Source organism: Pinus tabuliformis, chromosome 7 (assembly GCF_031772625.1).
Source record: "Pinus tabuliformis cultivar Carrire ecotype Pingquan chromosome 7, CPIR1, whole genome shotgun sequence".
NCBI lineage: Eukaryota > Viridiplantae > Streptophyta > Pinopsida > Pinales > Pinaceae > Pinus > Pinus tabuliformis.
The window spans coordinates 1909261314-1909405492 of record NC_142293.1 but is presented as its reverse complement, the minus strand read 5'-3'; positions in this window follow the sequence as shown (position 1 = coordinate 1909405492).

Here is a 144179-nt window from a genome sequence, read left to right as displayed (position 1 = left end):
ATAGCGGCATAGTACTGGTGTGCCAAGACGATGGACTCGTCTCTTACGCATGATCGCACAGGCTGTGACTTGCTATCATGAGCATCATTAGACTAGGGTGCCCCCTAGCATTTTGAGTTTTTGGGTCATTTGACCGATTTTGTCTTGGTTACAGAACATTATGTATAAACCATAAAAAGTTATATATATTTTTGATTTTCAGAGTTTTACTTTGTTTAAGTTACATGATCCACATGCAAACATTGATGGTGTGTTTCTTTTTATAAATGTTGCAAATGTCTATCTAACACATAATTTTCTAATGAGTCAGTTAATGTGTTTAAGTTTCTGGAAATATGTTGATATTGAATAAAATCAATTTGTCTTTCCAAAATTTTAACCCTTAGGAACATGCGATAAATAGCTGAGTTTCAGACGGAATATATACCATTGAGTTGTAGTATTACGAGCTGTGAGTCTAGCCTGACAATTAGTCAGCGTATACCATGTGTGATGGCATCAGAGAGAAGTTCTATCAACGCGCTATATTCAGCGATGTTATTTGTTGATCGACCAATACATACCCCTCTGAAACTTACTAACTCACCGCTTGGATAAAAAATAGCCCAGGCTGCGGAGGATAGGTTTCGCGAACTACGACTCGCTCCGTCGGCATATCCAACACATGACTCCAATAGGTTTGACATCTGCAATAAATGTAAAAAGTGGATTACTTGACCAAATAAAAACTTTAGCGAAAACAAAAACATAACAACAACATACTAGTTACCATTACGCATAGTAACGCTTGAGGTACAACCCATTACGAGGTTGTGCCGGTGGGATTCCGTCATAATCCATTAACTCGTAGGCTCCTTTTGCTAACACTCGTTTAACAATATAGGGGCCCATCCATAAAGACTTAAATTTACCTGCTCCCAATTTATCAGATTCTTGGTCGTAAAGCAAGACCAAGTCACCTTCTGAGAAGATACGGGGTTTGACATTTTTGTCAAACTGCGCCTTGATTCGTTTCTTATGGGCTTCGTTAGCCAAAGCGGCATCACGATGGGTTTCATCCAATTGGATTAATTCCAAGAAATGAGCTTCTTCTTCTGAAGTTCCAGGGAGGAGATAAATTGCGAGTTTGAGGGACAAGATTTCAAACTGGATTGGTAAGACTGCTTCCAGGCCATATACCAGTTGGAAAGGTGTAAACCCAGTTGCATTCCTTACCGATATTCGGTAAGCCCAAAAAGCTGAGTACATGATTAGGTGCCATTTTCTCTTGTGAACTCCAATCATCCTTTGCAGCATGTGCTTTAGGACCTTGTTGATTGCTTCAACTTGTCCGTTGGCTTGCGGATAATATGGAGTGGAGCTGTCATGAGACAACGCTAGTTTGGCAGCTAATTCGACCAACATGTGGTTGCGAAAATGCGATCCATGATCTATGACTATAGCCTGTGGTACGGCGAATCTGGCGACTACATGACTGAAAAAGAAGAGGGCATCTGTTTCACCAGTATTATCTAATGTAGGCATCGCCTCGGCCCATTAGGTAAAATAGTCAACTGTGACTATGATATACCTATGCCCCCCGGTCGAGGTGGGGTTACATGTCATGAAATCGATGCCCCATTTGGCGAATGGCCCAACAGTAACTATTGGCTGTAGAGGTGTGGGTGGTCTTCTGGTTTTGCTATCAAAAATTTGACAAGCATGGCAACTTCTTATTGCGGTTATGCAATCTTTGAACACTGTTGGCCAGAAGTATTCTACTCGTAGGATTTTTTGCGCTGTAGAATATCCAGACTAATGCCCCCCACACGCACCTAAATGACAATCATTCAGAACTTTTTTGGCCTCGTCATGAGTGAGGCACCTTCTCAGAATTGTATCGATACCACGACGGTAAAGCGTATCACCGACGATCATGTAGTCTTTTGCTTGGTATCGAATACGTTTTTGTTCGGAGTGTGAGGTGTTTGGCCTGTATTTTTGGGTTTGGAGATAAATGATTATATCTCCATACCATTCATTGCTTGCAGATATCAGAAACAAATTTTCGCCCACGATTGTTTCTTCAGATGTTTCATTGTTGGACGACGATGGGAGATCGCATAATAATTCTGCGAATACTAGAGCTTTCTTCGACTTGGATTTTACAAATTCTAGATCAAACTCTTGTAGGATTGCTATCCATTTTGAATACTTTCCCCCCAGCAACTGTCACGACAATATATAAGTCATGGGGTTGCAATCTGACAGAATGGTAGTTTTCCGAAAGAGGACATAGTGTCGGAATCTCTGTATCACTTGAACAGCTGCAAGTGCTAGCTTTTCAACGTAAGAATATTTTCTTTCTGTATCATTTAAGTTTTTACTTAAATAATATATAGGATGCTCAATTCCATCGACTTCTTGAACTAAAACCATTGCGATGGTTGTATCCGCTGCAGCCAGATACAGGTTAAAATCTTTTTGATAATCAAGAGCGTACATTAATGATGCTTTCATTAGGGATTCTTTTAAAGCATCAAAGGAAGCTTGTGCGACCTGATCCCAGACAAAGGGCACTTCTTTTTTCAAAAGACGTGTATAACCTTTAGCAAGTTCGGTGTAATTTGGAATGAACCTCCTCAGAAAGTTTGCTTTCCCTTGGAGTTTCTGAATCTGAAGCAAATTCGAAGGTGGACGCAAATTTATGATTGCCTGAACCTTACAGTGGTTGAGACAAATCCCGTCCTTCGAGACTACAAAGCCAAGTAAACAACCAAAACTGATGCAAAACACACATCTGTGTGGATTAAGTCGTATCTTGTAGTGTCGGCAACGTAGAAATATCGCTCTTAAATGCTGCGGATGATCATTCTGCTTTCGCGAATGAGACAGAAGGTCGTCAAGGTATGGTTGAACGATGTTCTTGATGTCATGGAAGGCATAATTGATTTCCCTCTAAAACGTCGCCCCTGCGTTCTTCAACTCAAAGGGTAATTTTCGATATGCGAATGTGCCCCACGGACAAATAAATGCAGTCTTTGACTGGTCCTATGGGAGGATATTTATTTGATTATACCTGGAGAATCCATCCATGAATGAAAAGATTTTGCATCTGGTGCATTCATCAATTATCTGGTCGATGAAGGGTGTAGGGTAGTTGTCTTTAGGACAAGCTTGATTTACATCCCTATAATCGACGCACACTCTAATTGTTCCTTGTTTTTTCATAACAGGGACAATATTCGATACCCAATCGGTTAGAGGAACCGGGTAGATGAAGCCAGCATGGAGAATTTTTTCAACTTCTACCTTAATCGCAGCGGCTTTCTTGGGGTGCACCTGCCTTAGTCGTTGTCGTACTGGTTTGACATCTAGATACATCTTAATTTCGTGTTCAACGATACTCGAGTCAATGCCTGGCATTTCACTGTATGACCAAGCAAAGACATCTCTGAATTCGCGAAAAAGAGCGTTATATATTTCCAGTTCTAAAGGAGAACAACATTTGCCAACATAAAAATTCTCTACAACATCTATTTTGGTCGAGATATTTATGGCGATTGTCTCTTCAATGTTGGACAAGTTTCGCTCGGAATCCACCGTGTTTACAGTATTTGATAGGAATTCAAAAACTGAAGGATGATAAAGGTCATCTTGATTATCTTCTCCACAATCCGGAAGAAGGGAACGATGGTGGGAATCATTCCATGGTGCCCCTTCAATTACCATTGATTGGACAATTCCTTCGTCGGTGACATGCACTCGCGACCAAGGATCTGAAGGGGTACCATATTCTCTAGACCTATCTATCCAAACATTTGATGAGCGTTGATTTGGGTTTTTCCCCCATGCTAGGAACATTGATTGCTACAATATTTCCGTTGGCTTGGGGGCAAAACCACCGCATGATCCATGTCTATATCATTTTTCTAAGATCTTTTTAGAAGATATCATGTTGCAGGTTCCTATCGACGCTACTTCCGCCAGATTGATTGGAGGTGGAAGGGCGAAAGTTCCCATTAGTATAGGATCTTAGTATGGGGGCTTCCATGGATCATAGGAATGCTTCCTGTAACTTGAGAACCATTGGGGAGGAAGTTCTATTGATCGACGATTTTAATCCCTCCTTGAAAGGGAAATGCAATCTTCCTAAAATAGGTCAACACAACAGCTGCCATGGCATATATCCATGGTCTTCCTAGTAGGATGTTGTAATCAAGATTCCCATTGATGACTTCAACATCTATTTCTATCGTTTTCCCTCCTAGTTTGACTTTCAGGTTACTTAGAATACCATATGGGTTATATGTCCTTCCGTCGAATGATTTTAATGTCGTCGAAGATCACGAAAAGGTTGGAGTTCCTAAAGTTTTCCAGCAACTCATCGACATAATGCATGTAGATGCCCCCTCATCAATAATCGTTCGATGAACAGTTTTATTGAGGGATTTCACTTGGACAAGGAAAGCTAGTTGAGCTGGTAATTGAGGATCGTATCCTTTATGGTCGAAGGATACTAGATTGGAATCCTTTGGGTCTATCCCACAAATGGCTGATAATAAAGCCTGCCTTTGGGATGGGCAATTCTGTAGTACTTCAAGAGTCAACATAGCGGATGGCGATTAGGCCAAATCTTCCACTATATTATAATGTTGTGCTGCTCTAGCGCGGGGATTAAACGTTGACTTGTGTACTACTCCCTTTAGCGGTTTTATCGTCAATTCAGGAATGGTGGGTGGCGCAACTTCTGTCGAAGTTGTTGTCGAACTACTTGGTTTATCTTTATCCTTGTTGTTCGACAGCTGTGGATTCCCATAATCTTTGTTCATTTTCGATATCAAAGCATCATTTTGCTGTTTTGAAACCGATAACATTAGCACTTGAGATGGGGAAGCATTTCCACTTTCAACCATATTTGTTCCTGGATTTGGAAACGGCTCAGTTAACACTACGGAGGTTTTCAAATTCTTGAAGAATTTCTTAAGCTCAGCCTTGTGTGGACAGTTTGCGGTCCAATGATCCTCGTCGCATATAAAGCATGGATGTTTTGGTTTCCTATCTCCAGGAGGGTTTGAAGAAGATTTTTCAGGTGATGATTCCTCCTGTTTCTTCTTCTTCCCTTTGCCTTTCTTCTTGCTCCCTGGTTGTTTGGTTTCTTTGCCTTTATCTGTCGATACGGTATTTACTTCCAAAGCAAGAAGTTCATCTTTTTCATTTTGACTTGAAATATTACGGGCCTTTTTGGATGTAGCCTTTGTCGATTTCGTGTTTGTTGTGCCAATCACGCCATCGCCGGCATGAGAGTCATTGTTTGATTTAGGAGGAGGTGGAATTGAGAATTTCGGTCTAGGGGCGTCAGGTATTTTATCATAGAGCGTGCTGGACTGAGTGTAAATCAAATCCAGATATTGCGCACGAGCGATAACTTGCTCTTCTGTTACGACTCCCCCCTTTGGCACATCTTCCGTGATGGAAGGTAGTAATGACTTGATAAACCATTCAGGTAAGAGCTGATCGAGGGCATACGTTTTTACCATTCTACGATGACGTTGCCATTCATGTATATGATCAGATATGTGAGTGGCTGTCGTCTGTTTGAAATTGGTAAGAAGTTCTGTTCCCATTTCGTACCTTATTGGTAACTGAAAATGGGTTAAAAAGGTTGTGGCTAAGGTACTGAAGTTATTGAACGAAGCTCTAGGCAATTTGATGTACCATTTTGCCGCCGGACCCGTTAACGTCCTCTGAAAGAGGCGAAGTCTTATCGAATCATCATTTAGGGTGTTTGATGAACACCATAGATGAAAGGTCATCACGTGATTCAATGGATCTTCACCCGGATTTCCATTAAATTTAGGAATATCTGATGGAAGTTTATGTGGAATCGCTGGCCACCAAGGAGCGTAAGCAATTGGATCGTTTGTTAATCGGTTTAAATTAGGTAACTCTAAAGTTGCCACAAAGGGTAACTGCTGATTTAGGTTAGGTGAAGCATACCCAGGATAAGATGGGATTGCTTGAGCAGTTGGTCTTTGCATACCGGCATAATGCATTTGATGCTGGTATGTTTGGTAAGGTTGGTGGACTTGACCATTGTCAAATGGTTGATTTTGACCGTTTTGAATGTACGGTTGTCCACTGTTAGCAAAGATTTGTTGCTCAGAACCTTGGTATACTTCCTGGAATTGTGGTTGTTGGTATTGCACCAGCCATGGTTGTGAAGCCATGTGCTGTTGCCCGATACTAACAGTTTGACCAAGATGAGGGGTAATTGTACCCGTCTGAACCTGTGTCGTTCCACTAGTCGGCGATTGTGGTTGAGTCACAGGGTCAAGGGGCTGTTGCATTACAACCTGAGAAACCTAAGGTTGGCATACAACAGGCAGCGCTTGAACTTGTGACATCGTCACAATAGCTGGCGTAGCCGGGATATTCGACATAGGTACGCATTGTTGCATTGAGTATACAACTCTTGGTTGTTGAGGTAGTATAAGTACCCAACCGCTTGAGGTAATTCTAGTATAACCTGAATGTTGTTGTGAACTCCCGTATGGATATCCTCCCGGAGGGGATAATGAAAGGTTATACTACCCCCCATACGGTGGTAATCCAGAACTCAAGGGAATTGTTTGCCCTTGGGGGCCGGACTGCCCAAATTGACCTCCAAATGGATCAATTTGTTGAGACTCAACATAAGAGTTTCCAGATATTATTCCGGATGAACAAACAGGAATAGACCATACTGTCGAAATAGCCCCTGAGTGGGCTCCTTCTAGCGGCTGAGAGCTAGTCGGGACAGATGGTATACCGGTGAACATTGTCGGAGTGATAGCAGGGAGTTTTGCCGTCGTTGTGTCAGACGCCACAGTCCTAGATGTTGACAGTTGTTTAGACATTTGTAGTCTATCCAAAAGATTACCTAGCGATTCTACAGGAGCTTCTGCTGGTGGTAGACTAACTTCTGATGAAGAAGGGTATAGAGTGATCCCGACTCCAAATTGCATTGGAGTACTTGTATGAGGATCTTCTACAATTTCTTCTATGGCAATCAGACCAGGTGGAAGGGGAAGACCGTCAGGTCCGTAAAATATTTCTGGTGCCGAAGAAGGTGTGAAATCGACAGCGACAAATGTTTGAAGAGCAAGACTCTTCGAACCGGTTGTAGATGAAACTGGTTTGGTAACACAAGTGTTTACTCTCAGACTAGGATCAATATCACTGTCCTTCTGTGGCTGCTGAACTTCTTCTGTAGAGGCAGGGATTCCAGAAATGTTTGGAGTAACTGGAGTCTCTGATGTCGTTGGAACACTTGTTCTAACTTTAATAGGAGATTTGGAACCGGTTAAACGAGTTTGCTTTGTCCGTACTGGCTTCGATTCCGGAGACAAAGACGGTTGACTCGTAAGCCTCCATGAATGACGGGGTTTCAATTGAATTTCTTCCACGATTGCAGATTACTCGATCAACTAAAATAAAGGGGAAGTATGTTTCCGAATTAAATGAATTTTAGATGCTTTGACACAACTTGTTTTTTCAGTTTTTAAGAGTCGAGAAAAAACAAAAGATGACTCTAGTCTCCTTCGATTTTTAATGAGCCTGAAGTGAGAAGTGCTCAGATGGACCTTTTCTGTTAAGGAGTCTGAAAAGGAACGAAAGGGACTACTTTGGAAGTCTAGGTAGAGGGAGTACCAAACCAATTGCAAAATTGCAGAATACATTTTACGGTACGGCAGTCAATCTTCCCGAATGTTGTGTTCAGTGCATTGTGATCGATAGGGCGGCAGACACGGCTTCCTATGGATAAAGGATTTAAGCTTATAGGGGTCTCCCAAAATATACTCGACGGTACGTGGGAGCAAAAGTCCATACTAGCACTTATCATCTCAAAGTGGAGGAATCACCCAACCATCAGTGAGAACAACAGTTACCAGGCTTTACGACGCCGGAATACGTCTCTAGCCTAGACCTCTAAATGTTGTGCGTTAAGTTCCAAAGCATTGTTAGATTCATTGAATTTATTTTAAGTTGATCTTGCTTATGAAGTTTTCCTTTCGAGTTCACCACGAGATGTAGATGTAATTCCTGAAATGAAATCTAAAGATGATAAACAAACTTTTTATCTCTTTTGTGCAATGAAAATCCTAGCTACTAGGGAAAAGAAAGACAAAATCTTTTCACAAAGAGCAAAGAGCACACTGTAAATGCACTTTCCTAAATCAAGCCAAACAGACTGTGTATATGCAAATGCACATGCATGTATTTGTTTTTCAACTTTCTTAGTATATAGATGCTAAAAAGAAAGTTGATGTACAAATCTGAATTTCTTTTCAAGCGACAAACATAAACAAGCTTCTTTTCGAAATCAAAAATAGAGATGATTACGACACCTTACGATTTTGAAATGAATACTTGTTTTTGACACTAGAAAAATACAAATTCAGACCAAAAGCAATAGTAACAAGATAATCGACCATCAACAGCAATCAAACTTTCTCCCATGATCGAAATCGACACTTGTGACAAATTCAAATCAAAGGACGACAGTACGACTATGCTACTTTTGCAAAGGAGAACTGTAAATGACTCAAGAAACAGATAAAAACATCTACAGTTCTTTTGTACAAAGGAGGTGGAATAACAGCAAGGAAAAGGAGTTTCAAGCAGACATATACTGATCACAGGCAGCCAAATTCAGGAATAGAACTGGAAAGGGTGATCCATAGAAGACAAAACTGCACAGAGCTAGTCTAATCAGCGCACTTGTAACACAGGGAATCTGAAATGCAGCGCAGGTTGTCCCTTTGGGAAGTGCGCTGAAATTCAAAATATCTGAACAGTACCTGCGCTGGGCCAGGAACAAGACTCTGTTTGGGTTCCGGGTCACAGTTTGCAGTTCAGTTCTTCGTTTTTGGCCGAGTAAAAAGCAATTAGTAATGCAACAATCAGGGGTAGATCTGAAGAGGATCTAAGAGCTATCACAAGGGCAATCAGATAGTTTGTGAATCAGTTGTTTAAATCATAAACAGATCCAGTGGGTGGATTGAAGCAGCAGTTATCTACTTTGCATTTGTTATGGCAAATGCAGTTCGAATGCTACTTGTAAGTTTATGAAACAAACAACAAAGAATGATACATAAACAAACTAATTAGCTCCCCAGTGGAGTCGCCATTTTGTTACAGGGAAAAGTGTCTATTTAGAACTGCTCTATCCCACTAAGGTGTGACAGCTGCCTTAGAAACAAACAGAGAAAAGCTACTTATGTTTTTCCTTTATGAATTATAGATAGAGAGGAATAGAAAGACCAACCTCTGTCTTGCGCTAATCCTTTGATTCGATCCCTCTCTTCTTTGATATTCCCCAGCTACCTACTCCCTTGCACGCCCAACTTCACAAAGTACCTGTAAGATCACAGAAGCATAGCACTATACAAAGACATGGATCTATATTCATAAACAACTTAGAATCAGATTTAAATTGACCATACAAATGTAACAAGCATCAATGATACAAAAGCATGGAGGAAAACTCAAATAGCTTTTATTGATAAACAAGAAAAGATCCAGGAGGAGTTACAACCAGTTGTTCCGACCCAACATCAACCTCCCAGCAAAGAAGCCCCTCTTCACCTCAAATAAAGCTTAGATCACCCAACAATCTGATGTTTGTCTCTAGAAACCAACAACAATTCCTTACAATATGCAAAATTCCAGCCTCTGGATCTCTGGGATGAGGGATCCATATATAGATATCTGTAAGGGGGATGAGTCAGCTTGTGATTTGATTAGTGTCTTCTCTCTGACAGTTCTTGCTTCCACTTGGAGACTGAGGGCCTCTTACTCATCCTTGGTCGAATTCAGTGAGGCAAGTGTCACAGGAGAAGATTCTGGAAGCTTCCATTGCCTCTCCACCTCGCGGAATGACACTGCCATTTGTCATTTTTCGCCCATCGCACCCCACAGAAGGGACTTTTTCAATGCAATGCACCCTCACAATGTACTTGGGTGAGATGAAACGCACCTAGCCAGTGGAGCAACTGCAATGATCCTGTTTTGACCAATTTTGAGTAGTTTTTCATGGAGAACTTCTCGGAGAAGCTGTAATCTGTTGACCTTGTTCCTTTAGGGGTTAGAACAACACTTTTAGGGACTTAGGAGCCCTTTGTTTATGGACATTTCATGCTTGGTGTTGTAGGGCACAAAAATGTCTATAACAAACATGATGAGACCAAACCACTCCTTCTCAAGGTGCATTAAAAATACTCAGAAGTATTCATCCGAAGGATGAGCTTATAGATCAAGCATATGTTATCCTTCTCAAGCTTGTCAAAAATAAAGAGGTATTAACTAGAAATGGTTGGGAAATTAGAAAGGGGCACCTAACCTGTTAGGGTCCTATAAATATAGAGATTAATATATGATTATCTAGCTATTTATCCCAATGGGATATTGTAACTTATTTTTTCATTTTAAGTTGCTTTTAGCTTTTTAAATGAAAAGAAAAGAAAAGAAAAGAGTAAAATAGAAAAGATAAGAAAAATAGAATTAAATAGAAAAAATAAAAGGCAAATAAAATAAAACATATAAAAAATAAATAAAAATAAAAATCCCCAAAGGGGCACTTTAGTTTAAATGTCATCTTAATTTTTTTTTTTATTATGGTTAATATTGACTAATTACTAAAACATTTTGTTTAAAGTTATAAATAAAATAGATGTGATGTTTTTTTGCTTTTGATAAAACATTAACACAATTGAAAAGATGACAACGTCCCCACCCGGATCAATGGCAGAGGATGATGTTCAACCCCCCCAGCTTTTAGGACTTAACGAGGGGGGGGGGGAGATATGGTTTATGAAAAACTATTGAAAGCTATGTGGCAGCTCAACAATGATTTCAGGGGCATCCTCCCCTTTACCACTTATCGCTTGTACCCCTCCCCTTAAGATCATCACCCACTCTTCAGATTAATCCTCAATCTACCTTACATCAATTTTCCACTAATTCACTCATGGAAATATACCAGAAGATTACTTTCTCTCAATGAACCCATATTTTTGAGTCTTTTCTGCCTAAAAATTTAGAATTGCTCAGATACAATCTCCCATATTCTTATTCTATTTTCCCTGAAATGTCAATGCAAGTTATTTCTATGGTCACTTTCCTATTAGGTTGTCACACAAATCAATGGGTAGATTAAGTAGTGTTATGATTTTTGTCAGTGTTTTCAATTGGTCAGAAGCCATCAATCATTTTTTAATACAGGCAATACCTATCAAATGTTATTCATGACCAGTTTCTGAAGTTTATTGCTGAAGGTGCATTCAAACACCAGCCAATCCTTGTATATTTGATGTTGTTCTATCAAACAGATAGGGTTAAATTTCAATTGCACAAGGTGGATGAATAGGGAAGACCACTATCAGTTATTCACTGGACTTCCTTAGTAAAAAGAATACAAAAGAATATTCATTTATTAATTTTGTAGATCAGTTTTTGCATGTATCCTTGTGTCTTCTTAGTGGCAATGTTATACTAAGGATTTCACCAGAAATAAAAAGAGTTTTCCATCATATAGAATAAGCCAAGGTTGGAGACTAACATGTTTACAAGAAGCAAAAAAAAATTATTCAAGGATGTTAAGTCCCTCCCTATAGGTTGTTATTTTTTGTACCAGTCATAATTGTTTCCTTGGAGTATATCATGCAAATGTTAAATATGGATGACCTGCATTTTATTTCAAGAAAGCAAAAAGCATAGTTTAAACTGAAGGCATATATTTGTCCTTACATTGTCAACACCAAAGAAGCAACAAAGGGAGCATATGAATTAATAAAGAAGATGAATTTCAATCTAAGTTTTACATGGTCTTATGCTCCATTAAGCATAATTTCAAAAATGAGAGTTGAGCAGAAGACCACGCCCTATGCACATACACCTAGACCATAAATAAAGAAATATGCCAATCAAGAAGAGTGGAAAGAGAACACACTACAAGAGGCTTAAGAGAAAATTGGCAGTCAAACAACTCTTCAAACTCCTGTTTTAAAGGAAAAAGAGGCCAAGAGGCCAAGGTAAAGTATGTCTCCTACAGATTCAAGGTCTCAAGCTACAAAATTTTGTGTGTTTCAAGAGAAGAAAGAAGATAAATCCTAAGGAAATTGCTAAAACGGATGTTAAAGGTGATACCCAAATAATAAATATCCAAGAGGAATCATAAGAAGAAAAGGGCTCATAGGAGCAAGATATAGTTGTTTTAATAGGCCTTCCCACCACTTCATTCACATATCTTGAGGAGACAACAGAGTCACTGGTGTCTTCTACATCCCAAATTGCAACATAGAATAACATTTTTTTCTAGGTACAGGGATATTAAGAAGAAGAATGTAGCATTTAAGGCTACTACATACACGTAATTTTGGAAGAACACTTCCACTACACAGAACAGGTTGTTGTTTTCACTTGACGCATATAAGGGACAGTTCCACTTAACATTCTTGGAACCTACAGTTCTAGTCCCTAAAGGTGCAGATGATTATAAAGCCTTTGTCTTTTCTTTTGATACCAAGAAGATTCATGCACTCAACTAGATTGATTTTCATAAACAGTTTGGCAAAATGATATACTCAACTTTAACAAGTTCATCTATGGTAGCCTCCAAGTTGCATGCCTATTTAAATAACATGCATTCACAATTGAAGATAAAGCGAATGTCATCCTTAGCCAAAGACCCTAGAACCAAAGCTCTTGAAGATTTTCTAATTAAACTAGGATATGATCCTAGTGACATCAAAGCGGTTGAGGAGATGATAAAAAATAAAAATGTTGATGTTCAAGCTCTACGAAAGTAGCTCAAGCTTCCAACCACAAAGAATCCACTGACAAAAAAAATCACTGAGCTAGAGACAGGGAAGCAAAATATGTTCATGTTGATAGTTGAATAGAACATTCAAGATTAGAAAATGGAGATAGATTTGGAGGAACTTCTGAAAGAAAAGGAAATGTTGGTAGCTATAGGTACATCAGCACATCAAACAATACAGCAAATAGGAGCAACAACTTCAATAGAAAGGGAAGAAACATTCAATGAAAATTCTTCTGAAAATTTAGTAAAAGCTTTGGGAGATTTATCATTAACTAAACAAGAAAATGAAAGATTGATAGTATCATTAAGAAAAATGGAGGAAAATAAAATCAAGTCTGACAATGCATATTTAGCAGAAGTGGAGAAAAATTTCAAGTTGACTGAATAGATTGCAAAGTATGAAAATTAGTCTTTGAAAACCCAAATGATGGTAGAGGCTAGGAGAAGTATGTGGCATAACATTAATGCAAATATTACAGAGTCATGGCTATCATTTCATATTATATTTGAGAGGGAGGAACTAGTACAGAAAGTCAAAGCAGCAATTGAACAAACACAAGTTGAAATTGAACACAGACCAGTAGAAGCATAGATAATTACGAACATGCTGAACTCGAAGACTAAGGACGAGCTCGAAGAAATCGAGATTCAAGACAAGACGGGCACAATCATGGAAGTAAATAGAGAGTTTTGACAAAGAAGAACCTTATGATACAACTAGAAAACAAATGCAAAGTGTTACAACTACATGTGAAAAACTTTAGTAGAAATTTTAATTTATTGCAGGAGAAAGGGCTTTCTGCTTTGAAAGCCTCTAATGGAAAAAATATTCCATTAGAGAACTATCAAGACCAGTTGTGAAACATAGTTGTAGATGCACCAAGTTCATCAAAGTGAGGGGAACAATAAGTGGAGAATCTTTTATGTAAGGCCTACAATATGACCACTACATTCAACATGAAGTCCATCATTTGTTTCTCAATCATCCAACTTTTCAATCATACATAGAAGTAGATGAAATATTTTGAGGTATGGTGAATTTCTCTATTCTTAGTGAAGACCGATACGATAAACTATTGGAGCTTCTTGAGTGAAATCAAACAGAAATCCTACAGATTGGGAGCGATAAAAAAGAAGAAGCAAAAATGTAGCTATAGCCAACGAAAACACTCCTCAAAGTGTGAACAGAACATTTGAATTAGTCCAACATCGCTATTATTTTTTTCTATTTTTGAAATATCTACATCTTCTAATATATATTATTTTGTAAATAAATCTATTTTGAAGTCCAAATTTAGTTCAAGACAGACTCTATAAGTATTTTTCAGAAATATTTAGAAGGGGTTGGATTATGTAAAAGAGAAGATATTTCTTTGATTTTAAGTTGTGAACTTTATTTTGAAGTAATCAATTCATAAATACAGAGGTAGTATTGTTTCAGGATTCTTGTTTCAAGTAAATGGTGATGTTTTCCTCTTTGTTAATTTTTTTTTCTTTCTAAGTTTTCACATGGATGTTCTTTCTTGATTATTATAAGAAGATTATGGGTTGAATTTATTTGCAATACTACACTATAGCTTGTTTTAAACAATCTTAATGTTTTCCTTCTGAGATAAAATATAAAATTCATTTAAGTATGTTCTATATTTAATTGATTCTTACCTTATATTCATCTTATCTGTACCACACATAATTCTCGAGATCGAGGAGTTTTCCTAACTTTCCTTGCTTCAACTACTCTATTTATTTGTGATTAATTATGAAGATTTTATGACTCCATGCCTAATGGACTCTTATTTCATTCTACAACCAAATCTTTGAGAAAACCTATATTGACCTCTCGTATCTACCATAAGATCTAAATAGTAAAATTACAATCATATATAGAGAGCCATCTATGAAGTTGGAAGGGATATATGCCATGTTTAAAAGTTCTTTGTGGTTACCTCTACAGTTTCCTTTTCATCCTAGGAAAACTACAAAATTATAACATAACTTATTAATGGAAGCGAGTCACTCTTGAACATCACACTCTTTCACTTCATCTCTGTGACTATTGGGTTGGGAAATATTCTTTCCTCTTTGGTTAATAATACCATATCAAAATCCTTTGTAATCGATTTTAAGTCAAGGTTTCCAATTCCATAAAGTGTTGCTAATATGTTCAAGATAATTCCTTTAGTTGACATCTACTACAATATCATGAGCCTTCCTTTATGTTTTTCATTTCTAAAACAACTTTGTATTACCATAATTCTATCTAATATCTTGATAGTTGTTTCTTGTCATTCATGAGATACATCAAGGCCCTCTTGCAATGGGTTGTTTCATGTCAACATAATCTCATTATACAAGAAGTTGACTTAGAAACTCCTTTCGGTACCTTCGATCTTGGATACCTTAATGGAAAATTTCCTTGCTCTCAATGGGAGGTCCTCATAATTTCCTTTTGATCGAAATATTTTGTGTGGAGTTCAAATTCAACTCATTCATTCACACTGCATAGATTGTACTATAGTAACTTGAGATCCATTATCATTATCAATGGTTCTCTCACATTTATTAATGACTTACATCATTAGTTGGTAATTAGGTAGTCTCTACCATGTTCAATTTCATCTCATTTATTTGCATGGTTAGACTCGTACTATCAAGTGACAACGTAGACGACCCCAAATCTAGTTCCATCCATCTGGGATGAAATTTCAAGATTCATACAAGATTACAAACTATGATGGATATGATCATTCACACAGTCATCCAAGCATGGGTTCACACTCTATCATGAGTGGACGAGACTTCTTGATCATTGTACATGTACATTGGCTTAGATATTAAGTATGGGTATGTCTCCCTAAAAAATGATATCACGATGATAGTGTGTATTATAAAATATGTTGATATCAACCAATAATTTCTTCATCCAGACATGTAAAGAAATTCAATCCTCACCCACTACTTCTGACTTTGTTATTTAGGGGGGAAATACGTTACAAGCCATTTTGTCATATCCAAAAAGGCCTGAAAAAAATCAACATCCTTGAACACTTTCTCATTATCCCTTTTCAAAACCCTAACAATCACCTCTCCAAAAGGTATTCATTTATGGGTCAATCAACCTAAGAAACATGTTTTTAACCCCAATGCACCTTGATTCCTATCCACCTGAAATGGTTGCAAGTTGCATAACTAAGCACATGCACTGACCAGCGCATGTTTCTCTACTCTACAGGTTTGATGGTTAAATAATTTTGGGAAAATTTAAAAATATTTTCAAATATTCTCCTTCTAAAAGCTTCCAAGGTGGTTTTAAACATTTACCATGGATAGAGATCTGAAATTCCTATTCAAGACATCTTTGTTATATAGAATTATTGTTGAATTTGTATGAAAAGAAACTACTTTAGGCTGTGGATGATAAACAACCCTAACAATGAAAATGGTTATTACACAGTGTAGATTTATAGAAAATGATAGAAGCAAAACCTATCAAAGCCCCAATCTATGCAACAGACATAGTTAAACAACAAAATGGAATAGTAGAACAAGCATAGATAACTAATAATCCAATGGAAACCAGATATATAAAGAATATATTTTATTAAACAACATCTGTGAAGGGAACAAATAATGTTACCTGTCCCCCTCTATGGAATGGGTCGTTGGCTATCCTCAATGTCTCCAGCTTTTGTAGAGTTTCTCTCCTCTCTAATGTGTAAAACCTAAAAAACAAAATGTTTGAGCTCAATGAGAACTCAAATGAAGAAAAAAGATGGTGTGCGACAATGATAACAATCAGAGCTACAACAGTGAGTGTAACAATGAAAATGATCAAAACTAGAGAATGAATGGAAAACCCTTCTATCCAAAACAAAATATTAGGTTATCCTCGAATAATGAGAAATAATAAAATATTATTAACCCCATTCTAATAATAAATATTTGGAATATTTTATTATATTTGGTTTGGACGGAAAAAGTATTTAAACTTTTATTTAGAAATAATAAATAAATAAATGATTTATTTATCATCCCAAGAAATATGGTTAAGGAATAATAAACAAATAATGGTTCATTTAATTATTCCTAAGGGATTTAGTCAAACTTGATAAGGAATAATAACTAATTAGTGATTAATTAATTATTCCTAGAGAAAAATAAGATAATTAATGATTTATCTATTTATTTCTCATAATTGGGTCAAATGTGACAAGGAATATTAATTAAAAATTGGTTTAATTAATTATTCCTAGAAGATATTTAAATAAATAGTGATTTATTTAATTATTCTTCATGGGTTTAATTATAAATGACTTAACAAATGTGGTTTATTAAGTAATTTCTCATAGTGAAAGCAATTTTACTATGGTAAAATTGACGCTACATGGTGTACATCGATCCATCTAGTAAATTATGGCTAGATGATCAATTTTTTGTGATAACCGACTGCCCCCCCAATGTACGAGCATTAGGAGAAAAACATATGAATGAAGTATGTTGTAATTAATATTAACATGTATATGAATGAAGTATGTTGTAAAAAGACTTCTTACCATGTCATTTTTACCATTTTACTACTAAGGTTGAGAAAAGGGCTTTTGACAAGAAAACTTCCCGTGGACTTTGCGGAGAATCCGACGGTCAGAATCGAGTGTCATCTCTTTCAGGTATTTCACAACATCCTCCTCTTCAATTTCATCCGTTTAGAATTTCATTTCAAGTTTTAGTTTGATTTTTTGGAGGGTTTAGGGTTTTAAAATGCGTTTCACGGGGGACGCAGGTGCCCCATGGGCGACCTGCGTACCCCGACTTTTTCGTATATGGGAAAAAGGTCGGGGTACGCAGCCCGCCTTCAGACCAGCTGCGTACCGCCGCTCTGTCTTCTGAACGCGGGGTGCGTACCCCGTGAAACGCGGTTTTTGAAACCCCAAACCCCAATTTTAACCAATCAAAAATTGTTTAATGAATTCTAACTATTGTTTTTTGGTGTGTAGGTCACTCACCATGCTAGATTGGCGTGAAAGAGAACACGAAGATGTTTATTTGGCTGCAATAGGTCATCAACCTTCTATTGATGCGTTAAAGGCATGCGGTCTCTACAAGTACTGGGCTATACCTGGCATGAGGGCCCAGGTGCCATTCTTAGAGTGGCTGGTTGAAAGGTGGAATATTCAGGATCAATGTTTTTACATCGGAGAAAACCAGCTCGAGATAGAGTCCTCCGACATATACTTTCTCACTGGCTTGCCTAACAGGGGTGAGCAACTTTCTCTATTCGGGACTAGGCCGGGTGGCCAATCCCTTGCTAGTCTCCGGCTAGAGTGGTGCAACAATCAAAACCAGGAGAAGGGGATAGAAATCAAATATATATCCTGACCTGAACTCATGGTAATTGCCTTTACAGTTACCAGACTTTGCGGCACTGCCACTTTGCACATAGCCACTGGTTCCCAAATGCGGATGGCTATAGATTGCTTCCAAGGCACCATTTTCAACTGGTGCGATGCTGTGTTGGCCAACATGAAGGGCCAACTAACCAGGGCAAAGAGAGGACAATTGAAGACCTTTGGATACGTGCCTTTAGTTGTGAGCTTTGCCCTAGAGAGAGTTCCAATGCTGATCCCCCAGCATCTTGCAGTTCCAGTTGGGGCTCCTCGGGAGCCTAAGTTGACGAGATGGGTTGCGGTAATGGCCCGGCATCCTGACGAGGGAGCAGTAGTTGTTCGATTTCCTGATGGTTACTTTCACTGGCTGGAGGGCCAGGTCTTTGCGATTCAGGATTTTCCGTATGCCGGAATGGATTTTCGCAATGATCCGGACATGGTTCTTCCACAGGGAGAACAATGGGACGACAGAGGTACTTCATTCTTCACAAGTTTTTAAATTATGTATATTTTTTTTTGGTTTTTATTATATATCATCTCAAAACTGACAGCAAAAATTTTCAAAATGCAGATGTAGGTCCACGGCGTCCAGCCAACCTCCAGGCTTTTGAGAGGAGAGTACCAGCTGTACCAGCACCAGCCCCACAGGATGCGGCCGCAGAGACCTTAGCTGAGCTGGAACAGGATCTAGAGCGTCTGACGGCGGATATACCAGAGACCACTATAGATGACATTCCTATCCGACTTCAGCGCTACGTGGTCGCAGTCCCAGGACCTTTCAGGAGGTTCCTGTGTAGGGTAGTGCGGGCAGTGGTCTCGTATAGAGAGCACCACCAGTGATTGGCTAGTAACTTTTGTAGACACATATGACATTTTTGGTTTTTTGTACTTATCATTTTTGCCGATCATAAGGTGTTTTTCAACCTATGATCGAAGACGATGTATATTTTTGACACACTCCTATCTATATATATCATTATTACCGGCGTATTTTGTTAAACATGTGTGATGAAATGTTTATAAATTTACATTTATGATTGTTACAAATGTCTATTTAACATTCGAGACGCCATTGCATCTGCTAGTGTATTTAAAGATCTTGGAATATGCTGATATTCAATGCAATCAAATTCACGTTCCAAGAGACGCACCCTCAAAAACAATCTTAATAACACTGGATTTCTAAAGGCATAGACTCTATTTAGCTGTAATACAACGAGTTCAGAATCTAACCTCACTATCAAACTCCGAATCCCAAATGAAATAGATTCAGATAATAATTCAATCACTGCACTGTATTCTGCAATTTTGTTTGTTGTTTGACCGAGGCTCACCCCATGCATAGAAACTAACTCGTCAGAGGGCGAATAGATAACCCAAGCTGCGGAAGAGATATTCCGTGTACTACGACAAGCACCATCAGCAAATCCAATGTACGTTTGGAGAGGCGTTGACATCTGCAATATCAAGAGTAAAACCAAGATAAGCCAGAATAACGACAAAAGCACACTCTTTAAACTAAGCACACAGCCTAATTAAGCAAACATACCAGCTAAAAAGAAAATTAACCTAACTAGAACTAACTAAATCTCCATACCCACCATTTAAGCATAATACCTCTTTAGGTAAAGTCCATTTCTGGGCTTACCCAAAGAGTCCCCATTTAAATCTACCAGCTCATAGGCCCCTTTTGCCAGCTTTCGCTTGACAATGTAGGGCCCATGCCACATGGGAACGAATTTTCCAGCACCTAATTTATCGTTAGCTTGATCATATAATAGCACTAGGTCTCCTTCCGAAAAATTACGAGGGGTCACGTTACGATCATACTGAGCTTTCATCCTTTTTGCGTGAGTATCGATTGCCAAAGCAGCATCACGTTGTGACTCATCTAATTTAGCTAAGTATAACAGACGCTTCTCTTCTTCAGAAGTAGCTGGGAGTAACTCGATAGCCATTTGAAGTGATGGGATTTCGCATTCAATGGGAAACACTGCTTCCAAACCATAAACTAGCTGGAAAGGAGTGAAACCTGTTGATGTTTTTACTGAGGTTCGATACGCCCAAAGCGCTGAGAATAACATGTTATGCCAATTTGACCGATGAATGCCAATGATCCGTCAGATCATGATAACTAGAACTTTGTTGATAGATTCAACCAAACCATTTGCTTGAGGATAATAAGGAGTAGAACTATCATGGCGTAAACCAAGCTGGCTTGTAAGTTATGTCATCATAATGTTTCGAAAATGGTGCCCATGGTTAGTGATTATCACTTGTGGGACACCAAACCTAGAAATAATATGATTGAATACGAAAATCGCTGCTGTTTTGCCGCTTGCCTCGAATGTAGGCATCGCCTCGGCCCATTTAGTAAAATAATCAACCGCAAGGATGATATGCGCATGCCCCGCGGCCGAGTGAGGGTTACAAGTAATAAAGTCGATACCCCATTTAGCAAAAGTACCAACGACAATTATAGGGTGGAGAGGAGCAGGTGGTGCGCGCATCTTGCGATCAAATACTTGGCAGATGTGGCATTTTCGGACTGCAATGATACAATCTTTAAACATGGATGGCCAGAAATAGCCAGCACGCAACACCTTCTGAGCTCTGGCATACCCAGACATATGACCGCCACATGCTCCAGAATGACAATCATTCAAAACCCTTTCTGCCTCTTCATGAGTTAAGCAACGACGAAAAACCAAGTCTGCCCCACGACGATAAAGAGTATCTCCAATAATTCTATATTGTTGGGACTGGAATTGAGTTTTCCGGCATTTCGACTTTGAAGCTTCGGGCCGAAAGGATTGGGTTTGGAGATAGAAGATTATATCCCCATACCAAGGATCTAAAGTGCTGATAAGAAACAAAGACTCGTCCGCAATGGGTTCCTCTGCCACAGTTTCCATGTCAGCACACGGGAAGTCACACATCAATTCCGCAAAAACTAAGGATTTCTTAGACTTGGACTTCTCGAACTCCAAATCGAACTCCTGCAGGATAACAATCCATTTGGAGTACTTGCCCCCTAGCAATTGTTTTGTCAAAATGTAGATCATAGGGTTGCAATCCGAAATCACTGTAGTTTTACGGAGAAGAATGTAATGACGAAAACGCTGGACAGCCTGAACAGCTGCCAGGGCCAATTTCTCCACATGCGAATATTTTAGCTCAGTGGGATTTAACGTCCTACTAAGATAATATATCACATGTTCTGTTCCGAATTCGTCTTTCTGAACTAAGACCATTCCAATGGTGGAGTGGGAGGCGGCGAGATACAAAAAGTAGTCCTGGTTGTAGTTGGGAGGATGCAGCAACGGTGCATGGGTCAACGCGTGCTTAAGTGCATCAAAAGATTTCTGAGCTATCTCATCCCAAGAAAAATGAGCGTTTTGTTTCAAAAACCGGATGAAACGCTTTGTAACCTCGGCGTAGTTAGGAATAAATCGACGTAAAAAGTTTGCTTTCCCCTGCAAACTTTGGATTTGGCGCAAACTCGAAGGAGGAGGCAATTTTATGATAGCTTCGACCTTCTAGGGATCGACGCGGATATCGGCTTTTGAAACGACAAATCCTAGCAATCGTCCCACTTCTATGCAGAAGACACATTTGTGTGGGTTCAAACGAATTCGATAATGACGACACCTCATAAAAATAGCGCGTAAGTGGACAAGGTGATCAGCTCGATGTAAAGAATGAGCAGGCAAATCATCGAGATACGGTTGCACAATGTGCTTGATGTCGTGAAACGCGTAAGACATTGCCCGTTGGAAAGTGGCTCCGGCATTCTTAAGTCCGAAAGGTAATTTGCAGTAAGCAAATGTCCCCCAAGGACAAATGAAAGCCGTCTTTGGTTGATCGGTAGGTAGAATATTGATTTGGTTGTAACCGGAAAAACCGTCCATAAAGGAAAATATTTCACTGCCGGCACAATCATCAATTATTTGATCGATATAGGGTGTAGGATAGTTGTATTTTGGACAAGCACAATTTATATCCCTATAGTCGATACATATTCTTATTGTTCCTTGTTTCTTGTTAACCGGAACAATATTCGATACCCAATCCGTTAACGGGATCGGATAAATGAAACCTACTTTCAATAGCTTCTCGAGTTCTACTTTAATCGCAGCCGCTTTCCTAGGGTGTATCTGACGCAGACGTTGCCGAATGGGTTTAGCGTCCGGGTAGGTCTTGATTTCATGAACAACAATGGAGGGATCAATTCCTGGCATTTCCTCATAGGACCAGGCAAACACGTCGCGGAATTCTTGAAATAGGACCTTGTATGTTTGAATTGCGTTATCTGTACACGAGGCACCTATATGAATGTTTTCAATAACTCCTGTTTTGACTGAAATGTCGATGGAAATGGTTTGGGAAATATTTCCCAAATTCAACTCTGAATCAGGATGTTTCATGGGATTCTGAGCGTCCTTGAAATATTCAGCTGTAAAAATTGATGAAAAATCATTTTCAAAGTCATCAGCCTCAGGTAAAAACGAAGATCTATGATGAAGATCTTTCCATGGTAGATCGTCTACACTTAGGATTTCGCGAAGTTGTTCGTCAGATGACACAACTTCGGGAAACGTTATCCATTCTGAGGTTGATGTGAAAAACGATTCCTCACCGACCACATTCATTTTGTCGAAATGGGTTGAACTGGAGTCGGAAAAAGACTGCACGGCCTCATAAGAAATTTCATATGGACTCAAAGGCATTGCATTACCGAAGGAGTCTATTTCAGATTCAAATGGGACAATCCAAGGATCATCGTAAATAATAGTGTCTGAAGTAATCATATGAATGGATGCGAATGAAGGGTCTGCGTTGATCGAAGGAAAGGGAAAAGTTCCCAGTAAACCGGAACCTTTAACCAATCCTACACCAACATCCTTGTAAGGGATAGTCGTTTTACCGACATGCTGGATACTCTCTGAAGAGGCTGGGTCGGATGAAAAGTAAGCCAGCCGGTCTATCGTCACGATCTTACCATTATGTGGAAATTTTATAACTCTGAAGACCAATGACACGACTGCTGTCATAGTGTAAGACCAACTGCGACCCAAAAGAAGGTTGTAGTCTAGAGGGGCATCAACCACCTCCACATCCAGACTAACGGTTTTTCCTTCAACCCCTATAGGAAAATCCTGTAGAATGCCAAACAGATGGAACCCACAGCCATCAAAGGCCTTAAGAATCGTCGGGGATTGGTTGAGTGAAGGAGAACCAAGCGATCTCCAACACTGAATCGACATAATACACGTAGAAGCTCCTTCATCAATTACAGTCCGATGAATAGGCCTGTTTTTTACTATCACTGGAATCTGGAAAGCCATTTGATGAGGGAGATGCGGTGTACTATTTTCTAGATCAAAGATTATCAGGTTCGGGTCCTGAATATCAACAGCTCCTATAGCCGACAAGAGTAATTTTCGTTCTGCTCGGCATGATTGCAGCACTTCCAAAGCCGACATTGCTGAGGGTGAAACAACTAAATCCTCAACAATGTTATAATTCTGAGCTGCTCTCGCATGTGGATTGAAAGCAGACTTTCAAAGTATACCTGTCGTGGCGGAAAAAATCGTTTGTGCGGACACAGCTGACCTCCCTAGGAGTCTAAACTCTCTAGCGACAAACAAGACAAAATGGAGCTATCTTTCTCTAAATACACCTTTTAAAACATGAAAACTACAAGTGTTTAGGCTTACCTTATTCCAAAACGCTGTTGTTGTAGCCCGTCCTTGCCGATCCGGATGAGCTCCTCCTTCACATCAATTCCTGCAACCACAAACAATCAAACAATTACCAAGCACTTGCATCTCATATAATAAAACATATATTCAACATGCAGACCAAGGAACACATGAAATAACTCATTAACACAAGCTATTGAGAAAAATGAACCAGTTTGTATTAATAATGAAACAAAGAAACTCTTACAACCTGGCCTTGGTGTTGTGCAAGTTCCTCCCAGGGTCCATCAAGGGTTTTCCTCTACTTTGACAAAGCTCACCCACTTCCAAGTAGAATCAAGCAAAGACAATCTCTCCTCACAAGGCTCTAAATGGGAGTCCTAATTCCTGCAACATTTACCCAAAGAAAATGTATAGCTTCAACCTCTCCTCCCTCTGGCTCAATGCCTTTATTTATAGTGCTGTAAAGAGGTTATTCAGGTCCACCATCAATGGGATAATCCCCCTCTTTGGGTGGGATAGCTCCCTTATTGATGGGATAAGATCCTCCTTAATAGAGATACATGAACCAACTGGAGGCGCATCCATTTCATCAAACCGACCTCTAGAAAGTTCTAGAAGTAACCACAAGTAACTTTTTTAAGATGAAACTTGCGCATTTTGCCTTTTACAGAAGGACGCACCTGTCCTTTGACATACATAGCGTCCAAAGACGCAGACTTTGTGAACATTGTGAGCGTCCCCGCAGGTAAGGCTTGAGAGAACCTGCGACCCCAGAGATAAACACATTTTTTACAAGACTTTCTCTCTTCTTTGAGTTTGAGATGGATAATAGAGGCATAAGACTTGCCTAAGAGGGTAGCATGACTGTTGATTTGAGCCATACTAACTGTAAGTAGTCATGGTGACATTTTTTAGTGTAACAGATTGCCCCCTAAAGTGCGAAGCCTGGAATAGATTAGGGTTTTGTAATTCTAGGAAGGGTGAAGCGCTTTATCATTTCAAGGATTGTCTTGTGGATGACCTGGTTGGAACCTGCAATTTTCAACACAAAATACATGTATAAGATTATATCATCACTGAGGTAGGCATTCCCATACTCAGATTCAAAACTTTAACTAATGGACTAACTACTCTGATACAGGAATGATCTTGCAGTACATCATTTTTATAGACTTTTGTAGACACAGTATGGACGCAGCCATCTGTTTATGATTAGTCTACATAGATAATGAATACAAAACTCCTCGCAGCCTGGATGGTAGAAACTAGATCCAGGGTCTTCACTTCTACTTCCCGAATTGGTACGATTCTAGCCATGTGATTAAATGATTTGATGTCGAACATGGTAGAAACCACTTGATTACCAGTCAATGATGTAAATTGTTAACAAGCGTGAGAGAGACCACCAGTAATGTCAATGGTTCTCAAAGTACCAAGCACAACCCGTGAAATGTGAATAGATGTTTTGATGTCGAACACTTCACGGAATCCTTTGATCGAAAGTCAATGATGTAAACTGACGTCAAAGGCGAGAAACCTACCATTGATGCATGCAGACTTCAAGGTACTGTCGATTCCTAAGTCATCTTTCTAGATAATGTGTCGATGTCGATAGAAAGCGACCCGTTGCAGGCAAGCCCGCAACACGAAATCATTGTTCAAGTTGAAGAAATGTTGCTGTAAGGACTGACTCAGGGATGGTCAAATGGATGACAAGTATTTTGCAGATGAAAGTTTTGCTTGCAGACCTCTTGAACACATAACGACACGACAGACGGCTTGGTGACGAATAACTCAAAGCTAATCCCCGAAACCCGGTTAAAGACTTTCAAGTGGTTTGATCAACTGTGAGGTAAAAGATTTCCCAACCCAGGTGAATGAGACAGTGTCGTGTTCAAGAGCGGTGGCAAAGTTTCTTTCGAGACAAAAGGTAATAAACAGGTTCATTCTTCTCTCTTTTCCCCCACCATTTCTGGCAAGTACCTCTTTATTTTTAACAAGCTTGAGGAGGATAACATATGCTTGATTATAAGCTCATCCTTCGGACGAGTCCAACCTAGTTTAAATTCGAACCCTAGGAAGGAGTGGTTCGTTCCTGTTTGTAATTGAACAGGTCCTCTACTGTAAAAATTTAACGAGCCCAGTATAGGAGAAACTCGGCATTTTTCAATTTTAGAGAGTCTGAAAAAACTAAAGGAGACTCCACGTTGAACTTTTTCGTACAGTTGTGTCCCTCAAGCCCGAAAAAAGTATAAAATAATACCTGGGGGAACCGCTTGATCTTGCGACCAAGGAGTACTTTCATAATAGTGTCGTTGACCTGAAAAGTAAAAAGCGATCAAGGACACATCGTTTTATTTCCTTATCGAGTTTGAAACGACAAAAACCCGGCAATCTTTTCCTAATTTTGCGGTCAGAAAAGAGCTAAAAGGGGACCGTCTTTTAATTCCGTTTTAACGAGTGTAAAAGAAACGCTCGGCGATCTTTTCATGTTTTAGGAGTCAGAAAAGGGCTTAAAAGATGACTCTGATATTTTTGTTTGTGAAAAATTACAATTTCCCTCGAAATCCCTTTGTCCTGCACAAAAGCAACACATTACTCATACCTGTTTAAAATAGGCAAAAATACATCGAGAAATACCTTTTCATGGAAAAAAATGAACTAATTCATCCAAAAAACCTATAAAAAGACCTTTTACCATGTCATTTTTACCGTTTCACTGTTGAGGTTGAAAAAGGAGCTTTTGACAAGAAAATTTCCCGTGGTCGCTGCGGAAAATCCGACCGTCGGAATCGAACGCCGTCTTATCCAGGTATTTTACACATCCTACTCTGCATTTCTATCCGTTTAGAATTAATTTTTAGGTTTTAGTTTTATTTTTTGGGGGGGTTTTGGTTTTGGAATGTGCCTCTCGGCAGACGCGGGTGCCCTTCGGGTGGCCCGCGTCCCCCGACTTTTTCTCACACGGGAGAATAGTCGGAAGACGCGGCCCGCCTTCAGGCCAGCCGCGTCCGGGCGCCCTGTGCTACAAAGCCGGGGTGCGTCTTCCGAGAAGCGCGCATTTCAAAACCCCAACTCCCTCAAAAAGCTACCAAAAATTCCCAAATCAATTTCTAATTGCTATTTCTGATGTGCAGGGTATTAACCATGTTAGATTGGAGAGAAAGAGAGCATGTAGAGGATGATGAAGTTGCAATAAATCATCAACCTTCTCTGGATGCCCTAAGAGCATGCGGATTATACAAATACTGGACCATACCGGGCATGAGGGGCCAAGTAAGATTCTTGGAGTGGCTGGTTGAGCGATGGAACGTTCAAGAACAATGCTTTTACATAGGAGGGCACCAGCTCGAGATAGAGCCCTTGGATGTATACTTTCTCACTGGCTTGCCGAACAGAGGCGAGCAACTTAGTCTTGCGGGGACTAGGCCGGGTGGCCAATCCCTTGATAGTCTCCGCGACGAGTGGTGCACACCTGGGGCTCACCATGCGAAAGGCATAGAGATAAAACACATTACTCTGTGTGAACTCAAAGTCATAGCGTTCACGGTTACCAGAATTTGCGGCGCGGCCGCTTTACACATTGCTTCCGGATCCCAAATGCGGATGGCAATTGACTGTTACCAAGGCACCATTTTCAACTGGTGTGAAGCTGTGTCGGCTCATATGAAGAGCCAACTGACCAAGGCAAAGAACGGACGACTAAAGACTTTTGGATATGGGCCTCTAGTCGTGAGCTTTGCCTTGGAGAGAGTTCCAATGCTGATCCCTCAGCAACTCACTGTTGATACGTTGGGTCCTCGGGAGCCAAAGCTGATACGATGGGTTGCGGTGATGGCCCGGCATCCTGACGAGGGCGCGGCGGTGGTTCGATTCTCAGATAGTTACTTTCACTGGTTAGAGGACCAGGTTTTTTCGATACAGGACTTTCCGTATGCCGGAATGGATTTTAGAGGTGATCCGGACATGGTTCTTCCACCGGGAGAACAATGGGATGACAGAGGTACTTTATTTCACAAGTTTTCTAGTTATGTATTTTTTTATTTTTCATATATATCGTCTCAAAACTAACAGTAAAATTTTCAAAATGCAGATGTTGGTCCACAGCGTCCAGCCAACCTCCGGCCTTTTGATAGACTACATCCAGCTGCACCGGTACCGGCCCCACAGGACGCGGCTGCAGAAGTACTAGCTGAGTTGGAGCATGATCTAGAGCGTCTCACGGCAGATATACCTGAGACTACTATGGATGACATTCCTACCAGGCTTCAGCGCTTCGTAGTCGCGGTCCCTGGACCGTTTAGGAGATTTTTGCGTAAGGTAGCCCGTGCAGTGGTGTCGTACAGAGAGCACCACCAGTGATTGACTAGTCACTTTTGTAGTCACATGTGACATTTTGACTTTTTGTACTTATCATTTTTGCCGATCATAAGGTGTTTTTCAACCTATGATCGAAGACGATGTATATTTTTTGACACACTCCTATCTATATATATCACTATTACCGGCTTATCTTGTTTAACATATGTGATGAAATGTTTTTAAATTTACTTGCATGATTATCGTAAATGTCTGTCCAACATTCGAGAAGCAATTGCATCTGCTAATGTATTTAAAGACCTTGGAATATGTTGATATTCAATGTAATCAAATTCACGTTCCAAGAGACGCACTCTCAAAAACAACCTTAATAACACAGGATTTCTAATGGCATAAACTCTATTAAGCTGTAATACAACAAGTTCAGAATCTAACCTCACTATCAAACGTCGAATTCCAAATGAAATAGATTCGGATAATAATTCAACCACTGCACTGTATTCTGCAATGTTATTCGTTGTTTGACCGAGGCTTACCCCATGCATAGAAACTAACTCGTCAGAGGGCGAATAGATAACCCAAGCTGCGGAAGAGATATTCCGTGTACTACGACAAGCACCATCAGCAAATCCAATGTATGTTTGGAGAGGCGTCGACATCTGCAATATCAAGAGTAAAACCAAGATAAGCCAGAATAACGACGAAAAAACATACTCTCTAAGCTAAGCACACTGACTAAACTAACAAACACGCTAGCTAGAAAGAAAATCTAACCTATCTAAAAAAAATTCTCCATCCACCATTTAAGCATAATACCTCTTTAGGTAAAGTCCATTTCTGGGTTTACCCAAAGAGTCCCCATCAAAATCAACCAGCTCATAAGCCCCTTTTGCTAGCTTTCGCTTTACAATGTAGGGTCCATGCCACATAGGAACGAATTTTCCAACACCTAGCTTATCGTTAGCTTGATCATATAATAGTACTAGGTCTCCTTCCGAAAAACTTCGAGGGGTTACATTTCTATCGTACTGAGCTTTCATTCGTTTCGCGTGAGTCTCGATTGCCAATGTAGCGTCACGTCGAGTCTCATCTAATTTAGCCAAGTACAATAAACGTTTCTCCTCTTCGGAAGTAGCTGGAAGTAATTCGACAGCCATTTGAAGTGATGGGATTTCGCATTCAATGGGTAACACAGCTTCTAAGCCATAAACTAGCTGGAAAGGAGTGAACCCTGTTGAATTTTTCACTGAGGTTCGGTATGCCCATAGCGCTGAAAATAACATGTTGTGCCAATTCGACCGATGAACACCAATGGTTCGTCGGATCATGATAACTAGAACTTTGTTGATAGACTCAACCAAACCGTTGGCTTGCGGATAATAAGGAGTAGAGCTATCGTGGCGCAAACCAAGCTGGCTTGTAAGCTCAGTCATCATGATGTTTCGAAAATGGCTCCCATGGTCAGTAATGATTGCTTGTGGGACACCAAACCTAGTTATGATATGATTGAATACGAAAACTGCAGCTGTTTTGCCGCTTGCGTCGAATGTAGGCATCGCCTCGGCCCACTTAGTAAAATAATCAACCGCAAGGATGATATACGCATGCCCCCCGGCCGAGTGAGGGTTACAAGTAATAAAGTCGATACCCCATTTGGCGAATGGACCAGCGGCAATTATAGGGTGGAGAGGAGCAGGTGGAGCGCGCATCTTGCGATCAAACACTTGACAGTTGTGGCATTTCCTGACGGCAATGATACAATCTTTAAACATAGACGGCCAGAAATAGCCAGCGCGCAACACCTTCTGAGCTGTGGCATACCCAGACATATGACCGCCACATGCTCCAGAGTGACAATCATTCAAAACTCTCTCAGCCTCTTCGTGAGTTAAACAACGTCGAAAAACTAAGTCTGCCCCCGGCGATAAAGTGTATCTCCAATAATTTTTATGGCTGGGATTGAAACCGAATTTTTCGACGTTCCGCTTTGGAAGCTTCAGGCCGAAAGGTTTGGGTTTGGAGATAGATGATTATATCCCCGTACCACGGATCTACAGTACTGATAAGAAACAAAGATTCGTCCGCAATGGACTCCTCTGCCACAGTCTCTGTGTCAGCACTCGGGAAATCACACATCAATTCCGCAAAAACTAAGGATTTCTTAGACTTGGACTTCTCGAACTCCAAGTCGAACTCTTGCAGGATAACGATCCATTTAGAGTACTTGCCCCCTAGCAGTTGTTTTGTCAAAATATAAATCATAGGGTTGCAATCCGAAATAACTGTAGTTTTGCGGAGAAGAATGTAGTGACGGAAACGCTGGACAGCTTGAACGGCTGCCAGGGCCAATTTCTCCACATGCGAATATTTTAGCTCAGTGGGATTCAAGGTCCTACTAAGATAATATATCACATGCTCCGCTCCGAATTCATCTTCTTGAACTAACACCATTCCAATGGTGGAATGCGAAGCTGCGAGGTATAAGAAGTAGTCCTGGTTGTAGTTGGGAGGATGCAATAACGGTGCATGGGTCAACGCGTGTTTAAGTGCATCAAAAGATTGTTGGGCAATCTCGTCCCAAAAGAATTGTGCGTTCTGTTTCAACAACCGTGTAAAACCTTTAGTGACCTCGGCGTAGTTTGGGATGAATCGGCGTAAAAAGTTCGCTTTCCCTTGCAAACTTTGGAGTTGGCGCAAACTCGAAGGAGGAGGCAATTTGATGATAGCCTCGACTTTCGAGGGATCGACGTGAATGCCGACTTTTGAAACAACAAATCCCAGCAATCGACCTGTTTCTATACAGAAAACACACTTGTGGGGATTCAACCAAATTCGATAATGCCTAGCCGCTTTTCGAGGGTGAATCTGACGCAACCGTTGCCGGATGGGTTTAGCATCCGGGTAGGTCTTTATTTCATGAACAACAATGGCAGGATCGATTCCCGGCATTTCCTCGTAAGACCAGGCAAACACATCGCGGAATTCTTGGAATAGGGCCTTGTAAATTTGGATTTCTTCTTCAGTACATGCGGCACCTATATGAATGTTCTCCTCAATTCCGGGCTTCACTGAAATATCAATGGGAATAGTACGAGAAATATTCCCTAAATTCAGCTCTGAATCAGAATGTTTCGTTGGATCCTGAGCGTCTTTGACATATTCAGCGGTAAAGATAGATGAAAAATCATTTTCAAATGCATCATCCTTAGGTAAAAACGAAGATCTGTGATGGAGATCCTCCCATGGTAGATCATCTACACTTAGGATTTCGCGAAGTTGTTCGTCAGATGACACGACTTCGGGAAACGCTATCCGTTCTAAGGGTGAGGTGAAAAGTGATTCTTCACTGACCACATTCATTTGGTCGATTTCGGTTGAATGAAAGACGGTAAAAGACATGACAGCTTCATAAGCAATTTCATATGGACTCAAAGGCATAGCATCACCGAATGAGTTTATCTCAGAGTCAGATGGGACAATCCAAGGATCGTCATAAATAATGTTTTCTGATGTAATCATATGAATTGACGCAAATGAAGGGTCTACGTTGAGTGGAGGGAGAGGAAAAGTTCCCAGTAAACCGGAATCCTTAACTAAACCTACACCAACGTCCCTATAAGGGATTGTCGTCTTACCGACATGCTGGATACTCTCTGAAGAGGCTGGGTCGGATGAAAAGTATGTCAGCTGATCAATAGTCACGATCTTACCGTTATGTGGAAACTTAATTACTCTGAAGACCGATGAAACGACCGCTGTCATAGCATATGACCAACTTCGACCCAAAAGAAGGTTGTAGTCTAGAGGGGCATCAACCACTTCCACATCCAGACTAACGGTTTTACCTTCTACCCCTATAGGCAATTCTTGTAGAATACCAAACGGACGGAACCCACGGCCATCAAAGGCCTTAAGGATGGTGGGGGATTGGTTCAACGAAGGAGAACCAAGCGATCTCCAACATTGAATCGACATAATACACGTAGAAGCTCCCTCATCAATCACAGTCCGATGAATAGGCCTGTTTTTGACTATCACTGGAATTTGGAAAGCCATTTGATGGGGGAGACGCGGTGTACTATTTTCTAGATCGAAGATCATTAGGTTCGGATCCTGAACATCAACAGCTCCGATAGCCGACAAAAGCAATTTTCGTTGTGCTGGACATGATTGCAGCACTTCGAACGCCGACATTGCTGAGGTGAAACAGCTAAGTCCTCAACAATGTTGTAATTCTGGGCTGCTCTCGCATGTGGATTGAAAGCAGACCTTCGAAGTACACCCTTGGCGGGCGGCTTAATCACTAAGTCTGGGTTAGGTTTTTCGATCTGTAGTGGATCGGAACCAGGAGCTGAGGTTGATGGGTTAGAGTGAGAAGATTCTGCTTCTTTACCATCAACAGGATTCTTACTACCATAATCTTGCGATCGAGTCGCAATCCTCACATGAGACATCATCAAAATGGGTTCTTCACTGGCATTCGAAGAAGAACCTATCATCTTATTCTCCTGCTCCGGAAATGGATTTTTTAACACAGCAGGAGTGGGAGAACCTTTGACTATTTTCACAACCTCGGCCCGATGAGGGCAATCTCTCGTAAAATGATCCTCTTCACAAATAAGACAAGGATATCGAGGTTTGCGCTTTTCGTCATTGGTTTCCGACTTTTCTGTTTTCTCCTTCGGAGCCTTGTCTGCTTTAGCCTTCTTCTTTCCTTTCTTCTTTCCACCGTTTTTTGATTTGGCCGTAGATGACTCTACAGCGTGAATATCGGCGGTAAGTTCAGGAGGAGAAGACTCTCCTGTCGGAGAATCAGGCAAAGTGATAATTGGAGTATTTGAAGCCTTGGAAGACTTCTTCTTACTCTTCGTAGTCACGATACCAATCATACCATCAGCGGCATGAGATCCCGAAGGAGCAGCAGCGATTTGATTCGACTTTGGAAGATCCGGAATCTTCTCGTGTAACGTACCCGACTGAGTGTAAACTAAGTCAAGGTATTGTGCCTGAGCAATGACTTGCTCCTCAGTAACTACTCCGGCCTTAGCTACATCTTCAGTAATTCTTGGTAATAATGATTTGACAAACCATTCAGCTAAGATTTGGTCCGGGATAAAAACTTTCACTAACCTCCTTCGACGTCTCCACTCATGGATGTGATCAGAAATGTACGTGGACGTCGATTGTTTTAGTGAAGTTAATAACTCCGTGCCGTTATCGTATCTGACCGGCAACTGAAAGTGAGTTAAGAACGAGGTAGCTAACTGGCTAAAGTTGTAAAAAGAGGCCCGTGGTAACTCAATGTACCACTTGGCCGCGAGACCAATGAGTGTACGTTGAAAAAGACGTAAGCGGATGGAATCATCTGAGATAGAATTCGAAGCACACCAGAGGTGGTAAGTCATCACGTGATTGGACGGATCCTCTCCAGACTTACCTTCGAACTTGGGTATATCACTGGGCAACTTATTTGGCATTGGCGGCCAGAACTGAAGATATTGAATTGGATCGTTCGTTAGGCGCGTCAAGTCTGGTAAATCCAAAGTTGCGATAAACGGTAACTGCCGGTTAGGATCTCTAAAACTCTGGGTCACAATACCAGCCCCAGGAGGAGGATATCCAGGATAACTAGGAACAGGAGTCGCATTTGGGATATTATATCCTCCTGGAAAACCAGGATTAACCGGACCGTACTGGGGTTGTTGAGGTTGTTGATAAGTGTACCCAGGATACGGTTGATACTGGTAAACCGGTTGTTGGACAGCTTGCCCATGTTGGTACTGTCCCTGGTACGGAGGTTGAACAAATTGAGGTTGAGTAGTAACAACCGTACTTATACCAGGCTGACCTACAGGCATCTGGACCGTGGTTTGAATCGTAGATCCAGACAACGGTAAAGATGTCTGAGGTGTGGTAACAGGGACAGTAGAAACTGGAGCCGTCGATACTCCAGAAGTAAGTATGGTAGATGTAGCGGTAGTTGCAGCAGCCGTTTGAGATGGAGTACTAGGTGCAATTGGCGGCTGAGTAACTACCGAAGTTACAGAAGTTTGAACATTTGGCTGGACAGGTTGCGGTTGCTGGGTTGGACCAGAAACTACGGGTTGTCAGCTTGAGGAACCATCTGTACACTTGGCTGCAACACCTGTTGACCCTGTGATGGATCCCATACTAACATTCCAGGGTATTGACCCGTAACAGGTTGAGGATACTGAGATCCATAACCGGATTGAGGGTAGGATTGATAATTGTAAGGTGCAGTTCCCATACTTGGAACATATGACTGACCTTGAGGCGGTTGATAACCTTGACTCGAGTATTGACCTTGAGGTTGATAACCTTGAGGTAAATACTGATACTGGGGTTGACCTTGACCTTGAGGTTGGTACCCTTGAGGTTGATAACTTTGGGGTTGATACCCTTGAGGTTGCCATCCTTGAGGTTGCCATCCTTGAGGTTGATATTGATACTGAGGTTGACCCTGGGGTACATATTGAGGCTGGGGTTGACCTTGAGGCGCGTATTGCACCATAGGTGCATACTGACTTTGAGGTTGCCCCCCAGACACGATTTGTGTACCTTGAGGTTGCCCCCCAGGCGTTAACTGCGGTTGCCCCCCAGGCGGTAATTGGCCACCTTGAGGTTGAGAAACGGGAACTGAACCTGACATCATGTAAATGTCTCCTACACCCAATGGTACATTACCACTGTTTCCAGTTAATAACCCATGATCAATGGGTTGAGGAGATGCCCCCGCAAAGGTACCAGAAAGAGACTGATACCCAGTGGGAACAGAAGGACCGCCGTGTAAAAAAGATTCAGGACTTTGAGAAAACACGGACGACTGACCAGTCATATTTACAGGAGTATAAATACCTCTAGGTGGAAAAGGAGTACGAGGTGTAGAAAAACCTACTGAGTTGTCTAAATAATGGGTTAACGAAAGGTACCAAGTAGTACTTCTAGGAGGACTGTAAAAGATGGATTCACGCTCCCTTAGATCAATAGTAAGTTGACCTTCAAGGTTAGAGACACCTATATCCTCCTCTGGAGCAAGTTCTTCTATAGCAATCAAACCAGTAGGAAGATTTTCGGTGATAATTCTTTCTATTCTTGGTGAATCTGGAACACTAGAAGTTGGAGTAACAGGTTCAGATATTTCAGGTTCTTCGCCTGTTTCACTGGTAGATGAAAAACTACCAGCAAGCTCAGAAACTGAAACAGCTTCGGGATTATAACCTGTCTCTAAACTTTGGTAATCTGGATGGACTACCAAGGAAGATTCTCCTTCTTCAGGTGAACCTACTCTACTGTCACTAGGAGGAGTTACAAGGACCTTTAAACCTTCTAGATTACCCGGGTCGTCTCGAGGAGGTGATCCCCTAAGTCTACGGGATCTTCTCAACAATTCGGCCACAGAAACAACTTCAGGAGACTGGCCCGAAGTCTACGGGACTGTCTCGGTAATTCCGCCACAATTAAAGATTTTTAACTACAACACACGAAAACAAAGTAAAAAATTTCAAATCAAACCACCTAAAGTCTTCTAAAGAAGCAAACAAATTTGAAGCACACGCCTAAATAATCTAGAGCGTCAAACCAAACACAAACAGTAGTCTTCCGGACCAAAAGCGCTAGTTGGTGATGAAATCCAACCTCGCAGGATTCAGTACAGAAATGGCGGGTGGAACAGTTACCCCGGCAACCTGCTTAATGAATAGACCGGCACAAGTTCCTCCACTTTAACCGTCTCGAAGTGAAGTGAACCCCCCGGAAAATCCAAGTGAGTATAACCGACGTCTGCTCCAGGTACAGTGGGACCTTCCCTCCACCGTCACCTCGGTAGAACCCTAAAGATTATGGTCACTAAAGTTACCAATCACAACAATTACACCTGGGGGAACAGTCTAAACTCCGACAGCACGCAAGGGCAGAGTAACAAGCTCAATCCCCTTACCGGCTCCTTGACATAATCCAAGGTTTACCGATAAGTGACCCCTGGCTCCTCGACAATGGTTAATCCGAGGTTTACCGTTTGTAATACGTACTGTCTGGCGTCGTTCCCAACGAGGGGGGAATGATCCCCTCACTGGTTCGGACACGAGCTCGTGCTTCTCCTTTAAGAGGAGCTTTCCCAGAATGCAATTGAAACAATTGGATTTATCCTACTCAAGATAAACTATCTGTTTGGTTTTGTAGTCTTGGAGAGTTAAGTACTCACCTACTCCAAGACCCTAGCCTAAGCTATGTTGGTGTTTCAGAGCCCTAGAAAAATAAAAATTACTAGGTTGATTTTAATTTAAGCGTTACTTTTAAGGTTGTTTCTTAAGTCAAAAGGTGATGGAAGTGAAACCAGTGGTGTGTTGACTCGACTCGAAACCACTACAAAATGCACCTAGGATGATTTACCCACTACTTTACTTTTTCGATGAATTGCTTAACTAAAAAGTTGAGAGAATGCACTTTTTATAAAAGCAACTTCTTAATTAAAGACAATCAAAGAAACAATTCATTTGTCTTTTCCAAGCATAAAAACATGACCACTCTTTACTTGCACGAAAAAACTCTTTTTCTCTTTCAAAAACAAAAAGCTACTTGAAACAAGACTTTTAAAGAAGATGTTTTTGTATTTTTTCCTTATTTAACAAAAAACATAAATCTATTTTAATAAAAAACAATTGCAAACTATGAAATCTATGAAAATTCACTCAAAAACAAAACAAATCAAAAGGAAATTATCCTAGTTAATCCTAATGAGGCAAAGCCAACAATGATTATTCTAAGGTGTTTTACTTGATCACAATCAAATCAAGGACTAGCTTATTGCAGAACCAAAAACTAGTCAAAACAAAACTCTAATCTTTTTGTTCTTTTGTAAAATGGAAATCAACACTTTATAAACAAGTAATAAGAAATTTGACCCAAAAACAACTTAAATGGCAAGCTGTTCACACAAGGAGACTTTACGACAGGCCCGAATTCCAAGAAGGCTGACAAACCAGAGAGATCTAAGGCTGGACAACTTTCTACCGTCAAAGTCACTACAGGACCTATTCAAAAATCAAACCCTAGGCCTAAACTTCGTTGAAATCCACTAAAACACTCAAAGCTCACAAAACAAGTTCAGGTGAAAATTTTTGACAGAGTACTAAAGGATCTGGGCAGAAAACACTAAGAAAAATCAAAATCTAAAAGCAATTAAAGCAAAAATGGAGTTTTCCTAAATTCTACAGGAAGACGCAGGCAACCCGTTAGAACAGGCGCGGGCCCGCTCTGTGCAGACGGCAACAGCGCGTCCAAAGACGCACTGTGCAGCACTCAGAGGGTGCGTCTCTCTGGAAAAGTTAAGAAAAACCAAATCTAACTAATTCTAAAGCTAAGCCACCCAAATACTAATTCTCACAGTCAAAAACCAGAAAATAAAAATGATTTTCTCAGAGCAAAGTTCACACAAAGGAAAAGACTTTCTCATTAATGGATTCCCCAGTGGAGTCGCCAATTTGTCGTGGCGGAAAAAATCGTTTGTGCGGACACAGCTGACCTCCCTAGGAGTCTAAACTCTCTAGCGACAAACAAGACAAAAGGGAGCTATCTTTCTCTAAATACACCTTTTAAAACATGAAAACTACAAGTGTTTAGGCTTACCTTATTCCAAAACGCTATTGTTGTAGCCCGTCCTTGCCGATCCGGATGAGCTCCTCCTTCACATCAATTCCTGCAACCACAAACAATCAAACAATTACCAAGCACTTGCATCTCATATAATAAAACATATATTCAACATGCAGACCAAGGAACACATGAAATAACTCATTAACACAAGCTATTGAGAAAAATGAACCAGTTTGTATTAATAACGAAACAAAGAAACTCTTACAACCTGGCCTTGGTGTTGTGCAAGTTCCTCCCAGGGTCCATCAAGGGTTTTCCTCTACTTTGACAAAGCTCACCCACTTCCAAGTAGAATCAAGAAAAGACAATCTCTCCTCACAAGGCTCTAAATGGGAGTGCTAATTCCTGCAGCATTTACCCAAAGAAAATGTATAGCTTCAACCTCTCCTCCCTCTGGCTCAATGCCTTTATTTATAGTGCTGTAAAGAGGTTATTCAGGTCCACCATCAATGGGATAATCCCCCTCTTTGGGTGGGATAGCTCCCTTATTGATGGGATAAGATCCTCCTTAATAGAGATACATGAACCAACTGGAGGCGCATCCATTTCATCAAACCGACCTCTAGAAAGTTCTAGAAGTAACCACAAGTAACTTTTTTAAGATGAAACTTGCGCATTTTGCCTTTTACAGAAGGACGCACCTGTCCTTTGACATACAGAGCGTCCAAAGACGCAGACTTTGTGAACATTGTGAGCGTCCCCGCAGGTAAGGCTTGAGAGAACCTGCGACCCTAGAGATAAACACATTTTTTACAAGACTTTCTCTCTTCTTTGAGTTTGAGATGGATAACAGAGGCATAAGACTTGCCTAAGAGGGTAGCATGACTGTTGATTTGAGCCATACTAACTGTAAGTAGTCATGGTGACATTTTTTAGTGTAACAATACCCTTGGCGGGCGGTTTAATTACCAAGCCCGGGTTAGGTTTCTCGATCTATAGTGGATCGGAACTGGGCGCTGAGGTTGATGGATTAGAATGAGAACATTCTGCTTCTTTGCCATCAACAGGATTCTTACTACCATAATCTTGTGATCGAGTCGCAATCCGTATATGAGACATCATCAATATGGGTTCTTCACTAGCACTCGAGGAAGAACCTATCATTTTACTCTCCTACTTCGGAAATGGATCTTTCAAAATAGCAGGAGTTGGGGAACCTTTAACGATTTTCACAAACTCTGCCCGATGAGGGCAATCTCTGGTGAAATGATCTTCTTCACATATTAAACAAGGATAGCGAGGTTTGCGCTTTTCGTCGTTAGATTCCGACTTCTCTTTTTTCTCCTTTGGAGCATTGTCTGCTTTATCCTTCTTCTTGCCTTTCTTCTTATCACCGTTTTTTGATTTAGCCGTAGATGACTCTACAGCATGAATATCGGCAGTAATTTCAGGAGAAGACTCTCCTGTCGGGGAGTCCGGTAAGGTTATTATTGGAGAAGAATTCTTTGAGGATTTCTTCTTATTTTTAGTATTCACTTTACCAATCATGCCATCAGCAGCATGAGACCCCGAAGGAGCAGCAGTGATTTGATTCGACTTAGGAAGATCTGGGATCTTCTCGTGCAACGTACCCGACTGAGTGTAAAGCAAGTCAAGGTACTGGGCTTGAGCAATGACTTGATCCTCAGTAACTACTCCGGCCTTAGCTACATCTTCAGTAATCTTCGGTAATAATGATTTTACAAACCATTCAGCTAATATTTGGTCCGTTATAAAAACTTTCACTAAACTTCTTTGACGTCTCCATTCATGAATATGATCGGAAATATAAGTGGAGGTCGACTGTTTTAATAAAGTTAATAGCTCCGTGCCGTTATCGTATCTGACCGGCAACTGAAAATGAGTTAGGAACGAGGTAGCTAACTGGCTAAAATTGTAAAAAGAGGCCCGTGGTAACTGAAAGTACCACTTGGCAGCGAGACCAATGAGCATGCGCTGGAAAAGACATCAGCAGATCGAATCATCCGAGATAGAATTGGAATCACACCAGAGGTGGTAAGTCATCACGTGATTGGACGGATCCTCTCCAGGCTTACCTTCGAACTTGGGTATATCACTGGGCAACTTATTTGGCATTGGCAGCCAGAACGGAAGATATTGAATTGGATCGTTCGTTAGGCGCATCAAGTCTGGTAAATCCAAAGTTGCGATAAACGGTAACTGCCGGTTAGGATCTCTAAAACTCTGGGTCACAAGACCAGTCCCAGGAGGAGGATATCTAGGATAACTAGGAACAGGAATCGCATTAGGGATATTATATCCTCCTGGAAAACCAGGATTAACCAGACCGTACTGGGTTGCTGAGGTTGTTGATAAGTGTACCCAAGATACGGTTGATACTGGTAAACCGATTGTTGGACAGCAGGACCAAATTGGTACTGTCCCTGGTACTGTTGGTAGGTAAATTGAGGTTGAGTTGTTACAACACTACTTAAACCAGGCTGCCCTACAGGCATCTGGAGAGTAGTTTGAATCGTAGATCCGGACAATGGTAAAGATGTCTGAGGAGTGGTTGGAGAGACAGTAGAAACCGGAGCTATCGATACTCCAGAAGTAAGTGCGGTAGATGTTGCGGTAGTTGCAGCAGCCGTTTGAGATGGAGTACTAGGTGCAATTGGCAGCTGAGTAACTACCGAAGTTACAGAAGTTTGAACGCTTGACTGGATAGGTTGCGGTTGCTGGGGTGAACCAGAAACTACGGGTTGTCCAGTTTGAGGTAACAACTGTATACTTGGCTGCAACACCTGTTGACCCTGTGATGGATCCCACACTATCATTCCGGGGTATTGACCCATAACAGGTTGAGGATACTGAGATCCATAACTGCATTGAGGATAGGATTGATAACTGAAAGGCATAGTTCCCATACCTTGAACATATGACTGACCTTGAGGTGGTTGATAACCATGACTCGAGTATTGACCTTGAGGTTGATAACCTTGGGGTAAATATTGATACTGGGGTTGACCTTGACCTTGAGGTTGATACCCTTGAGGTTGATACCCTTGGGGTTGATACCCTTGAGGTAAATATTGATACTGAGGTTGACCCTGGGGTACATATTGAGGCTAGGGTTGACCTTGAGGCATGTATTGTACCATAGGTACATACTGACCTTGAGGTTTCCCCCCAGACACAATTTGTGTACCTTGAGGGTGCCCACCAGGCGTTAATTGAGGCTGCCCCCCAGGAAGTAATTGACCACCTTGAGGTTGAGAAACGGGAACTGAACCTGACATCATGTAAATGTCTCCTACACCCAACGGTTTATTACCATTGTTTCCAGCTAATAACCCATGATCAATGGGTTGAGGAGATGCCCCCGCAAAGGTACCAGAAAGTGATTGATACCCGGTGGGAACAGAAGCGCCGCCGTGTAAAAAAGATTCAGGAGATTGAGTAAACACAGACGACTGACCAGACATATTTACAGGAGTATAGATACCTCCAGGTGGAAAAGGAGTACGAGGTGGAGAAAAACCTACCCCTGAGTTGTCTAAATAATTGGTTAACAAAAGGTACCAAGTAGTACTTCTAGGAGGGCTGTAAAAGATAGATTCACGCTCCCTTAGATCAATAGTAGGTTGATCTTCAAGGGTAGATATGCCTAATTATTCCTCTGGAGCAAGTTCTTCAATAGCTATCGAACCAGTAGGAAGATTTTCGGTGATGACTCTTTCTACCCTAGGTGAATCTGGTACACTAGAAGTTGGAGTAACAGGTTCAGATATTTCAGGTTCTTTGCCTATATCACTAGTAGATGAAAAACTACCAGCAAGCTCAGAAACTTCAACTGCTTCAGGATTATAACCTGTTTCTAGACTTTGGTAATCTTGATGGACTACCAATGAAGACTCTCCTTCCTCTGGTGAACCTACTCTACTGCCACTAGGAGGAATTACAAGGACATTTAAACCTTCGTAATGACTTGGGACCTCTTGAGGAGATTCACCCCGAAGTCTACAGGATTTTCTCAACAATTCGGCCACAGAAACAACCTCAGGAGACTTGCCCTGAAGTCTACGGGACTGTCTCGGTAATTCGGCCACAGTTAAAAACTTTTAACTACTGCACACGCAAACAAAGTAAAATCTCAAAGAAAACCACCTAAAGTCTCTAAAGAACCAAACAAATTTGAAACATACGCCTAAAGAATCTAGGGCGTCAAACCAAGCACAAACAGTAGCCTTCCAGACCGAAAACGCTAGTTGGAGATGAAACCCAACATCGCTGGATTCAGTACAGAAGTGGCGGGTGGAACAGTTACCCCGGCAACCTGCTTAATGAATAGACCGGCATAAGTTCCTCCACTTTAACCGTCTCAAGAGAAGTGAACCCCCCAGAAAATCCAAGTGAGTCTAGCCGACGTCTGCTCCAGGTACAGTGGGATCTTCCCTCCACCATCACCTCGGTAGAATCCTAAAAATAATGGTCACTAAGGTTACCAACCGCAACAAATGCACTTGGGGGAACAGTCTACACTCCGACAGCACGCAAGGGCAAAGTATCAAGCTCAATCCCCTTGCCGGTTCCTTGACAATAATCCAAGGTTTACCGACAAGTGACCCCTCGCTCCTCGACAATGGTTAATCCGAGGTTTACCATTTGTAATACGTGCGTGTCGGGCGTCGTTCCCAACGAGGGAGGATTGATCCCCTCATTGGTTCGGACACGATCTCGTGCTTCTCCTTTAAGAGGAGCTTTCCCAGAGTACAAATGAGACAATTGGATTTATTCTAACACAAGATAAGCTACTTGTTTGGTTTTTTTGTCTTGGAGATTTAATTACTCTCCTACTCCAAGACACTAGCCTGATCTAAATTGGTGTTTCAGAGCCCTAGTAAATAAAAGTTACTAAGTTGATTTTACTTTAAGCGTTAATTTTATGGTTTTTCTTAAAGACAAAAGGTAGTGGAGATGAAACTGGTGGTTTGTAGACTCGACTCGCAACCACTACAAAGATGCACCTAAGATGATTTACACTACTTTTCCTTTTCAATGAAGCTCCTAACTAAGAGAGTTGGGAAATGCAAATTTTATAGAAAGCAACTTTCTTAGTAAAGACAATCAAAGAAACAATTCTCTTTATCTTTTCAAAACACACAACTCATGACCACTAATTACTCTACGAAATTTCCTTTTTCTCCCAAAAGTGTACAAATTCTACCAGAGCAGACTTTTTCCAAAATAATTTTTGTGTTTTTTCTATGTTAATAAAGCATATAAAACTATTTTATCAAATCGAATTTAACAAATCTAAGACAATCAAATCAAATTCACTCAAAAGAAAATTAAAAGGAATTTTACCTAAAAGCAAAAAACAATGAGGACAAAAGCCTACAAGGATGATTCCCAGATGTTTTACTTAGTCAAAATGCAACTAAGGATCAGTTCATGTAGAATCATAAACTAACCAAAAAACAAAATCGAAATCTTTTTGTTCTTTTTTCTCAAGAATGGAATTCAAGGCTTTAACAAACAAACTTTTCGAGATTCGCAAAGAGAAGACACAAAGGTAGGTCTCTCACTAGGGTGACTTCTATGACAGGCCTGACTCCTAAGAGGACTGATCAAAACCAGGGAGATCCAAAGTTTGACAACCCCTAATGCCAAAGTCACTACAGGACCAGTTAAAAATCAAACCCTAAGGCAAAATCCCTATGAATTCCACCAAAACCCTCGACACTAACGGGACAAGTTCAGGTGAAGATCTTTGACAGTAAACTGATGGATCTGGGCAGTAAAAACAAATTGAAAACAAAATCTAAAGAGTAAAAAAGCAAAAATTGAAATTTTCTCAAAATTGACAGGGGTACGCAGGTCATCTGTTCACACAGGCGCGGGTACGCACTGTGCACAAAGACGCAGTGCGTACAAGTACGCATTGTGTCAAACCCAAAGACTGCGTACTGCTGGCAAGGCTAAGAAAAATAAAAAAACTAAATTGACTCTAAGCTAACCCACCCAAATACACAGCTAGACAACCAAAAATCATAAAACAAGCAATTTTTCTCAGACCAAAATATCAAATCAAAAGGAACTCAAACACATTCATGGAGTCCCCAGTATGGTCGCCATTTTGTCACGCGGAAAGAGTCGTTAGTTCGGACACAACCGACCTTCCTAGAAAGCCTAAGACTTTCTAATGACAAACAAGACAAATAAGAGCAATCCTTCCCTAAATATGCTTTTACAATATGAGAAATCAAGTGTTTAGATCCTACCTGTAATCCAACGTTGTTGTAGTAGTCCAGCTTCGTTGATCCGGATGAGCTCCTCCTTCCCTTCGAAACCTGCATTCACCAACAATCAAACGATTAAATAACACCTGAATATCACATAAAATAAAACATATTTAACATATAGACCAAGGAGTATATGAAACAACTCATTAATAACAAATTGTTGAGAAGAATGGACTAATTTGTATTAAAAAGTAACAAAAGGAACCATTACAACCTGAGCCTTGGTGTTGTGCAAGCTTCTCCCAGGGTCCACAAGAGTTCTCCCTTACTCTGATCAGCTCATCCACCTCCCAATGGAAACAAGTAAAGATGGCAATCTCTCCTCACAAGATTCTACAAGGAAGTCCTAATTCCAGCAGCATCTACCCTTAGGAATGTTCAGCTTTCAACCTCTCCTCCCTTTGGCCCAATGCATGTATTTATAGTGCTCTAGAGGAAGTTATTCAGGTCCACCATCAATGGGGTAAGCCCCTCTTTGGATGGGATAGCTCCCCTATTGATGGGATAAGTTCCTCTTTGGTAGGGGTACATGAACCATCTGGAGGCGCTTCATACACGTCAAACATGCTTCTAGAAGACTCTAGAAATGACTACAAGTAACTTTTTTGGAGTGAAACTTGCGCCTTTTGACCTTTACAGGAGTACGCACCCACCCCTTTACATACAGAGCGTACAAGTACGCAGGTATTGTGAACTTGGGTTGCGTACCCGCAGGTAAGGCCAAGAGAAACTGCGTACCAGAGATAATTGACTTTAAATGACTTTTCTCTCTTTTTTGAAGTTTGACATGAAGAGCAGAGGCATGAGACTTTCCAAGGAGGATAGTATGACAGTGGATGGAGCCATACTAACTGCAAATAGCCATGGTGACATTTTTTAGTGTAGCACTCTGAACAAGGGCAACTCAATTATGCTACCACACAGAATAGGCTCGGTGGGGACCATAAAAGCATGAGACAATGATGGTTTCTCATGATGAAAATCAACACGTGAAACAAGAAGTGCCAAGGGAAGGTGGCCCCCAAAGTACAAGTGTCGCCTATGAAGAAATTGTATTTTAAGAGGCGACAAAGTGACCCTTCTTGGAAAAATGGCTTCCTGGTGAAGTGTCAAATGATTTTACCAAAGTGAACCTGTGTACAGATATGCAAATACTAACTTAAAAACTTCACAGCTATTTGAGAATTTATCCATACCCAGATCATAACATTTGCATAATAAAACATGCATCAGTATTCAGATCTAGACTATCCATGATCAAACCACATAATGATAATACATTCCAAGCCTTAAGATCCCGATCCATCATCCATCATCATCCACATAGGTGCATCCTTAGTTCAGATCAAACAAAGCATCATAAACCCATAACCTGCATACTCGATCTCACACTTCATCAGATATTCAATACTTGCACCCCTTGGCATAATGATCTCCTCCTCCTTATATAGTTTTAGGCCTTTCTCAATGCCATGGACCAAAACCACTTAGAACCAATAGCTTGGACCAAATACCTAGGGTCAATACCTCAGACCAAATACCTTGGACCAATACCATGGATCAAAATACCATGGACCAAATACCTCGGGCCAAATAATAAGTTTTCCAAGATATACGTGCTTTTCCTTTTGTGAAAGTGCGTGTGTACATATACACTAGTTGTGTTCCATGAACCTACGTGTATACGTAGCTCGGTCAAGGTGAACCTGCGTATACTTCTCTTTCTTCATTCTTTGTAGTCTAATCTGTAATTCTTTTCTAGTTAATCTATTGCACTATGAACTGTCATCTGAGTGAGTTGCCATGAAGGAAAACACTTGTATCATAATGCCAAAAATCTCCCCCTTTGGACTTGATGGCAACAACAACACCAAGACACTCTCCCCCTTTGACATCAAGGGAAGTGGGTGGACCAAGATATTCTCCCTTGTTGATATACATTATGTTGTCTATCCTCCCCCTGAGTACATGGTAAATTCTATGATTGAGCTCCCGCTTTGTACATGCTGAGATGAACTAAACCATCCATTCTCCCCCTGAGCACATGCAAAGTTGATGAGCCCCAATTTTTGGTACAATTTGGGCTCATTTGGCCTACTTGCTTTGCTCAAACCATTCATCTTTTATTGCTTACGCATTCATTTCTTCGTTTATTCATGTTGTTTGTAGGAAGAAGGGTAGGCATTCTATCTACGTGACTAATACATGATGATTTCAGGTTTTTGGCATTAAAAGGGAGCAAAGACCACGAAAAAGGAGACAAGGAGACAGTAAGGTGGCACTGCTGGTTTTTAGGAGAGGATGTCCACAGTCTTGGGGGACCTTCGTCGTGATTCCCACCATAGCTCCGAGCTCCAACCAATCTCCCCACCGAGCTTAGAGGCAGCCAACCGTTCTACAGGAACAGCAGTAACAACTGTTCTACAGGATCAGTAGTTTAACCTTCAGTTGGACAGCCGAGCTCCACAAATCAAGGAAACCTGTTGGATTATCATTTTGCATAAATACTGAGGCCGTAGCCTCTGATGGGAGATTTTTGACTTTTAGAATTACTATTGTAATCTCTGAGCACGAGTTACAACTCGGTTTTTGTTGTTTTGTAAGCCAGTTTTGGCATGACATCAGATTTTTGGTTATGAATAAAGGCAGGCAGATTTTGATCTCATTCTGAGTTTCTAAGGGAGCTATAGCTCTCAGGTTAGGGCCCAACCTGAGAGAAATAGACCTCCTCTGTGTTGTAATGTTATTTTCCTTTCGTTCCAACACTTTGTTTCTTTACTTTGACATGCAATTCGAATTTACAGTCTGCTGATTTAGTTTTTATGAGATCGAATAGGATTAGTTTATGGTGAATTTTCTTCCAGTTGCTTAGGTTAGAATAGGATAGTTATAATTCATTGGAGCTCCAGAAAAAGGTTGAAAGGACCTCACTGCCATATCTGTTAGGGATTGGGGTGTAGTCTGAACCAACCACCAAAACCAAACGCAGTTCTTTTCGCGTCCATGCAAGCTGCAACAGTTACTTTAGTCGTAGATCCATCCATGCACTTTGGTCTTGATCATTACTTCTTCATTCCACTTCCATGCACGAGTTTCTTTCACAAATTGCACTGCTGTTCATTGGTTCAAAATAGCATAGTTAACGTAGGTTAAAGAGTTCTCGTTTTTGGTGACATTCAAAGACCATTTGTTTCATATACACTGCTCCACACCATTCCATTACCTTCCTCTTCTTGCCAACCACACCTAAAGCCACTCAACCGACTTCTGTTCAGCTCGTTTACCTTCCAGCTCTTCCATTACTCACGTAGCTCCATTTACTCAACCTTTCGTTGATCCCATCCTTCCAGCCATCAACCCACTGCATGCACTCTTTCTCCATCTGACTTCTCTTCTCTTGAGCCATCACCAGTTCCATCTCCATCTCACCTATCCTCCCATACCACTCCATCACTTCACCATCTCCCAAAACTCCCACGGTCGAACATCCTGTAGAATTTCACAGACTTCCTGTAGAACCCCTGAGTTTCTTGTAGGATCCCCTGCAGACTTCCTGTAGAAGCTTGAAAACTCGGTTGCTGAGCATCCGAATGTGGTAGACTTCTGTGGACTGATGCTAGAGATCCTCTAGGGCCTCACCTAGCCCCTCGACCTTGCCCATGCTTTCCTTCCATTCGAATCGCTCCTGCACAGTCAAACCCTAATCAAAAGCATCATCACAATAAATCCAACCACTTAATGAAAAAATACAAAAACATGTCTTTTAAGATGCAAGTAGCTTAGATGCATGTATTTCAGCTCACTACAAGTAATGGCATCATTGGTAGAAGTTTCATTCACAGTTTTGCATTGTAAGGGCCTAGCTAGTCAAATTAGGGTTTACTAGGGATTTTCATGCTTTGTTGGCTTTCAGTTTCTTTCTGCAAATAGATTAGCCTCCTTTGAGTTAGCTTTCGTCCATCACTCATAAAGCTTCTTCTGAGAACATATAGAAGTTGGCTTGAGCCCTAGCGGACTTGTGCCAGCTGACCAAGTGACAGCTGCGACAAGAGCTAGTACTTGTGCATACAGCACCGTCGCTTCCAAGTTTGTACGAACTACCGGGTTGATAAAATTAGAGATAGGAAGCTCCAGGAGTTGTAGCATTATTGCTACAATACTGGAGCCCACCATCTTTTTGGCGCCGTTTCCGGGGAAGCGTCAGAGTATTAGTAATTGTTGCTTTTCTTCTATTTTCTTACTCTTGCCTTCTGCTAAGTAGTTTATTTCATTTCCATTCTGCAAAAGTAGCATAGACATTTCCTGCTTTCATAGATTAGCATTTCCTGCTTTCATAGATTAGCTTTTCCTGCTTTCATAGATTAGCATTTCCTTTCTGCAAGCGTAGACTAGCATTTCCATTCTTGCAATTTCATTTGAGCAAAGTAGATTAGTTCTTTCCTGCTTTCAGTTTAATTCTGCATCTTTCATAGTTAGTTGTAGGTCAATATGTTTCAGTTTTGCAGGTACCAAAGGAAAAAAAGCAAAAACAATCAAAAGAAAAAGAAAGTCTTTTCCATTTCATGCCTCGTAGGAACCGAGATAGATCAGGCAAATTCCTACCAAACACCCCCACCACATCACTGAGTCACCCTTCTCTCTTCTTTGGTGACAGTGACCCAGAAGAACCTATAGGTGAACATCCAGAGATATACAAAGATCCTATAGTAGAAGAAGAGTTAGAGACCACTCCATCTGAAGCTATGGCTGACAATAGAAGAGAAGATGAAAGAATAGAAGGTGCCTTCCCCATCCGAGAGACCAATGGAGAGATGAAAATGAAGAACATTAGCCCCTCTACTTTACCTCACTTCCATGGGCTGACTACTGAAGATCCTGATACCTTCCTGTTTGAGTTTGTTGTCCTTTGTAGAACCTATGACTATACTGAAGATGAGCAAAAGCTGAAACTCTTCCCTTCAACTCTTAAAGATGCAGCATTGCGCTGGTTCATGGCATTACCTGGGAATAGTATCACCACTTGGGCTCAGATGCAGCAAGCTTTCAATACCAAGTACAGGGATTATTGTAGGTCTAAGGAAACCAAGGGAGAAATCTTTCGGATGACCATGGGAAATGATGAGTCCTTAGAGGATTATGAGGAGAGGTTCCAACTAAGCTATAAGCGGGCCAGGTGCACACTTGACCCTGAATCCCTCAAGTTGGTCCTGCTCCGAGGAGTCCCTGAAGACCTCTTAGATACCCTTCACATGTTACCTGGGGGGGACATTTACCAACTGCCTTATGAGGACATCAAGACGGTGTTTAGAAACCACTCCAGGGCAGCTAGGAAACGAGGTAGGGGAAACCTCCTCTCAACTAGTGTTCCTTTCTCCAAACATGAGCTTGCAAATCAATTAGAAGATCTCAAGAGTGAGGTGAGACAGACCATTGCCATGCAGCTGGACACATTCAGAATTCAGCAGAAGAAAGAAGAAGCTGAGAGAGCCTTGGCTGTCTTCTGCCCTAGGTGCACAAGGAGACACCCTAAGAACGAATGCCCATTGCATTCGGTTGAAGTATGTTTCGTTTGTGAGGAGGACCATCCCACAAATCAGTGTCCAACCTTACCTGGGTTTAAAGCCATGTACCAAGGGACAAAAGCTCCCACTGAACCTCTCTATTACCTCAACCAAAGGAGGCCACAAGGATCTAGACCTTATCAGCAGGGGATGCAAGGGGCATTTCAAGCTTATTACAGCCCCAATCAATCGACTCCTATGCCTTCCTGGGGTCCCCCTGCTCATCCTTCATGGTCCATGCCTCCTCCATGGTCTTATCCACCTCAGTACCCCGCTCAACCTACTTCTCATTCATATCATTCACATGCCCAGCCACAGCCTCAATGGAATGCACCTCAGTCGAGGTGGAGGCCCCAATACAACACTCCTCCTGCCATCTTGCCTCCACCACCAGTTCAACCTCAGCCATTACCTCCTACTCCTCCAAGGCAACCTCAAATGCCTGCTCAACCGAACCCAAACCCCAACAATAGACAGTCCCAACAGGTATACACTGGGGAAACCTCATGCCCTACCTATGATGTGGAGATCCAGGAGATCAATCTTCGATCTGGAAAGACTCTACCAGATCGCCAACCTCCTCCCCCAGAGGATGAGGAAGATAAACAGGAAAGTGAACCAAAGGCTATTCCACCCTTTCCTGAGAGACTAATAGCCACCACACAACCTAACCCAGAGGAGGATGAGCTTCTGGGTGAGCTCAAGCAGTTGTGTGTAAAAATACCACTTCTCCAAGCCATCAAGGATGTGCCAATATACAACAAATTGGTTAAGGAGAAGTGTTTCAAACACCCAAGCAGACGGAAGAAAGATGCTTCAACTATCAATGTCATAGGACAACTGTCTGACCTTATGTTAGGAAAAGTCATCTGCCCAAAGTACCTAGATCCTGGAAGTCCTGTAGTAGATGTCCACATCAATGGCACCATTATACCTCACACCTTGATTGATCTGGGGGCTACCATTAATGTGATGACCAGGGATACCATGCTTAAACTCAATCTTCAGGGTTCCTTGAGGAAGACCTCGACAATACTGCAACTGGCAGATCGCTCCACCGTGACTCCCGAAGGGATTTTTGGAGGATGTCTTGGTCTCTATTGACTCTTGGGAATACCCTGCAGACTTCCTGGTTCTGCAACCAAAGGCAAAGCTTACTGGATATCCCCTCATTTTGGGAAGGCCTTGGTTAGCCACTGCAGATGCCTACATTAGTTGCCGTGCAGGAAATATGACCATCAAAAATGGTCCTATGTCCAAGCAGCTAGTCCTATACCCTCCTGCCCAACCCTCCTTAGAGCATGACTTACCTCTCTGGTTGGAAGAAGGAGAGGAAGACGAGGTGTACTCCGCACCTCTGTGCACCTTAGATACCACTAGAAGAGACCCCCCAACCGAGGATGACTTGATCGAGACTTGATCCAGAATCCACCTTCCAGTGCACTGCCCTTAGAGAAATTGGTGGAGGATGCCCAAGCTAGCACCTTAGTGGATCTTTTTACAACCAACCCTGTCACTCCCAGAGTTAAGAATGTGGAGTTTGGCCCTGAGAGAGCATTAAAGATCAGCTCCTCCCTATCTCCTTCCCAGGAAAAGGAGCTGTGTAGCCTGTTGGCCAGCCACTTAGATGCTTTTGCTTGGAGCTATAAGGAGATGAAAGGAGTTCATCCTTCGGTTTGTACTCATCACATATACATCAAAGAGGATTGTAAACCGGTTAGGCAACCTCAGAGGAGAATGAATCCAGCCCTTAAGGACATTGTCAAGGAAGAATTGCAAAAACTGTTGGATGCAGGATTCATCTACCCCATCTCAGATAGTGAATGGGTGTCCCCTCTGGTGATGGTTCCCAAGAAAAATGGGAAATGGAGAATCTGTGTGGACTACCGAGAACTGAACAAAGCTACCAAGAAAGACCATTTCCCTCTACCTTTCATAGATCAAGTGTTGGATGGACTGGCAGGAAAGAAGTTCTTCTCTTTCCTGGATGGGTTTAGCGGGTACAACCAAATCCAAATCAGCCCGGAAGACCAAGATAAGACCACCTTCACTTGTCCTTGGTGTACCTTTGCCTACCGAGTCCTTCCCTTTGGGCTATGCAATGCTCCTGCTACCTTCCAGAGAGCTGTCTTGAGCATCTTCTCGGAGCTGGTCCATGATGCAGTAGAAATCTATATGGATGACTTTACTCCTTATGGGGCCAACTTCCAGGAAGCATTGTCCAACCTGGGAAATGTCCTAACCAAATGCATTGAGATGAACTTGTCCCTTAGTCCTGAAAAATGTGAATTCCTAATGACTGAAGGGACCGTGCTAGGCCATACCATTTCTTGCCAGGGGTTGCAGGTGGATCCTAACAAAATTGCTCTCATCAAGAAGGTTCCACCTCCTCAAAAGGTAAGGGATGTTCGGAGTTTCTTAGGATTAGCAGGGTATTACCGGAGATTCATTAAAGACTTCAGCAAGCTAGCCTCGCCATTGTTTGGCCTGTTGGCAAAAGATGTGGAGTTTAAATTAACTGACGATTGTCAGAAGAGTTTGAATGAATTAAAGGACAAGTTGGTGTCAGCACCAATCTTGAGAGGTCCAAACTGGGCCCTACCTTTCCACATCCACACTGATGCCTCGGAAAAAGCCATAGGTGCAGCTTTAGGACAAGTTGAGCAAAAACTTCCATATGCCATTTACTTTGTTAGCAAAAACTTGACCAAAGCTGAGCTGAATTACACTGTAACCGAGAAAGAATTCTTGGCTGTGGTCCATGCACTGAACAAGTTCCGACATTATATTACTGGCTATCAAACATTTGTACATAATGACCATGCTGCAATCAGATATTTAATGAATAAACCAGATGTGAATGCTCGTATTATTAGATGGTTACTTCTATTGCAGCAGTTTGATTTGACCATTGTTGACAAACCAGGTAGAGAAAATGTTGTTGCTGACTTTTTATCTAGATTGGATTTGTCTGCAGATGAGGATGGAACGGTGGATGACAAGATGCCCGATGAACATCTGTTTGCTATTTCAGTACTCTCTCCATGGTTTGCTGATATAGCAAACTACCTTGTTTCAGCACAGTTTCCTCCGCACCTATCTTCCAGAGAGAAGAGCAGAATCATCAGAAAAAGTGCCTCATTTACTTGGATCGGGGGCAATCTGTTCAAGCTTGGCCCCGATCAGATCTTAAGGCATTGTGTAAGGGAGGAGGAAGTCTTTGATATCCTCCTCACTTGTCATGATGGGCCTTGTGGAGGTCATTTTGCAGCAAAGAGAACTACCTTCAAAATCCTGCAGGCAGGCTACTATTGGCCCACACTTCATCAAGATGTCAGAAGATATGTTAGCCAGTGTGACCAATGCCAAAGAATGGGGAAACCGACTCAAAGGGATGAGATGCCTCTCCAACCTCAAGTGACTCTTGAGCCATTTGAGAAGTGGGGCATGGACTTTGTGGGTCCAATCAACCATCCTTCGAGGCAAAGGTCTTACATCATTGTGTGTACTGACTACTTGACAAAGTGGGCAGAAACTAAAGCAATCAAAGCAGCAATAGAAGAAAAGGTGGTCGAGTTCTTAAGAGAGAACATCTTCTACAAGTTTGGTTACCGAAGAGAGCTGGTCACCGATCAAGGGAGCCAGTTCACCTCCAACCTGGTTGAAGATCTACTAGCTCATCACAAGATCAAGCATAGGACTTCCACCCCTTATCACCCTCAAGCAAATGTGCAGGTGGAAGTCACCAATAGAGCATTAGAAGGGATCTTGACTAAGGTGGTGAGCAGTAGCAGAAAGGACTGGGCAGATCTCCTAGTTGAAGCCACATGGGCTTACAACACCACTTGGAAGACCACCACCGGCTTCACACCTTATGAGTTGGTCTATGGGAAGAAAGCTTTGCTGTCCATTGAGTTTGAATACAACACTTTGAGGATGGCAGCTCAGCTGGACCTAGATCTCAGCCATGCACAACAAGAAAGGCTATTGCAGCTGAATGGCCTGGATGAGCACCGAATGCAGGCCCTCCTTCACTCAGAAGTGGTTCAACTTCAGAGAAAGGTGTGCATGACCAACATCTCCATGACAAGCAATTTCAGCTGGGAGATTGGGCTTTGTTGTATGACTCCAGATACAAAGATTTCAAGGGGAAGCTGAGAACCAGATGGCTAGGACCATATGCAGTGGAAAAATGCCATGACAATGGATCTACCCTTATTCGAACCATTGATGAGGAAGCCATTCCCATGCTTGTCAATGGGCATCGATTGAAGATCTACAGGAGACCTCTCTCAAGACAAGAGTTCATCAAAACTATGGAGAAATCTGTATTGGTCATAGAGAAGGGTTCTGCCTCTACTTTTGGCATACCTTGAAGGATTTAAAAAAAAAGAAAAAAAATAAAAAAAATAAAGATCCTTGGGTGAAAACCTCTCTGAGGCGCCCAAGGCAGGTGGTAGGGGTGAAAACCACATTGAGGCGCCCCTATTGTCTTTCAAAAAAAAAGGAAAAGGTTTGAAAAAGATCCTTGAGTGAAAACCTCTCTGAGGCGCTTAGGGCAGATGGCACAGGTGAAAACCTCTTTGAGGCGCCCCTGTTATCTTTCAAAAAAAAAGAGAAAAAAGAGGAAAAAGAAAAAAACAATAAGCAAAATATGGTAAAATTGCATGCAGGTTGCAGATGTTCTATGGAGGAGAGGAAGCCTCTCAACTCAAAGCCAAGGGTCCTTATCATGCTGTCAAGGGACCTCACCAGCACCTCCTCCAAGGATACCCATGTTTTTTCAAGGTATGTGCAATTTTATCATGGTTTGAATCTTCTACAAGAAGATGCAGTCTTTCTACAGGAAGATGCGGATTTTCTACAGGAAAGTGCAGACTTTCTACAGGAAGCCCGAACTTTTTACAGGAAGCTCTGTCTTCTACAGGAAACTTCCTGTAGAAGTTTGGGACGTCCCAGAATTCATTTTAAAAGGAGATCTAGCGACTAAGGATCGGTTTGGACGCATGCAAGCCTCTGTTGGCACCCTTGCACATTGCTGTTACCTTGCTCCACCATCCTTGTCGACATGCAACCAAGTTCCCTGCACCAGCAAAGCAGATCGATGAGTTCTCGTGGCAAAAGCCATTTTCAAAGCTAAACAAGTGTTGAGATCTCATACCATAGGCATCAGAAGCTCCGGGAGCGTGATCGAAAGGCCAGATCCTCCGTCGTGCAGCATGCACCCAAGGAGGAAGAATTGTTACGAGACACCCCGCGGGAATCCTGTAACAGTTGAACCTGCTAGAGTGGATACCATTCACAGCACCGCCATCTGCAATGAAACGCAGGTGCATGCAACCAAAGCATCCACTCCATCATCGGCAGCCTGTAACCACGAGCCTCTGGGTCTGTGTAAGTTCGCATGCAGCAGGTAGATCCACTCACCATCGTCCAAAAACTGGAAAAAATCGTGTGCAACCACGCAGGTAAGTGTCTCGACCCTTCCTTCCATCAAATCGCATGAATTTTACTTTGAATTGTTTGCATAGCGTAAAAGTGAATGGTTGAGCGGCCGTATGGCTAGTCGACTGGCCACGTCGGCTAGTTATGGTATAGTTGGATGTTTGGGTGGCGGCCACGACAAAGAGAATGAGCAGCACGCACGTGAGAACAATCCCATCGGAAGAAATGAGTTTAACAGAAAGAGGCGGCGACAGATCTGTGGGAATGGATGCGGCAGCAAGTGAATATGCAGATGAATGATGGATGATGTTGCCCAACGGTCCGGCGTGGACAGCTCACCCCCCGCGCCACGGGTTGCGCCGATTCAAAATCTAATCGGCTAGATTGTGCGCATGCATTTATCAACCACCACTTCAAACTCAAGTGGCTATTCTGATCTCTTCTGCACTTTGATACGTCGAGCTTTTGGCTACCAGAACGCCGATGAAGCACAGCTCGAGCGCAGGCCAACTACAGTCCTCCCCGAAATTTTGCGCACTGCTCCTACAGGAACACAGTTTCTACAGGAACGCAGTCTCTACAGGGACGCAGTTCTACAGGAAAGCGAGTTCCCCACGTAAAAAAGGGTGGCAGAAAAAGGTAACCCTGAAACTCTTCATGAAATTGGTTTTCAAAGGTGGCAGGATCATCATCCACAGTCTGGTCATAAAGATATCGGTGAAATTGTTGTTTGCTGTGCCTATACTGTCGTTCTACAGGATGTCAGTGTAATTAGACTGTGTTGAATTTTGTGGATTATGTGCATGCTCTCTCTCAATAGACCAAATCTCTTTCACATTTGCCACCTTTAGTTAAAACAACCATGTTCATCATGCCGGGTGGATTTATTAGACGGGAACCCACTGATTCAACAAAGTTAAGGGAAAACCAGGAGGTGGTAGAACTCTTCACACGGGTTCAATGGATATCTTTTTGTGATAAATTGCAGGGTTACGATGATGAAGTGGCCGAAGAATTTCTGCAAGCTTTAAGGCCGAAATCCAAAACACTGGCTACAGTAACCTTCAGGGGCCTAAGCCTCAAGCTCACCCCACAATATATCAGTCGAATTACAGAACTTCCTATGGGTCTGCCGTGGGATAAGGAAGAACGGAAGTTGAGCCAGCAGGCCAAGAAAGAATTCTTTCCACCTGAGAGGAATTCTCGGAGGACAAAAATGGGGTGCGAAGAACGAGTCTGTTGCCACCATGGAATGAAGTCAGTTTGAAAATCATGAAATATATAACTTATGAAGCCCGTTTTAGCATCGTGTATGCATATCACTTTCGGTTTCTCACTGAATTAAGGCACCGGATTGATCTTCCTGTAGAACAAAAACTGAGCATCCCTTATTTCCTATTGCAGTCTCTAATGGAGTGTGCTACCAAGCTAAAAGAGGGCATACCAGATCAGATAGCCCACCATGGGCTGATAAAGCTTCTTGTGGAGGATGCGCTGCATTCATATAAGGTTCCCCTCTCATGGGAATCCTTCTGGAATTTGACAAGAGATGGAGACATTAAAATGTTGATCGAAGAAACGGGGTCCTCCAGCAGTGAGGAACAAGAAGCGGTGGTCGAGGAAAAGAGAGGAAAAGGCCAGGAGACCCCGACCATAGTGCAGAAGAAAGAACAAAAGAAGAAGCATGAGGAAAAGGATGACAAAGAAAAAGGCGGCACACCTATCTTGTCAGCAAGAGAAAAGAGGCTGAAGAGCAGAATGGATAAAGCTAAGGTGGTCCACGTCAGCCCAAGTACCTCATCAGCACCTGCAACCAAAGCAAAAAGCAAAACTCAGGCAGCTAAGCAAGCAAAGGTGGAGACACCTGTGTCTACAGGAAAGCAGAAGCAGGCTTCTACAGGAAGCCCGAAAACAGAGACAAAGGCTTCTACAGGAAGCCCGAAATTGGAAAAAGGGGCTTCTACGGGAAGCCCAAAAATCATTGAGAAACAAGCTTCTACAGGAAGCCTGAAGACAGAGAAAGGGTCTTCTACAGGAAGCCCGAAAATTACCAAAGCAGGGGCTTCTACAGGAAGCCCGAGAGTGGCTAAAACCGGGTCTTCTACAGGAAGCCCAAAATTGGTAAAGAAAGGATCTTCTACAGAAGGCCCGGAAGTGGGCAAAGCAGGGTCTTCTACAGGAAGCCCGAAATCTGAAAAGAAGGGGCCCTCTACAAGGAGCTCTGAGAAAGCAAAACGCAAGGAAGAGAAGGCTGGTATTCTCGAAAAGGAGGCAACAGCTACGCTGGCCGCCCTCAGTACACCTCCAAAGCCGAAGGAGAAAAGAGAGAAGGAGACCCCTCTACCATCTGAAGCCAGGAGAAGTAAGAGGATAAACACGGGCAAGCTGCAGCCTCCACCCAGCAGCCAAACCATTTTAGGGGATGTCCCTACTACACCCAGTTCAAGAACCCCCTCTAAAACATCAGCCACCCCCGAGAAGGGAAGCCCAAAAATAACTTCCTGGACACGAAAAATAGGCCAATCGCCTTCCGAAGCCCGGCTCAAGGAAATGGAAAAGGGGGAAGAAGCGCCACCCTCATCACCACCAGGGGCAGAAAAGGCAGGGCCACCAAAAACAGGAAAGGAAGAGCATGCTCGGGGCTCTAGTTCTCGGCCAAAGATGAGGAGCCAGAGCAAAGTTGCTCAAGGAAGAGCAAATAGTTTAGCTGGGGGGTGATGATGAGCCCCAATTTTTGGTACAATTTGGGCTCATTTGACCTACTTTCTTTGCTCAAACCATTCATCTTTTATTGCTTATGCATTCATTTCTTGGTTTATTCGTGTTGTTTGTAGGAAGAAGGGTAGGCATTCTATCTACGTGACTAATACATGATGATTTCAGGTTTTTGGCATTAAAAGGGAGCAAAGACCACGAAAAAGGAGACAAGGAGACAGTAAGGTGGCACTGCTGGTTTTTAGGAGAGGATGTCCACAGTATTGGGGACCTTCCTCGTGATTCCCACCATAGCTCCGAGCTCCAACCAATCTCCCCACCGAGCTTAGAGGCAGCCAACCGTTCTACAGGAACAACAGTTACAACTGTTCTACAAGATCAGTAGTTTAACCTTCAGTTGGACAGCCGAGCTCCACAAATCAAGGAAACCTGTTGGATTATCATTTTTCATAAATACTGAGGCCGTAGCCTCTGATGGGAGCTTTTTGACTTTTGGAATTACTATTGTAATCTCTGAGCACGAGTTACAGCTCGGTTTTTGTTGTTTTGTAAGCCAGTTTTGGCATGACATCAGATTTTTGGTTATGAATAAAGGCAGGCAGATTTTGATCTCATTCTGAGTTTCTAAGGGAGCTATAGCTCTCAGGTTAGGGCCCAACCTGAGAGAAATAGACCTCCTCTGTGTTGTAATGTTATTTTCCTTTCGTTCCAGCACTTTGTTTCTTTACTTTGACATGCAATTCGAATTTACAGTCTGCTGATTTAGTTTTTATGAGATCGAATAGGATTAGTTTATGGTGAATTTGCTTCCAGTTGCTTAGGTTAGAATAGGATAGTTATAATTCATTGGAGCTCCAGAAAAAGGTTGAAAGGACATCACTGCCATCTCTGTTAGGGATTGGGGTGTAGTCTGAACCAACCACCAAAACCAAACGCAGTTCTTTTCACGTCCATGCAAGCTGCAACAGTTACTTTAGTCGTAGATCCATCCATGCACTTTGGTCTTGATCATTACTTCTTCATTCCACTTCCATGCACGAGTTTCTTTCACAAATTTCACTGCTGTTCATTGGTTCAAAATAGCATAGTTAACGTAGGTTAAAGAGTTCTCGTTTTTGGTGACATTCAAAGACAATTTGTTTCATCTACACTGCTCCAGACCATTCCATTACCTTCCTCTTCTTTCCAACCACACCTAAAGCCACTCAACCGACCTCTGTTCAGCTCGTTTACCTTCCAGCTATTCCATTACTCACGTAGCTCCATTTACTCAACCTTTCGTTGATCCCATCCTTCCAGCCATCAACCCACTGCATGCACTCTTTCCCCATCTGACTTCTCTGCTCCTAAGCCATCACCAGTTCCATCTCCATCTCACCTATCCTCCCATACCACTCCATCACTTCACCATCTCCCAAAACTCCCACGGTCGAACATCCTGTAGAATTTCACAGACTTCCTGTAGAACCGCTAAGTTTCTTGTAGGATCCCCTGCAGACTTCCTGTAGAAGCCTGCAAACTCGGTTGCTGAGCATCCGAACGTGGTAGACTTCTGTGGACTGATGCTAGAGATCCTCTAGGGCCTCTCCTAGCCCCCCGACCTTGCCCATGCTTTCCTTCCATTCGAACCGCTCCTGCACAGTCAAACCCTAATCAAAAGCATCATCACAATAAATCCAACCACTTAATGAAAAAATACAAAAACATGTCTTTTCAGATGCAAGTAGCTTAGATGCATGTATTTCAACTCACTACAAGTAATGGCATCATTGGCAGAAGTTTCTTTCACAGTTTTGCATTGTAAGGGCCTAGCTAGTCAAATTAGGGTTTACTAGGGATTTTCATGCTTTGTTGCCTTTCAGTTTCTTTCTGCAAATAGATTAGCCTCCTTTGAGTTAGCTTTCGTCCATCACTCATAAAGCTTCTTCTGAGAACATATAGAAGTTGGGTTGAGCCCTAGTGGACTTGTGCCAACTGACCAAGTGACAGCTGCGACAAGAGCTAGTACTTGTGCATACAACACCGTCACTTCCAAGTTTGTACGAACTACCGGGTTGATAAAATTAGATATAGGAAGCTCCAGGAGTTGTAGCATTATTGCTACAATACTGGAGCCCACCAAAAGTCTACACAAATATTTTTCAAATGAATAACATGACTCTATAGCTCAACTAAGTGAGTATGACCTTCCTATCACCAATGACTCATACATACATCAATCTCCCAACCAAGTAGGAATATACAAATTTTTTATACATGACCGAGATATAGCAATTATTACATCATCCTTCCCATGCATAGCAGGGGTACAAATTACATCATATGACCAGTAGGACTCATTAAAATAATATGTCAGATAGAGACATATCATGGGTCTTTAAATGATATACATGACATTTTTAACAAAGACTAAAGACCTAAACAAGACCATGATAGTCATCAACACCTATCATACACCATATGTGATCTACACCATAAGCACTTATCAGAAATATCAAGACCAACAACCTGTATATGTCCATCATTAGTTCAATGTAACAATAATCAACCTATGACAAAGCATGCCGCATATATATATATCAATTCATCCTCTTGATCTGATCAAAATCAACTTGCTTCGTTTCCTTATTAGAAACAACCTTATCATAACCTTCCATGAATCAACTAAGCATATGTCATATCTCCAATTAGTAACACAAAATCATTCACATCATATCATATGCATGTGAAAACACCATAGTCATCATCTATGACCATAACATCATCATCAAGAACTGAATGATATTTCCACAAGATCCCTCAATATATCAACCATGTATCATCAATGATCATCCACAATTGCCCATAAATCTGATATGAATAACAACTATGTAACCCCAAGTAATACAAATATCATCATCATAGGCAACTTATAACCGCAACATTACTTGATGTGTCATTTAAACACTTTAGTTGCATAAGTATCATCACTATTGAGAAGAATCATTAGGTATCAAAGACTTCTAAACATAATGCCAACAATGAGTTATTAGAAGCATAATATGCTCTCCCCCTGAACTGGTTCCACCTGTTCACTGTCAAATCTGATCATGCATATATCAGTAAGAAGTATCAAGGAATCATCATCAATTAGATATATGTCAAGTTATCAACAACTTGTGAGGATCAAATGCTCTTTTAAATAACATCCACATACTGTAGTCATCTATCATTACGTCAGAAAAGATAATTGTTAATTGTTTGAATCATATCAAATCAGTGTTTGTAAGTCTATCCCACTGCATTTTTCCTCAAACCACATATACGCGAATGTGCAGCTTCTAACTCACGTATATACATGACTTGTCTTAAAGAAACTTGCGTATGAGATTTAGAACATTGAAGTTTCATACTTTCAGCTTCCTCTGAGTTTGTTATGTTTGTATACTCTAATATACAACATCTTTCTGACTGCACCTCATTTTTCTTCCATATCTTCGAGTGTGATGATGATTTATCCATTTGGTATGGTGACCAAAATTTTCTTCTTCATTCCTTTGCCTTATGTCCAAACTTGTTACACGCATAGCATCTTACATGTTTCATATTCCTTGTTTGGCAGTCCATGGATTTGTGACCAAACATCTTGCAAGAAAAACAATATCCCTTAAAGTACCTAGAAGCTTATGATATTTCTGTGTGATGGACTTGAACCATTCTACTTCTGCATCTCATTGCAACATGTCCCAACTTATGACATATAAAACATTCAACATTATTCATTTGAGGAAATAAATGACTATCACTTCCACAGTTAGGAGTAAAAGATTTTATTTGAAGAATTTCTTTCCGTGGTTGTTGATGGGGTTGTCCTCTCATCTCCTTGTTGACCATTTAAGATTTTTCATTAGAGTTCATTGCCTCACCTTGTGAGCTAGATTCACCTTCAATAGATTCATGAAAACCAAGACCTGTTTTTATGGTAGTAGACCTTTGACTACTAAGAATATTATCCAAAATCTTAGTAATATTTTGAAATCGTAACAATTTATCCTTTTCTTCTAATTTACCTTTTAAGATATTTACCTCAACCTGATATTCCTCTTCCTTTTCCAGATATTGCATCTTCAACATTTCTTCAGAATTTCTTACTTCTTCCACTTGTTGCCTTAATTTGATAATCTAATTTTTTTGTTCTCCATCTGCTTGAGGTAGTTCTTCATTCTGCTTATTTTCAAGATATTCTTTTAGAGACAAGATCTTAGCTTCAAGACATACATAGTAACTGGATCTATCATTAAGTCTCTGGATTGTTATACTTTGATCATTTATTTCATTTCTTAATGATATCACTTCATCCTATAGCTTCTTCCTTACTTTGTTTCCTTCCTCCACCCGAGCTTTTAATCTGGTAACTTATTCTTTGAAGGCACACTCCCTTTTGTTAAATAGATCTTGTTGATCTATGATTTTATCTGATGCTTTTTTTTCTTGTTCATCTTCAATCTAAGGCGATTCAAAATCTGAATCCTTGCTTCCACCTAACGGCCAATTGTATCTCCTGCTGTCACTGTTCCTTTGATCTATGTTCTTATTCTGAGGCGTTTTCTTCTTTAGCTTCTTTCCCATTGTTTCTATAGGTCTCCTTCAAGCGATCAAGCTTCTGCCAAAGGACCTCCTCTGATACCAATTGTTGGAAATGATACTAAGAGGGGGGGTGAATCAGTATTAGTCAAATCAATAATCTTTTTCTTTTCATACTCAAATTCATATGCTCTACTTTAGTGAAGGTAACTCGCGTGTATACGCAGCTGTGTTTAAGGCAATCAATGTATATCAAGCAAACTTATGATTCAGTTAATTCATCATATGTTGATCTTTAATCAATGCATCAGTACTTCATAAACCATATAGAAAGTAACCATGTGCAGTAATATCAGAACAAACCATCACACATAAGAAACACTCATGAACACCAAGATATAAGGTGGAAACCCAATGTGGGACAAAAACCACCTACTGCTGTCTTCTTTTCAATATAAGAAAAAAATGTTTACAATATTGCACTGGTGCATACTCATACTAGTACACAGGAACCCACCTGCAGAAGGCTACAACATTCTCTCTTTCTCTAACTACTACTAGAAGGGAGCTACAACCCCCTAGCTCTTGTACTAGCCGATTTGTTTACTAGTACGCAGGTGCCGGTCTACTGAAGGTTTCAACCTTCACTCATTTTATAGCTACTACTGGAAGGGAGTTCCAACCCCTTGGCTCTTGTATTGGCCAATATGTTTACCAGTATGTAGGCGCCAGCCTACAGAAGGCTATGAACTTCTCTCTCTTCCTCCAGGGACCATGTTCCATAAATTTTCAGACTGGATACTTCTGGAAGTCAACACCATAATCTGAAGGCCATGCTTCATCCAATTTTCATATTGGACCCATTAACAACATTGAAGCTCAAATTCAATCACCACTACAATACAAACATTGTATTAACCAATCATTGAAACTCAATCATCAATATCTGAATCGCCCACAACTGATTCACTGAAGGCTTGTCATCAAAACACAGTCACCAGAACACAAAGCAGAACCCAGAACTCTGCAACAACCACTAGAACCAACTGCAAATTCAGATATCATATTTCATAATGTATACACTACTATGATGAGCTGAACCAGTGTGTATACGCGCCTTCACCAAAGCGAACCCACGTACAGATCTGCAAATACTAACTTAAAAACTTCACAGCTATTTCAGAATTCAGTCATATCTAGATCATAACATTTGTAGAATAAAACATGCATTAGTATTCAGATCTAGACTATCCATGATCAAACCACATAATGATAATACATTCCAATCCTTAAGATCTTGATCCATCATCCATCATCATCCACATAGTTGCATCCTTAGTTCAAATCAAACAAAGCATCACAAACCCATAACTTGCATACTGGATCTCAAACTTCATCAGATATTCAGTACTTGCACCCCTTGGCCTAATGATCTTCTCCTCCTTATATAGTTTTAGGCCTTTCTCAATACCATGGACCAAAACCACTTAGAACCAATACCTTGGACCAAATACCTAGGGTCAATACCTTAGACCAAATACCCTGGACTAGTACCATGGACCAAATACCTCGGACCAAAAACTTAGTTTTCCAAGATATGCGTGCTTTTCTTTCTGTGAAAGTGCATTTGTATGTATATGCTACTTGTGTTCTGTGAACCTGCGTGTATACACAACTTGGTCAAGGTGAACTTGCATATACCTCTCTTTCTTCATTCTCTGTAGTATGATCTGTATTTCTTTGCTTGTTAATCTACTGCACTATGAACTATCATTTGAGTGAGTTTCCATCAAGGACAATACTTGTATCATAATTCCAACAAAATCATTAAAAAATAAGAGAGTCCCATTATTGTACCAGATGAGAGCTTTCCAACGGTGCTGACAGTTCGTCAAACTGAGCTACGGTTTGGTTGAAATGTGCGACAAAATAACTATGGGTTTTCCTCTAAAAGGGCATTTTCCCTCCTATTTGAGAGGAGGAGAAGGCCATAAATATTCTAGAGATCATAGCAAACAAAGTGGCCATCAAAATTAGGATCTGTGAAATTTAGAAAAGTTGCCTTACTTGTCTAAAGATGGCCTTAATGCTTCCTGGAATGATGGTTCCTGGTGAAGAATTAAGGGAAGAGGAAAATGAGAATGAACTACTAGAGCAGGTCCAGAATCATCGTCACCCACTAAGTCAAATATGGTGACTATGTGGCAAAGGTGGTATTACATAGAGTAGAATATTTTAAGGTGTGGTATCAAATGTCTATGATATGTGATGTGAATATGGCTCACCGAAGAGGTCGGTAGGTCAAACTATCCAAGGAATGGGAAGATAATCAACCATACCTAGATCCACTGGGGTCTAGGCCAAAACTTATGTTAATCAATTGAGAAAATGGTGAGGGGAAAACCATCATACCCCCAAGCATGGGATACTTCCCTCAAGCATATGTGATGGAGGGGACTGATCTAGTATACAAAGGTGCGAATGATGCCCCCTAGTAGCAGGAGTTTGTGGAGTGACATTGTGTTTTGAGTGCTTGAAAAATGGATTCAAGCATGTCGACCCAACGTGGCACGAGATCCTCCAAAGGATGATAAGAAAATGTAGGGGAATATGTTCCATCCAGTATGTTATGGGCATATCCGATGTATTTAGAGTGGTGGACTCCAAACACATATATGTTTTATGTGATACATAATGTGATTATGCATCTTTTATATGACGATGATGGTTCACCATGTGTTGCGTTTATGGTTACCTTTTGTGGTATACATGTGATAAATGCCAATCTACAATGTTATTTGCAACAATATCTACATAGTTATTTTGGGCTCTAGGAACATGACTGAAGGTGATGGTTTCAAATTCACGTACTAACAGATTAACTTGTAGATATTTTCCAAATAGGACTTGGTTATGTACATGATACATAACATTCAAATGCATGACAAGAAGAAAGGAATCTAAACGAACATGAAGATGAATGATTCGATGAGCAGGGGAATCGACTAACAAACCTATCACTGCATCATATTCGACTTGGTTATCGGTGGTAGACCCAATGCACAGATCGTTAGAATGGACTAACATATGCAAGAGGGTGAAAATGTCCCATGCTATTGAGGCTAGATTCCTGGAGAAGCGACTCACACCATCGGCATAACCGATATACGGTGTGGATGATGGATCCATTTGAAAGGTGAAAAAGATAGTGGGTGAGATGATGCAACCTACCTAACTGCATTAGAGAAATAAAGACATACAAATCCATGGCATATGCTATGAGTGAAATTCTTGAGGTAGAGTGCATTGGGAGGATTAGGAAGGAGGTGCACTTCCAAATATTCTAGAAGAGATGCTCCCTTGCCTAAGTGCAAAGGTAATCAGGGGTAGACTTAGCTTCCAAGATGTCCTTATTAGAATGGAAGATGGGCTGATGGACGGAATACTGAATACATGATGTGGTGATGGTACCTGGTGCATCATCATGAGAAAGAAGGTTCACATATGCATCATCTGAAATGGTAGATTATGAGCTAGTACATGGAGAATCTACTGATGTTGAGACCGGGGTTTCCGATGAAGGAGGTTCGATAGAAGCGCACACAAAAACCTCAGAGAGGTTTTCATGTGAGGAACTGAAGGATGATGATAGGTAAAGGATATGGACCATGGAGTCTATCATATTAACATCGGGTGGAGGGATCACGATGGTGGGACCAAAGTCCCCCTGTTCTGGTGCACTAGTGGTACCAGAATGCATAGGTAGAGGAGCATGTGATCCACTATGAGTGGCCTCGTACTCGCAAAGCGCTTGATCACCTGTCCCGAATTGAGAATGGTGAAGAGCCCACAAACTCAGAGGAGGGACTACCTGACACAAAACTCTATGCAGTGCGCATTGCAGATGGCCACTTTGAGGATATAATCCACTTCTCAACCACAAGAACCATGTTGTTGGGGTATTCTGTGCAGCAGAAGAAAGAATTGGTAATACGCATAGCAGACTTTACTGTTATTGCAGGGCACCTCTACAAAATGGGCAATGATGAAATATTACGTAGATATGTACCTGAATTCAAGCGAGAATAGATCCTTGCTGAAGCACATGGGGGGGTTGCAGGAGGACATTATGCAGCACACGCCACAGCATAGAAGATTCTCCACACCAGTCTGTGGTGGTCAACTCTACATCAAGACTCAAAAGCATATTGCCGGGCTTGCAAGGAATGTCAATGGACTGGGAAACCATCATGGAGGGATGAAATGCCACTCAAGCCACAGATGATGCTGCAACTGTTCGAAAAAAGGGAAATCAATTTTGTGGGGCCTATGACACCTCAGGGGAAGATGGGAATGGGCTATATCATCACCGCGACAAAATAGTTGACCCGATGGGCCGAAGCACAACCAGTTAAGGACTGCACAGCTGCGAAATTTTTGTTCAAGAATGTGTTGACACGGTTTGGATTTCCTAAAATTCTAATGAGCGACCGTGGAATGCACTTCCTAAATGAGACTATCAGCGCGCTCACTGAGGAATTCCCGATCTATCATCAACAAAGTATGCCATACCATCCACAAGCGAATGGGACCATCAAAACATTCAACAAGATTTTGGAGACTGTGTTGACCAAGGTAAGTAATGTGCAGCAAAACGATTGGGACTTGCACATCCCTACTATGTTATGAGCATATCGAACCACATGCAAGAAGTTAACGGGTCAGACACCTTTCTGGTTAGTCTACAGTAGGGAAGTCGTAATGCCAATGGAATACATTGTACCTAGTTTGCGAATCACAGTAATAATAGGCATGGCAGACTGCAGGGATTTGGAAGAACAGCTCGCGCAATTGGAGGAACTTGAGGAGGAATGTTTTTTGGCTAGATTCCATCAGCAGGTACAGAATCAGCAAGAAAAATCTTGGCATGATCGCCACATCAAGGTGCACAATTTCAAAGAGAATGATATAGTATTACTATATGACAAAAAGTTCGAGAAATTCCCTGGCAAGCTCTGAATGCATTGGTTGAGACCCTATGTAGTCAAAGAAGTTACAGATGGAGGCGCGGTCTAGCTTGCCAAGTTCAATGGAGACCCTTTCCTAGGAAGAGTAAATGGTAGTGGCCTGAAGCTCTACATGGTTGGGTCGACCGCCTGAATAACCGGCCGAAGGACAATCTCACTGCTGTAGCTAGTTGAAAGAGAGCGTGGGATGATAAAGAAGTCTGGGGGGAAAATGCGCGACAATTAGGGTCTGCGTAGATTTGGTCTGTCACAAGGGTCGTAGTTGCACAGAAGGGGCTGTGCTGATACATTGACAAGCAGAGAGGTGACCGTTGTTGTCACTATTCATGATAATATGTCTGACTCATGGCGAAAAGGAGCGGGCAATGGGAAATTAAGAGACGAGGTACAAACCAGATCTAGACCGATCTGCCACAAGCTTAATGTTACGGCACCAGAACTTGAGGGAACAACTGAATTTTAATTTCAAAATGCTTATAAATGACAGGGGAGCATCTGCCAAATGAGTTGCGCTTTTTAGAAAAGTAAGCTATTGTGCCTTCCAGCCGATATGGAATTGTTCATTATTTACTCTCAAGGAGTAAGCCCGAGGGTTGTGATATGGCCAATGGAGCTGCAAAGTTTAGCACTAACGGTAGGGAACGTGCCATAAATTCTTAGACATGAAGCAGAACTAGTCCGGATGACACTACCTAACCCATGGGTTGTCCGATGAACCATCAACGATAAGGGAAACACTGTACATACGGAGACAAATGGTGAAATTGCCGGTAATAGTTCGTCTCTGGTGCACCTTGAAGATTGGGATCCCGTGGACATAAGAAATGGTATTGCACAATTGCAACACATGCTACAACAGATAGTGCGTATAGTAGACCAAATGTTGGAAATTTCCTGCTATGGCATGAAGAGTTCCCATATGTGGCACCCCAGCTAGAGCTAAAATCCTATGAGGGGGTGCTTTGTGTTAAGCGAGTAGAGCACAATGAGCATCATGAGCTGCGTGAATTGGTAGAGGCAATGGAGCAGGAGCTGGAAGAAGCATTGTAGAAGACAAAGAGGGAGTAGTAGAATGAAGTGCATCACTCACAAGGAGGTGAACCGCGGAGCTTGCGCAATGTGTATCACCGCACCGACGAGTGACTCAGGATGAGTCACGATGATTGTGTTGGGGGCTGTTAGGTAGTGGAGGCCCCGCGTAATGGTTTTGGGGCTTAAATCCTATAAGTTAGGGTAATAATATTGTAAATCTCTAAAATGCGTGGAGTGCGAAATGTAATATGTCGAGTCAAAGGGTTGTCTGCCTAGAAATAATATAGAATAATAGGAAGTAAGTCGGCATGGAATGTATAAATAGCGCGATGCTCTAAGGGTAGAAGGTAGTACTTTTTTTTGGTTGATTTTGGTGTTATGGGTTTGTGAAGACAGTATTATCTGTGTCTGTAAGTCCAAGTCAAGGGTGTTGGTAGATAGATAGAGGCTCTGCAGTTGTGTGCACGGACCCCTGCAGCTAAGTGCGCAGGGTATATCTGGTTGTATTGACAAAAGATTTTAATAAAGATAAGTGGTTTCTGAAGTATCGTGGATGTATTGTGTTTTGGTTTATGCATCTGTTATATGAGTTTATATCTTTCTATAATCGAGTGCACTAGGTTTTATTGTTAAATGTTGTCTTAAGGACGGTAACAAGAAGATCAGATCTATAATAATTTCATTAATAAGAAAGTACACCCACGCAGATCTTTGCAATAATAGTCCAGATTGGCATGAGGCCACAGAACAGTTCGCGACCCCTCCAGACCACATCAAGACATCCCAAGGGTGTGGAGACTTGGTTCTAGCACCCTCCCTTGCTACCTCGGGTGAGACCTTAGTCCGCGCTCTACGGGTTGTTGCCGAAAGAGCCAGTAGTTGTGGGATTTGTTTGGCTAAATACTCTTTTGAACCTAGGTCAGGGCCCAATAAGCAAACAAATGGTTCCATTGCAGGGACCAGGATCCGTCTAAGGGATCTCTAATGTTGGAATTTTGAAGCCTTAAGAAGAAAGAGATTGAAGATTGTTTAGATCAGAAATGGTACGAGGTCGTAGTAGGCCCTAGCGTACCCGCACACAGACCAAGAGTTAAAAATGATGAGCGTGATCAAGCTGTTGGTATTCAAAGGAGTAGGAAGTGAAGATCCAGAACAATTTTAGTTCGTAGTAAGGGTAGTGTGGGAAGCGTATGAAGTTACGGATGATAACATCAAAAAGGCTACTTTGGTTAGCGCGTTGCAGGACCACATGTTGACGTGGTATATAAAGCACTTGAGCCATCACCCGAATGTGGGAATAGCGGAGATTCGGGGGGCATTGAAAAAAGAGTTTAGCCGGCTGAGATCAGAGACGCAGTTGATCATCGGGTTTAAGGAGATCGTAATGTTTCCAAGGGAAACCCCTTGGGACCTGGATCAAAGGCTAAAAAGTATGATCCGAGAGGCTAACATGACATTGACAAATGTGCAGCACTACGCGTGGTTTGTGGCATCTTTAATGTGACATCTGAGGACAACGCTGTCACAATAAAAGATATCAACCCAAGCTAAAGCATTAGAGACAGTGATGAGGTTGCATGAAACTCCAATATAGGATTCGAGGTTGGAAGTTCAACAAATCTATGCGTAAATACAAAACCTGTGTTTAGAAATGCAAAATTTAAAACAAGAAAGGGCACCCCGCCCAAAAGCGTGGGAATAAGTGTGGTGTGTGAAATGCAAAGACCAGGGTCACGATAAGGATCATTGTCTGATATTTGTGAATTATTTTGCAGGGGGGACCAATGCAATTGCGACAAGTGGCCACAAAGGGCCAAGCGTGGCACCCTCACTCTAGTGCGCAATCTATCAGGTGGGAGGAAAGCACACCATAGACAACTGTCACCTACTCCAAAAGTTTACCCAGACCCCCCATCAGCTATTTTGAAATTTTTGCAGATCGCTGGGCCACGATGAACAGGACTCACAGAGTTATGAATTCTGGATTTAATACCTCTGTGGTTTATTGTTTTCGACTTAGTTACTGGAGAATCCACAGTAAGAACCATTTTCTGCCAACGTTTCAAATCCCAACATGAGGACAACTTGAATGCTTGATAGAAGAAGAGCTTAGCTAAGCGATTAAATAGTAATGAAGAGAGTAAAATGAGATGAAAGTCGGCTCTCAATATCTGACTGATGAGAGTCGGCTGTTACAGATTATTTTAATTAATTAATTCATTAATTTTTTTATTTTTTATTTTAAATTAATTCATAATAATCTTTTAATAATTAGTTACTTTTAATATAATATGATAGTTATTGTTAGTATTACTTATATTATTAATTATTATTATTAATATAATAAATAATAAAAATTATAATTATAATTTAATAATAATTAGTATTAATGATATTATAATAATCATAGTCAGTGTTAAAAATATTAATCTTTAGGATATTGTATTAATATTTAATTTTTATAATAAATGTTTGATCATTAATATTTATTATTATTTATTACTAAAATTAATTGTACTTATTAATATTATTATTATTAATGATAATTAGAATTAATATTAATAATTATTATCATTATATTATTATTATTATTATAATATTATTATTATAATTATTATAATTATTATTATTATATTTTTGATTAATGATATTATTATTATTAATAATAATAATAAATAATAATAATAATAATGTAGTTATTAATAATATTACTTATATTATAAATATTACTCATAATACGATAGTTATTACTAATATCATATCATTATTAATATTATAGTATTATCATTATTAATATTAATTATAATCTCATAATTATTAATAATATTACTTATATTATTAATGTAATAAATAATAATAATAATTAGAATTATAATTTAATAATAATTAGTATTAATGATATTAATGTTAAAAATATTAATCTTAGAATATTGTATTAATATTTAATTTTTATAATAAATGTTTGATCATTAATATTTATTATTATTATTAATAATCTTATTAGTAATAATATTATTAATATTATTAATATTATTATTATTATTATTATTATTATTATTATATTTAAAATTAATAAAACGAGTTAGATTTTTCTAATTAGGGGAAGCCAGCTTCCACTAATCTCCATACCATTGTCTCTGTTGAGATTATGTGGGTGCTTGATAATTTCAAGGGCTTCTCTCATCTTTCGTCTATGGTGTTGCTCTTCCCTAGCGATAATCGAGGCGCTATCCAAGTAGACATGGTGCTTAGTCTTTGAGGAGTGCTCTGCAAGGGTGGAGGTATGAGACCTTTCATTCTTAATATCAGCTCCATGTTCTTTGAGTCTGGTCTGCAGGGAGCGACCTGTTTCACCAATGTAGCTTTTTCCACATGAGCAATCAATTTTATAGACCCCTTTAAGTTGATGTCTATCAATGTTATCCTTGACAGATCTCATACCTTGCCTAATAGTTCCAGGAGCTGAGAATTGCGTGCTTATGTTTTTCCTTCTTAGGATTTTCACAATCTTATCTGTAACCCCATGAATGTAAGGTAGAAAAACCCTACCACCCTCACGTTGATCTTGGGCCTTAGGTTCATGAGATAACATCCTTTTCTCTGCTTTCTGAATTGCTCTTTTAATCTCATTTTCTTTGTAACCTATACCCTTGAAGGTTGAGACTAAATGCTTCTTTTCTTCATTCAGATGATCAGCATCAAAAATTCGAAGGGCCCTGATAGCAAGAGTATTTAGAACACAAAATTTTTGTGCTGGATGATGGTGGGAATCAACATGGAGGTAGTTTTCTGTATGGGTTGATTTCCTGAAAACTTTATGCCCTATGGAGCCATCCTCTTTTCTCATGATGAGAATTTCTAAAAAAGGAATGCTCATGTTTTCTTCAAGCTCCATAGTGAATTTTATTTTTGAAGAGATGGAATTTAAGTGAATAAAAAACTTGTCAAGCTCTGACTTACCATGGGTCCATTTTATATTGGTATCATCGACAAATCGCTTCCACCATGCTGGCTTCAAAGGGTAAGAATCCAGGGCTTTCTTTTCAAAATATTCCATGTATAAGTTGGCCACGATTGGCGAAAGGGGGGATCCCATTGCTACTCCAGATGTCTGCTCATAATATGTTCCTTGGAAGGTGAAAACTGTTTATCGCAAGCAGATTTCGGCCAATCTTGCAGTCCCAGGATCAGTAACATATTTTATAACCTGAATGGCTTCTCCAAGAGGAATCTTGGTGAATAAGGACACTACGTCAAAGCTAACAAGGATGTCATCATGCTCTATCTTCTCATTCTTAATAAGATTCACAAAGTCAAGGGAGTCTTTGATGTAAGAATCAGTGTTTCCGACAAGGGGCTTGAGGATTTTAGCAACATACTTAGCGAGCTCATAGGTAGGGGATCCAATTGTATTGACAATTGGTCTAAGAGGGACTCCTTCTTTATGGATCTTGGGTAACCCATAAATCCTTGGGATGCATTCACAAGAGGGAATTAATTTCTTTTTTAATTTATCATCAAGGCTGGATTCCAAAATTGCCTTTTTCACCTCTTTCATAATCTTGGGGATGGGGTTGCTACTGAGTTTCTTATAACTACCACATTTTAGGTGTTCATTCATTTTGTGAATATAATCTTCTTTATCCAAGATCACGGCTGCTCCTCCCTTATCTGCCTTGAGAACCACAACTTTATCATTGTTACGCAGGGATTTGAAGGCTCTTTGTTCTGCTTTACTCAAATTGCTTTTGGAAGCTTTGGCCTTTCTCATAATAAGGGAGCACTCTTGTCTTAATGCTTCCCTATCTTCCAAAGGAAGATTGTTAATCCCATCCTCTATGCTACATATCATTTTCTCAATAGGAAGGTTTTTCGGAGCAACTGCGAATCCCAGACCTTTTTTGAGAACATTAATGACCTCGGGCTCTACTTCTTGGGAAGATGGATTTATAACTTTTCTTTTTAATTTTGATTCGGAAGTGTTGACTCCATCATTCTTTAGATCCTGCCTGTTGTTAATTATGGTTAAATCAGGGTTCTTTAATCCTTGATTTTTGATTTCAACTGAGTTGTGCGAATTACTGTGCGTACTATATTCGCCTAAACCTTGATTCTGGGTCACCGCATACCTATCATTGCTGCTCATGGAGTTACAGTCGATTGAATTTTGATTCTGCGCAAGTTCCTTGATGTGATTCATGTTCACAATAGCTCCCTGAGTATTCATGTTGCCCATCGAGTGTTTCTACGCAGGTTCCTCCACAGTATCTGCGTTCTAAGGACTGCACAACAGATGCATCTGCGTAGGAGGATTATTAAGCTGAGTTTGAAACATCGACTTACTTCTACCCCAATCATTTGTATATGCGTTCTGAGAACTGCTCATCAGATTCTGCGTAGGAGGATCATTGATATGTGTTTGAAACATGCCCTCATTTGGTGCGTTCTACGTATTACTGCTGCCAGTGTCATCATTATTCGAATTGATATTATAATTACTGCTGCCCATTGAGTGTTTCTACGCAGGTTCCTCCACAGTATCTGCGTTCTGAGGACTGCACAACAGATGCATCTGCGCAGGAGGATTATTGAGCTGAGTTTGAAACATCAACGTACTTCTGCCCCAATCATTTGTATATGCGTTCTGAGAACTGCTCATCAGATTCTGCGCAGGAGGATCATTGATATGCGTTTGAAACATGCCCTTATTTGGTGCATGTTCTGAGAACTGCTCATCAGATTCTGCGCAGGAGGATCATTTATATGCGTTTGAAACATGCCCTCATTTGGTGCGTATTCTGAGAACTGCTCATCAGATTCTGCGCAAGAGGATCATTGATATGCATTTGAAACATGCCCTCATTTGGTGCGTGTTCTGAGAACTACTCATCAGATTCTGCGTAGGAGGATCATTGATATATGCGTTTGAAACATGCCATCATTTGGTGCGTGTTCTGAGAACTGCTCATCAAATTCTGCGCAGGAGGATCATTGATATGTGTTTGAAACATGCCCTCATTTGGTGCATGTTCTGTGAACTGCTCATCAGATTCTGCGTAGGAGGATCATTGATAAGCGTTTGAAACATGGCCTCATTTGGTGCGTGTTTTGAGAGCTGCTCATCAGATTCTGTGCAGGAGGATCATTGATATGCGTTTGAAACATGCTCTCATTTGGTGCATGTTCTGAGAACTGCTCATCAGCTTCTGCGTAGGAGGATCATTGATATGCGTTTGAAACATGCCCTCATTTGGTGCGTGTTCTGAGAACTGCTCATCAGATTTTGCGCAGGAGGATCATTGATATGCATTTGAAACATGCCCTCATTTGGTGCGTGTTCTGAGAACTGCTCATCAAATTCTGCGCAGGAGGATCATTGATATGCGTTTGAAACATGCCCTCATTTGGTGCGTGTTCTGAGAACTGCTCATCATATTCTGTGCAGGAGGATCATTGATATGCGTTTGAAACATGCCCTCATTTGGTGCATGTTCTGAGAACTGCTCATAAAATTTTGCGCAGGAGGATCATTGATATGCGTTTGAAACATGCCCTCATTTGGTGCGTGTTCTAAGAACTTCTCATCAGATTCTACGCAGGAGGATCATTGATGGATCGAACACCTACCTACAGGATGCATAGTGAGGTGCGAGGTCAGGAGCTAGCCACAGCGATGGCGCGCGGTGGGTTCCAGGGTCAAGGATGAGGACGAGGAATGGGGCCAAGAACAGGTCGTAGGCAGCTAATATGCTATAACTGTGGTGGACTAGGGCACTACGTGTGTGATTGTACCAACCTGATGAGAATATCATGCCCTTACTGTGAGCAGTTTGATCATGAAATGATAGATTTCCCACCATTGATAGCACAGATATGTGATAAGAGGGCAGCGCAACCTACGGCGATGCAGAACGTCTAAATGATGAAGGCCGAACTGTGCTAAAAAGACCCCAACGTGAACATGATGCTTTGAAGTGGCATAGCCACAGGGGAGGATAAGAGGAACTTAACCAAGGATGATGTTGGGGTTCACAAGGGGATAGATCTCGAAGCTAGGAAGAGCTTCGCGAAGGTATCTACCCCAGGTAGTAAGGGTGAAATTGAGTCGGAAAGGGATCCCTCGATGCTAAATACTTAGAGACATGCATGAAATTTATTCATGATAGTAGGGCGGTTAAAGGATTACAAGAGCTGATAACTAGATGTGCAGGGTCAGGTGAACCCCGTGTGGTCCAAAAATTAGGGAAACATGCTTTGTGTACTGGACGGGAGATGTGGCTGATGGTGCAAATCGGCAACTATGAGATGGATCAAGTTATCCTGGACTTAGGCTCGGATGCAAACGTGCTACCTAAACAAACTTCAGAGCGCATGGCAAGCCTAGAATACAATGGTCTCCTAATCAATTGCGGATGGAAAACACATAGAAGATCTTGCCCATGGGGAGACTGCAAGGAATCATAGTAGATATAGAAGGCACGAGCACACAAACGGACTTTGAGATAACAGAAATCGTGGATGACAATAGTCCTTACCCTACATTGTTAGGGATAGACTGGGCCACAGATATGAATGGGGTCATTAATTTAAAGAAGCAAAAAGATGATATTTGAGAAGAAGTCACTCCACGTAGTTAGACCCGGCTGAAGGAGCGTGCTACACGAAACCCGTCCGCGATGAAGGAAGTGATGATGAACTGGATTGCATCTATAAGATCACTGCATGAAATCAAGATTGGGTCAATCTGACTGCAGAAGGAAGAATATCGTGGGAGCGTGCAGAGTCCTGCACTACAGATTCAGATGAGGAAGACGAGCGGTGGCATAATCGGTTAAATAGAGTAACAATGTTAAACTACAACATGATGACTAGGTCATTGTATTGTGTAAAAGCGCAGGATCGGGAACTGCCAATGTATGATGGGCTGACAATGGTAGATGAATTCCTTACCAAGTTTGAATGTGCGGTACGAGAGCACCATCAATTCAATGTGTTAAAATAGGTGTTGTGCGCAATGCCAGCATGTTGGTGGGGGATACATGAAGGAACCTTTGAACACTAGTGCAGCTGCAGGCGGATGATGCAGATAAGGTTTGGGAAGCCAGAACTATGCATAACTGAGAAATACGATGGACATGATGACCCATGCATGCACCTCACCAGATGGACCCAGGCCTATGGATAAGAGCCCCAGCCGGAGTGGGTACACTTATCTTATCATACCTTGGATGTCATCCCACGGAACTGGTATACCGAAACAAAACTTTGACATGGTATGGGCGAATGGGATATCTTGCACGAAGGATTCTTATTGACATTATTATTTGAGGACCGATGGATGGATACTGTTGATGATGCACTACAAGTTGTGGAGGCCGCCATTTTTAAAGTACCACTAGAACCAGAAGAAATAGTGCAGCCAGATTGGTCGCATCAGTTGAGTCAAGCCCTAGAATGTTAAAATGTGCAGATAGAGGATGATGAGGACGACCCCAGAAACATCAATATTCCAGAAACAGAAGGGAGTCACAAGGTTCGAGGACCTGTGATCGAGGACCCCGACATCACCGTGTTGCTGAAAACAAAACAAGTGAACATTCGTACGGAGGAGGATCCGAAGTATGCAATGCTTGGGGACTATTGGGATGATGCCATGGTAGAAAAGGTCGTTGAGTTACTACAAGAATATCAAGACTTATTCTCGACTAAAATCACCGAGTTAAAAGGAATCCTCAATGACCTAGGGATGATGAAGATAACTTTGAAGCCAGACGCAAAGCCAGTCAAGCAGTGGCCTTATCGGTTGAATCCAAAATATAAAGCAGAGGTCTGCAAAGAGTTGGAAAAAATGATTGTAGTAGGAATAATTGAACCAATGAAGGAATCTGACTGGGTAAGTCCTATGGTTCTACAGGAGAAAAAAAAGAAAGGTGAAATTCACATCTACGTGTATCTCGGGAAGCTCAATGATGCATGTGTTAATGATCCCTTTCTGATGCCATTTACAGACAAGTTATAAGAAAATGTGGATGGACAAGAACCCTACTCCTTCACGGACGGTTTCTCGGGGGATCACCAGATCAAGATCATGCCAAAGGACAGGAGTAAAACAACTTTCACCACCGAATGGGGTTTTTTTTAGTACATTGTGATGCCCTTTGGAATGAATAATGCGTCGGTTATATTCTCACGCATTGTGGTAGCTGCGTTCAAGGAATTTATACATAAGTTCTTGGAAGTATATCTTGATTATTGGACCATATTTTGGTTAGTCAAGAAACATGTCGCAAGCTTACGGTTAATGTTGGATACTTTCCAACGGCACCAGATTGCACTAAATATAAAGAAGTGTACTTTCCTCATCCCCTTCGGGAATTTGCTGGCCATGTGGTCTGCAGGCAAGGCCTGATGGCAGACCCGACAAATATTGCTATCATACTCAATTTCCAAGCATCACGAAGTGTCAAACAATTGTGCGCCACGCTCGGACACACTAGGTACTATCGAAAGTTCATCAAGAGCTATGCACAGATCACTGCACCGATGGAACAGTTGTTGAAAAGGGACACCACTTATTTTTGGAATGAGGAATGTAACGAAAGTTTGGAAACTCTCAAGGAAAAGATGGCATCAGTTCCCATTTTGGTCTTTCCAAAATGGGACATTGAATTTCACATACATGTTGATGTGTCGTGTATCACGCTGGGTGTGGTACTCACACAGGAAGGAGCGGAAGGAATTGATCACCCGATCGCGTTCGCAAGCTGATGGTTGTCCAAAGCTGAAAATAACTACTCCACCACTAAACATGAGGGGTTGGCAATAGTGTACGTGCTCCAGAAATACCGACACTATTTGCTCGGGGGATGTATACTAATCATTCAATGTTAAAATACTTAGTCAATAAGCCTCTGTTGAGGGGGCACATTTATCAATGGTTGTTATTGTTTCAAGAATATGATTTTGAAATCATCGTAAAGCTGGGATGTCGAAATGCAGGCTTGGATCACCTATCCCGAATTGAGAATGGTGAAGAGCCCACAAACTTAGAGGGACTACCTAACGCACACCTCTATGCAGTGCGCATCGCGGATTGCCACTTTGGGGATATAATCCATTTATCAACCACAAGAACCACGCCACCAGGGTATTCTATGCAGTAGAAGAAAGAACTGGTAATACGCGGAACAAAATTTACTCTTATTGCAGGGCACCTCTACAAAATGGGAAACGATGAAATATTACGCAGATATGTACTTGAATTCAAGCGAGGACAGATCCTTGCCAAAGCACATGGGGGGGTTGCAGGAGGACATTATGCGGGACGTGCCATAGCACAAAAAATTCTCCATGCCAGTCTATGGTGGCCAACTCTACATCAAGACTCAAAAGCATACTGTCAGGCTTGCGACGTATGTCAATAGACTGGGAAACCATTACAGAGGGTTGAAATGCCACTCAAGCCACTAATGACACTGCAACCATTCGAAAAATGCGCAATCGACTTTATGGGGCCTATCACACCTTAGGGGAAGACAAGCACGCGCTATATCATCACCGCGATAGAATACTTGACCCGGTGGGCCGAAGCACAGCCGATTAAGGACTACACAACTACTACACCAATGTTTGTATGTCCCAAAATTCTAATGAGAAACCATAGAATGCACTTCTTGAATGAGACTATCAGTGCACTCAATGAGGAATTCCATATCTATCATCAGCAGAGTACGCCATACCATCCATAAGAGAATGGGACCATCAAAGTGTTCGACAAGATTTTGGAGACTGTGTTGACCAAGGTATGTAATGCACAGCGAAACGATTGGGACTTGCGCATCCCTGCTGTGATATGGGCATATCGAACCACGTGTAAGAATTTAATGGGCCAGACACCTTTCTAGTTAGTCTATGATAGGGAAGCCGTAATGCCAATGGAATACATTGTACCTAGTTTGTGAATCACAACAATAACAGGCATGATAGACCGCAGGGCTTTGGAAGAATAGATCACACAACTGGAGGAACTTGAGGAGGAATGGTTTTTGGCTCGATTCCATTAGCAGGTACAGAGGCATCGAGAGAAATATTGGCATGATCACCACATCAAGGTGCGCACTTTCAAATAGAGTGATATAGTATTACTATATGATAGCAAGTTCAATAAATTCTCCAGCAAGCTCCGAATGCATTGGTTGGGACCCTATGCAATCAACGAAGTTATAGATGGAGGCATGGTCTAGCTTGCCAAGCTTAATGGAGACCCCTTCCCGAAAGAGTAAATGGCAGTCGACTGAAGCTCTACATGGGTGGGCCGACCTCCTGAATAACCGAACAAAGGACAGTCTCACCACTCCAGCCAGTTGAAAGAGAGTGCGGGATGATAAAGTAGTCTGGGGGGAAGATGTGCGACAACCAGGGTGCACATAGATTTGGTCTATCACAAGGGTCGCAGTAGCATGGAAGGGGCTGCATTGACAAGCAGAGAGGTGACCGTTGCTGTCACTATTCATGATAAGATGTTTGACTCATCGTGAAAAGGAGCGGGCGGTGGGTAATTAAGAGATGAGGTACAAATCAGATCCAGACCGATCTGCCGCATGTTTAACGTTACAGCACCAGAACTAGAGGGAACAACTGAAATTTAATTTCAAAACAATTATAAATTACAGGGGGGCATCCGTCGAACGAGCTACGCTTTTAAGAAAAGTAAGCTATTGTGCCTTCTAGCCAATATGGAACTATTCATTATGTACGCTCAAGGAGTAAGCTTGAGGGTTGTGATATGGCCAATGGAGCTGTAGAGTTTAGCACCAACGGTAGTAGACATGCCAAAAATTCTTAGACACGAAGCATAACTGGTCTGGATGATGCTACCTAACCCATGGGTTGGCCGGTGAACCATAAATGATAAGGGAAAGACTATACATATAGAGACAAATGGTGAGATTATCGGTAACAGTTCGCCTCTGGTGCACCTTGAAGATTGGGATCTCGTGGACAGAAGAAATGGTCTTGCAAAATTGCAACACAAGCTACAACAGATAGTGTGTATAATAGACCAGATGTTGGAAATTTGTTCCTGTATGCTGCACCCTAGCTAGAGCTAAAATCCTATGAGGGGGTGTTCTATGTTAACCGAGTAGAGCAGAATGAGCATCATTGGTTGCGTGAATTGGTAAAGGCAATGGGGCAGGAGCTGGAAGAAGTGTTGCAGAAGAAAAAGAGGGAGTAGCAGAACGAAGTGCGTCACTCACAGGGAGGTGAACCATGGAGCCTAGATAACATGTATCGCCGCACCGATGAGTCACTCAGGACGAGTCACGATGATTGTGTTGGGGGCCTGTTGGGTAGCAGAGCCCCCGTATAACAGTTTTGGGGCTTAAAGCCTATAAGTTAGGGTAATAATATTGTAAATCTCCGAAATGCATGAAGTTTGAAATATAATAGGTCGAGTCAAAAGGTTGTCCACCCAGAAATAATATAGAATAATAAGAAGTAAGTCGGCCTGCTCATGGTCCGCGAACCATGGGAATGTATAAATAGAGTGAGGCTATAAGGTTAGAAGGCAGTTCTTCTTTTTGGTTGATCTTGGTGTTATGGGTTTGTGAGGACAGTATAATCTGTGTCTGTAAGTTCGAGTCAAGGGTGTTGGTAGATAGATAGAGGCTCTATAGTTGTGTGTGTAGAGGCCTGGTAGAGTCTGCAACTGTGTGCATGGACCCCTGCAGCTGAGTGCGCAGGGAAGATCTGGTTGTATTGACAGAAGATTTTAATAAAGTTAAGTGATTTCTGAAGTATCATAGATCTATTGTGTTCTAGTTTATGAATCTATTATATGAGTTTATATCTTTATATAATCATGCACACTGGGTTTTATTGTTAAATTTTTGCCTAAAGATGGTAACAATAAGATCATATCTATAATAATTTCATTAATAAGAAAGTACAGCCGCGCAGATCTTCACGATAATAATCTAGAGTGGTGTGAGGCCATAGAATGGTTCATGACCCCTCCAGACCATATCAAGACATCCCAAGGGTGCGGAAACCTAGTTCTAGAAGCCTCCCTTGCTACCTCAGGTGAGACCTTAGTCCAGACTCTACGGGCTATTACTGAAAGAGCCGATAGCTGCGGGATTTGTTTGGCTAAATACTCTTCCGAACCTGGGTGAGGGCCCAATAAGCCAACAAATACCCTCATGACACTTCACCTACTCTATGACTATTACATACAGCTATTGACACTTGATGTACACTTGACATGAATCAACATTACAATGCACATGTACTCATGTGAGACAACATGGCTTAAGCAAGCCTTGTAAGACATCACTGACACTCGGTCTGCTATGATGAGACCAACTCTTTGACATTCTTGTGATGGTGAAGTGTTATAGACATTTTTGTGCCTTACAGCATAAAGCATGAAATGTCAATAATCTAAGGGATCCAAAGTCCCTAAACATGTTGTTCCTACCCCTAGAGGAACAAGGTCAGCAAACCACAGCACTAAATATCAGTTCTCCACCTGAAAGCACTCAAAAACATGCTAATTCTGGATCATGTCAACTGCTCCACTCAGCATCTGCGCTGAATGTCAACTGCTCCACTGTGTACCTACGCTGAATTTCAACTTCAAAGAAGGCTACCTGCGCTGGGTGAGTTTGGCCAAGTGGCACAGTCATTCCTCAAGGTGTCAATGCCCAGGAAGCTTCCAAAATGACACTTGGATCAGGGAATTCGACTTGTGATGAGTAAGAGGGTCTAGATCTCCAAGTGGAAGCAAGAACCTCCAAGTGGACTCAAGAACTGAAGAATAACTGAAGTGGGAGAGGACACTAGTCAGCTTCATGCCAGCTACAAGCTGACTCATCCTTTCTCCAAAACTCCTATATATAGAGCTCTCTCATGAGGTCTATGGAGGCTGGAATCTTGTGAAATGTAAGGAAGTGCTGTTGGTTTGAGTATAGAACTATTGGGTGATTTGCTTGAAGGAGGTGAAGAGGAGATTTCTTTCTGCTGAGAGGTGATGCTGGATTGGGCCTTTTATGGTTGTATTACTTCCTGAACTTTACTTCTTCCATTAATAAAGAATTTGAGGTTCTTCTATATGCATGTATCTCAACAGTGTATTGTTATGCTTGTGTATTTGATTTATTCTAATCCTTGAATCAGTTATGAATGTATGCTTCTTGTAGTTTCCCTCTCTTGCCATTTTGCAGGATCTTGGTGTAGCTGGGCCAGTGAAAGAGCAAGGAGCTGGGAGCAAGCAGCAAAGAGAGAAGATTGGATCAATCATTAGTGGAAGACATCGGTTAGTGGATCTCTTCCTCCTCTCTCTTACATCTCATAAAGAAGTAATCTCGAATAGCTTTGCTTTGATTGTTGCTGAGGTACTATCACCCTTAGAGTGGGATAGGGTCATTCCGTATTGGATACTTTTCCCAACAACAAATTGGCGACTCCACTGGGGATCATATCTTGTTGGTTGTTTGTGTTTTTGCTATTCATTTCATAAACACAGGGAGTACCGAATCGAACTGCATTTGGATCTTTCAAATGCAAAGTAGAGGGCAACTACTCTAGCTCAGTTGCTAGGCATGTTTATGATTTGAAGAGCTGATCCAAAAGGACTCTAAATAGCTCTTAGTGATAGCTTTTCATCCTCCTTTTCATCCCTTAGTGTGTACTTGATTGATAGCTTCTGATTTGGCCAAAAACTGTGAATTTTTGAGCAATCTGTGACCCGGAAACTCAGAAAAATGAAAGTTTGTCTCTTCAGTGCAGGCACTGTGAAGGCAGTCTGCATTTTAGTGCAGTTCCCGAAGGGGCTACCTACGCTGAATGTCAAACTGACAGTGTACCACCTGCGCTGAACCAGTTTTTCCTAGTGCTACTGGGGTTCCCTGCTATTTATTGCCCTGTTTTCATCCTTGTTTTTGCAGCCTGTTATTAGTCAATGTACCTATCTGAAACCAACTTTCCTTGCCACTATTCCGCCTCGGTTGTATAAAGAAACTGTGTTTTTTCTTTGTGTATTTCTTATATCAATTACAATTTCCCGTAACGAAAGTGAACTAGTCTTGCTGTGGCCTCTTAGATCTAGACCTGTGATAAGTGTCGTTTTGATCTTAAGAGTTAGTTTGTTTGCTGTTCATAGCTGATTGAGCTTTTGCTTTCATCATATGGTTTGAATTTATATATTTCTAGTGTCGAAACAAGTAAATATTAAGGTGTCTTTTGATTTTGGACAAGCTTGTTTGATTTCACTTGAAATTGAATTCAAAATTATACAACAGCTTTCTTTTTGTATTACACTAACATTAAGAAAGAGGAAAGAAATACCTGCATTGTGCATGTGCATTTTGACAGCTTGCATGTTGATTTAGGGAAAAGTGAATTAGTGTGTGCTCTATGATCTGTGTGAAAAGATGATGTCTTTCTTTTCCCTCAGTAGTTAAGATTTTCATAAGTCGAAAATATTGGAAAAGCTTGCTTCTCATCTTAGACTGCATTTAGGAATTTGTATCAATACATCTCGTGGTGAACCCTGAAAGGAAAACTTTAAAAAGATCAACTTAAAATATATTGAATGAACCTAACAACGCTTTGAAACATAACACAAACACATAGAGGTCTAAGCTAGAGACGTGTTCCGGCGTCGTTAAACGTAGTGACTGTCGATCTCGAAGAAGGTGGGTGATTCCTCCTGAGAGTCGGTGGCACTAATACGGACTTGTACTCCCACGTACCGTCGCGTATATATTGGGAGACCCCTATAGGCATATATCTTTTATCCATAGGAAGCCGTGTCAGCCGCCCTAATGATCGCAATGCAGTGAACACAGCATTCACGAAGATTGACCACCCGTACCGTAAAACGTATTCTGTGGTTTTGCGAAAGGTTTGGCACACCCTCTGCCTAGATCTCCAGAGTAGTTTCTTTTGGCCTTTTTCAAACTCTATAACTGAAAAATTCCATCCGAGCATTTGTCACTTCGGGCTCGTTAAAACATCGAAGGAGACTAGAGTCATCTTTAGCTTTTTCTCGACTCTTAAAAAGTGAAAAAGCAAGTTATGTCTAAAAGCGTCTAATAAAATTCATTCAATTCGGAAACACAAATTTCCCCTTTTAATATTTTGGTTGATCGAGTAATCCGCAATCGTGGAAGAAAGTCAATTGAAACCCCGTCGTTCGCGGAGGCTTACGAGTCAACCGTCTTTGTCTCCAGAATCGAAAACAGTACGGACAAAGTGAACTCGTTTAACCGGTTCAAAATCTCCTATAAAAGTTAGAACAAGTGTTCCAACTGCATCTGAGGTTCCGGTTACTCCTAACATTTATGGAAACCCTGCCTCTATAGAAGAAGTTCAACAGCCACAGAAGGACAGTAATATTGATCCTAGTCTGGGGGCAAATACTTGCATAACTGAACCAGTTCCATCTGTAACCGGTCCAGAGAGTTTTGTTCCTCAAACAACTGTCGCTGTCGAAACAACCACTTCTTCGGCACCAGGAATATTTTACGGACCTGATGGTCTTCCTCTTCCACCAGGTTTGATTGCGATAGAGGAAATTGCAGAGGATCCGCAAGCAAGTACTCCAACCCATTTTGGAGTCGGGGTCACTCTATTTCCTTCATCAGAAATTAATCCACCACAAGTGGAAGTTCCTGTAGAATCGCTAGGCAATCTATTGGATAGACTTAAGATGTCTGAACAACCGTCATCATCTAGGACTGTGTCAAATGACACAGCGACAGCAGAAGCCCCTACCGTCACTCCGACAATGTTTGCCGGCATACCAGCTATCCCAACTAGCTCACAACAGCTAGAAGGAGTCCACCAAGGGACTATTTCGACAGTATGGTCTGTTCCAGTTTGTTCATCCGGAGTAATACCCGGCAACTCTTATGTTGAAACTCGCCAAATTGATCCATTTGGAGGTCAATCTGGGCAATCAATCCCCTTGAGTTCTGGATTGATACCGTATGGGGGGCAGTATGCCCTTTCATTACCCCCTCCGGGAGGGTACCCATACGTGAGTTCACAACAATGTTTAGGTTATACTAGAATTGCATCAAGTAGTTGGGTACCTATGCTACCTCAACAACCAAGGGTTGTATATTCTATGCAACAATGTGTACCTATGACGAACATCCCAACCACACCGGCTATTGTAACTGTGTCACAAGTTCAAGCGATACCTGTTACATGTCAACCTCAGATTCCTCAGGTTGTAATGCAATAGCCTCTTGAACATAGGTCACAACCACAATTTCCAACTGGTGGGGCGACACAGGTCCAAACGGGTACAATTACCCCACACCTCGGTCCAACGGTTAGCATAGCACAACAGAACGTGGCGTCACAACTGTGGCTTGTGCAATACCAACAACCGCAATTCCAGCAAGTGTACCAAGGTTCTGAGCAGCAGATCTTTGCGAACAGTGGACAACCGTATATCCAAAACGGTCAAAACCAACCACTTTACAGTGGTCAAGTCCACCAACCGTATCAGTCATACCAACATCAATTACATTATGCGGGTATGCAAAGGCCAACTTCTCAAGCGATTCCATCGTACCCTGGTTATGCTTTGCCTAACCTGAATCAACAGTTACCATTCGTGGCGACTTTAGAGTTACCCGATTTACACCGGTTAACCAACGATCCGATTGCTTATGCCCCTTGGTGGCCAGCGATTCCTCATAAACTTCCATCTGACATTCCTAAATTCAATGGAAATCCAGGTGAAGACCCATCGAATCACGTGATGACTTTTCATCTGTGGTGTTCGTCGAACACCCTAAATGACGATTCGATAAGACTTCGCCTTTTTCAGAGGACATTGACAGGTCCAGCGGCTAAATGGTATATTGAATTGCCAAGAGCCTCTTTCGACAATTTTAGTTCCCTAGCCACGACTTTCTTAACCCATTTTCAATTACCAATAAGGTATGAAACGGGAACAGAAATATTAGCCAACTTCAAGCAGACAACTGCCACCCATATATCTGATCATATACATGAGTGGCGTCGTCATTGTAGGATGGTGAAAACATACGTTCCTGATCAGCTATTAGCTGAATGGTTTATAAAGTCGTTACTTCCTGCTATTACGGAAGATGTGGCCAAGGGGGGAGTCGTAACAGAGGAGAAATTTATCGCTCGTGCACAGTATTTGGACTTAGTTTATACTCAGTCCGGCACGCTCTATGACAAAATACCTGACACCCCTAGACCAGAATTTTCAATTCCTCCTCCTCCTAAATCGAATAGTGACTCTCATGCTGGTGATGGTGTGATTGGAACGGCAAACACGAAATCGATAAAGGCTTCGTCAAAGAAAGCCCGTAAGAATTCGGATCAAAATGCAAAAGAAGAAATTCTTGCTTCGGAAGTAAATGCCGTATCAGCAGATAAGGGCAAAGAAACCAATCAACCAGGAAGCAAGAAGAAGCAAAACAAAGGGAAGAAGAAGAAACAAGGTGAATCATCTCTTAGTAAAAATTCTTCAAACCCTCCTGGGCAAGGGAAATAAATTTATCCATGTCAAATATGTGATGAAGAGGATCATTACACAAAGAATTGGCCATTCAAAGCTGAGTTAAAGAGGTTCTTTAAAAGTTCCCAAACCTCAGCTGTGTTAACTGATCCATTTCCCAACCCAGGTCAAAATCTGGTTGATATTGGAAATGCTTCCCCGTCGCAAGTATTTATGTTGTCGGTTTCAAAACAACAGAATGATGCTTTGATTTCGACAAGGAACAAAGATTATGGGAATCCTCAGCTGTCGAACGAAAAAGGTAAAGATCAACCAAGTAGTTCGACAACAACTTCGATAGAAGTTGTACCACCCATCATTCCTGAATTAACCATAAAACCGCCAAAGGGTGTAGTACACAAGTCGACATTTAATCCTCGCGCCAGAGCGGCGCAGCATTATAACAGAGTGGAAGATTTGGCACAATCGCCATCCGCTATGTCGACTCTTGAAGTATTACAAAATTGTCCATCCCAAAGGCAGGCGTTGTTATCAGCAATTGGTGGGGTTGATCCTAAGGATTCCAATCTTGTATCCTTTGATCACAAAGGATACGATCCTCAGTTACCAGCTCAATTAGCTTTCCTTATTCAAGTGAAAGCCCTCAACAAAACTATTCACAGAACAATTATTGATGAGGGAGCATCAACATGTATTATGTCAATGAGTTGCTGGAAAACTTTAGGATCTCCAACCTTGTCGCGATCTTCGACGACATTAAAATATTTCGATGGAAGGACTTATACACCATACAGTATCCTTAATAACTTGAAAGTTGAACTAGGAGGAAAAACAGTAGAAATTGATGTTGAAGTCATTGATGGAAATCTTGACTATAACATCCTACTAGGTAGACCATGGATTTATGCCATGGCAGCTGTTGTGTCGACTTATTTTAGGAAGATCGCATTCCCGTTTGAAGGAGGGATTACGGTCGTCGACCAACAGAACTTCCTCCCTAATGGTTCACAAGTTACAGGAAGCATTCCCATGATCCATGAGAGCAACCATTCAATTCAAGATATCGGAGTAGGATTATTGAAACACCCCACATTGATGGGAACTTTCGCGCTACCACCTCCTATTTATATGGGAAATATACCGTTTGTAGCGACCTGCAACATGATATCCTCCACGAAGGTCGACATGGATCGTTCAATGGTTTTGCCCCCAAGCCCTTTAGAAATATTGTAGCAATCAATGTTTCAAGCATGGGAGGCGAACCCAAATCAACGCTCGTCAAGCGTTTGGGTAGATAGGTCTAGAGAATATGGAACCCCATTAGATCCTTGGTCAAAAGTACATGGGACTGATGAAGGAATCTTACAATCAATGATGATTGATGGGACATCATGGAATGATCACCACCAACGTTCCCTTCTTCCGGAATATGAAGAAGATACTCAAAGTGACCTTTATCACGCTTCAGTTTTTGAATTCCTAACAAATACTGTAAACACGGTGGATTCCGAGCGAAATCTATCCAATATTGAAGAGACTATAGCCATAAATATCTCGACTAAAACAGATGTTGTAGAGAATATTTATGTCGGCAAAGGTTGTTCCCCTTCAGAACTGGAAATATATAACGCTCTTTTTCGCGAATTTAGAGATGTCTTTGCTTGGTCATATGATGAAATGCCAGGCATTGACTCGAGTATCGTTGAACATGAAATTAAAATGTATCCTGATGTCAAACCAGTAAGACAACGGCTTCGACAGGTGCACCCCAAGAAAGCCGCAGCCATTAAGGCGGAAGTTGAAAAACTCCTCCATGTTGGATTCATCTACCCGGTTCCTCTAACCGATTGGGTATCGAATATTGTCCCTGTTATGAAGAAACAAGGGACGATTAGAGTGTGTGTCGATTATAGGTATGTAAACCAAGCTTGTCCGAAGGACAACTACCCTACACCCTTCATCGACCAGATAATTGATGAATGCGCCGGATGTGAAATCTTTTCATTTATGGATGGATTTTCCGGGTATAATCAAATAAATATCCGCCCACAGGACCAGTCAAAGACTGCATTTATTTGTCCGTGGGGCACATTCGCTTATCGAAAATTACCCTTTGGTTTAAAGAACGCAGGGGCGACATTTCATAGGGCAATGAATTATGCCTTCCATGACATCAAGAACATTGTTCAACCTTATCTCGACGATCTTCCGGCTCATTCGTGAAAGCGGACTAATCATCCGCAGCATTTAAGAGCGATATTTCTACGTTGCCGACACTACAAAATAAGACTCAATCCACACAAATGTGTGTTTTGCATCGGTTCTGGTCGTTTACTTGGCTTTGTAGTCTCTAAGGACGGGATTCGTCTCGACCCCTGCAAGGTTCAGGAAATCATTAATTTGCCTCCACCTTCAAATTTGCTTCAGATTCAGAAACTCCAAGGGAAAGCAAACTTTCTGAGGAGGTTCATTCCAAATTACGCAGAACTTGCTAAGGGTTATACTCATCTTTTGAAAAAGGATGTACCTTTTGTCTGGGACCAGGTGGCGCAAGCTTCATTTGATGCTCTGAAAGATTGTCTAGTAAAAGCATCATTAATGTACGCCCCGGACTATCAAAGAGATTTTAACCTGTATCTGGCTACAGCGGATATGACCATTGCGATGGTTTTAGTTCAAGAGGTCGATGGAATAGAACATCCTATTTATTATTTAAGTAAAAACTTAAATGATACAGAAAGTAAATATTCTTATGTTGAAAAACTAGCGCTTGCAGCTGTTCAAGCGATTCAAAGGTTTCGACATTATGTCCTCTTTCGGAAAACTACCATCTTGTTAGATTGCAACCCCATGACTTATATACTGTCGCGACAGTTGCTAGGGGGCAAATATTCAAAATGGATAGCGATCCTTCAAGAGTTTGATCTGGAATTTGTGAAATCCAAATCAAAGAAAGCTCTAGTTTTCGCAGAATTATTATGTGATCTCCCATCGTCGTCCAACGATGAAACATCGGAAGAGTCAATCGTGGACGAAAGTTTGTTTCTGATATCTGCAAGCGATGAGTGGTATGGAGATATCATAGTTTATCTCCAAACCCAAAAGTTCAGGCCTAACACCTCTCGCTCCGAACAAAAACGTACACGATACCAAGCAAAAGACTACATGATCGTCGGTAATACACTTTACCGTCGTGGTATCGATACAATTCTGAGGAGGTGCCTTACCCATGAAGAGGCCGAAAAAGCCCTGAATGAGTGTCATTCAGGAGCGTATGGGGGGCATCAATATGGATATGCAACAGCACAAAGAATCTTACGAGCAGGATACTTCTGGCCAACCATGTTCAAAGATTGCATAACCGCAGTCAGAAGTTGCCATGCTTGTCAAATTTTTGATAGCAAAACCAGACAACCACCCGCACCTTTACAGCCGATAGTTGCTGTTGGGCCCTTCGCCAAGTGGGGCATCGATTTCATGCAATGTAACCCCACCTTGACCGGGGGGCATGGGTATATTATAGTCGCTGTCGACTATTTTACCAAATGGGCCGAGGTGATGCCTACATTGGATAACACTGGTGAAACAGCTGCCCTTTTCTTTTTCAATCATGTATGTTGTAGGGAAAAGTATCTGATTCGGATGACCCTATCCCACTCTAAGGGTGATAGTACCTCAACAACAACTGGAAAACAAACTACTTAAGGTTTACTTCTTTATGAAAGCAAAAGAGAATGGAGAAATGCACTAACCGTTGCCTTGCGCTTAATGTCGAATCCAAAATCTTCTCTTTGGCTGCTTGCTCCCAGCTCCTTGCTCTTTTGCTGGCCCAGCTACAATGAGATCCTGCAAAATAACAAAGAAGGAAACTACAAGAAGCATGCAATCATAACTGGTTCAAGGATTAGTGTAAACCAAATATACAATTATCACAATATATCATTGAAACAAGAGCATATAGAAGAACCTCAATAGCTTTTATTAATGAAGAAGTAAAGGTTCTGAGAGTGTTACAACCATTGAAGGCCCCAATCCAGCAACACCTCCCAGCAGAAAGAATTTCTCCTCTTCACCTCCCTCAAGCAATCACCCAATAGCTCTATAGTGAAACCAACAGCATATCATTACTTTGCACAAAATTCCAGCCTCCTGAGCTCATAGGAGAGAGCTCAATATATAGATGAATTGAGAAAGGATGAGTCAGCTTGCAACTGATGTGTAGCTGCCTTGTGTCCTCTCTCTCTTCAGTTGATCTTCAGTTCTTGAGTCCACTTGGAGAAGCTTGCTTCCACTTGGAGAAACAGAGCCTCTGACTCATCACAAGGCGAAATCCCTGATCCAAGTGTCATTTTGGAGCAATGACTCAGTGTGCCACTTGTCCAAACTCGCTCAACGTAGGTGGCCTTTGTCCTACCTGCTTTGCAACGCAGGTACACCATGGAGGAGTTGTGTTTCAGCGCAGAAGCCTAGTGGAGCACCTGCTTTGATTTCAGGATTGCTTGTTTTTGAGTGTTTTCAGGTGGAGAACTGATCTGAGAGCTGTTGGTTTGCTGACCTTGTTCCTCTAGGGGTAGGAACATCATGTTTAGGGAACTTTGGATCCCTTGGATTATTGACAATTCATGTCTGTTACTGTAAGGCACAAAATTGTCTATAACAGATGCCCCCTAAAGTATGAGGTCGTTTATCGGGTGAAATGCTTTATTGAGAGGATCCGAAGTTTATTCAATCTGCTGAGAAGTGTCCTGTAATAAGATACAATACAATACATTATTTTTCATACATTTTCATGATCTAGCTGAGGCGGGAATTCCCATGCTCAGCTTTATAAATACATTTTGGTACATAGAACAGACGATCGTCTGATGGTAGACTGATAATTCTCTGCTGAAATTATCATCCTTTGAGAAGGATGATCATCTGCTGTAATGATGTACATATCAAATGTCTTTATATCCTGAATATATATCGCAGCCCGGATGGATGAAACTAGATCCGGGGTCTTCAATCTCTTCCGATCTTCACTCGATGTACAAGTCGATCCATGTGAGAATTTCCTGAAGTTGAACATGGAAAGACATCGCTTGATTACCGGTCAATGATGTAAACCGTTAACAAGTGCGAGAGGAATCACCGATAAGGATGATGACCCTCAAGGTACGACGGTACATTTCACATGGTGGGAATAAAGGACTTGGCATCGAGCACCATGCAAAATCTTCTGGTCGAAGGTCATTGATGTATTGCCATTGAGGCATGCAAGCTTCAAAGTACTGAAGGGTGTGTTCCTAGATCAACTCCTTGGATAATGAGCTGATGTCGACAAGGAGCGATCCGTCAAAGGAGGGCCTTAATGAATCCCACATCAGTGACACGGAACGGAGCTAGTGATTGTGATGAGGTGAAAACAAACTGTGATGTATGATTCAGGGTGGCAGTCATGAAATGGATGAAGGACAATGTATGGCAGTGGATGGGACATGGTTGACTCTTTGCAGAACGACATCTCTTGAACATATAACGACACTGATGTGATGGATTGGTAGCATTACCCCAAATGTGGATGGTGTGGCGAGGACCATGGTTATGAGACCGGTGAATGAAACAACCCAACCCGATGTGATACGGAGGACAAAGTGTCATGTTCAAGAGCGACTTGCTACAATTAAAGCTGTGAGGTTCTCCCAATTTTTCCCCAGTCACTGCTGACCAGTACCTCTTTATTTTTGTCAAGCTTGAGGAGGATAACATATGCTTGTTCTATAACCTGCCCTTCGGGCAAGCCCATCGCTATGTTTTAACGAGCCTAGCGATAGGGAAACTCGTTCTCGTCTAAAGACAAGTTTGTCGCTATTTAATCATTTTAACGTGTCTAACGACAAGGAAAACTCGGTCCTTTTCATTTTTAGAGAGTCTGAAAAGGTACGGAAAGTTAACTCCAAAATTCCTTTTTCGTCATCTAATCCCTTAAGTCCGAAAAAGTATAAAACAATACAGAAGGGATGAATTTTCGATTTCTTTAACGAGCCGAACAAAACAAGCGCTCGATCTTTTTGTGCAATAATCCCTCAGGTCCAAAAAGATTAAAATCTAGAGGAGGGATAGCTCTTCCGGTCCTTTTAACGAGCTGGAAGGCCAAAACTCGGCAAACTTTTCATATTTTACGAGTCAGTGAAAAGAGCTCAAAGAAGACTCGTCTTTTGAGGAACGAGTGATGAACAGGGATAGCAGCAGATTCCAGGTACAGGTTGGAATTTTCCAATCACGGCAGTGTCACAAGGATGGCTAAGTGAAATCACTCTTCGCAGCTGTTCCTCAAAATGGGTAAACACACATATGGAGATGAACGATTGGCCAAATGAACGGATGGAGGTGAGACTGCAAGAACACGACCAAAGGTTTTTAAAACGGCTTTCAAAGGTTACATTTCTCCAGGTTATTTACCGGTTCATTTTTTCTGGATGAGCTTGAACTGTAGGGAAAGATTGCTCACAATTTATGTTTATTTTTTAACGAGCATGAACTCTATATAAAAACTGCTCGATTCTTGCGTTTATTTTTTAATGAGCATGAACATTGCTAAAACTGCTCGAACATACCAGTCTTAATACAAGGAATGCCTTAGGTGAGGTAATCTTATTTAAGGAGCGATACCTCACTAATTACTCCAATTTGGCAGGTTTTAACTTTTGCCTCACATCCTTTCTTTATGCAAGCTGGAAACGGCTAATCCTACGAGTTTAACGGGTTAGACCTACAGGTTTAAAGGGAGGACCTAAAAATTTAAAAAATAAATAGTCGTCCCGTGCTTGCACTCCAAAAGGTTCGCATGCCCCCAGGTATAAAGTATAATTTCGAGATTCTGTCCTCTTACTTATTATCCGAAAAATGGTTTTGTTTGCTGCCGCAAACTAAACTTCTCTTTTCGGCGATGTCTATCATTAGGTTGCTAAGGATGGTGACTACTTGTGGCAGCAATTTCATCTCTTTCTTTGAAGACTGCCCCTACTTATCCTTCAAAACATATGTTTTAATGGGTGAGGCTTGACATTCAAAGATGGTGGCTATTTGCCGCCACAAATAGATCTCCTCCTTAGGAGAGCCCACTTTTTTAGACAAAGGGAGTCGATCTTTTCGCTCACATAACTTTGACAAAAGAATTTTATCCTAGAACAACCCTCTCTTCCTTTTTCAGACGGGGTACGGACTAGTCCATTCTTCTGCGGAAATTAACTTTATACCCAAGGTTTCCTCTGCCCACGGCAGGCCAGGGTGCATGCCCCCTGGGTCCCAGTTCTTTCTTTCCGAATTACTCGCATTCATCGGGAAGTAGAACCGGGGGTGGTGGCATTCCTTGAGTGAATAGACCGTTAAGGGATGGTATTTGACTATTTGCGATGCGTGATCCTGGAAATGAAAGTTGGTCTACGAGCTTGACCATTCTTCCTTCGTGCGGAAAACACATTACTCTAAAGAGCGAGGACACTATTGCCTCCATGCAATATATATAGTCTCGTCCAAGGAGTAAGTTATAAACCAAGGGTCCCTAGACGACCATGATGTTCATATGAACTGTCTTCCCTTTCAATGTAACTGGAACATTGGGGAGAATCCCTAACGGGTGACTGGTTCCTTTATCAAAACCTGATAGATTTCTCATCTCAGGTAAAAGCGCCGGGCAACCCAGTGCTTTCCAAGCAATAGAGGAAAGGATACTCACAGATGCCCCTTCATCAATGATAGTTCCAGCCATCACCATTCTGTAGATTTGGACTATGATTCTGAATGGGATACTGGCTGGTAACCGGGGTCTGCCTAGTTGATTCCAATCAAAAGATACAACCAGGTTGCTTGGTGGTGGGACCGAATACACGGCCGGATACGACCCTGACGATGTTCCTTCCTGCGATAAAGGAATGGGCGCATTGCCCTGATGCTCGTCCGAGTCTGTGTTGATGAAAAGAATATGGACGGTGTCATCCTTATCCTCTTCAGTGAGGGTGTCATTTGAAGATGGGTCTTCAATGATTGAGTCATTGGAGGATGAAACCTCTGAAGGAAGAACCGGGTCAACTGCCGTTTCGACCTTTAGACTTTCGTCTGGTCTAGATTCAGCAGGTTCATTCTCAATGACCGACACTTCAGCTGACCACTTGAGCGGGTCAGCTGGATTTTCAACTATCGAGGGATTAGGCGCGAGTTTTTGGTATCCAGGAGGAAGTCGTAACGGTGAAACCGGACGATCTTCCAAAACTCTCTTTGCCTCATCTAAGAATGGACATCGGTGGATGGCGTGATCGCCTTCACACAACATACAGGGTGATCTTGGTCTCCCTTTTCGTCCTTCACTCTCGCTAGTTGACGGAATGCAATCAACATGACTACCAGAGGTTGATGCTACCGGATTGTGCAACCTTGGGGACCAGTCCCTTAGTATCCGGGGAATACAAGGACAATCACGATGGAAGTGGGTCCCTTTGCAAATGACACATGGCGATTTAGGCCCGGTCGGTGCAGTGTGTGGATTTTTGTCAGATGTCTTTTGCTTGCCCCCAGTCGCCTTCGCCATAGGCCCCTTCTGCTTCTTTTCTCTCTTCTTCTTTTCCTTCTTCTCCATGGGAGGCTGACTTTTGCCGGCTCTACCTTGTGAAGATGAAGGATCAGAGGAAGAATTATAAGAAGTGGAAGGCTGGTGGGTGGCTCTAGACTGTTCTGACTGTTGATTCGACTGCTCAGGATTAGTGGCGATCTGAACTACATTAGTTGAAAAGAGCCATACAGGTAGGCCAATTGTCAATCCTGGAAGTGACAATGTGGCCATATGAGGTGCACCAACATCTCCCCAAGAGGAGAAGGGATTTGGACTTCCACCAAGGTTACTTCCTTGGTTGGTGGGCTCCATACTTTTCAACTGAAAGATCAACGTGGGAATAACAGGTGATTATGTTCCGATTAAAATAAATTTTATTAACGACGCTTTAGACACAAACTTGCTTTTTCATGTTTTAAGAGTCGAGAAAAAGCTAAAGATGACTCTAGTCTCCTTCGATGTATTAATGAGCCCGAAGTGACAAATGCTCGGTTGGACTTTTTCAGTTATAGAGTTTGAAAAAGGCCAAAAGAAACTTCTCTGGAGTTCTAGGCAGAGGGTGTGCCAAACCTTTCGCAAAACCACGGAATACGTTTTACGGTACGTGTGGTCAATCTTCGTGAATGCTGTGTTCACTGCATTGCGATCAGTAGGGCGGCCGACACGGCTTCCTAAGGATAAAGGATAATTTCCTATAGGGGTCTCCCAATATATACACGACGGTACGTGGGAGCACAAGTCCGTATTAGTGCCACCGACTCTCAGGAGGAATCACCCACCTTCGTAGAGATCGACAGTCACTATGTTTAATGACGCCGGAACACGTCTCTACCTAGACCTCTATGTGTTTGCGTTATGTTACAAAGCGTTGTTATGTAAATTGGATTTATTTTAATGTTGATCTTGCTTAGCAGTTTGCCTTTAAGGATCACCACGAGATGTATATAACAAATTCCTGAATGCAGTCTAAGATGAGAAGCAAACTTTTCAATCTTTCAACTTTGAAAACCTTAACTACTGAGGGAAAAGAAAGGCAAATCTTTTCACACAGATCATAGAGCACACACTAAATGCAAATTTTTCCTAAATCATCAAGCACACGGTCAAATGCAAAATGCACAATGCATGTATTTTCTTTTCCCTTTCTTAATGTTGATGGGTTACAAAAAGAAAGTTGTTATATAACTTTGATTTCGATTTAAAGCGAAAATAAACAAGCTTGTCCGAAATCAAAAGACACCTTAAGATTCACTTGTTTAATCACTGGAAATACATGAAATCAAACCATAATGACGAAAGTAAAATGACTAATCAGCTATGGACAACAAACAAGCTAACTCTTTAGACCAGCAAAATGCCTAACACAGGTTCAGATCTAAGAGGCCAAAGCAAGACTAGTTTACTCTTCGTTATGGGAAATTGTAAATGAAATAAGAAATACAAAAGAACAAGTACAATTTCGTTATATAACAGAGGCGGAATGATGGCAAGTAATGTTGGTTTCAGAACAGGTGCAAGACTGGTAACTGGCAGCCAAATCTATAGTGAAAACAGGCAAGAGAAAGGGAGGAAACCCCAAATGCACTAGGAAAATTTGGGCCAATGCAGGTGCTGCACAGCCAGTCTAGCTCTCAGCGTAGGTAGCCCCTTCGAGACCTGCGTTGTAAAGCAGGTAGCCTGTGTACTACCTGCTTTGGAAAACGAAAGTTGCGTTTTCACATTTTCCGGGTCATAATTTTCTCAAAAATGCACAGTTTTTGCTCAAATCAGAAGCATTCAGTCAAGCACACTCAAAGGGATGATAAGGAAAGTGAAAAGCTATCACTAAGAGCTTAAAAGGATCCTTGTAGATCAGCTCTTCAAATCATGAACATGCTCAGAAATGAGCTAGAGTAGCTGCCCTCTACTTCGCTTTTGATATAGTCAAAAGCTTTTCGATTTGGTACTCTTTTGTTCAGGAAATGAATAGCAAAATACTACAAACACAATCAAACGGATACAATCCCCAGTGGAGTCGCCAGTTTGTTGTAGGGAAAAGTATCCGATTCGGATGACCCTATCCCACTCTAAGGGTGATAGTACCTCAGCAACAACTGTAAAACAAACTACTTAAGGTTTACTTCTTTATGAAAGCAAAAGAAAATGGAGAAATGCACTAACCGTTGCCTTGCGCTTAATGTCGAATCCAAACTCTTCTCTTTGGCTGCTTGCTCCCAGCTCCTTGCTCTTTTGCTGGCCCAGCTACAATGAGATCCTGCAAAATAACAAAGAAGGAAACTACAAGAAGCATGCAATCATAACTGGTTCAAGGATTAGTGTAAACCAAATATACAATTATCACAATATATCATTGAAACAAGAGCATATAGAAGAACCTCAATAGCTTTTATTAATGAAGAAGTAAAGGTTCTGAGAGTGTTACAACCATTGAAGGCCCCAATCCAGCAACACCTCCCAGCAGAAAGAATTTCTCCTCTTCACCTCCCTCAAGCAATCACCCAATAGCTCTATAGTGAAACCAACAGCATATCATTACTTTTGCACAAAATTCCAGCCTCCTGAGCTCATAGGAGAGAGCTCAATATATAGATGAATTGAGAAAGGATGAGTCAGCTTGCAACTGATGTGTAGCTGCCTTGTGTCCTCTCTCTCTTCAGTTGATCTTCAGTTCTTGAGTCCACTTGGAGAAGCTTGCTTCCACTTGGAGAAACAGAGCCTCTGACTCATCACAAGGCGAAATCCCTGATCCAAGTGTCATTTTTGGAGCAATGACTCAGTGTGCCACTTGTCCAAACTCGCTCAACGCAGGTGGCCTTTGTCCTACCTGCTTTGCAACGCAGGTACACCATGGAGGAGTTGTGTTTCAGCGCAGAAGCCTAGTGGAGCACCTGCTTTGATTTCATGATTGCTTGTTTTTGAGTGTTTTCAGGTGGAGAACTGATCTGAGAGCTGTTGGTTTGCTGACCTTGTTCCTCTAGGGGTAGGAACATCATGTTTAGGGAACTTTGGATCCCTTGGATTATTGACAATTCATGTCTGTTGCTGTAAGGCACAAAATTGTCTATAACAATGTAGTCGCCAGGTTCGGCGTACCACAGGCTATAGTTACAGATCATGGGTCGCATTTTTGCAATCACATGATGGTCGAATTAGCTGCCAAGCTAGGGCTATCTCACGACAGCTCTACCCCATATTATCTGCAAGCCAACGGGCAAGTTGAAGCAATCAACAAGGTCCTGAAGCGTATGTTGCAAAGGATGATTGGGGTTCATAAAAGAAGATGGCACCTAATCCTATACTCAGCCTTGTGGGCTTACCGAACGTCGGTAAAGAACGCAACCGGGTTCACACCTTTTCAACTGGTGTATGGCCTGGAAGCAGTCTTGCCAATCCAGTGCGAAATTTCGTCGCTTAAACTCGCAATCGATCTTATCCCCGGAACTTCAGAGGAAGAGGCTTGTTTCTTGGAATTAATCCAATTGGATGAAACCCGTCATGATGTCGCTTTGGCTAACGAAGCCCATAAGAAACGAGTCAAGGCTCAGTTTGACAAAAGTGTCAAACCCCGTGTCTTCTCAGAAGGTGATTTGGTCTTGCTTTATGACCAAGAATCCGATAAATTGGGAGCAGGTAAATTCAAGTCCTTATGGATGGGCCCCTATATTGTTAAAAGGGTATTAGCAAAAGGAGCCTACGAGTTAATGGATTACGATGGAATTCCACTGGCGCAGCCCCGGAACGGGCCGTACCTCAAGCGTTACTATGCTTAAATAGTAACCTGCATGCTTTTGTTGTATTTTGTTTTCGCTAAAGTATTTGTTCTGGTCGAGTGATCCACCTTTTACATTTGTTGCAGATGTCGAACCTTCTGGAGACATGTGTTGGATATGCCGACGGAGCGAGTCGTAGTTCGCGGAACCTATCCTCCGCAGCCTGGGCCATTTTTGATCCAAGCGGCGAGTTAGTAAGTTTCAGAGGTGTGTGTATTGGGAAATCAACGAATAACATCGCTGAGTATAGCGCGTTGATAGAACTACTCTCTGATGCCATCACACATGGCATATGCCGACTAATTGTCAGGCTAGACTCACAGCTCGTAATACTACAACTCAATGGTATATATTCTGTTCGCAATCCAACTATTTATCACATGTTCCTAAGGGTTAAGGTCTTGGAAAGACGATTTGATTCAATTCAATATCAACATATTTCAAGAAACTTAAACACATTAACTGACTCATTAGCAAACTATGTGTTAGATAGACATTTGCAACATTTATAAAAAGGACACATCATCAAAGATTGTACATATGGATCATATAACTCAATCAGAATAAAACTCAAAAATCAAAATATATATAAGTTGTTTATATAGTTCATACATAATGTTCTGTAACCAAGACAAAATTGGTCATATGACCTAAAAACTCAAAATGCTAGGGGGCACCCTAGCCTAGTGGTGCTCATGATAGCACGTCACAGCCTGTGCAATCATGCGCAAGAGACGAGTCCATCGTCTGGGCACACCGGTAGTGTGTCGCTGCAGCTGTAAAGGTAACTCATCAATCCTCACATCGGGAATGCCGAGAGTAAGGCTCTCAACCTGCTCTTGCACAGCTATAAGGGTCTCAGTATCGTCAAGGTCGCGAATAATAGCTCTCTTAGTAGGCTCCACTGCCGGGGCAGCAACGGGCGGTCTCGGACGAACTGCTGGACGAACAGGACCAACATCTGCATGCACCCAAGAGTGTGATTAAAAGTCTTGATAGAATAAAGCACAACAACATTATAAATAAGAACAGTAAACAGTAATATGGTCAAAGAGTTTACCAATAGCGCCCCACTGTTCGCCATCCGATAGCAACAAATCCGGATCACCTAGGAAATCCATACCCACATATGGATACTCGGAAAAGGCCATCTCCTAGCGCTCGAACCACCTGAAGAAGGCCTCAGTAAAGGTAATCTGAGGTTGACCAGCATGCCTGGACATGTGGTCAACCCACCTCTGCATGCGTGGCTCGGTCGGAGAAGGCAAGTCGAGTATAATATACTGAGGCTGCATCAGTGGGATTTTCTCCAAGGCGAAGGCAGTCAGAATAGAACCAAATCCAAAGTTCTTCAGCTTCCCGTCCTTTACCTTGGTCAATTGACTTTTCATCTGAACAAGTACTGCATCACACCAGTTGAATACTTTCGGTTGGAGACATTCGAAGGCGTGCTGCATATAAGATCTGTTGGCAACATGTAGAGTTGCGCTACCGGCCATCCTACCAATGGTATACAGAATGGACCTGAGAGACCTGTCAGTAATCTCACGGATAACAATCTTGCCATCTCTGCTCGGCTGAGAACCTTCCCTGCAATACTGGCGGACATAATCTCTGGTGGAATCGGTCCCCCGAGCCGTACCTGACAAGGAAATGGGGGCACCTCGTCTTGACAACCCAGTCAAGAAGTACATGTCCTCTATGGTCAAAGGGATGGACTTTCCCCTAATCTGGAATACTTGGTTAACAGGATCCCAAGCATCAAGCATATACTGCAGCAAAGTAATCTGTGCTCTCATGCTAGAGATACGGAAAAACTTCAGGAGGCCACAGTTCCGCAGCGCGTTCACCGTGACCGGGTCATGGAGGGCAATCATGTCCTCCTCTTCATGTTCTCATTCTCACCATGTAAGGGACATTTTGTTCAAAGTTCCCTGCAAAGAAAACAAAGAGAAGGAGTAAGTTCCTGATTTTGATGAAAAACTGGCGAAAATTCATCAAAAAATGAGCTGGAAACTCAGTTTTCTTAGCCCAGCGCAGGCAGAGAGTGTCCCTCCTGCGCTGAAGTTAGGGCGCTCTGGAAAAACCCCTGAGGCCCAGAAAGACTGAAAAACAGGCATGAAACTGGAAAATGAAACCATGAAAAGAAAGAGCTAGGGTTTAGCTCCTACCCGGTCCAGACGGCGCCGAAAATCGTCCGCAGAATCCCTCAGAATCAGCTGGTGAAAATCAAGGGGGAAGAGGCACCTCCAGAGCTCCAACAAACCAAATGTAAATGAAATGGTAAATGAGAGGTAAAAACACCTTTTAATAGCTTTTTACGTAGTTGAAAGTGAAATATTAGGGTTATAATCTCATTTTCATGCAAATATTATTCATTTCTAACAAAGTTTGTTGCAGCAATTGAGAATGCAGTACTATCCTTGAAAAGAGAAAAGCTAGTAATGGTAAAAAATCAAAATTTGACCATATATTCGAGTAGTTTTACCGCAGAATTTATGCTCGTTAAAAAATAGAAAATCGAGATCCGAGCAGTTTTAGTACATAGTTCATGCTCATTAAAAAATAAACATAAGATTGAGCATTCAAGCTCATTAAAAAATGAACATATTCCGGTAAATAACCGCTGTGATCGTAAATTTATTAGCCATAAAAGCCTTGGTCGTGTTTGCACCTGCCACCTCCATTCCGTTTGGCCGATCGTTCACCTCCATATGATTGTTTACCTATTTTGAGGAACAGCTGCGAAGAGTGATTTCACCTAGCCATCCTTGTGACACTGCCGTGATTGGAAAATTCCAACCTATACCTGGAATCTGCTGCTATCCCTGTTTATCACTCGTTCCTCAAAAGACGAGTCTTCTTTGAGCTCTTTTCATCTGACTCGTAAAATATGAAAATTTTGCTGAGTTTTGGCCTTCCAGCTCGTTAAAGTGACCGGAAGAGCTATCCCTCCTCTAGATTTTAATCTTTTTGGACCGGAGGGATTATTACACAAAAAGGTCGAGCGCTTGTTTTATTCGGCTCGTTAAAGTTATCGAAAACTCATCCCTTCTGTATTGTTTTATACTTTTTCAGACTTAAGGGATTAGATGACGAAAAAGGAATTTTGGAGTTAACTTTCTGTACCTTTTCAGACTCTCTAAAAATGAAAAGGACCGAGTTTTCCTTGTCGTTAGACTCGTTAAAATGATTAAATAGCGACAAACTTGTCTTTAGACGAGAACGAGTTTCCCTGTCGCTAGGCTCGTTAAAACATAGCGATGGGCTTGCCCGAAGGGCAGGTTATAGAACAAGCATATGTTATCCTCCTCAAGCTTGACAAAAATAAAGAGGTACTGGTCAGCAATGACTGGGGAAAAATTGGGAGAACCTCAAAGCTTTAATGGTAGCAAGTCGCTCTTGAACATGACACTTTTCTTCCGTATCACATCGGGTTGGGTTGTTCCATTCACCGGTCTCATCACCATGGTCTTCGCCAAACCATCCACATTTGGGGTAATGCTACCGATCCATCGCATCAGTGTCGTTATATGTTCAGGAGATGTTGTTCAGAAAGAGTCAACCGTGTCCCATCCACTGCCATACATTATCCTTCATCCACCCATGATCGCCACCCTGAATCATATTTCACAGATTGTTTTCATCTCCACTAAAATCATTAGCTCCATTCTGTGTCACTGATGTGGGATTCATTAAGGCCATCCTTTGACGGATCGCTTCTTGTCGACTTCAGCTCAGTATCCAAGAAGTTGATCTAGGAACACCCCCCTCAGTACTTTGAAGCTTGCATGCCTCAATGGCAAGTTTCTCACTTTCGGCGACAGGTATACATCAATGACCTTCGACCAGAAGATTTTGCGTGGTGTTCGACGCCAAGTCCTTTATTCACACCACGTGAATTGTACTGCAGTACCTTGAGGGTCATTATCATTATCGGTGATTCCTCTCGCGCTTGTTAACGGTTTACATCATTGACCGGTAATCAAGCGATGTCTTTCCATGTTCGACTTCAGCGCAATTCTCACATGGATCGACTTGTACTTAGAGTGAAGATCGAACGAGTTTGAAGACCCCGGATCTAGTTTCATCCATCCGGGCTGCGATATATATTCAGGAAATATAAAGACATTTGATATGTACATCATTGCAGCAGATGATCATCCTACTCAAAGGATGATAATTTCAGCAGAGAATTATCAGTCTACCATCAGACGATCGTCTGTTATATGTACCAAAATGAATTTATAAAGCTGAGCATGGGAATGCCCGCCTCAGCTAGATCATGAAAGCAGAATGAAAAATAATGTATTGTATTGTATTTTATTACAGGTCACCTCTCAACGATTGAATGAACTTCGGATCCTCCTGATAAAGCATTTCACCCGATAAACGACCTCATACTTTAGGGGGCAACTGTTATAGACATTTTTGTGCCTTACAGCATAAAGCATGAAATGTCAATAATCTAAGGGATCCAAAGTCCCTAAACATGTTGTTCCTACCCCTAGAGGAACAAGGTCAGCAAACCACAGCACTAAATATCAGTTCTCCACCTGAAAACACTCAAAAACAAGCTAATTCTGGATCATGTCAACTGCTCCACTGAGCATCTGCGCTGAATGTCAACTGCTCCACTATGTACCTGCGCTGAATGTCAACTGCAAAGAAGGCTACCTGCGCTGGGCGAGTTTGGCCAAGTGGCACAGTCATTCCTCAAGGTGTCAATGCCCAGGAAGCTTCCAAAATGACACTTGGATCAGGGAATTCGACTTGTGATGAGTAAGAGGGTCTAGATCTCCAAGTGGAAGCAAGAACCTCCAAGTGGACTCAAGAACTGAAGAATAATTGAAGTGGGAGAGGACACTAGTCAGCTTCATGCCAGCTATAAGCTGACTCATCCTTTCTCCAAAAATCCTATATATAGAGCTCTCTCATGAGGTCTATGGAGGCTGGAATCTTGTGAAATGTAAGGAAGTGCTGTTGGTTTGAGTATAGAACTATTGGGTGATTTGCTTGAAGGAGGTGAAGAGGAGATCTCTTTTTGCTGGGAGGTGATGCTGGAATGGGCCTTTTATGGTTGTATTACTTCCTGAACTTTACTTCTTCCATTAATAAAGCATTTGAGGTTCTTCTATATGCATATATCTCAATAGTGTATTGTTATGCTTGTGTATTTGATTTATTCTAATCCTTGAATCAGTTATGAATGTATGCTTCTTGTAGTTTCCCTCTCTTGCCATTTTGGAGGATCTTGGTGTAGCTGGGCCAGTGAAAGAGCAAGGAGCTGGGAGCAAGCAGCAAAGAGAGAAGATTGGATCAATCATTAGTGGAAGACATCGGTTAGTGGATCTCTTCCTCCTCTCTCTTACATCTCATAAAGAAGTAATCTCGAATAGCTTTGCTTTGATTGTTGCTGAGGTACTATCACCCTTAGAGTGGGATAGGGTCATTCCGTATTGGATACTTTTCCCAACAACATGAAGGTGGTGAGTTGATGTGAAGCTCGGTCTTCCATGATGGTGTGCATTCACCTCATGGTGACATCTTGCTGAAGCAAACTCTTGTCTTTGCAACCGGTGCATTAGTTCGGCTCCTTCATCCAACTCATCTGCTAGCATGCGCATAATATTCTTAGGTGAAACTGAAAAGGAAACTGATGCATAGTGTTCGTGCTGATCTTCAAGTGTGTGTTGGTGGTCATGCACATCAACTTGCCGAAGTACATGTTCAGCCCTAACTGGACTTGCTTCTTGTCTTCACCTTGGTGAATGTGTTGAATGGGTTGGATTGCATGCGTGCACTCGATGACATGCATGTTGCTGAATCCCTTGCGTGTGATCAACAACACTGCTAACCATGTCTACTCCATGTCACCTGTTGGGACGGATCATTAACTTGTATGGGTGTAGTTTCATTTGTGATTTCATGTTGCACCCACTGTTGTTCCTGATCCTACTGCAACTCATTCATCTGTCTATGTAGCTTCATGTTTTTCCTTGAGTTGCTTCTTCGACACATGAAACTCCTCCTTTGTTCCATTCTTTATATTCGCGTGATCTTCATGTTGCACTGTCACCTCATAGCCTGAGTCTCGAAAGTTTCTTTCATTATCAGTGGATCTCCTTGATCTTGCAACTTTGTTCCCCCTCTATGTTGTTAACAACCTTCCTCTTGCATTCGTTGCATTCAGTATGCTGGCTTCAGCTGTTGTTCATGATGTTGCTGCTTGATGTCCTTGTCTACAAACAAGTTGATGTCTTGATGAGTAGGCAATCTCATAGAAAGTTGATCGACTACATCCCAAAGCATTCTCTGAACGGTGTCTTTGTCTCCACTCTCTTGGAAACCATTGTACATATACTCTTGAGAGGAAGATGAACACATGTGATACATGAAGACATGGAAACACTCATATCAAGAAATTTGTCAGTCAAAAACCAAAATGAACATGAGAACTGACTTGCAACATACCTCGGTAAATGATCATGAAGGTTGTGCAATTTCAGTCACGAGGTCAGAAGACTGACTACCAAGACTACTCAAGGCACAGTGTGGGCTGTTGGGAGACTGGCTGACTGTTGGAACTACACAATTCATAGTCAAGTTTGGCTGTTGACTTCTACGATTGCATAATGCGTAATTCTAGCTAGGAAGGATTGTTGGTGCCTGGGGAAAAATTTGTGCAATTTCTTGGGCCAAGCCACAACTTTCCTCTAGAAATTCACAAAAAGTCCTTGAGGCTAGTGTTTGGTAGGAATGCACAAATCTGGAGAGGAAAGTTAGACTTCCATCACTAGATTACACAATGCAGCCTTGGTGAAGGAAGAGCCTATGCCAAGGTTGGCCCAACTCCCCGATGGACAACTGAAAGCAACTAAGTTAGTAAATCCATGGTGAAACTAAGTGATAGAAGAAGTGATTAATAATTCATGCAAAACATGAATGAAAGATTTAGCAAACAGGTCAACATGCACGAGGGTGAGGTAGTTCGTTAGTAGGGCAAACGTTCGTGCGAAACAATTTCATGCATGCGACAACACTGAGATAGCAATGAAAACTGAAACAAAGATAGCATAAGATATAATGCATGTAAATGATAGCAGGTGTTCAAAGAAAACAAGCAAACAATACTCCCACAATAAAAAACACAAAAAGCGACAAAAATGCATCACAAGGCATGGGAATCAGGCTTACCACAAAAAAACTGAGATGAATGTGCTAAATACTCCTAGATGTGATGTGGGATGTTAGAGATGCAATATTGATGTGAGGAATGAGCTTTGCAGTGTCTGGTTGATGAGTTTTGATAACATTGAGGTTGTGACATGCATGCCACGAATCTAGGGGAAGCGACACTTGGTGGGAGGTTTAGGAATTCCTCCTTGCATGTAACTCCAACTGCTAAACATAGATCCATAAAACAAGGGATGCCTTTGCATGTTTCCTTGGGAGAAGTAGCCCATGAATGTAAGTCTATATTTCTTAGTCCTGGAGGGAACCAGTCAACTCAGATGCACATGTAAGAGAATTCCCGTCTGTTCGAGAAAAATGTACATTTGTGGCTGGTAGCTGGGCTCGCTGCCTAAGAGATTTGTGCAATTTCTAGGTAGATTAGATGACTGTTGCCCATATTTATGAAAATTTTTCACTAAGCAGCCTTGATAGGGAAATTTTTGCAAATCTTGCTGGGAGTGTTGACAGGTAGGATTGCATAATCCTGGAGCCCAGTAGGCTGCCAGAGAGGATTGTGAAATTTCTAGATGGAAGGCTGGTTTCCATCAAGAAATCCACAATTTTCTAGGAGACATTACTCAGCTTGTGGTTGGACCAAGCCGGGGTGAACAACCTGTAAGGGGAATGGATCAAGCTATGACCAACAGGCTACCTTTGTGAAAGAAATATATTGAAGTTTGTGACCTTGACAAAGCAAGGAAGTTGTTGTGAAGGTTGGAAGGGAGGCTCCAAAATGAGGCTAAGGAAAAATTTTGTAGGGTGTTTGTAGCCTCTACAATACCTGGTGATAAACTGGTAGAACTCCCATTCTCTGAATGGACCTTGTTTGTGAAAAGAAAGTCTAACACATGTGGAAGTATTGTTCAGTTTTCAGCTCATCTTGGTTTCACACTAACTTGATTGTAAGATGTAGCATCTACCAAACCCTTGGTTGATTGACAAACATTCCAAGACAAGGCAACATAGTTGTTTTGATTGGGGTCGAGGGGTATATTGATGTAGAGGTAGTATAGTTGTTATATTCTTAGTTTCATCTCTAGTGTTGCTCCACTGCCAGCACACCTAGACAGTACACGGGTGGAGTCACATAGGAACACAAGCATGGGTTCGCTGCCATTGATCCTGGTCAGTACCCTCGTGGAGTTACTTGCATCACCTCCTTGTGCAAGAAGCTTTTCTCTCCTTTCACCTTATTCATTTTCATTTTTTCAAACTTTTTTCACTTTTTGATTTTTTTTTTCATTGTCGTAACTGTGCATAGAACTTATTCATTTCAGAGGGGGAAGATGGATCCTGACTTATTGAGAGTAGAAGAGGTTGTTCAAGTAGAGAAGTAGTTTATTTTATCTCTGATGTGCCAGTTAAGGTTTTCCTCCTCACCTTACTCTACTTGACTGAGCTGACAAAGGTTAACCCAAAAACAATTGACTAGAGAAGGTGACACTAGTTAGCACGCGAGCATTGTGTTTTAAACAAGGTTCACTTCGAAACATTAAGTATTTTCCATTGATGTATCATGTACTGAAAGTAAAAATTTCTTCATACAGAGGCATGATGACAGATAACCAAGTAGTGATAGGAACACAAGGCCTCTTTTACTTTACCCATATTTCTTCAAGAGTGACACATGGTTTCGTGTGAAACTATCGTATCAAACGAAACAAGAAAACTAACAAACAACATGTCAAAGCAAGAGCAGAAGAAAATGTGAAAGCAAAACAAGTAAGAAAACAAGCAAGTAGGCAAAGAAAGAAAACTAAGCAAGTAAGAAAACAAGCATGAAAGCAAATTGACTAGAAGCAAACACTACTCCTACTCCTAAGCTAACAGTGCATGGGTCATCTCACGTGAAGTGATACTAACAATGTATCCATTGGCACATTGGTTGACCCATGTGGATGAAGGCATGGTTCATGAACAAGATAGTCGTGTGAACCAGAAAACAAGAAAGATGTAAGAGTGAAGACAAACGCACTATAAGGTTTCAAGTTACCATAGAACACAGATGAGTGAAAGTGCATGGCATGCATTCTGTGGTGCTTCCATGATGTTGTGGTACACCGCGTGCAGATGTTGAATGTATGCATTCTCTTGACTGTGACATGCAAGCAAACGTGAGAAAGGTAGACTGCTTGTGATGTGCATGCGTGCTTGCTCTGTAATATTCCTCCAATGCATGAGCGATGGGATCATGTAGTTTGGGTGGAGGAAGTGAAATTTGGGTGTTTGGTTGATCTTCAATGCAAAGAAGAGAGTGATGAGGAGCCTTGATTGTTTCAACAATATCTTGATCGAAAGTGAAACCAAAATCAGGACAACAAGGGCTTGACATAACCATCAGCTTGGGTTGAAGTGCCATGACAGTCTGGGGAGTTTCAACCTCATGGACAGATAGATCATCGTAGACCAGTGTCTTAGATAGATTAACAATGGTTGAATCAACATCGTGATTAGATGAGGAAGTGAATAGATCATGACAACCAAGATTAGAAAATTTGAGATGTTCATTAACATCCTCATGATTTGATGAATCAGGCAGAGGGATAGATGAGAAGGAAAGATGTTCACCTTCTATGTTTTCAAGAAAGGCATATGACAAATTGGATGGATGTTCCGAGGAAGATGTGGCCTCTATGCAATGTAATGGTAGACTGACATCGAACGCGTCCTGTGAATGATCGGAAGTAGAAGCATTCAGAAATGAGTTTTCACAAGGGAAATCAATAGTGGCAAATTCACAAGGGATGTCATGATGAAGTAGATGAGGCACAACTGGAAGGGACTTGTTATCACAAAATATAACCTTGATAGGCTGTTGATCAAGTAGACTCTAAGTAACTCTTTCAAACCAATCTTTTGGTTGAGGCTTAGCCTCCTCAACCTGATGTTGGAAATAATAATGACGGGGGCGGTGAATCAGTATTATCAAATCAATAAAACTTTTTCATTTCCATACTTAGATACATATACGCTACTTCAATTAATGGAACCCGCGAGTATACGCAACTGTGTCTAATGAAACTAGCGTATATCCAGAATACTTATAATTGAGTTAATCCATTAAATGTTGATCTTTAGTTAGTGCATCTGAACTTCATTAACCATATGAACAGTAAGCAGGTTAAATAAAACAGAACAGATCATTACACAAGAAGCACACATGAACACCATGATATAAGGTGGAAACCCAATGTGGGTGAAAACCACCTGCTGCAAGTCATCTCTATCTTCTTTTAATAAGAAACTTCATTTTACAATACTTCTGTACTGGTGCAGTCTTGTACCAGTACACAGGCTTCTACCTACAGAGGGCTACAACCCTCTCTCATTTTCAAATTCTCCTGGATGGGAGCTACAACCCCCTTAGCTCTTGTACTAGCTGATCCATTTACTAGTACGTAGGTGCCTACCTATTGAATGCTCCAATATTCACTCGTTCTCTAGCTGCTACGGGAAGGGAGCTACCACCCCCGTTGCTCTTGTACTAGTTGATGTACTAGTACGTAGGCGTCGGCCTACAATCTCCTTTCATCCTCCAATGACCACATTTCATACATTTTCAGACTAGATACTCCTGAAGCACAACACTATAATCTAAAGGCCACTTTTCATCTAATTTTCATACTGGACCTATCATTGAAGCAAAAAACAATCAATACTAGCATCATCGATTTCTGAATCACTGAAACTCTGTCAACAAGACAGTCACCAAAACACAGAGTAGACAAAAAAACTCTGCAATAACAATCAGACCCAATGCAACTTCAAACATCATACTTCATAATGTATACGCTACTACAATGAATCAAACCCATGTACATACGCGCTTTCACCAAAGCCAACCCCTGTACAGATCTATAAATATTCAATCATGACTTGAAGTTATTTCAAACTTAAATTATACCCAGTTCAGAATATTACATGCGTCAATATGCGGATCTAGAATAACATAATCAACCATATAGAGATAGTTCATTTCAAACCATTTGATCCCGATCTATCCTTAGATCTTGTTCTCCATCAACCGATAAGATCCTTCCTTAGCTCAGATCAAGCAATGCGTCATCAACCCATAACCTGCATATTGGATCTCATGCTTCATCAGATATTCAATACTTTCTGAATGCCTTTGCCTAATGATCTTCCTCTCCTTTTATAGTCTTAGGCCTTACTCAATACCATGGTCCAAAACCATTGAGAACCAATACTAGGGACCCCATACCTGGGTTCAACACTTCGGACGCAATACCAAGGACCAAAACCATAGGTCTAAATACCACGGACCCAAAAATAAGCTTTCCCACATGTACGAGCTTTTCCATGCATGAAAGTGCGTGCATACGCGACTTTTGATCAAAAATCCCACGTGTGTACGTGCCTTTATGTTAGTGAAGCTGCGTGTATACCCTACTTGGTATATAGTGAACCTGCGCATATACGTGACTTGGTACATAGGGAACCTGCGTATAACCTATGTGTATACCCCACTTGGTATATAGTGAACCCGCATATATACTCTAAGCCTGCATATATACTCTTCTTCTTCATTCTTTGTAGTCTGATCATCAATTCTTTGCTACTGACCTGCTGCACTATGATCTGTCACCTGTGTGATTTTCCATCAAGGACAACACTTGTCTCATAATTCCAACAATCTCCCCCTTTGGACTTGATGGCAAAGCTAACTTGTCATACTGAGAACTGTCATTTGATTCCTTTGAGTTGTCCTGCATCCCATGCATTCAGTCACATCTGATATCTCTTCTGTAGATTCATCTATTTATATATAAGTGAGTTGTTCTTCTACGAGTGGGTTGCCATCAAGTACAACACATCCATCATAATACCAACAATCTCCCCCTTTGGACTTGATGGCAACAACACCAAATCACTCTCCCCCTTTGACATCAAGGGAAAAGGGCGGACCAAGATATTCTCTTTCCTTGATAAACACTCTGTTGTCCATACTTTCCTTGAGTACCTGCTGAAATCTCTGAATGTGCTCCCCCTTTGTATATGCCAAGGTGTACCAATCTGTCGATGCTCCCTCTGAGTAGATGTTGAAAGCTCTGCTCTTGCTGAAGTGTGTTGTTCATGCCCCCCCTAACTGTAAGCAAGGTCTGCAAAAAGATATTCTACAAGAAAGAACATGACACTATACCAAAGACTCATACATACATCCATCTCCCATCCTAGTGGGGATATACCAATATTGATTCATCCACCCAACCAAGTGGGGATAGATAAAAAATTTACACATGATAAAACAAGAACATCACATCATCCATCCCAGGCATAGTGGAGAAACCAACATAGGCCGTTACATGACCTTGATAATACATGACTGAAATATTTCAACATCCTTCCTTATGCATAGAGGGGGTACAAATTTCATTACATGACCAGAAGATATTTCATCAAATGACTACAATAGATAGAGACACACTATTACATCATGAGTCTTAATATGACCTTTACATGAGACCAAACATCTAAATAAGACCATGATAGTCATTAGCAACTATCATACATAACGTATGATTTGCTCCATAAGCATCTTTCAACAACATCTAGACCAGCAATAATGTTCTCCCTCTGTACCTATTCCATCTGTGCCAGATGGTTTCTGTCAGGCCCATATCAGACTCTTCTCATTCTGAGTTTGGCCCACTGATTTCCTTCAAATTAACATATACGCGACTGTATCCACAGAAACAAGCATATATACACGGATACTCCTTATGAAACTCATGTACAACCATTTCCAGATCAGCAATCTGTAAATGTCCTATGACAGGGTATGTCTGCATATAGATATCAACTCATCACCATAGCCATCTTATCAACAAGATCATCCATGTATCATCACTTGGGAATATCTCCATCAATCAACATATGTAAGTATCAACCTATCAACATATAGGTAAGAACTCATCATCATCATGTCTCCAACAATGCAACTTTGAGTAATCATTCATGTATCCAGCGCTATGTATCTTGAGATCAAGATCTTTTGTCAAGGCTTCTTTATATCATCAACTTCAACAATCCTCATCCACATGAGCACCAAGAACTATAGGAATCCTGCATCACAACTGTATTATATGATCTTTATGCATATGATGACAGTAGCATATAAGTGACTCATCATCAAGTAATGAAGTTGTGTATTCAAGCTTTGTACTTCTCCTTATCCTTATGAATATCACCATGTAAGCATCATATATGCACCATCTAAGAATCAATCCACAAATATGATCTGAACATCAACTATGTAACCCCAAGAATCATATGAGATTTTATCATGGACAACTCATAACCACATCATAGCAAGATATATCATTTAGCCATATAAGTATCATCACCAAGGACTATTAACCATAATGCCACCAATGCATTATTAAAGGCATATGCTCCCCCTCAACCTATGCCATTTGTTTACTGTTAGACCTGATCATGCATATATCGGCAATAAGCATCAAGTTAGGATCAAAACACTTCTAAACGTATTACAAGTATCAAGACATTTCCACACATCCTCAGTAGACTGTAACCAATAGATGAAATAATGGACTGAATCATATCAGACCCTTTTTTTGAGCCTGTCCCCACTTCCTTTCCTCAGACTGACATAAACATGACTTTGAAGTGTCTAACTCGCGTATATACATGACTTCCCCTTATGAAACTTGCATACGAGATTCAGGACACTGAAGTTTTACACTTTCAGCTCCCCCTGAGTCTGTGATATGTGTGTTGTGCTGTGTCTGTGCGGTGCCACATCTTTCTGATGGAACTTCCTTCTTTTTCCATATCTTCAAGTGTGATGATGTTTTCTCCTTTTGGTATGGTGCCGGTACTTTTTTCCTGCATTCCTTTGCTATATGTCCAAGCTTGTTACAGGCATAACATCTTACCTGTTTCATATTCCTTCTGTAGAAATCAACAACTTTGTGACCAAACATATTGCAAGAGAAACAATATCCCTTAAAGTACCTGGACCGTGATGATCTTTCTGTGTGATGGTCTTGAACCCTTCTACTTCTGCATCTGGCTGCAACATGTCCAAGATTATGACATACATAAAATTCAACATTATTCATTGGAGGAGTAAAAGGTTTTCTTTGAAGAATTTCCTTCCTTGGCTGTTGATGGGGTTGACCTCTCATCTCCTTGTTAAGCATTTCAGATTTATCATTAGATTCGCTTGTCTTACTTTGTGAACTAGATTCAACCTTAACAGATTCATTAAAACCAAGACCTGTTTTGATAGCAGGAGACCTTTGACTACTAAGAATATCATCCAAGATCTTAGTACTATCTTGAAATCGTAAGAGCTTATCCTTTTCTTCTAATTTTTCTTTTAGAATATTTACCTCAACCTGGAGATGCTATTCCTTTTCACGATATTGCTTCTTCATGTTTTCGTTAGCTTTTCTTCCTTCTTCTAACCGACGCCTTAGTTCAAGAACTTCATTTTCAAGAGCTTGGAGTAGAACCTTATTCTGCTTCTTTGATTCTTCAAGATCTTCCTTTAGTAAGAGGATCGTAGCTTCAAACCTTTCATAATAACTGGATCTATCTCTGAGTTTCTTGATTGTTGTTCTCCTTCCATTGACTTCATTTCTTAATGATGTCACTTCATCCTAAAACTTTTGACATTGAACTACATTGTCTTTGAATACCTTCCTTACCTTGTTTTCTTCCTCTAGTTGAGCCTTTTAGTTTGGTAGTCTCTTCTTTGAAGGCACATTCCCTTTTGTTCAATAGATCTTGTTGATCTCTGATTTTGTCTGTAAGCCTTTTAAATTCTACCTCTATTTGATATCTTTCTTGCTCACCCATAAGAGAAAATTCAGTTGTTTCACTATCACTTTCATCATCTTCACATGGATGGATACCAGAGGATAACAAATTCATACCTGATAGATCATGTTCATCTTCATTATGAAGTGATTCTGAATCTGAAGTGCTTCTTCCACATATTCCCCAATCGATGCTCCCACTGTCATAGTTCTTCAGAGATCTCTTCTTCTTCTTAGGGGCTTTCTTCTTGAGCTTCTTTCCCATTGTTCTACGGATCTCCTTTGAGCGATCAAGCTTCTACCAAAGGACCTGCTCTGATACCAATTGTTGGAAATAATACTGGAGGGGGGGGGGTGAATCAGTATTATCAAATCAATAAAACTTTTTCATTTCCATACTTAGATACATATATGCTACTTCAATTAATGGAACCCGCGGGTATATGCAACTATGTCTAATGCAACTAGCGTATATCCAAAATTCTTATGATTTAGTTAATCCATTAAATGTTGATATTTAGTTAGTGCATCAGAACTTCATTAACCATATGAACAGTAAGCAGGTGCAATAAAACAGAACAGATCTTCACACAAGAATCACACATGAACAACATGATATAACATGGAAACCCAATGTGGGTGAAAACCACCTGCTGCAAGTTGTCTCTATCTTCTTTTAATAAGAAACTTCATTTTACAATAGTTCTGTACTTGTGCAGTCTTATACCAGTACACAGGCTTCTACCTGCAGAGGGCTACAACCCTCTCTCGCTTTCAGACTCTCCTAGATGGGAGCTACAACCCCCTTAGCTCTTTTACTAGCTGATCCATTTACTAGTACGTAGGTGCCTACCTACTGAATGCTCCAATATTCACTCGTTCTCTAGCTGCTATGGGAAGGGAGCTACCACCCCCTTTGCTCTTGCACTAGATGATGTACTAGTACATAGGAACCGGCCTACAATCTCCTTTCATCCTCCAAGGACCACATTTCATACATTTTTAGACTGGATACTCCTGAAGCACAACACTATAATCTAAAGGCCACAATTCATCCAATTTTCATACTGGACCCATCAATATCATTGAAGCACAAAACAATCAATACTAGCATCATCAATTTGTGAATCACTGAAACACTAAAACTCTGTCAACAAGACAGTCACTAGAACACAGAGTAGACAACAAAACTCTGCAATAAAAATCAGATCCAACTACAACTTCAAACATCATACTTCATAATGTATACGCTACTACAATGAATCAAACCCATGTACATATGTGCTTTCACCAAAGCCAACCCGCGTACAGATCTATAAATATTCAATCCGGACTTGTAGCTATTTCAAAATTAAATTATACTCAGTTCAAAACATTACATGCATCAGTATGCAGATCTAGAATAACATAATAAACCTTATAGAGATAGTTCATTTCAAACCATTGGATCCCGATCTATCCTTAGAACTTGTTCTCCATCAACCGGCAAGATTCCTCCTTAGCTCAGATCAATCAATGCATCATCAACCCATAACCTGCATATTGAATCTCATGCTTCATCAGATATTCAAGACTTTCTGAATTCCTTTGCCTAATGATCTTCCTCTCCTTTTATAGTCTTAGGCCTTACTCAATACCATGGTCCAAAACCATTGAGAACCAATACTAGGGACCCAATACCTGGGTTCAACACTTCGGACGCAATACCAAGGACGAAAACCATAGGTCTAAATACCATGGACCCAAAAATAAGCTTTCCCACATGTACACGCTTTTCCATGCATGAAAGTGCGTGCATACACGACTTTTGATCAGAAATCCCGCGTGTATACACACCTTCGTATTAGTGAAGCTGCGTGTATACCCTACTTGGTATATAGCGAACCTGCGTATATATGCGACTTGGTACATAGTGAACCTACATATAACCTGTGTGTATACCCTACTTGGTATATAGTGAACCTGCGTATATACTATGAGCCTGCATATATACTCTTCTTCTTCACTCTTTGTAGTCTGATCATCAATTCTTGGCTACTGACCTGCTGCACTATGATCTGTCACCTGTGTGATTTGCCATCAAGGACAACACTTGTCTCATAATGCCAACAATCTCCCACTTTGGACTTGATGGCAAAGCCAACTTGTCATACTGAGAACTATCATCTGATTCCTTTGAGCTGTCCTGCATCCCATGCATTCAGTCACATCTGATATCTCTTTTATAGATTCATCTATTTATATATAAGTGAGTTGTTCTTCTACGAGTGGGTTGCCATCAAGTATAGCACATGCATCATAATGCCAACACCTCAGAGGGCTCTCTCACTAGGTTTAGGTATTTTGATTAATGATTAGATGGCTAAGTCTAAGAACAAAATGAACAAAATTATAACTGGTTGACTGGTTGAAACTATGATTAGAAAATATCTATTGGACTATGGAGTCAAAATAGTCTTCAACGAAATAACATGATCAGCAAAACATGGAAGTCAAGGCACTTAGAGTTTAGGTTTATGAATAAAACAGTAACAGAATGAAAAAACAAAGTTTACAAGCATGTGAAGGAAGTTAGAGCATTTTCCAATGAATTCTAAGTATCAAAATCTCATACCACTGCAAATAAGTAATTGAACAAATCCATAAGAACAACAAACACATAAACTCTTTGTGAAGATTCAATAGTTAAATTGATCTCTGTATTAAGTATGAAAGCCACAGTTTCTTACAGTAACACAATCTTTCCTTTACTAATGAAATTTCCAACCCTTGAACTAATCAATTCTCAAGCTTTATATATAGTCTTACAACTTTGGATACTATGATCCATCTTTGGAGGAATTCCAATTCCTAACTTTGACACCTATCTATTCATCAAACAAACTACTTAATTACAACTTGATAGCTAATTGTCTTTAAGAGTCCTAATACAAATAGGAGTGAAACTCATAAATAATCCTTTTAAAAACCTTATCTATGACTTAAATACATTCTTTAATCAGTTGCCAACCCATGTCTTCGAGCTTGATGATGTCCATAGTGTTGTTGCAAAACCTGTTGAGTCATGACCTAACTGTCCTGAAAACTAGGAGACAGAGTTCCTCCTTTTAAGGCCCTTAATCCTAAGTGCCTATATTCAAATAGTTTTACTGGTGTACATGTGGCATGGATTAATAATCCATAGAAACTTCATTTGTCCACCTATGCAAGAAAGGGAATCTCGAATAGATGAATAAGAGTAAATCACGACTGTGATACGTAAATAGCTTGTTTTTGCAGCACAACTTTTATATTACTTATGGAATACTTCTATGAACCATTATGCATCACTGCCATATGAAACTTCATCAATGATCCTCATATGTCTACCATCAATCATCAAACTTGGAATTTATCAGACCTTACCTTCGAAATACATCCATAAGGTGCTAAATGGTCACCTTCAGTAGTTTCGTAATGCACTACGAAACTGTTGTGTAAGCTCATTTTCAACACGGCCTTCAAAAATCTGTAGTTTGGGATTTTTTTTGAAATTTCATAAAGACTGATATGATCACCAAGAATCAAAAAAACTTACCCTTATGAGATGTTCTTCTTCACAGATGTTCTTCTCTTTTATGCCAAAACTGTCCTATAAATTTATCATGTCTGCGTTGCTTTTATCTGAAAAATAGCTGTTGAGACACAACCTATATCTTTTGATCCCTGATATCTTTTACAAAAATGGAGGAAAATTTTGTAGATAAGAATGTTTATAAGGAAAACCTCTCTCAGTTTTTTGAAAACCAGCTTCAGTTGTCCCGAATCTGCATTACAAAATCATGTATAAAACAAGAAGATTCAGAATTTTACAAATAGGTCTCAAAGGGAACTTTGAATCTCCAAATTGGTAGCACCTGGAAGAAATTTAAAAGAGGTTTTTGTTCACTATTATGTTCTTAGAAAAAACTCCTTCATATTTTTGAAAATCATCTTCATTTACCTGAAAATTCCTTTTGAAACCAACAGCTCAAAATAGTCCAAGGAACACACAAATCCCCTTGCAGCTCCTGGTAGAAATACATGTAACCTGTTTGGATGAAATCTTGTGTGAAGCTGAAGTCATCCATGATAGCCTTCTTTTCATCCTTTCATATTCATGTCAATTTCCCTTTATAATCCAAAATTCCCTCTTAAAAATATGACAGCTGTAAAGAACTTTTTGGACAACAAGTTGTTTGTCAAAAAGTTAACTTTTCAAAGCTGACAGCTGACTGATACATGCAAAGGTTGGAAAGTAAATGCCAAATAGGAGCTTGGGTAAATTTTTGAAGGAATGATATTCGAATGTGGAGCGAAATGTGACAAAATGAGGGAGTGGAAAGCAACAACCACTTCATCAACCAATAAAAATAACTCTGTTTTTCCTAAAAAATAAGGTTGCACTCTTGAGCTCCTATATCTTGATTCTTGATAGCTGTTACAAAAATGGATGAGGTTTTCGTAGATAATAAAGTTTGTAAGAAAAACCTCTCTCAAGTTTCAAAAACGAGTTTGCAATTGCTCAGGAACCCCCTTTGAATTTAACTACTAAAAACAGAAAAACAAGGTTTTTTCCTCATAGTGCGCTACGGAATTAGCTGTTTTCGTAGTGCAAATCACCTTTTTTGAACTAGCTGCGCTACGAAATTGTGGATTCCTATGTATGCTCTTTTTTCAACATAGTTTTCAAAATGGTTAAAAATATGAGTTCTAAACAGCATGTGAGACTTCTAGGACATGGAACAAGGCTGATTTAACTTTATTTGGATATGAAAATGAGACTCTTAACCTATCACCTACCCATTATCAAGACTAAAATGACCTTTAGACCTCCTTGAAATCATGACCAAAAGCAGAGTTGAGACAATGATGTTTTGAGAATTTTTGGGTGATAACAGTGGCTCCACTAGGGATAGTGTGCCCCAGTGGTACACTAAGAACTGGTAGCTCCAGTGCTACTATCCATCCTTTAGAATAAAAATCTAAAATTCTTCCCAATATTCTCCTCAAGCTTTAATTATTTCTCCAAGAAGAACTCAAATTGAACCTACTAAAAAATGTTCAGTCAACTTACCCTGAGCTTATTTGCACATTCCTACCTACCCTATCAGCTGCAACCTCCATTTGTAGCTCAAGGAACATGAAACTTCCAATGAAGCCAGTCATTGATTTGATCTTAAACTTGAATCTCTTGACTGTGCTTGAAGCAAAAATAAACATGATATTGAAATAACCGAGGCATCATGAGATGTAACTGATCTTCAAGATGAAAATATAACTGGAAATCTGAACAATAACTCTTTTCCATTTAATCAGCTATAGGGTCAAAAAAGACATGATTAGTTTGATGATCATCATAACATTCTATATCTTCAGAAAATTGATTCTTAGCCACACAAGATTCCTTTGATATGCTATCCAACTACTTTTCTGAATGATTCCCACAAACAATGTAATTTTCCTCATTATTATGATCATTCATTGATGTAATATGCTGCGAAGTATGACATAAAAATCCCCCCTGTTCCTCTGTTTAAGGGTTATAAAAGCTATCTTCCAGTATTTCTTCTTGGTGTTTGCAATGATTTTCATACTCTTTATGATCAAAAGAATAGAAAGTTTGCTACATCTTTACATTTATCTTAGAGGATGTAACATGGTTTTCATAAGTAAACCCCTGCCGATTTTCATGTTGCATTTCGTGGGATGTTATCCTTTCTTCTTGGTGTTGAAATGTATTGTTATGAAGAGCCTATAAAATTTCTTCATCCATGAATTCATCATCATCATAAAAATCCTACAAATATTGAATAAAACTCACAAAATGTTTACAGCAATCTTTGACCAGAAATAAGGAGGGATGACACTCTTTATACATCAAATAGAATACATCATGGAAATTAACAAGCGAATATATTGAACCGTTTTCCAAACCTTTATATCAAGTGTTATAGACATTTTTGGGCCCTACAACCCCAAGCATGAAATGTCCATAAACCAAAGGCTCCTAAGTCCCTAAAAGTGTTGTTCTAACCCCTAAAAGAACAAGTTCAACAGATTACAACTTCTCCCAGAAGTTCTCCATGAAAAACTGCTCAGAATTGGTCAAAACAAGATCATTTTAGCTGCTCCACTGGCTAGGTGTGTTGCATCTCACCTAAATACACTATGTGGGTGCATACAATTTCAAAAATCCCTTCTGTGGGGTGCGATGGGCGAGAAATGACAAATGGCAGTGTCATTCCACGAGGTGGAGAGGCAATGGAAGCTTCTAGAAACTTCTCTTGTGACACTCGCCTCACTAAATTCGACCAAGGATGAGTAAGAGACCATCAGTCTCCAAGTGGAAGCAAGAAATATCAGAGGGAAGAAACTAATCAAATCACAAGCTGACTCATCCCCCTTACAGATATCTATATATGGATCCCTCATCCCAGAGATCCAGAGGCTGGAATTTTGCATATTGTAAGGAATTGCTGTTGGTTTCTTGAGACAAACATCATACTGTTGGGTGATCTAAGCTTTGTTTGAGGTGAAGAGGGGCTTCTTTGCTGGGAGGTTGATGCTGGGTCAGAACAACTGGTTGTAACTCCTCTTGGCTCTTTTCTTGTTTATCAATAAAATCTATTCAAGTTTTCCTCCATGCTTTTGTGTCAATTGATGCTTGCTACATTCGTATGGTCAATTTACATCTGATCCTATATTATTTATGATTATAGATCCATGTCTTTGTATAGTGCTATGCTTATGTGACCTTACAGGTACTTTGTGAAGCCGGGCGTGCAAGGGAGCAGGTAGCTGAAGACTATCAAAGGAGAGAGGAATCAAATCAGGAGATTAGCGCAAGACAGAGGTTGGTCTTTCTGTTCCTCTCTATCTGGAGGTCAATTTAGGCAGTCTGGCCCTCAAGGGAAAACCATTCCCTTGAGTTCTGGATTACCACCGTATGGGGGGTAGTATACCCTTTCATTATCCCCTCTGGGAGGATATCCATACAGGAGTTCACAACAACATTTGGGTTATACTAGAATTACCTCAAGCGGTTGGGTACCGATACTACCTCAACAACCAAGAGTTGTATATTCTATGCAACAATGCTTACCTATGTCAAATATACCAACTACGCCTGCTATTGTGACAGTCTCGCAAGTTCAAGCGCTGCCCGTTGTATGCCAACCTCAAGTCTCTCAGGTTGTAATGCAACAACCCCTTGACCCTGCGACTTAACCACAATCGCCGACTAGTGGAATGACACAGGTTCAAAACAGGATCATTTCAGTTGCTCCACTGGCTAAGTGCGTTGCATCTCACCTAAATACACTGTGTGGGTGCGTTGCATTTCAAAAATCCCTTCTGTGGGGTGTGAGAGTTACAACCAGTTGTTCTGACCCAGCATCAACCTCCCAGCTGTGGAGCTGTAACAAGGGTCTTTTTCACCTCTAGTTATCTCACATTACAAGTCAATCCGGGAGCGTTTTGTTATTGTAAGGGACATCTTAATTTGAGGCTATTTGTCAGGATAATGCTTCGTAGTATAGATCTAAAGAATACAAGAGTAAACGGATGCTAATGCTAAATTACTTTTGCATAAAGAAATCACACACGCAGCAACTTCGTCGGTCGAGGGTATGGAATTAATAACCTATCCCCCTAGAAACTGATGAAGGAGTATGGATCATGATCTGGGAGCATTATAGCGTCTGCTGTATCTCACAACAGTCTTGAACCTCCTCTCATGCCACTTCAATAAACGCAAGCGAAAGGAACAACAATAAAACAGAATGAAACAACAACTTCAGGAATGGAACAGCAATAAAAGGAACAACAGTAAATGGAACGGCAGTAAATGGAACAGCAGTAAAGAAACTAAGTCTCGTGAGGTCAACACTTCCAATCCTTGGCACACACTTACATACAAAAGGAAAGCAATCATTTATACAGGTTTGCAGCTTAATCAAATGGAACAGCAAATTATTAAAGACAGGAAACGTCAATCATATATATATCAAATGGAATAACAAATCATTAAAGACAGGAAACGTCAATCATATATATACGATCTGCAATAGTCACCAACAATCCATTAACCCCAATCACCTGTAGCTGAAATATTCTACTTATGAATTCTGTAATTGATGCAAACAATTCGGATCAACAGTATGCGAAGAATCCTGAAAGTATGATATGAACTTGTTACAGAGATTTATAACAGGAAAGCTACAGATGAATAAATATGAAACGACATGGAACCATAACAGATTAGGAGAAACAAACCACACAAAGCAGAATTGTAATGGTACAATCAGCCAGTGTCCGTTGGAGCTGGGCCCAAAGCTTCCAATGGCGCACTGCCGTAAACTACTTCAGACGCACGGAGAAATTAACACCAAGATATTATATTAACGCATCAATGAGATTACAAAACTAAGTCTCAGAGAGACTCAATAGTCTGAGTTCAACTGACAATAAAATTCATGACAGAAAGTTAAGGATACCCAAAAGTCATCCCCTAGTTTTCAATGCTACCCTCCTTTTATACAATTAACGGCGGAGTTCACCGGTCGACAAAACGATTGATCGTAGCGATCCCTCAGGATCGAAGATCCTGAGGGATCCGCTAAACTGTTAACGCTTTCTTTTACTCGGCCTACATTTCCGAACTGGCAGTCCTTCATCTCGTTCCGGACTGATCTTCCTTGATTTACTCGACCTGGTCTGAACCTTATTTAGAGTTGGAGGGACAGCCGTTATCTTCTCATCAAATCCTCGTTTTGCATTGCGCCTTTCTGCTTTTACCTTTTCCTACGTAGGGAAGACAATTGTTAGTGATTGGATCATTTTAGATTCATTCTCGTTGCATTTTCCCTACTTTATAATAAAGAAAAGATTACAACTATTGCTTAAAACATCACTAAATCATTTATTAAAACATACCTTCCCAATGCTCTACACACCCCCCGACTTACTCTGTTTCATGGCCTCATGAAACCGTTATAATTAACATGGAGAGCAGTAAGAGAATAGGCTGGAGAGGGTACTTCATGAGGGGGTCTGCAACCATGATAGGCAACCAGATTATCAAAGAAATAATGCAACTGATCTGCAGGCATATCATACAAGGCCTGGTACCCCGGTGCAGGGTGCCAGATAATTGGGCTACGGAACCGATATCCTAACCATGATGGTTCGGCTTGCAGAATGCACTGGCCATAAAAAGGCAGTCGTTCAGCAGCCAGCTCAAAGTTCTCATATCTGAAGGGCTCCCTGAGCTGGATGCTTGGGGTGGAAATCCGATAACGGAATTTGGCAGCCTCCAAGGCGGAATCTTTAATAACCAGGAAGTATTCTAAGCTATTTCGGATCAACTCCTCATGCATGGGTCCTAGTAGTTTTATAACGCCAGGGTTTCTCATAAGGCTTTTGTGTGATTGCCATAGGCGAACTGGATCTTGAGGCTCAGCCCTGACCCATAGATCTAGGCTGTGCTCCTGCCTCTGAAAGGCATTGTAAGCCCTGAGCCATTTTAACTGGTTGACCCCGAATGAAACAAAGGCTTGCAGCTGTATATCCCCCACAAAGGGGCCAGGGTTTAGATCAGTTTCCTGCTCAAGCACCATATTGTGCAAATAAAATTCGCATAATAATCGTTGGACCTTAACCCCATAATGTTTGCAACAATCAATAAAATCATTAACAGTGTTAATCTGAATGGGGGCACCTGCCCTGACAGCTTTTATTTTCAATCTTAAGTATCTTTCAAGGAGGAATAAAGCATAATTCTTCGCGGGGGCCCTGCAAGTCAAAACATCATCATACAATGAACATACAGTGTCCAATTGTTTAATAACAGCATCTAGTCGATGTGTTACCTTAGCAACCTTTTCTTGTTCCTTCTGCCATCCTTCAAAAGCCTGACTCTCCGATTCACTCATGTTTCGCAGCTGCTGTTGCAGTTCTTCATGTTTTTCCAGAGGGATCCTTTGTTCCTCTAACTGCTCAGCCCTCTGCTGCAATTCTTCGTATTTTTCTCGAGGAATCCTCTGCTCAACCTCCTGTTGCAGCTCCTCATATTTCTCTTGAGGGATCATTTGTTCCTGTAGTTGTTCAGCCTCTTGTTGGGCCTGTCTTATCTCGCGGCGCAAGGCCTTGGTTTTTGGATCCCTTTCCCATAATTCCCTGGAGGCAGGAAGATTCGCCTGGACCTTTACATTTCGTCGCTTAATTTTCCCTGAAGGTGGTGTCTCAGTGTGAACTGCTCTATTTTCTCCTTCCTTCTTGACATGTATAAAGGGGTACGGTGGTCCCTCTGTAACTGGGATGTCGGCTTTAATTGGAACGGCAGTCAGTTCTAATGGGCCGTTTGGAATATCAGCCTGCTCCTTTATGTCAATAGGAACGGCATTCTGGTGCCCTGCTCCAGATGGAACAGCATTTTGTTCCTCAGTATTAATTGGAACAGCTGCAGGTTTGCTAGCAGAGTATCGACCTACTAGATGTCTATAGGTGCTCTGTCTTCCTCTCTGAGATGTCCCAGCTGTATTTGTCCTTCTTTTTCTTCTCACAGTCCTCTTTATTCTCAAACTGGCTTTCAGACTCCGAATTTTCTGCCGAAGCTGGGCTATAATATTCAGCAATTTCTGCTGTTTTCTTCTCAACTTCTTAATTTATTTTGCCTCGGCTGTGGGCACATGGGCAGCCCTCAGTTCTGCTCCTCTTTCATCAAGGGTTTCTTCTATCATTCGGGGAACGTCCTGTTCCCGACAGTCATTTTCATCCCCCCCGCCATCAGCGGGTGGATTTCCTTCTGGTGTTTTGGGAACGGCTTGTTCCTGATTGGTATTCAGATTTTCTTTGTCAATGACAGGGGGGTTTTCTTCCCCTGCCATCCCATCATGCAATTCGTCACGCGCCTCTTCCTCAGAAGGTCCTTCGGGAGGCTCTGCCGGACTAGAGGGTGAAGGATAACCTCTAAGGCTGGCCAAGATGGTGGCCAGCTCTTCTTCCTCCACAAGGTTTTGTGGATGGCTACCCCCCAATTGTTCCATCTCCTTCTCCCGAATTGGCTGCTCAGTAGCTGCCTCTGGATAGCTGGTCTCGGCCACAGAGTCATCATCCCTATCTCCTTCTTCAGCTCCTACTTCATTCTCTGTTTGTTCCAGGTTTTCCCCAGGTATTTGTTCTGGCGCTGGAGGGTCTTCTATTATTTCAATCGGCTGGCCTATGTTTGGCTGGATTTTTTCCAGCCTACCTCTTATCTTTGCCAACCGAACTGACTTTCTAGGCCTCCTGGGCTATTCGGGTGTGCTGACCACCTGTTCTTCCGCCTCCACCTTTCTGCGTTTTTCAACCTGTTCTTCTGTGCCAGAGGAATGCCTTCGCTTTAAGGTAGCAGGTCTTTCTGCGGCCAATTCCTTACGTTTTTCTGCATGTCTAGTTGCTTCAGGGGTGCATTTTTGTTTCCCTAGCTTTATGCGTTTCTTTGCTTGCTCGGTTGTGCCCGAGGGTTGCTTCGGTTTTGGCGATTCTCTAGGTTTTTTAGGTGTTTCGGCGGTGCTAGCGGGGTGCTTCGTCTTTGGGGATGGTGATTCTACTCCCCCTTCAATTGCTGTAAGAAGTTCCCGCCAGCTGGTCTGCTGCCGAGCGAGACTGTATGTCACTATCAGGCGGATCAGTCCGTGGTGGCTAACCACTACGTCTTCATGGTGTGCCTTTTTCAGGCTCCGAGAGGTATCATGCAACAATGAATTTAACAATGCAGGGAGATTCACAGCACATTTTCCTTTTAACACAGCTAAGAGCTTAAGGTGACGCGGCCTTACCACATCTTTTCGTCCTTCGCAGGTGATGTAGCTCTGTACTACCTTTGCCAGTTCGCTCCAAGGTTCTCCCAGTGTTGCCAGCAGCACTCCTTTTCCCTTCACTGTCAGCTCCTGCCCTTCATCTTGGAAGAGTTCTACGATCTTTTGCAGTCTTTCTTTCTTTGTCGTCCATATTGGACCTAAGTCTGGTAATCCGGTTACTTCCGCGATTATTTCCTTCGTGACTGCTATCTGCTTCCCACCTACCACTGAGTGTTCTTCCTGCAAATTCTGCAGGAATTCCATGGCCACTATTTCGTTTGATTTGCGTAGGCGGCCAAAATACGTTAACCACCCTGCTTTTTCTAAGATCTTCCGAGCGGCTTCGGAGATTATGAGCTCGCTCGGCTCGCTTCTGATAGATTTTCCCCCCATGGTTCTGTTTCAGGGTCTAGATGGAACAGCAATGCAAAGAATGTAATTGCGGCAAAAAGAAAAGACACAGAGCATGCATGAATAATTGATCATAAATAACAACTTTTTCGAAAAATAGCATTGTCATGCCGTTAACGCATATCGTACCTCTGTATCATATCATTTCCGAATGATGTGTTAACACGTGGCCGGCGGAGTAATGAAGTCACCTCCCCCCCGCGCGAAATGATAGGCTGCCTCAGCCGTCAAATAGAAGAAGGCGGTCATCCCATCACCGAGTCATAATGGAGCAGCTTATAAAGTTTTGCCATGTTGCAGATTAGACAGAGAAATACCGAGATCGATGCGACGGATAGATCGCGTTTAACATAAGCCTTCGTGATGTGATGCAGAACATAAGGATAGGACGTCTAGCACTCATGGAAAGTCTGAGATAGTCATAGTCAATGCCTTTGCCATAATTGGTAATGATAAATATTCATGTGACGTATCCATTAAGGTGTAAGATATAATTATTACGAGGATAGAAAGAAATATTTAATAAGATCCAAATTGGTGTATATGTTTTGACTCCGATACCATTAACAGAGCTCTGCTGCCGACCAGTGTTTATAACCGTGGCAGAGTTGTTTATTTCACCCTGGAACCATAGTCCTTTGTGTAGTTTTGAAGAGCAATTCTTGTCAACATGCAGGCCATCATGCTGGCTTGGTAACCAGATAACCATGACGCCATTCACCAGAGAGGCGCGAAACGTGGGCAGGCTGGCTCGTGATGAGACCCCCTGTTCGAAGGTTTGTTTATATAATGAACCTGTTGGACCATATCCCTGGTGTGGTGGCCATAATGGGAATGCCACTTCGCTTCCAATCTTATGATCATAGTAGGCTGGTTCTTAATGAAACCCCCTATCCTGCATTTGACAAATAATTTCTTTTGGTTCTGCTGCTTTTTCTTTTGAGATAGACTTTTGCTCTTGTATAGTTACACATAAGGGTGGTTCAGCCCTCCTTAAGAGTGGGAATGGCGGAAGAAGTCTTGTTATCCCAATAGGAAAATATAAATTTTCTATTCTTATTTCCAAGTAATAATAAAGAAAATTGTAGGAACGTAACATGATGAAATTTTCCAACAGGGCAGAGGAGGTGAGACTTATGGCTGAAAGAATGATGAGTGTATGGTTCCCTCCTTTGTTGTATCAATACTAGGGCTGTTATAGATAGCGATCTATGATGTGCTGATCTTGATATATCATGCCTTTTATATTTGTTGCATAAATGTATAGCTGCTACTTATGGCCTCGGGACAATGTTTTCTTCTTATAGAAAGGACGAGGGCAGACTATTTCTTTCTTGCAAGGGAGGGTGGGAGGGTTCTTTTGATGTAATGTCCTAAGATAACAAAAACACTTAAATGTTGCTTGCTAAAAAAAAGAATTGAAAAAAACACACAAATGTTGCTCCTTCTAAAAAGGGATAAAAAAAATTCAAAAGTGCTGTTCCTTTTGAAAAGGAACAGCAAAAATTCAAAAGTGCTGTTCCTTTTGGAAAGGAACAGCAAAAATTCAAAAAGTGTTGTTCCTTTTGGAAAGGAACAGCAAAACTCAAGGGTGCCGTTCCTTTTTGAAAAGGAACAGCAAAACACACAAGTGCTGTTCCTTTTGAAAAGGAACAGCAAAACACGCAAGTGCTGTTCCTTTTGAAAAGGAACAGCAAAACACGCAAGTGCTGTTCCTTTTGAAAAGGAACAGCAAAACACACAAGTGTTGTTCCTTTTTGAAAAGGAACAGCAAAACTCACAAGTGCTGTTCCTTTTGAAAAGGAACAGCAAAACTCACAAGTGCTGTTCCTTTTGAAAAGGAACAGCAAAACACACAAGTGCTGTTCCTTTTGAAAAGGAACAGCAAAACACACAAGTGCTGTTCCTTTTGAAAAGGAACAGCAAAACACACACTTCAAACAAAATTTACAATTTTATATACAAAATGTGGTAATAAAGAATGAACTTCTTACCAATCTATAGGGGAGGAAGTTTTTGCTTCCTCTCCCATAATCTTGATGTTAGTATCTTGGCGTAACTGCTGGCAAAATGATTCCCGAGTGAGCGGTTTGCGATACAGACGAACTCGGTGGCCGTTTACCTTAAATGTATATCCAGATCCATCAATTGTAATCAAAGTAAGGGTCCCATTGTCATGGACTTTTTGAATCTCGTATGGTCCCAACCATCGAGTCTGAAGCTTCCCCGGGAAATCCTGAAATCTAGAATCGTATAAGAGAGCCCAGTCTCCTTCGTGAAATATCTTGTTTTTGATGAGCGCATCATGCCATTTGGCTCACTGCTGCTGGATGAGTGCTGTATTCTGTAATGCAGCGAGCCTTGTTTCGTCCAACTCATTAATTTGCTGTAATCGATTTTTCTGTGCTTCACTTAAATCTAATCCGACTTCCTGGGCAGTTCGCAGGGTTTGGATCTCAAATTCGATAGGAAAAATGGGTTGCTTTCCAAACACTAAGTGATATGGTGAATAGCCAGTGGTACTTCTCCATGTGGTTCGATAAGCCCACAGTGCCTCCGGTAGTCGGGCGGCCCAATCGCGGCGGTGTGAGGCAACAGTTTTTGTCAAAATTGACTCTATTATCTTATTACTGTTTTCAACTTGCCCATTTGCCTGCGGATGGTATGGGGTAGTAATTTTGTGATGGATGTGATGGTTACTGAGTGTTGCAGCTAATTTATGTCCCACAAATTGTGGTCCTCCATCTGTAACCACTTCCCTTGGAAGACCATAACGTACAAACAAATGGAACAAGAACTGAATTACCGACTCCTCTGTAGCTCTGGGTAATGCCTCCGCCTCAACCCATTTGGTAACATATTCAGTTGCCACCAAAATGTAGGTTTTTTGGTTTGATGGGGGGTTGATGGGTCCGACAAAGTCCAGAGCCCAGCGTTCGAAAGGTTCGATCACCAATTGAGGCCGCAAAGGCATTTCGTCTGCTGGGCCACGTCGTCCTACACGCTGACAACTATCATAGGCCTGGACAAATTTTTTGGCATCTTTGAAGATTGTAGGCCAATAATATCCCGTTTGTAATACTTTGTGTGCTGTCCTTCGTTCAGCGAAATGTCCTCCACATGGCCCGTCATGGCAGGCTTTCAAGATATCAAAGATTTCGTCTTCTCGAATACATCTTCTGATTTCCATATCTGCGCCTGTGTGAAACAGATAGCCCCCAACCCACGAAAATCGATTGCTTTTCGCTACGATTTGTTTCCGTTCATTGGGAGTTAAATGTTTTGGAAGCTTACCTATTGCAAGATAATTAGCCACATCAGCGTACCAGGGAGTCTGAACAGCGACTGCAAATAAGTGTTCATCTGGGAATTGGTCCTCAACTGCTGCTGTTTCAACTGATTTTGGTATTCGTGAAAGAAAATCAGCTACAGGGTTCTCCTTCCCTGGTCGATCTCTGATTTTAATGTCGAATTCCTGCAACAAGATCAACCACCTGGTTATTCTTCCATTTGTAACAGGCTTATTTGCTAAATACCTAATAGCAGAATGGTCTGTATACAAAATAACGGGATAGCCTGTAATATAGTGTCTAAATTTATTAATAGCATGTATCACAGCTAAAAATTCTTTTTCGGTGACAGTGTAATTTAATTCAGCCGGAGCCAAATTTTTGCTGATGTAATAGATAGCGTATGGTCTTTTCTCTTCTTCTTGGCCCAACACTGCACTGATTGCTGTGTCTGAGGCGTCGGTTGAAATTTGGAATGGTAAGTTCCAATTAGGTCCTCTGAGAACTGGAGCTGTAGATAGCAACTTTTTTAATTCTGTGAAGGCTCGATCACATTTTTCTGTCCACAAAAAATCAACATTTCCAGTTAATGCATGTAGAGGTGCGGCAATATGTGAGTAATGTTGTATAAATCGTCTATAATACCCAGAAAAACCAAGAAAATTGCGTACCTCTGTTTGATTAGTGGGGGTTGGGATAAGCATGAGTATTTGAATTTTAGCCGGGTCTACCTGAATGCCAGCTGCTGAGATGTAATGTCCCAGAATGAGTCCTTCTGTCATCATCATGTAACATTTTTCGTGACTCAAGCAAAGCCTGGTAGCGATGCAACGCTCTAGGACTTTTTCGAGAGTGTCCAGGGCTGGATCAAAGTCATCTCCATATGGTGTGAAATCATCCATATAGACTTCCAATCCATCATTAATTAAATCTGCGAAGATGCTAAGAACAGCCCGTTGGAATGTGGCCGGAGCATTACATAATCCAAAGGGTAAGACTCGGTAGGCGAACGTTCCCCAGGGGCAAGTAAAGGTAGTCTTGTCCTGGTCTTCAGGGGCAATCTGAATCTGGTTATATCCGCTGAAGCCATCCAAAAAAGAAAAAAATTTCTTGCCTGCTAAGGTGTCCAATACCTGATCTATGAAAGGGAGAGGGAAGTGATCTTTTTGTGTAGCTTTGTTTAATTCTCTGTAATCAACACAGATCCTCCATTTCCCATTCTTTTTAGGTACGACCACAAGTGGGGAGACCCATTTGCTGTCAGAAATAGGATAAATAAAATTAACGTCTAATAATTTCTGCAGCTCATCTTTTACAACATCTTTTAAATGGGGATTGAGTCTTCTCTGTGGTTGGCGAGCCGGTCTTGCATCTTTCTCGATATAGATACGATGTGTACATAGCTGGGGATCAATCCCCTTCATATCGGGATAGTCCCAAGCAAATGCCTCTTGATACTTTCGTAGGAGCTGGATGAGTTTGGTCTCTTGCTCAGGTGTCAGATTAGTGTTAATGTTTAAAGTTTTGCCCGGTTCAATTTGTATTACTTTGCTGTTAGCAACAGAGGTTACAGGTATATTTGGGTCATTGTCATCTTTTAGAGGATCTTCCTCTAATTCGTTATCAAATGCCGCTTTTATCATAAAGCATTGTGTATACGATGTGGATTCTGTTTGATTAATGAATTTATTGATGGCATCATCTTCCGTTTGATCTTTAAAATCTAGCGCTTCCTGAACTGTTAATGGTGGTCTAATATTATCAGTAATATATGAGGTAGGGCGCAGATTGGTCAGCGATGTATGAGGTGTGATGCTTGGCTGGGCTGGCGGGTACAAGATTAAATTTTTGATATCCGGTCCTCTGGTTATGGTCATGTTTCCCTGCCGGCATCCAATGTAGGCGTCAGCAGTAGCGAGCCATGGTCTACCTAGAATTAGCGGATGTCCATCTAGTCGGGTTTTTGGATTAATCACCAGAAAATCGGTCGGGTATTCCCAAGAGTCCACTGAAACCATGACATCATACAAGGTGCCTTCTGGTCTTATTACTGATCAGTCAGCTAGCTCTAGTAAAGTGGAAGTAGGCTCTACCGATGTGATTCCAAGCTTCCGACAGGTTGATGTTGTCAGGATGTTAATCGCAGCCCCTAGATCTACTAAAACGTTGGTCAGGGTCTACCCACAGACTTGAACAGTGACAATTGGGTTTCCAGGATCCTCATATTTAATTGGTGTTTCTTTCCCTGATAAGAGGTCGGATAAGGTGCCGACTACCTGGACTCTAGGGTTAGGGGTTATATTTCTTTTTGTTTTTCTGCTACACAGGTCTTTTATGGTTTTTGCATATATGGGGATATCCTGTATAGCCTGAAGGAATGGAATTCTTATATACAAGTTTTGAAGTTCTCCCAGAATATCAAAATCCGGATATTGCATTTGTCTTGGAATGGCCAGTCGTTCTGGGAACGGTGGAGAAGATGTAATTACTTGCTGATGAACCTGATCTTTACTTACTTCTTCTTGTTGTGACGGCTGTTCTATCGGTAACTGGTTTTCAATATGAGCGGTTCTATGTCCCTCAGTTTCTATTATTCGCCCAGATCTCAACTGAAGATCATTGCACTCCTGCAGAGCAGATTCAATCTCGGAAGATTCTATAATTTGAAGAGATTGAACTGGTCGATTATTTGGGTTCGGGTTGGGTTGGGCTGGGAGCTGCGGTCTTAGGTTGGGCTGGGGATTTTGTTGCAAGGCTGGCAGAGTTGGTTGAGGGAGCGGAATTGATCCTGGTGTTTGATATGTCGATCTTGGCCAGTTGCTCTGCCAGGGTGAACTTTGCGAAGTGGAAGGGGTCCACTGCGGAGGATATGAATTATTTGGCCAATATGGCGGAGGATAAGGACAGTTTGGCCAACCAGCTTGGTTCATCCAAGGGTTCGGAGTAGGAAACATTTGAGGCGGCCAATTTGAAAACGGTTGCTGAGACTGATTTTGCCACATATTCTGTTGCTGAGCATTAAATTGCGGAGATTGAAAAGAAGAGGAGGGATCTTGAAACATACCAGGTTGCCTAGGTTGCCATTGACGACGCTGGTTGATAAAGTATGCTGATTTTGGTTCCTCTTCTACTTCTTTGTACACAGCCTTTAAACCAGGGAGCGAGGGACAGCTTTCAGTCGGATGGTCCTTGGTACAAATAGCACATATTTGAACTGTATCGAGTGGGCATTCTTTCTGGCTATGTTTCTTCCTGCATCGTGGGCAGAAAATTGCCAGATTCTGTTCTGCTTCTGCTTGCTTCTGTTTAGCCTGCACAATATTAAGCTGTGTTGTTAATGTCCCCATGATATCAGTTTTAAAATTCTCTAACAGATTTCCAAGTTCCACTCGTGATACTCCTTCTGTTGATGTTCGATTGTCTCTAATGAAGCGATCATATTCTTCTGGTTTTATCCGTGTGCTGCCTCTTGAGCTCCTGATACACAGATCAATGATGTCAGCAAAATTTTCCTGATAAATGTCCCCTTTTCCCATAATATTCAACGTTTCAATCCATTTCTCCTTCATACCTCTAATCAATGCAGTTTTCAACACGTTATCGGGCAGAGGTAACGATGCATATGGAGATCTCTGCAAGTTATATTAGAAACGTTCTACATATTCTTCTAAAGTTTCATTTGGTCTGGCTGACATTTGAAAGATTTCATCCTTTAGTTCTCTTGATCTACAATAATCCTGATATTTTTTTAAGAAGGCCGCTTTCATTTCTTCCCAATTGTTTATGACTCCACCACCTAAACCCATGAACCATCTCAGAGCTGCTCCCTTCAAAGTAGAGGGAAACAGTTTTAGCTTCTGGGGATCAGTGGTGTAATCGTATCCCCTGCATAACACATCAAATTCGAATAGAAACGCATGAGGGTCTTCTGATGTGAGTCCATGAAATGTCGAGATATGTTGAAGCGGAATTGCCTTCATTGGTGCATTCGCAGCGGAATCTACTATGGGATATTGCAAAGTAGAGGTTTGGGTATTTGGCTGATTCTGCGCCATGGAATCAAATATATGCCAGTAATCTTCAGGAATTTCCAATAGAGTATTCCTTGGTTGCGGAGGGGTAATCTTAGCAGGAACTGTTTTTACAGCACTCCCTTTATTAGGGATAATGATGGCCCCTACTGTCTGAGGTGAATGGATTCCCTCAACGAGGATTTTTGCAGCGCTTCCTTTATCTGGACTATTTAAAGGCTGGTTTGGTTCAATAGGAGATCTAGGTTCCTCGATTTCCCCTGTTTCTCCTTCTCCTTTGCAAAGGTTGCTAAAATTTCCTTCGTGCACTGGTCCAGGAGTCGAATTGTCAAATTCTTGAAAGTCCTGCTCCTCTGTCTGACTGTGCACCTCCGCAAAGGCTTCAGATGGTGATTCTGAGGCCTGAAGGGAATTAGCAGGTTGTTTAAAGTTTACTTTCCTATAACCTACTGATGGCGGAGATCTGGCTTTCTTGAAAATTTCGTCTATAAAGGTTTTTCGTCCAAGGGTCGCCGACCCCTTGGCTTTTTCGGTTTTGGATGGAGGCTTTTGATTCTTTTCTGGCTTTTTCTGCTTAGTCATGCACTCCAATTAAATTACTAAATCAATTCTGCTAGGAAAGCGGACGGTGAAGCAGGGCTTTTACATGCTCCGCACGCAGGTTCTTCCCTTCCATTTTTAAAATCCAGTTCTCCCCTAACAGATTCACACACTACCCTGTTAAAAAAACAAATGGCTATGCCCCTTCCCCGGCAACGGCGCCAAAATGTGGAGCTGTAACAAGGGTCTTTTTCACCTCTAGTTATCTCACATTACAAGTCAATCCGGGAGCGTTTTGTTATTGTAAGGGACATCTTAATTTGAGGCTATTTGTCAGGATAATGCTTCGTAGTATAGATCTAAAGAATACAAGAGCAAACGGATGCTAATGCTAAATTACTTTTGCATAAAGAAATCACACACGCAGCAACTTCGTCGGTCGAGGGTATGGAATTAATAACCTATCCCCCTAGAAACTGATGAAGGAGTATGGATCATGATCTGGGAGCATTATAGCGTCTGCTGTATCTCACAACAGTCTTGAACCTCCTCTCATGCCACTTCAATAAACGCAAGCGAAAGGAACAGCAATAAAACAGAATGAAACAGCAACTTCAGAAATGGAACAGCAATAAAAGGAACAACAGTAAATGGAACGACAGTAAATGGAACAGCAGTAAAGAAACTAAGTCTCGCGAGGTCAACACTTCCAATCCTTGGCACACACTTACATACAAAAGGAAAGCAATCATTTATACAGGTTTGCAGCTTAATCAAATGGAACAGCAAATTATTAAAGACAGGAAACGTCAATCATATATATATCAAATGGAATAACAAATCATTAAAGACAGGAAACGTCAATCATATATATACGATCTGCAATAGTCACCAACAATCCATTAACCCCAATCACCTGTAGCTGAAATATTCTACTTATGAATTCTGTAATTGATGCAAACAATTCGGATCAACAGTATGCGAAGAATCCTGAAAGTATGATATGAACTTGTTACAGAGATTTATAACAGGAAAGCTACAGATGAATAAATATGAAACGACATGGAACCATAACAGATTAGGAGAAACAAACCACACAAAGCAGAATTGTAATGGTACAATCAGCCAGTGTCCGTTGGAGCCGGGCCCAAAGCTTCCAATGGCGCACTGCCGTAAACTACTTCAGACGCACGGAGAAATTAACACCAAGATATTATATTAACGCATCAATGAGATTACAAAACTAAGTCTCAGAGAGACTCAATAGTCTGAGTTCAACTGACAATAAAATTCATGACAGAAAGTTAAGGATACCCAAAAGTCATCCCCTAGTTTTCAATGCTACCCTCCTTTTATACAATTAACGGCGGAGTTCACCGGTCGACAAAACGATTGATCGTAGCGATCCCTCAGGATCGAAGATCCTGAGGGATCTGCTAAACTGTTAACGCTTTCTTTTACTCGGCCTGCATTTCCGAACTGGCAGTCCTTCATCTCGTTCCGGACTGATCTTCCTTGATTTACTCGACCTGGTCTGAACCTTATTTAGAGTTGGAGGGACAGCCGTTATCTTCTCATCAAATCCTCGTTTTGCATTGCGCCTTTCTGCTTTTACCTTTTCCTGCGTAGGGAAGACAACTGTTAGTGATTGGATCATTTTAGATTCATTCTCGTTGCATTTTCCCTACTTTATAATAAAGAAAAGATTACAACTATTGCTTAAAACATCACTAAATCATTTATTAAAACATACCTTCCCAATGCTCTACACCAGCAAAGAAGCCCCTCTTCACCTCAAACAAAGCTTAGATCACCCAACAATCTGATGTTTGTCTCAAGAAACCAACAACAATTCCTTACAATATGCAAAATTCCAGCCTCTAGATCTCTCGGATGAGGGATCGATATATAGATATCTGTAAGGGGGATGAGTCAGCTTGTGATTTGATTAGTGTCTTCCCTCTGATAGTTCTTACTTCCACTTGGAGACTGATGGTCTCTTACTCATCCTTGGTCAAATTTAGTGAGGCACGTGTCAATTGATGATTGCTACATTTGTATGGTCAATTTACATCTGATCCTAGATTGTCTATGATTATAGATTCGTGTCTTTGTATAGTGCTATGCTTCTGTGATCTTACAGGTACTTTGTGAAGCTGGGCGTGCAAGGGAGCAGGTAGCTGAAGACTATAAAAGAAGAGGGGAATCAAATCAGGAGATTAGCGCAAGACAGAGGTTGTTATTTCTGTTCCTCTCTATCTATAATTCATAAAGGAAAAACGAAAGTAGCTTTTCTCTGTTTGTTTCCAAGGAAACTGTCACACCTTAGCGGAGTCCCCATTTTTTTACAGGGAAAAGTGTCTATATAGAACTGCTCTATCCCACTAAGGTGTGACAGTTGCCTTAGAAACAAACAGATAAAAACTACTTTCGTTTTTCCTTTATGAATTATAGATAGAGAGGAACAGAAAGACCAACCTCTGTCTTGCGCTAATCTCCTGATTTGATTCCTCTCTTCTTTGATAGTCTTCAGCTACCTACTCCCTTGCACGCCCAGCTTCACAAAGTACCTGTAAGATCACAGAAGCATAGTACTATACAAAGACATAGATATATAATCATAAACAATCTAGGATCAGATGTAAATTGACCATACAAATGTAGCAAGCATCAATTGACACAAAAGCATGGAGGAAAACTTGAATAGCTTTTATTGATAAACAAGAAAAGAGCCAAGAGGAGTTACAACCAGTTGTTCTGACCCAACATCAACCTCCCAGCAAAGAATCCCCTCTTCACCTCAAACAAAGCTTAGATCTCCCAACAATCTGATGTTTGTCTCAAGAAACAAACAGCAATTCCTTACAATATGCAAAATTCCAACCTTTGGATCTCTGGGATGAGGGATCCATATATAGATATCTGTAAGGGGGATGAGTCAGCTTGTGATTTGATTAGTGTCTTCCCTCTGATAGTTCTTGCTTCCACTTGGAGACTGATGGTATCTTACTCATCCTTGGTCGAATTTAGTGAGGCAAGTGTCATAGGAGAAGTTTCTGGAAGCTTCCATTGCCTCTCCACCTCGCGGAATGACATTGCCATTCGTCATTTCTCGCCCATCGCACCCCACAGAAGGGATTTTTGAAATGCAACGCACCCACACAGTGTGTTTAGGTGAGATGCAACACACCTAGCTAGTGGAGCAGCTGAAATGATCATGTTTTGACCAATTCTGAGCAGTTTTTCATGGAGAACTTCTGGGAGAAGCTGTAATCTGTTGACCTTGTTCTTTTAGGGGTTAGAACAACACTTTTAGGGAATTAGGAGCCCTTATTTTATGGACATTTCATGCTTGGGGTTGTAGGGCCCAAAAATGTCTATAAAAGTTGCCCCCTAAAGCATGAGGTTGTTAATCTTTTGATGTCGGGTGAAATGCTTTATTATGAGGATCCAAAGTTCTTTCAATGCTGGGAGGAGACCTGTAATAAGATACAATACAATACATTATCTTCATAATATTTTCATGATCTAGCTGAGGTGGGCATTCCCATGCTCAGCTTTATAAATTCATTTTCATGTAAATAGGACAGACAATCGTCTGAGTGTAGACTGATGATTCCGATAGAGCCATCATCCTTTTGATTGGATGATTATCTGTGCAGCAATGATGTGCATTTAATGTCTTTATTTTCTTGAATATATATCGCAGCCTAGATGGATGAAGCTAGATCCGGGGTCTTCAGTCTCGTTCGATCTTCACTCGAAGTACAAGTCGATCCATGTGAGAAATGTTCTGAAGTCGAACATGGAAAGACATCACTTGATTACCAGTCAATGATATAAACTATTAACAAGTGCGAGAGGAATGACCAATAATGATAATGACCCTCAAGGTACTGCAGTATAATTCATGTGGTGTGAATAAAGGACTTGGCGTCGAACACCATGCAAAATCCTTCGGTCGAAGGCCATTGATGTAAACCTGTCGCCGGAAGTGAGAAACTTGCCATTGAGGCATGCAAGCTTTAAAGTAACGGATGGGGTGTTCCTAGATCAACTTATTGGATAATGAGCTGATGTCGACAAGAAGTGATCCATCACATGAGGGCCTTAATGAATCCCACATCAATGACACGGAACAGAGCAAATGCTTTTAATGGAGGTGAAAACAATCTGGTGATATAAGGTTCAGGGTGGCGATCATGAAAGAATGGAGTATAAATGTATGGTAGTGGGTGAGACACAGGTGAATTCTCTGAATGACTTCTCTTGAACATATCGGTGACACTGATGTGATGGATTGGTAGCATTAACCCCAAATGTGGATGGTATGATGGGACCATGGTGATGTGACCGGTGAATGAAAAAACCCAACCCGACTCGGACATGGAGTGGAAGTGTCATGTTCAAGAGCGACTTGCTACCAACAAAGTTTCTTCAAGTTTTCTTCCCAATTTTCCCCAGTCATTGCTGACCAGTACCTCTTTATTTTTGTCAAGCTTGAGGAGGATAGCATATGCTTGTTCTATAATTTTCCCTTTAGGCAAACCCATCGCTATGTTTTAACGAGCCTAGCGATAGTGAAACTCGTTCTCGTCTATAGACAAGTTTGTCGCTATTAAAATTTTAATGAGTTTAACAACAAAGATAACTCGGTCCTTTTCAATTTTAGAGAGTCTGAAAAGGAACGTAAAGGTAACTCCAAAATTCCTTTTTCGTCATCTAATCCCTTAATTCCAAAAAAGTATAATACAATACAGAAGGGATGAATTTTCGATACTTTTAATGAGCCGAACAAAACAAGTGCTCGATCTTTTTGTGTAATAATCCCTCAGGTCCAAAAAGATTAAAATTTAGAGGAGGGATAACACTTCCTATCCCTTTAACGAGCTGGAGAGGCCAATGGCTCGGCAATATTTTCATATTTTACAAGTCAGTTGAAAAGAGCTTAAACGAGACTCATCTTTTGAGGAACGAGTGATAAAAAGGGTAGCAGCTGATTCCAGGTAAGGTTTGGAATTTTCCAATCACGACAGTGTTACAATGATGGCTAGTGAAATCACTCTTCGCAGTTGTTCCTCAAAATGGGTAAACAATCAAATGGGGGTGAATGATTGGCCAATGCAAAAATGGAGGTGACGGTGCAAACACAGCCAAGGCTTTAATGGCTGAAGTACTACATTCACAATGGTTATTTACCGTGGAATAGTTCATTTTTTAACGAGCTTAAACGCGGGGGGAAACATTTGCTCATGGCTTATGTTTATTTTTTAACTTTGACAAGAGAATCTTGTTCTAGAATAACCCCCTCTTCCAATCATGGACGGGAGTACAGACTAGTCATATTTTCGCGTGGGAACCTACCCTATACCCAAAGTTTTCCTGCTGAAGCAGACCAGGGTGCATGCCCCCTGGGTTTCAGTCATGTCCCCTGAATCACTCGCACTCATCGGGTGGACGGACTGGGGATTGAGACATTTCTTGTGTGAAAAGACCATTTAGGGATGGTACATGACTATTTGCTATGCGTGATCCAGGAAATGAAAGCTGGTCTATGAGTTTGAACACTCTTCCTTCGTGTGGAAAACACATTACTCTAAAGAGTGATAAGATAATGGCTCTCATGCAATAAATATAGTCTCATCCAAGGAGTAGATTGTAATCCAAGGGTCCTTGAACTACCATCACGTTCATGTGAACGATTTTCCCTCTCAATGTTATGGGTACATTGGGAAGGATCCCTAACGGTCGACTAGTTCCTTTATCAAAGCCTGTTATATTTCTCATCTCAGGAAAAAGCGACGGAGTCGCCATTTTGTTACAGGGAAAAGTGTCTATATAGAACTGCTCTATCCCACTAAGGTGTGACCGTTGCCTTAGAAACAAACAGAGAAAAGCTACTTTTGTTTTTACTTTATGAATTATAGATAGAGAGGAACAGAAAAACCAACCTCTGACTTGCGCTAATCTCCTGATTTGATTCCTCTCTTCTTTGATAGTCTTCAGCTACCTGCTCCCTTGCACGCTCAGCTTCACAAAGTACCTGTAAGATCACAGAAGCATAGCACTATACAAAGACATGGATCTATAATCATAAACAATCTAGGATCAGATGTGAATTGACCATACAAATGTAGCAAGCATCAATTGACACAAAAGCATGGAGGAAAACTTGAATAGCTTTTATTGATAAACAAGAAAAGAGCCAAGAGGAGTTACAACCAGTTGTTCTAACCCAGCATCAACCTCCCAGCAAAGAATCCCCTCTTCACCTCAAACAAAGCTTAGATCACCCAACAATCTGATGTTTGTCTCAAGAAACCAACAACAATTCCTTACAATATGCAAAATTCCAGCCTCCATGTATGAGTGGCCGTCGTCTGTTTGAAGTTGGTAAGGAGTTCCGTTCCCATTTCGTACCTGATTGGTAATTGAAAATGGGTTAAAAAGGTTGTGGCTAAGGTATTGAAGTTGTTGAATGAAGCTCTAGGTAATTCAATTTACCATTTTGCCGCTGGACCTGTTAACGTCCTCTGAAAGAGGCGAAGTCTTATCGAATCATCATTTAGGGTGTTTGATGAACACCATAGATGAAAGGTCATCACATGATTTGATGGATCTTCACCCGGATTTCCATTAAATTTAGGAATATCTGATGGATGTTTATGCGGAATCACTGGCCACCAAGGGGCATAAGCGATTGGATCGTTTGTTAACCGATTTAAGTCAGGTAACTCTAGAGCTGCCACAAAGGGTAACTGCTGATTCAGGTTTGGCGAAGCATACCCAGGATAAGATGGGATTAACTGAGCAGTTTGTCTTTGCATACTGGTATAATGCATTTAATGCTGGTAAAGCCAAAAGTCAAGTACCCGAGAAGAAGAAGGAAAAGAAGAAGAAAGAGAAGAAGAAGAAGGAGCCAAAAGTGAATGGGGGAAAATGAGCGTCGTCTAGCAAAAATCCACACACTGCACCGACCAGGCCTAAATTGCCTTGTGTCATTTGCAAAGGGGACCACTATCATAGAGATTTTCCTTGCATCCCTCAGATCTTAAGGGACTGGTATCCTCGTTTGCACAACACGGTGTCGTCAACCTCTAATGATCATGTTGAAAACACACTGTCAACTAGTGAAAGTGAAGCCCGTGGAAAAAAAGGAAAATATAGATTTCCTTGTAAATTGTGTGAAGGCGATCATGCCGTCCACCATTGTCCCTTCTTAGATGAGGCTAAAAGAGTTTTGGACGATTTTCTGGTTTCACCGTGACGACTTCCTCCTGGATATAAAAAACTCTTGTCGAGTCCATCACTAGTTGAAAATCCAGCTGGCCCAGCATGGGAATGCCCGCCTCAGCTAGATCATGAAACTATTATGAAGATAATGAATTGTATTGTATCTTATTACAGGTCTCCTCCGAGCATTGAAAGAACTTCGGATCCTCATAATAAAGCATTTCACCTGACATCAAAACATTAACGACCTCATGCTTTAGGGGGCAACTGTTATAGACATTTTTTGGCCCTACAACCCCAAGCATGAAATTTCCATAAACCAAGGGCTCCTAAGTCCCTAAAAGTGTTGTTCTAACCCCTAAAAGAACAAGGTCAACAGATTACAGCTTCTCCCAGAAGTTCTCCATGAAAAACTGCTTAGAATTGGTCAAAACAGGATCATTTCAGCTGCTCCACTAGCTAGGTGCATTGCATCTCACCTAAATACACTCTGTGGGTGTGTTGCATTTCAAAAATACCTTCTGTGGGGTGCGATGGGTGAGAAATGACAAATGGCAGTGTCATTCCGCGAGGTGGAGAGGCAATGGAAGCTTCCAGAAACTTCTCCTGTGACACTTGCCTCACTAAATTCGACCAAGGATGAGTAAGAGACCATCAGTCTCCAAGTGGAAGCAAGAACTATCAGAGGGAAGACACTAATAAAATCACAAGCTAACTCATCCCCCTTACAGATATCTATATATGGATCCCTCATCCCAGAGATCCAGAGGCTGGAATTTTTCATATTGTAAGGAATTGTTGTTGGTTTCTTGAGACAAACATCAGATTGTTGGGTGATCTAAGCTTTGTTTGAGGTGAAGGGGGGCTTCTTTGCTAGGAGGTTGATGCTGGGTCAGAACAACTGGTTGTAACTCCTCTTTGCTCTTTTCTTGTTTATCAATAAAAGCTATTCAAGTTTTCCTCCATGCTTTTGTGTCAATTGATGTTTGCTACATTTGTATGGTCAATTTACATCTGATCCTAGATTGTTTATGAGTATAGATCCATGTCTTTGTATAAAACAGAGTTTCAAGGTTACCTCTTCTTTAGTCCGTTAAAATATTTGTTTTACCGAGAGAGGCCTACCTCTTACAGGTTACCCAAAGATTGTTCTATCCATAGTGTAAACAAAACACTTCTTCGGCGATGTCTACCAAAATAGACAAAGGTGGGTGAAGGAGGCTCCCCACTCACATAACTTTGACAAGAGAATATTGTTCTAGAATAATCCCCTCTTCCAATCACGAACGGGAGTATAGACTAGTCATACTTTCTCGCGGAAACCTACCTTATAGAGCTGCCCTATCTCACTAAGGTGTGACAGTTGCCTTAGAAACAAACAGAGAAAAGCTACTTTCATTTTTCCTTTATGAATTATAGATAGAGAGGAACAGAAAGACCAACCTCTGTCTTGCGCTAATCTCCTAATTTGATTCCTCTCTTATTTGATAGTCTTCAACTACCTGCTCCCTTGCACGCCCAACTTCACAAAGTACCTGTAAGATCACAGAAGCATAGCACTATACAAAGACATGGATCTATAATCATAAACAATCTAGGATCAGATGTAAATTATCCATACAAATGTAGCAAGCATCAATTGACACAAAAGCATGGAGGAAAACTTGAATAGCTTTTATTGATAAACAAGAAAAGAGCTAAGAGGAGTTACAACCAGTTGTTCTGACCCAGCATCAACCTCCCAGCAAAGAAGCCGCTCTTCACCTCAAACAAAGCTTAGATCACCCAACAATCTGATGTTTGTCTCAAGAAACCAATAGCAATTTCTTACAATATGCAAAATTCCAGCATCTGGATCTCTGGGATGAGGGATCCATATATAAATATCTGTAAGGGGGATGAGTCAGCTTGTGATTTGATTAGTGCTTTCCCTCTGATAGTTCTTGCTTCCACTTGGAGACTGATGGTCTCTTACTCATCCTTGGTCGAATTTATTGAGGAAAGTGTCACAGGAGAGGTTTCTGGAAGCTTCCATTGCCTCTCCACCTCACGGAATGACACTGCCATTTGTCATTTCTCACCCATCGCACCCCACAGAAGGGATTTTTGAAATGCAATGCACCCACACAGTGTATTTAGGTGAGATGCAATGCACCTAGCCAGTGGAGCAGCTGAAATGATCCTGTTTTGACCAATTCTGAGCAGTTTTTCATGGAGAACTTCTGGGAGAAGCTGTAATCTATTGACCTTGTTCCTTTAGGGGTTAGAACAACACTTTTAGGGACTTAGGAGCCCTTGGTTTATGGATATTTCATGCTTGGGGTTGTGGTACCCAAAAATGTCTATAACAGTTGCCATGTAAAGCATGAGGTCGTTAATCTTTTG